Genomic DNA, 144,179 nt, shown 5'->3' with positions numbered 1-144,179 from the left:
TTTAGCAGTAAATTCAGTAATGAATTTCCAAATTTATTTTCTGGCCTGGGTAAACTAAAGACTAATGACCATACCACCGTACGAGCTGATGCTAAACCAATTTGCCTCTTTGCACTGAAGAAAACCCCATATCCACTCTCAGACGAAGCCTCAGGTGAAATTGAGAAGATTCAGCAGCAAGGATCATCGGTCACCATGCCAACAAATTGGTATTCGGAAATGGCCACAGTCCCAAAGCCAAACGGCATCATAAGAATCTGCATGGATTTAACTCTCCTAAACACATCAGTGCAACATGACTTCCAGCTTAGTCTGAGAATTTATTGCAAGCCACATTTGTGCCACTGCTCCTTTTTCAATTGTCGCATTTCTTCATTCTGTTTCTGATAATATCCTTGAGACATAGTAAATTGGTCAATGTTTGCGAACAATCTGCACTTGAAATAATACTGCCCCAGAACCTATTAAAGACACATCTGCTGCTACTATGGTTAGTCGTTCTAGGTTGTAATACTCCCAAGATCTCAGAGGGTTGTTTAATCTTTTCAAAATCATTTTGCTGGTCCACATTCGAGCAGCACTATTGCAACAGCTGTCCTAAAGGCTCAACGACCACATATAAATTTGGTCGGAACTTGCCTACTTTTTGACCACCCCAAGGAATCTTTTTGTTTAAGTTATGGCATGTTGGCAGTGCTGGCTAGGCTAATTTATTGCCCATCCCTAATTACCCTTGAGAAGGTGGTGAGCTGCCTTCTTGAAAGCACTGTAGCCCATGAGGTATAGGTGCAGCCACATTGCTGTTCGGGAGGGAAATCCAGGATTTTGACTCGGTGACAGTCCAGGAATGGTGATATATTTCCAACTCAGGATGGCTGAGTGGCTTAGAGGGGAACTCCCAGCAGTGGTTTTCCCATGTATCTGCTGCCTTGTCCGTGTAGATTGTCATGGTTGTTGGTTTTGAAAGTGCTTTCTAAGGGGCTGCAGTGCACTTTGTAAATGGAACACACTGCTGCCCCTTATGTATCTGTGGTAGAGAATGTACCAGCTCAGGTAATAATAATAATAATCTTTTTATTGTCACAAGTAGACTTACATTAACACTGCAATGAAGTTACTGTGAAAAGCCCCTAGTCGCCACATTCCAGTGTCTGTTCGGGTACACAGAGGGAGAATTCAGAATTCTCAGCTGGTGCGGGAATTGAACCCGCGCTGCTGGCCTTGTTCAGCATTACAAGCCAGCTGTCTTAGCCCACTGAGCTAAACCATCCTCTGATACCAGGCAGGCAGGCTGCTGGATGGTGTCAGGCTTCTTGAGTATTGTTGGAGCTGCATCTAGTGATCTGCATATCTGTATATATACAAGGGGTCAATGTAAATGCACTACAACTAAGCAATCACAAGAGGGAGCACGGGAGATGTATGAATATAGACAGACAGGAAGTCAGAGGCACTCTTCACAGGAACAGCAGCTGGTGAGCAGGACACAGACAGGCAGCTCAGATGTAATCTAGTATAAGCGCTGGAGAAAGAACAAACTCACACAATAAAGCATCTACTTCAACTCTAAGACTACGAGCTGTATTCAGACACAAGGAATAATACATGGTACCAGGAGACTTCAGAACGCTTACTAGAAGATTACACAAGATGCAGACAAAGAAAGATCGAAATGACAAGTAAACTAGTACCGGACATTTGATGTGGGGAGACTTCGCTGATTCAATGAAACTCGTTGGAACTCCACCGCAGCTGAAAACAACTGGTAATTTAAGTAATCGATGGAAAAGTTTTAAACAAACTTTCGAAATATATATCATAGCTAATGATTTAAGAACAGCCTCTGAAGAAACAAAAATAGCACTGCTCCTAGCAGGACATAAAGCGAGAGAAATCTAGAACTGCTTTAAATACGTGAAAGGTGAAAACAACACCAAATTAGAAGTCATACTCAGAAAATTTGAAGATCACTGTAACACCAGTAACAATACTGCTTTAAGACATTCAATGTTTGGAGACCAAATTGCACAGGGAATGAATGATGCTAAACTCAAACAATCATTAACAGAACATAAACGTTTAATACTGAAAATCGCGATTGAAAAGTGCAGATCACAAGAAGAAAATAACATTTAAGTGTTTACCTTGAAAGAACACTGAAAAATTTCTTCTTCAGGGGTCTAAAGAAGTTAAAATGGCGTCTAAGCACATTTTAAACTGCCCGGGGAACAAAAGACGCAAATCTGGGTCTGCGCATGCGCAGGAAACTGCAGCCACGCATGCGCAATCGAAAAAAGAAGTTTTGCGCGCAGATCGTTCTGTGCATGCACAAGCCACGCATGCGCAGTTGAACAAAAAGAGTGCACAGTTCAAAAATGGATCTGCGCAAGCCATGCATGCATGCACAGCTTATGAAAAAGCGCACAGTAAAGGAAAATCGATATGCGCATGCGCAATCGATTCCTACGCTTTATGTCACAAGTGTCATGATGTCAGAAGACACAGAGCACGCCCACTTAAAGGGGAAATGCCCGGAAATCACAAACAAGACTCTTAAAGGCACAAAACCCAAGAATTCAACCTCAAAAGGCACAACATTGCCTGAACTTCTACCAACAGTTGAAAATAACTTCCGCAGCAGCCTGGAACTATCAATTTTCAGCATAAAAAGTGAAGAGCAAATCAACAAATCCGAAGCTAAAGCAGATGATGTGTTAATTAACAATGGCGAGGACAATAACAAATCCGAAACACCAGAAGATGATTTGTTTATCAAAGAATACTACTCAAGCCAAGGCTGAGTGGTTCGGATACAATCGTAAAAGCATCGGCGATGCGGTCGAAAAGCTCAACACGACTCTACTCATGGTAGATGAATCCAATACCATGATGCAATGGCAGATCGTCGATACATTGGATGACAGCAACCTGTCAAATACCCAAGATGAACATGGCGCCACACAGAGTGTACTGACCCACTCCGTTGAAAGAGCACAGATCGACTCCACAGAGAGAACACTGCACGACTCCACACAAAGAGCGACGCAAGCCTCCACAGAGAGCTTGTTGACAGACTCCAAAATGGAGGCAATTAAACACTCCATGGCGAACGGCATGCATGATCAAGACCATGAAGGTCTACCCACAGTGTCTGAGCAACCAGAAGCAGACTATGAACGTCTACCGGGAACACATAATCAACAAGAAGACAATGTAAGTCTACGCACTGTATGTGAGACAAGTGATCACAATCGACATACAAGATGTGCAAGATCACAGCGAGAGTGACAGATCTCAGCTCGTCTGTACAGAAGCACTCAACAATCAGAGTAGGGCTACTCATGAGTCCAGTGAGACCACATCAATTGAAACCTCATCTACTCTAAACTACCCAGAAGAAAATGAAATCTTGAAGATTTTGACTCCAGAAGAGGAGCACCAAGGAAGCAAAGAAGAGGAATCAAACCCACCACAAATGACTGATGTCACCAAGATCAATGCAACATCAGATCATTCTCACAATCCTCAAGAAGAAACGCTCAATGAAACATCAGATACCACAAAGCACACTGACACCAATAACTTTGAGAATGACTCAAATTATCCACACAGAACAGTTATTGAACGCAACAAGAACAACAAAAACCACAAGAAGCACAACCGAAACAAGAACAACAGCAACAACAAAAACCACAAGAAGCACAACAAGAACAACAAAAACTACAAGCACAACAACAAAAACTACAAGAACAACAACAAAAACAACAAGAAGCATAACAAAGACAACAACAAGCATGACAAAAACAACAAGAACAACAACAAAAACAGAAACAACAAGCACACACAAAAACAACAAGAACGACAAAGAAAACAACAAAGACAGAAATGACAGAAATAACAACAATGAAACAATGACCTATACAGCACGGTACAACTATGCCCATGAAGGACAATGCAACAGCACACTCCAAAACAATGTCAACATACTGTGGCATGACAACGAATCTCAAAAATTCACATTTGCTGCAGCTTTCAAGGCAGATGACACACTAAATCGATACCACAAACACAGATAAAAGTCCACGTCAGTCAACATCAGTGGTTCGACCATCGAACACCTCATGATGACTTGTTGGTTACTTAAAAACAATAACACTGATGACATTCACAAAGAAATTACAATATCAATATGATCACATCAATAACAGAAAAAAAACTCAAACGGAAAAATTCATGAAGTTGGAACTCATATATGTTTTTATTAAGATTGGACTCATAAATATTAATTGGTTTTGTATAATGACCAATATCATCACAACTTGTACAGATACACATATCATAATTAATCTAACTGTTTTGTACAATTTTTGTACAATAAAAATATATAAAACAAAAAAGGGGGGATGTAGTGATCTGCATATCTGTATATAGACAAGGGGTCAATGTAAATGCACTACAACTAAGCAATCACAAGAGGGAGCACGGGAGATGTATGAATATAGACAGACAGGAAGTCAGAGGCACTCTTCACAGGAACAGCAGCTGGTGAGCAGGACACAGACAGGCAGTTCAGATGTAACATAGTATAAGCGCTGGAGAGAGAATTAACTCACACAATAAAACATCTACTTCAACGGTAAGACTACGGGCTTTATTCAGACACAAGAAATAATTCACTACACTGATCCCAGGCAAGTGGAGAATATTCCATCACATTCCCTACTTGTGCCATGTAACTTGGCGGAGATACTTTGGAGATTCAGGAGATGAATGACATGCCACAGGATTCCTAGCCTCTGACCCATTCTTGTAAGCACAGTGTTTTTATGGCCAGTCTAGTTAAGTGCCTGATCAATTGTAACCTCGAGGCTGTTGATAGTGTAGGATTCAGCGATGATAATGTCACTGAATGTTCAGGGGCACTTGAAAGATTCTCCCTTGTTGGAGATGGCCATTGTCTTGCACTTGGGTGGCGTGCATGTTACTGTCCATGTGTCGGACCAGTTTGAATACCTGAATCGTGCTGAACATTGTGCAATCATTAGTGAACATCGCCACATCTGACCTTCTGATGGAAGTCAGGTCATTGAGAAAGAAGCTGAAGATGGTTGGGCCGAGGACTCTACCCTAAGGAACTCCTGCAATGATGTCCTGGAGCTGAAATGATTAGTCTAAATAATCCCAATCAACCTCTTTTGTACTCTCTCTTCGGCGATCACTCACTAACGAGTATGATTGTCCACCTAAGAAACTCCATTATACTGGTCATGGGTTTTGTAGGTTGTTGCACGGCTGATGAATCCGATCCTAGAGTCATACCTTCGACAGCGCACTTGGCAGGTGTTTCTGGGAGGAGAGATAGGTCCTTGGACTCTAGATCGATGGTATTCCTTTCTGAGGGCCTTCTCTTGCCATTGGGTGCCCTCGATGAATTGTGTCCCTTCAATCAGGAGGTTCCTCCAAGTAGGTCTCTTCTGAGCAAAGGTCTCCTAGGCATTGACATTGAAGTTGCATTTCTTAAGGTAAGCCTTCAGGGTGTCTTTGAAGTGCTTCTTTTGTCCTCTTCTTGGGAAAGAAGATTTGCTTTGGAGTCAGGACTCTGACATCCTAAGCACATGACTGGCTCAGTTGGTTTCAGATGATCATGGCCTCAATGCTGGTGCCCTTGGCTCCTTCAAAGACACGGATGTTAGTACACCTGTCTTCCCAGCTGATGTGGAGAATCCATCTCAGACAGCTTTGATGGTACCTCTCCATGGCCTTGAGGTCGCATCTGTACATAGTACAAGTTTTTGAGGCATAGAGAAGATTTGGGAGGATGACTGCCTTGGACATGAGGATCTTGGTGTCAGTACGGTTGTCAGTACGGGTGTCGCGGTCATCAAAGATTTTTGTCCTTGGGCGTTCAAAGGAGGCACTTGCGGATTGGATATAATATTGGATCTCTGCATCGGTGTCAGCCTCAAGAGGAGAGGTGGCTCCCCTGGTGTGGGAAATGTTCCACATTTGGGAGGATTTCTCCGTTGATCTTGATGGAGTGAGAGACCGGATCTTGGCCTAGGATGGATTGGTAAAGGACTTCAGTCTCCTTGAGGTTGAGCCTGAGACCGAATCTTTGTTATGCTTCTGCAAATGTCTCAAGTATGACTTGGGGATTCTCTTCTGAGAAAGTGGAGATGGTGATGTCATATGTATAATGCTCCACGAGTGATGTCTGTGTTGTTTTCTTGTTGGATGTCAACTGGGTGAGGTTGAAACATTTTCTGTCCATCCTGTGGACGTTGCCCAATCCACTGGGAAGCTTGCTCTTGACAAGGTGAAGGATGCTGCTGATGAAAATAGAGAAAAGGGTGGAGGTGATGACACATCCCTGTTTGACTCCAGTCTTGACCTCTAAGATTTTTGGTTTTAATTCCGTCGGTGAGGACTGTGGCCGACATCTTGTCATGGAGGAGTTGGAGGATGTTGATTAATTTCTCTGGACAGCTGGCCTTTGAAAAGGTCTTTCATAGCACTTCCTGATTGACTGATTCCAAAGTCTTGGTCAGATTGATGAAGGCCATGTAGAGTGGTTGATGTTGCTCCTGTCATTTCTCTTGAAGTTGCCAAGGAGCGAAAATCATGTTGAATGTTCCATGGTTTGGTCGAAAGCCACACTGGTTTTCTGGAAGGATTTCAGAGACTGGAAGAAGGCGGCTCATGAGGATCTGGGTGATGATCTTCCCAGCGATGGAGAGGAGTGAGATTCCTTGGTCCTTGAAGATGATGGCGATGACGGTGTTCCTGAGGTCAGCAGGAACGTCTTCTCTGTCCCAGATTTTCAGCAACAGCTGATGGAGATGCCGGGTTATCTCTTCTCCTCCAAGGTTGAAAATCTCTGCTGGGATCATCCTGCGGTTTTTCCATTCTTCATGTGTTTACTGGCAGCTTCGACTTTGTAGACACTTGAGGGGAGTCCAAGATCATCATTGATGGGGATTTAGGGATTTCCTCAAATTTCAATCTATAGTTGTGTCACGTTTTTGGAGTTCTTTGAAGTGTTCTCTCCATCGAAGGCCGATATTTTCTCTGTCACTCAAGAGGGTTCCGTCCTTACACCCAACCGGTTTGAGGCCTAGGGCATTGGGTCCATATATTGCCCTGGTGGCACTGAAGAAGCCCTGGGTCTCATGCTTGTCAGCGAGGAGTTGCAGTTCCTTAGATTTCTACATTCTCTACACCGAGTCTCACACCCTTCAGACAAGAGGATTGAGGCAGGTCGGAATGTTGGTGAAAAGGTGTTTAATAATTGCTGAATGCATGTTGTGCCCTGACCCCTACATCTAAACCATGTTCTGCACCCTGCCAACTTAACTGGTGTTGAACATCCTTATTTTAGGTGAGGAGGGGTTATTGGGTTACGGGGATAGGGTGGAAGTGAGGATTTAAGTGGGTCGGTGCAGACTCGATGGGCCGAATAGCCTCCTTCTGCACTGTATGTTCTATGTTCTATGTTTTGTTCCATGTACCCGGGCTCCCTCGTGGGATGGAGGTGAGACCAGAGTGAGCTCCGAAGCTTTCACCTTCACCTGCGCAGCCAGTCCTGCAGGCCCACTCTCGTCACAACCAGGGTCTCGATACCGTCAACCATGGAGCAGAGACTGGGCCACATGCCTTAACGAGTGAGTCATGTTCCTTTGCGCCTCAGTCATTTCCCTCTGTGACTTGCCCAGGTCAGTCAGCGCCCGGCCAATGCTCTCCATGTCCTCAGCCATGACTCTTTATGACTGGGCGAAGCTCTGAAGCCCTGCAGCAATGTCTATGTGGGCCCGGTACATGGCTGCCTGTGACTGGGTTCCTATGTTCTGAGTCTCAGCCATCGTTGGACAGTGTGCCCCAAACCTCGGATGTCTTGCTCCATTGCTGTGACATTTTGACCCAAGGTTTCCACCGTGGTTGCCACCCGTTCAGTGTTGGCAGGGTGCCATGCATTGTTGGCATGATCTCCTTCATCTGAAGGTAGTTGGACTCCTCCAACTGCACCTTCTGGTGCTGGAAAGTTGCTGAAACCCTCTCCTGGAGATCCTGGCTCTGCATCTGCATCTCCACCAGTGATGGGATCATACTTTCCGGAAGTGTGATCCCTGTCTGGACTACTGCTGGTTCCTGGGATCAGGCAGCCCTCTGACCGCCCTTTCTCTCTGGAATTCCTACCTCCACCTGATGTGCTGTACTATGTGTGATGTGCGTATCAGAAGGTGACCCAGGTGCTTCCTCACTAAAATGCCCCACCAAGGTGATAGTCTTGCAATGGAGGAGGGTGCAGGTGACAGCAGTGCCAAGAAGTCAGCGTCATCCCCAGATTGGTCCTCCGGAGTGTGCTGGGGTTGGGGTGAGATACCCCAAATGGGCTGACATGGTTTGTTGGTGAACCTGCAAGACAAAAGACAGAACACATGATGGGATCTTGGGAAGGAGTTGTCTGTGGGAGAGAGGTGACTCACTTGCTACCGGGACATCACTTTGACTTAGGTGCTCACTTGATTGTTGCATGCCGACCTCCGCCTTGGAGTTAGCCCTCTCCTCCACCTCCCTTGATAATACCATTGCCTTCTGATCGGTTGAGGTGTGAGCCCAGACATCCGGAATGCCCCCTCCGGTCTTCTTCCATTCCTTTCTGTTTGGGCCATCTTTTCCTAGGGGACCCATAAATGACGTTGTGAGATTCATAGTAGCGAATTATATAGGGAGTCTGTAGCTTGTGACGTGTGTGCAAGGCAGTTGGCCAAAGAGGACAATACCGGTGTTGGTGTTTGGTAGAGGGTTGGATTTAAGTGAGGTGCAGGCAGGTGGATTTTGGTTGACCTCTCGGGGAGTGGGAGAGGTGATGTGAGGAGTGAAGGAGAGGAATGATGCCAGGAAAACAGGGTGGCTCACTTGAGCGGCCCTAAGTAAGCCAATCGTTTTTCTTGTGGCAGTGTGTGCCAGTCCGCCTGGTCCGGCTCACCCCGCTGAGAGCCTCGGCCACCTCTGTCCAGGTCAGGTTAATGTCTGCGGGAGATAGCCTCCTGCCCACCTGGGGAAGAGGGTGTCCCACTTCTCCTCCACTGCATCCAATAATCTCTTGAACCCCGCGTCCGTGAAACATGGTGTTGCACTTCATGGAGCCATCCTCTTGGCTGAAATCTGAGTGTGTGGGGAGTGGAGTACTTATAAGCAGCTCCAGCTTGTCAAGCTGTCCAGCACCAATTCTGGCCCCAGTGAATCCGACGCTGGCAGGAATGAAAATTGCTCTCGACTCACATGGGCAGAATGCTAGCCCATTAGCTTGTCCTGAATTGCTCCAGAAATAGTTCCCCCAAAGGGAACGCGAACCACACGCAATTCAGTCCTGGTGTCCATTCTTAGACTCTCAAACGGGGAATGTCGCCAATATTATTATCAAAATTGATCTTTCTAAACTATTTGACGTACATTTCTGCCGAGGAGTAGACATCTAAAAATACTTATTAAAAACTAAGTTCTTATTCCATGTTTTATTTCCACAGGTTGCACTTGGTGATCAACATCAAAATAAAACGTGTGGCTTGTGTGGTGATTTCAACGGTTCTCCAGATTATAATGAATTTATCGTGGCTGGTAAGAAACTCCGGTTCAAATAAATTTTGTTCAAATAAATTCATTGGTAACATTAGCTGAATACGTAGGGTTCAAAGAGAAATGCTAAAGCAACTAAAAGACGGGCAGAATAAGATTTGTCTTGTTCTCTCGCTCATAGGTAAGTCAGTCCAGTTGAATGAACGCAAGCAAAGTTTATTTCTTAAAAACACATTTTGGTACATTCACACGAAATTAACTGGAAAATGCTTTTTCAATGTCTCTCGAAATGTCCTTAAAGCACCAACGAGTAGAAACAAAAACTTCAATGTAAAAGTGACTTCATATTTAATAATGATGATAATAATCGCTTATTGTCACAAGTAGGCTTCAGTGAAGTTACTGTGAAAAGCCCCTAGTTGCCACATTCCGGCGCCTGTTCGGGGAGGCCAGGACAGGAATTTAACCCGCGCTGCTGCCTTGTTCTGCATTATGAGCCAGCTATTTAGCCTAGTTAAACCAGCCCCAGATTTACAAAATTAAACGTCATTTGAACAAAGGCTTGAGTTGAAATGTTTATTTTCCGACGGCTACAATTTTCTCTGCTGATCAGTTGGACGACTCACATTCTTAAGGAAATCCTTATTTGGTTTTGCCACTTACTTCGTTTCATTGGTTTTAATTCTCAGCTGAGACCCCTTAATTCGTTCAGGAAAGTGTCAGTCACTTAACAGGCAATTGGTTAATTAGACATTAATCAATGACTCCAAATTAATTAACTGTCCCATGACTTTTGTCCCACGTTCAAACTCCTCACGTCACATCTGGTCTCAGCTACGATATTATTTCAATCTTGTCGAATATACCTTCATATCAGAACTTGTAGTACATTATTTGTAACATTTGAGGCCGCCATGGACAGTATTCAAACAATTATAACTTACTCATATTTCTACAAATTCAGTAATTTTCAAGAATCATTTTAGCTAATATTTTAAAGGAGTCCAACAGGCAGCTAATATAGAACTGAATCCAAATGTCTCCTATAGGAATATAAAAAATAAAAGGGTGTTAAAAGGAAGAGATGAACTGATTAGGAACCAAAAAGGAGATTTGGGGCATTTATTAAGGTATTAAATGAATACCTTACATCTGTTTTTGCGAAGGAAAAAGATGCTGCACAGGTCATGGTGAAAGGATTTAATTAAAGGGGTTAAAATGGATACGTTGAACAGAGGAAAGTTACAGAGGAAAGTGACAGTAGAGATTGTGGAGTCATTGGCCGTGATTTTTCAATCTTGCTTAAACTCGGGGAGCAAGATGACTGTAAAATTGCAACTGCAGGGTAGTCAGTTTAATTTTATTGTTAGGGAAGCTTCTTGAAACAATATTTGGAAAAAATAATAGTAACTTAGGTTTAATTAAGGAAATCCAGAATGGATGTGTTAAGGGCCCACCTGTATATAATAAAGTACAACTAATATACAATTGACAGTCCCTGAAGTGTAGGTACACTTAGGGAGGGAATTCTACAGATTTTGACAGTGACAATAAAGAAACTGCGGGATATTTCCACGTCAGGATAATGGATGTCTTAGAGGTTACCTCCATGTTGTGGTGTTCCCAGGTATTTGCTGCATTTTTCCTTCCAGATGAGTGCTCTTGGGCTTGGAATATGCTGCCTCAGGAACCTTTGTGCATTTCTGCAGTGCATCTTTTCAATGGTACACACGGCTGCCACTGTTCATCAGTGGTGGAGGGATTGAATGTTTGTGGAAGGGATAGCAATCAAGTGGACTGCTTTGTCCTCAATGGTGTTAGGTTTCTTGATTGCTGTTAGAGCTGCATTCATCCAGGCAAATGGAGAGTATTCCATTACATTATTGACTTGTGCTTTGTAGATAGTGGAGAGGCTTTGGGGAGTCAGGAAGTGAATTGCTCACCGCAGGATCCCTAGCCTTTGACCTACACGTAACCACAGTATTTTATGGTTAGTCCAGTTCAATTTCTGGTCAACGGTAACCTCCAGGATGTTGATAGTGGGGGATACAGAGATGGTCATCCCATTGAATGTCAAGGGGCGTGATGGTTCGATCCTCTCTTGTTGGAGATGATCATTGCCTGCCACTTGAATGTTACTTGCCACTCATCAGCCTAAGCCTGGATATTGTCCAGGTTTTGCTGTATTAGATATGGACTGCTTCAGCATCTGATGAGTGTAAATGGGACTGAACATTGTGCAGTCAACAGCGAACATCCCGACTTCTAACCTTATGATGGAAGGAAGAGCATTAATGAAGCAGTTGAAGATGGTTGGGCTAGGACACTACTCTGAAGAACTCCTGCAGTAATGTGCTGGAGCTGAGAAGATTGACCTCCAATCATCACAACCATCTTCCTTTGTTTCAGTTATGACTCCAACCAGCAGAGAGTTTTTCCGCTGATTCCCATTGACTTGAATTTTGTAAGGGCTCCTTGATGCCATACTTGGTCAAATGCTGTCAAAGGCAATCACTCTCACCTCTGGCGTTCAGCTCTTTTGTCTATGTTTAAACCAAGACTGTAATGAGGTCAGGAGCTGAGTGGCGCTAGCGGAAACCTACTGAGTGTCACTGAGCAGGGTATTGATGAGTAAGTGCTGTGTGATAGCATTGTTGATAACTCCTTCCATCACTTTACTGATGCTCGAGAGTAGGCCGATGGAGTGGTAATTGAGAGGGCAGCCCCTGCTCTTTCTAGGAAGCACTTGAGAACAAAGAGGCAGCCTCATAAAAAACTGTGGTTAGGTAAGCAGCTGCACCCCTGAGTTAATGGGGCCTTGTCGAACTATATAAATTAACAATCCAAATATCCCCTTTGAAACTGCCTTGACCTGTCAATCAAAAATCGTATCAGGTAATTGTGTGAGAAATTGATTGTGAACAATACCGTTCAAAGTTTTTTGCCTTTTAGGCATACAACACAGGCTTTAAAAGGCAATGTAATTAAGGCAATCACTCTCACCTCTGGCGTTCAGCTCTTTTGTCTATGTTTAAACCAAGACTGTAATGAGGTCAGGAGCTGAGTGGCGCTAGCGGAAACCTACTGAGTGTCACTGAGCAGGGTATTGATGAGTAAGTGCTGTGTGATAGCATTGTTGATAACTCCTTCCATCACTTTACTGATGCTCGAGAGTAGGCCGATGGAGTGGTAATTGAGAGGGCAGCCCCTGCTCTTTCTAGGAAGCACTTGAGAACAAAGAGGCAGCCTCATAAAAAACTGTGGTTAGGTAAGCAGCTGCACCCCTGAGTTAATGGGGCCTTGTCGAACTATATAAATTAACAATCCAAATATCCCCTTTGAAACTGCCTTGACCTGTCAATCAAAAATCGTATCAGGTAATTGTGTGAGAAATTGATTGTGAACAATACCGTTCAAAGTTTTTTGCCTTTTAGGCATACAACACAGGCTTTAAAAGGCAATGTAATTGACTGTGAGAAACCTACTTCAAAGGTTTCCACCATTTTAAAGGGATTACTTTTACCTTCATTCCACAGACCTATCAACATGGCATACTGACAGACATTTTAAAGGGTCTGGGGTACAGATGAGAACACGTTTACTTTATTATTAGATGCCGAGTGACTGTTTAATGGGCTTACAAGATTGCAGATGGGGACAGTAGCCAAATGAGCCTCATCCAGGGAAGATTTCTGACCTGAGCCCCTCCAGCCCAACAGAAGCCCCCGACCCCCACCTCCCATGGAAGACCTCATACAGCACCCTTGAGGCAATTATTGGGAGGGTAACAGACCCACATTTCTCCGGACTTGCACCAATTGCTCAAGTGGGATTTTTGGCTGGCAAATGAATCGGGTGTCCTGCCTGTGAACGAGATGCTGAACAGCTCTAAAAGAGTTATTTGCATGTTCCCGCTGGGTCGGAGCGGGAAGCTCATTGGGGACATCGGGAAACGCTTTACAGTTGTGTTGTTCTCTGCCTTGCTCTAACGACGTGGTTTTGATGTATAGGGTTGATCAGAGAACGAGTCTTGTAAACTAACAAAACTGTTTATTTAACACTGCAATTGGATTTAACACTTATCCCTAAAAAACTAACAGTTGATTAAACACACGTAAACTATATTCATCTAACTCGGTAACTCATTAACTACTCTCATGCTCTCTCACTACCTTCAGTATTCCTAGCTCAGCTCCTGCCTCCTACTCCAACCTTCTGTCCCACAAGGCTTTGCGTCCTCTCTTATATACCTCTGAAACTAGTTCCCTCTAGTAGCTCTCTATGTACATATATTAACCCTCCGTTTACTGACATATGTAATACCACATCCCCTCTTTTTTCGAAAGAAACAATTATTAAAATACTTTTTTCTATCATTCACATGAGATGCAGTATAACTCATGTACTCATTGTCCTGTACTAACACTTAATAACCATGCCTGACACTAACCCTCTATCACTCTAAACCCTGTCTATACAATCAAGATAGATGATAAGAAACATACACATCAACATCAGAGTTATGTCAGTTACATGTGTTTGATGCATGGATTAACAGTGTTCTTTTACTTTTATAAACTTTTCACAGTCCAAACTTTCTGAGTATGGACTCAGTCTTCACGATGTTGTCATTACAGTGCCAAGTTATCAGTCCAAGCAATTAAAAGTTCTATTGGTCTGAACCATTATTTGTGTCGAACCCGTCTCTTTCCGTGCCTCCGATGTCATTTTCGTGCTTTCCTTGCCCTCAAAACCTGCTTGCCATTTGTTCTGTGTGCAAGATTATGTGTTGGGCTGTGTGCAACAAGCATCATGACTCAACTATCGTCATCAGTGTCCTCAGAACCCTCTGAGTTCCTTGTGAACTCTCGACGTTCCACAGTCTTCAACTTCCCGTAGGCTGTGCCTCCCGACTGTGATCCCATGTGACCTGTTCACTGGTGCATTTTGCTTCTCAGCCTTCTGACTGTGCTGCTGAGATGCATCAGTCTCACTTACACTCTGCACAACTGGAATGCTTCTAGTGATTGCTGCTTCACTAGATGCAAGCGATTGACGTAGACTTTCTCAGTCTTTTGTGTGTTGTTCATCACACTTCATTTCCTCACTGTAGCCTTTTGTACTACACCCAGTGGTCAGACTTTCACAGTCTTCTTCTTGTTCAATGAATACACTAGACAGATGTTCCCAGTCAAAGAACAACAAAGAACAAAGAAATGTACAGCACAGGAACAGGCCCTTCGGTCCTCCAAGCCCGTGCCGACCATGCTGCCCGACTAAACTACAATCATCTACACTTCCTGGGTCCGTATCCCTCTATTCCCATCCTATTCATGTATTTGTCAAGATGCCCCTTAAATGTCACTATCGTCCCTGCTTCCACCACCTCCTCCGGTAGCGAGTTCCAGGCACCCACTACCCTCTGCGTAAAAAACTTGCCTCGTACATCTACTCTAAACCTTGCCCCTCTCACCTTAAACCTATGCCCCCTAGTAATTGACCCCTCTACCCTGGGGAAAAGCCTCTGACTATCCACTCTGTCTATGCCCCTCATAATTTTGTATACCTCTATCAGGTCGCCCCTCAACCTCCTTCGTTCCAGTGAGAACAAACCGAGTTTATTCAACCGCTCCTCATAGCTAATGCCCTCCATACCAGGCAACATTTTGGTAAATCTCTTCTGCACCCTCTCTAAAGCCTCCACATCCTTCTGGTAGTGTGGCGACCAGAATTGAACACTATACTCCAAGTGTGGCCTAACTAAGGTTCTATACAGCTGCAACATGACTTGCCAATTCTTATACTCAATGCCCCGGCCAATGAAGGCAAGCATGCCATATGCCTTCTTGACTACCTTCTCCACCAGTGTTGCCCCTTTCAATGACCTGTGGACCTGTACTCCTAGATCTCTTTGACTTTCAATACTCTTGAGGGTTCTACCATTCACTGTATATTCCCTACCTGCATTAGCCCTTCCAAAATGCATTACCTCACATTTGTCCGGATTAAACTCCATCTGCCATCTCTCCGCCCAAGTCTCCAGACAATCTAAATCCTGCTGTATCCTCTGACAGTCCTCATCGCTATCCGCAATTCCACCAACCTTTGTGTCGTCTGCAAACTTACTAATCAGACCAGTTACATTTTCCTCCAAATCATTTATATATACTACAAACAGCAAAGGTCCCAACACTGATCCCTGTGGAACACCACTGGTCACAGCCCTCCAATTAGAAAAGCATCCCTCCATTGCTACCCTCTGCCTTCTATGGCCTAGCCAGTTCTGTATCCACCTTGCCAGTTCACCCCTGACCCCGTGTGACTTCACCTTTTGTACTAGTCTACCATGAGGGACCTTGTCAAAGGCCTTACTGAAGTCCATATAGACAACATCTACTGCCCTACCTGCATCAATCATCTTAGTGACCTCCTCGAAAAACTCTATCAAGTTAGTGAGACACGACCTCCCCTTCACAAAACCGTGCTGCCTCTCACTAATACGTCCATTTGCTTCCAAATGGGAGTAGATCCTGTCTCGAAGAATTCTCTCCAGTAATTTCCCTACCACTGAAGTAAGGCTCACCGGCCTGTAGTTCCCGGGATTATCCTTGCTACCCTTCTTAAACAGAGGAACAACATTGGCTATTCTCCAGTCCTCCGGGACATCCCCTGAAGACAGCGAGGATCCAAAGATTTCTGTCAAGGCCTCAGCAATTTCCTCTCCAGCCTCCTTCAGTATTCTGGGGTAGATCCCATCAGGCCCTGGGGACTTATCTACCTTAATATTTTTTAAGACACCCAACACCTCGTCTTTTTGGATCTCAATGTGACCCAGGCTATCTACACCCCCTTCTCCAGACTCAACATCTACCAATTTCTTCTTCTGCATCCATTGACGTATCTGTTGCATATACTCTTTGGATTAGATCCAATGCTGTACAAACTTGCACACCTATTACCGATATCTACTCATCATTGACCACCTCAAAGTTTAGAGGCATTTTAATGTCTCCATTTTTCACCAACAGATGACATGTACCTTCCATGATGACTGACCAGTCGACACCTAGACTTCCCTATGGTCATGTCTTGTTTGCTTGCAGCAATGACTTCCGCAAAATCATGTTCGCTTCGGCACTTGTATCAATGCAAAATGGTGTTGCTGTGCCATTCAGATTGAGATTTACAGTCCATCTCTGACTGATCATTTGTTGTAGTGGATTCCTCACTTGAATCCTTTGGAACAACCTCAGTGACTGTCGCTATCAGGAAGGTGTCCTCTTCTTTGAAGTGCTTGTGTTCTCTGTCTATGGTTAAGTTTTCAAACTCTTTATCTTCTTTCTGGACACTTCTGATCTTCCTGTAGTCAGTGAGATTCTTCATTTCTTGGACCAACTGCTTCTTCCCTGCTGTATACTATCATGTCACTACTGCTGCACAAGCGTTGTTCTGCTGCTGGTGGAGATTCACTCATGTTTTCTGCACTATAAACTTGTGTTTTCCATTGCCGTACACTGTCTCTTTGAGAGGGCAGAGCTACAACTTCCTAACGTCATCACATCAGTGACGTCACGCGCACACTTCCGGTGCGCATGCGCAAAATGATCCTCAGCCGGCGTATGCCCTTTTTTTCAAGTGCGCTTCCGCAACTTCTCGCGCATACGCAGAATGGTAATTCTCCGAATCGTTTTCTTTCAATGTGCGCATGTGCGATCTGGTCCCGCAGAACGTTCAAAATCCGAATTGCACGTTTCTTAAGGTGCGCTTGCGCAAACTGGCCTTCACTTTCAGCACGTTGACTTTTTTGCTGCGCCACAGCCCCAATGGACTCGAGAAGCTTCGCGCCATTTTTCCGATTCATCGTCTCTTTACATCTATTTTTAGTTGCTGTACTCGTACGGGACATTTTAACAGAATCTTCAGTATTACAGTTTTTTGCTTTTGCAGTCGTTTACTTGGTTTTTCCTCTGTTGGAAGCCCACAATACTCATCAAATTTTTCCATGACAATTTTAAACTGATTTTTCTCATCCACATTCTCGAAATAGAATATGTTATACAGCTTTACAGCCAACAGTTCAGCCAAATGTATGGGGAGTGCTAGTTTCCGTTGTTCTCAGGCATTTTTAAGCGCATCAGCATACAGAAACATGTCATACTGCTGCTCGAAGAATGCCCAGTGTTTACATATTTTACCGTCTCTTGTGAGATGATCCGGTTTCCGCAGAGTCTCAATCTTGCTTCATGTATGTTCTTTTAGATGTAGAGGCTTGATTGCTTTGTTCAATCTTATTCTTTGTTGTTTTTCTGTTTATGATGACCTCGCTAATCTACCTAGTCTAGTTTTTAGGGTCAAACTTCTGGTACCATGTGTTCTCTGCCTTGCTTTAACCAGATGGTTTTGATGTCTGGTGTTGATCAGAGAACAACGAGTCTTGTAAACTAACAAAACTATTTATTTAACACGACAATTGGATTCAACACTTATCCCTAAGAACTAACTGTTGATTAAACACACAAATTATATTCATCTAACTTGGTAACTCATTAATTACTCATGCTCTCTCACTGTCTTCAGTACTCCTAGCTCAGCTCCTGCTCCTGCCTCCTACTCCAATCTTCTGTCCCAAAAGGCTCTGCATCCTCTCTTATATAGCGATGAGACAACTCCCTCTGGTGGCTCTCTGTGTACAGATATTAACCCTTAGTTTACTGGCATAATACCACAATGCCCGGATGGGTGGGCCGAGAGACTCGGGACCCGCTTAACGTTCAGCGCAAAGCCCGATTTTGGACCGATGTAGGACTCTCTGGGCCATCCCGAATCCCGCGGCCAGAGGGCAGCCCTGGAGAATTCCAGCCATCGTGCCTGCATCGGCTCTCCAAATGAGCATCATGGCTTCGTGCCATTCCCCTGTATTTTTCCTGTACCCCTGCACATTGTTTCTATTCAAGTAATCAAGTCATGTCCTCTTGAATGCCTTGATTGAACCTGCCTCGACCACAATTCCAGGCAGTGCATTCCAGACCCGAACCACACATTGTGTGACAAAACCTTTTCTCACATCACATTTACTTCTTTTGCAAATCACTTTAAATCTGTGCCTTCTTGTTTTCGATCCTTTTACGAGCGGGAACAGTTTCTCCCCATCTACTCTGTACAGCCCCTTCATTATTTTGAATATCTCCATCAAATCTCCTCTTAGTCACTGGATAAAAGCTAATTACTGCGGATGCTGGAATCTGAAACCAAAGAGAAAATGATGGAAAATCTCAGCAGGTCTGGCAGCATCTGTAGTGAGAGAAAAGAGTTAACGTTTCCAGTCCAGATGACTACATGTCAAAGCTGGACTCAAAACGTTAGCTCTTTTCTCGCCCTACAGATGCTACCAGACCTGCTGAGATTTTCCAGCATTTTCTCTTTGGTCTCCTCTTAATCACCTTTTCTCCAAGGAGAATAGTCCCAACCTCTCCAATCTATCCTCATACGTGAAGTTTCTCATCTCTGGAACCATTCTTGTAAATTTCTTCTTCAATCTCTCCAATACATTCACATCCTTACTACAGTGTGGTGCCCAGAACTATATGCAATATTACAGCTGAGGCCTAGCTATTTTTTACAAGTTCAGTATAACCTCCTTGTTCTTGTACTCTATGCCCCTATTAATAAAGTCCAGAAAACTATATGCTTATTTAACTGCTCTCTACTTGTCATGCCACCTGTTATGATCCACACATCTATACACACAGATCCCTCTGCTCCTGCACCACCTTATGAACTTTACCCGAGTCTCTTCATGTTCCTCTTACCAAAACACATCACCTCGCATTTCTCCGTGTTGAACTGCATTTGCTACCTATCTTCCCACTCCACCAACTTGTCCTTGTCCTTTGAAGTTCTACACTTTCCTTTTCACAGTTTACAATACTTGCAAGTTTTGTGTCATTCGCAAACTTGAAATTAACCCCTGCACACCAAGATCTAGATCATTAATTTATATCGGGAAAAGCAAGGGTCCCAATACTGACCACTGGGAAACACGACGACAAACCTTCGGCCAGTCCAAAAAATATCCATTGACTGTTATTCTCGGCTTCCAATTATTCAGACAAATTTTGTATCCACATTGTTACTGTCCCTTGTATCCCATGAGGTATAGCTTTTCTCACAAGTCTGTTGTGTGGCATTGTATTTAATGCCTTTTGAAACTCCATGTGCACCACATCAATAACAGTAATCTCAACGACTCTTTCTGTTACCCCCCCGCAAAAAGATACAGCAAGTGAGTTAAGCATGGTCTCCCCTTTAGAAATCCATACTGACTGCTCCTAATCAACCTGCACTTTTCCATATGACCACTAATTCTACCCCAAATAATTGGTTCTAGATGCTTGCCCACTACTAATGTTAAACTAACTGGCCTGTAATTTCTGGGGCTAACCTGACAACGTTTTTTGAACAAGGGCTTAACATCTGCAATTCCTCCGTCCCCTGGCATCTCCCCTGAGAAAACTAAAAGATGATGGCCAGTGCTCCTGCAATTTCCAATCTCATTTTCATCAAAATCCTTGGATGCATCTCATCCAGTGCTGGGGCCTTGTCAACCTTAAGTACTGACAGTCTATTGTGATGACTGGAGTACTTTAAGAATATTGGATTTGAATTATTGGATAATTTAAGGGTTAACAGCCTGGGGTTAGAGTGTATTGGCTGCAGTGGTCATGTTTGTTTAAAAATATTCTGTTCTGCAGGACCTGAATGTTTTTAGCAGCCTGAAGGTGAAATTGACAAAGGAATGTGTTTTCAGTCTCGACTAACGGACTGTGGTTTGACTGGGAAAGCCTCTGGGGAGTTAATGAGATTTGCAGCCTGCAGAGATCATTTGTTTTTCAGTTTGGGGAGATGATGTCTAACTGGGTGGAGCCAAGGAATGTAGAGAGACATTCTAAAAAGCTTTAGAGAGGCAGTTCTTGGAGAAAGCTCTGGAGGGAGGAGTTGAATTCTGCTTTGCCTGACACTGAGTCTATAATTCTCCCACTGGAGGACAAATTGAGAGCTATATGTTTATTTTTTTGATGTTGAATGGGAAATTGAGTCGCAGTGTTTAAGGTGTAATTGTAAGCTGCTCTTTTCTGGTGTGAAGTTAAAAAGCTTAATATTGACCAAGGCAGGCCAGCAGCACGGTTCAATTCCCGTACCAGCCACCCCGAACAGGCGCCGGAATGTGGCGACTAGGGGCTTTTCACAGTAACTTCATTTGAAGCCTACTTGTGACAATACGAGAGTTTCCATTTCATTTCATTTCATTTGTAGTCATAAAGTTTTGATTTAGAAAATACCAAAGCCCTATTTCTTCATGTATTCACTCCTGGAGTGAATCATTCTTTCTGCACAGTCTTACAAATAAACTAAATATTGGGGATTCGGTCCAGCATCCTAGCCCTTGTTGGAGTCTGGTCTGGGATTGTAATAGAATCCGGGATTCTTAAGTGTAATTCCTTGTTTGGCTTGGGGTTGTAATGTTCTTGTCAGATGGCCTGATTTATATTACAAGAACACTTGTAGCTAAAGTGATAAACAATTTGTTAATATTAACTATGGGTAAATGCATACAAAACAACAGATGAATAACAATAAGATCAAGCACAAGCACCCTCTCGCCAGCTTCCTCCAGCCAATCTAAGGGGTCACCTGACTCCAACATTCACTTATATTCCAGTGAGACTCCCAGTCGCCAGTCGGTGAATTACAACACAACCATGATAATCATAACATCCCTTTCCTTTGAAGGAATGAATCCAACAGTATAAATTTAAAAAACAATTTTTTAAACTGATTTAACAAAAAAAAAAATCACACACAAGAACAGCAAGCATTGTATGCAGAAATAATCCAAATCTACAAATTGAGTCGATCAGGTTTTCTTCTGACTCTGGCTGATCTTCTCAAAGTTTGACCTTGCTGCTCAGAACTTGTAGCTTCAATGTTCTCTCTGACATTTTCATGCTCAGGAACTGCTGAACTATCTGACACTGCAGCTGACGTTGATTCTGATGTAGATTTGTCATACATCGCATTGTTGTGAAAGTCGCCTCTGGTTTTCAAGAGCACACAATGCTTTCTTCTGAAAACCACCCACCTTTGTAGGAACGAGGTGCTACTTCTTCAAGTACAATGGCTTTTCTCAACCAATTGCCTGAATCTTCTCTCACAATGTCATCACTGCTCAGAGGTGGTAAAGTTCCAGACACTCTATCATATAACTGTTTTGGTTTTGCTTTAATGTTTTGCATTTCCTGCAGTACCACTGCATTCTCCTCCTTTCCCAAGTATGGAAGTGTGGTCTGCATCCTTCTATTCATGTGTAACTCTGCTGGTGATCTGACATGTGACAATGGTAATGCACAGTAACTCAATAGTGCGAGATATGGATCAGATTGGCTGTCCATTGCTTTCTTCAACAATTGCTTAACAATGTGTACATCTTTTTCAGCTTTTCCATTGACTTTAGGGTATAACGGACTCGACGTGACATGATTGAAATCATATGTGACTGCGAAATGCTGCCACTCTTTACAGCAAAAACAAGGACCATTGTCACTCATGACGTGTAGAATTCTATGTCTAGCAAAAATTGACTTGGTATGCAGTATTGCACTGCTTGCCGTTATGCTTGGCAGTAGAGCCATTTCAAGATAGTTTGAAAAATAGACTATGATCATTAAATAATCTTTCCCTCGTAGGTGAAAGAGGTCCATAGCTACTTTCTGCCATGGTGCCGTAGGTAAATCAGATTTTACATAGGTTCACTTGTTTACTTGCAACAATGCGTCTTGCATGTGTTACAACAACTGACTTTCCTGTCAATATCCTGGTTTATACCTGGCTAGTGAACAGAGTCACGAGCTCTCTGTTTACATTTTTCAATCCCAAGATGTCCTTCATGTATCCTCTTTAGTACATCCTTGCAAAGAGATTGTGGTATGACTATAGTGTTCAGACGAAGCACCACTCCATTAATGATACTGAGTTCAGATCTTATATTGTAGATCGTTCTATGTTCTATGTTCTAACTCCATATATTGGCCTCTGGACAGTGTGAGTTGATATTCCTCATCACTTCTTGAAGAGTTTCATCCTTCCTGGTCTTTTCTTGGATCTCACGTAGTTTTGTATCTGATACTGGTAGTGTGGAAATAAGGGGCAAAATTCTCCCAAAACGACGCGATGTCCGCCGACTGGCGCCCAAAACGGCACCAATCAGACGGGCATCGCGCCGCCCCAAAGGTGCGGAATGCAACATTGAGGGGCTAGGCTGACGCCGGAGGAATTTCCGCCCCGCCAGCTGGCGGAAACGGCCTTTGTTGCCCCGCCAGCTGGCGTGGAAATGACATCCCCGGGCGGCGCAGGAGCGTCAGCGGCCGCTGACAGTTTCCCACGCATGCGCAGTGGAGGGAGTCTCTTCCGCCTCCGCCTTGGTGGAGACCGTGGCGGAAGGGAAAGAGTGCCCCCACGGCACAGGCCCGCCCGCGGATCGGTGGGCCCTGATCGCGGGCCAGGCCACCGTGGGGGCACCCCCCGGGGCTAGATCGCCTCGCCGCCTTGTCCCACCGTTCAAAAGGTGGTTTAATCCACACTGGCGCGACAGGCAATTTATCGGCGGGACTTCGGCCAATCCGGGCCGGAGAATCGAGCGGGGGGGCCCGCCAACCGGCGCGGCCCGATTCCCACCCCCGCCGAATATCTGGTGCCGGAGACTTCGGCAACCGGCGGGGGTGGGATTCACGGCAGCCCCCGGCGATTCTCCAACCCGGCGGGGGGGTCAGAGAATGACACCCAAGATTGCCATGCAGATCTACATCTTCAGCAATTTCACTGCTAATACATTGTATCGGCACTCTCGATAATGCATCTGTTCAGAACAAATACTTGCCTGGCATGTAGGTGAGATTGAAGTCATAACATTGTAACTTCATCATCAATCTATGAATGCGCGGAGACATCTGACTGAGATATGTTTTGATGATGTTAACCAAAGGACGATGACCTGTCTCAGCTGTTAAAGTTGGAAGCCCATAGACATAGTCGTGGAATTTCTCCATGCCTGCAACTAAAACCAGGCATTCATTTTCAATTTGAGCGTACCTCTGCTATATTCCCCTCATGGATTGTGATGCATACGTGACTGGTTTCCAATCATCATGCTCGAGTTGCAGAAGAACTGCTCCCAGACTATCTTTGGACGCAACTGTTGACACTTTAATCTGCTTAGATGGGTAAACAAATGTGAGAACTGGCATGGTGGTAAGTAGAGTCTTGAGCTTTACCCGCTCTTGCTCATGTTGCTCAGTCCAAGTGAAATCCGTTGTCTTGTGCAGGAGATCACGTAGATGTGTTGTTTTTGCTGACAGGTTTGGAATGAATTTCCCTATAAAATTGGTCATACCCATCACTCTTAAGATAGCTTTCTTATCGTGTGGTTTTAGCATGTTGAGAATTTCTTGGATTTTGCCCTTGTCAGGTTCAATGCCATGTGATGAGAGCTTGTCACCTAGGAATGTGACCTCACTTACTCCAAATTGGCACTTTTGCTTGTTGAGCTTCAGCCCACTTCTCCTGATGCTCGTTAGAACTTTCAGCAACCTTGTATTGTGCTCTTCTGTGGTTGAGCCCCAAATGATGACATCCACGTACACACGTACACCTTTGATGCCTTTATTATGTGCTCCATGGCATGGTGAAAAATATCTGATGTCGCAATTATGCTAAACGGCATTCTCGGAAAGCAGTACCATCCAAATGTATTAAAAGTGCAGTATTTTGTACTTTGTTCCTCAAGCTTTAGTTGCCAGAAACTCTGAGATGCATCATGTTTCATAAAGAATTGTGCACCAGCTATCTCAGATGTGATTTCCTCATGCTTTGGTATTTAGCAATGTTTTCTTTTGGTATTCTCATTAAGATCTTTAGGATCTATGCAAATGCGAATATCGGCATTCTTTTTCTTTACACAAACCATGGAGTTTACCCAGTCGGTAGTTTCTTCTATTTTTATGATTACTTTTAATTTTGTCATTCTGTCTTGCTCCTTTTTGAGGCGATCCCAAGGAGGTGCAGGCACTCTTCTTGGTGCCTGTATCACAAGTTTTGCATGCTCCTTGAGTTGTATCTTGTAGGTGAATGGTAGTGCACCAAAACCTGTGAACACATCGCTGAATTTGCTGATAATGTTCTCAGAATCATCGGAGTGTTGATCAAATCCATTATGGATGCTATATACCAACTGCACTGGACCTAATTCTTTGCAGGACTGATTATCTAATAATGAATCCAAGCCCTCGGAAACAATATAGAATGGGACGGAATAAACCACCACACTCGGGTCACAAGCACCATAACATTTAATGCTTGAACGATTATAATCTCTCAGAGATTTTTTGTGATTTCTTCTAATCAGCTGAATTTTTAAAATCATTCATGCTGATTAAATTGGCTTTGGCATCAGTGTCTAACTTCAATTGGACCACTGTACCATTCACTTCAAGTGGTAGCAGCCGGTTGTCCTCATCAACTGTATTTATTTTAAATGGAGTATCAGTTTGCATTTTTTTCAGTGCTGGAGAACTTTTTGATGTCTCCAAAATATTTTTCTTCTCTGTTATTACTCCAACAAACAATGTTTCATCACTGGAGACTGTGTCTTCCACTGTGCTGACTGAACTGAGGTTGAGCTTAGAGTAACAATACTGAGCAAAGTGATTTTTTTCCTTTGCATCTGAAACAAAGCTTGCCAAATGCTGGACATTGCCTTAATTTGTTCCTTTGACTGCATCTTTTACACAAAAATACTTTGTCCTGTTCTTTAACCTGTTTGTTGGAGTGCCAGGAGCTGCAAGAGCTTTCCTGCCTTTTTTTTTTAACATGATTTTAGCCTTTTTGGAAAAAAGGCAGCAACCAGAGTGCTTTCCTCCAAGAAGTCACCACCGTTAATGGGAAACAGTTAAAATGCTGTGCTGCTAGTTGGTGAGCCTGACAAATCTTCACTGTTTGTTCCAAAGACAGCTACGATTCCCTCAGCAACCGTTCCCTCAGCTTGTTTTCATTTACACCAAACACAATCTGGTCCCGAATCATGAAAGAATCTACCGAAGAAAAATGAGAGGTTTTAGCTTGTAACTTTAAATCAGTGATCAAATGATCTATGGGCTCTTCTGTCTTCTATAAACGTGATCTAAACACATAGCATTCATAAATGTAATTCTTTCTGGAGGTACAATGTGCATCAAATCTCGAATGACTTAGTTAACATTTTTACTATTTTCATCGTTTGCAAATTTAAACGTTTAAACACAGCAATTCCTTCGGGCCCTGCCACTGTTAGGAGCATCGGTACCTTACGCAAATCTGATTGATCATCTAAATTTAATGCAGTAAGAAACAGATTAAATTGTTTCAACACACGCCAGTTGCTGTTCACAATACAATGAAACCTGAGACTCATTGGTGGATTCTAGGACTCCATGAAGTTCATTCCTGCAGTCAGCAAAATCTTCAAATCTCTGTGGACCTCATGGCAGGCCAATAGTTTTTTTTTTCTCAGTGTTTAATACCATCTAGCCCTGATACCATGTCATGTTCTTGTTGGATGGTCTAATTTATATTACAAGAACACTTGTACCTAAAGCTATAAATGATTTATTAACTTTAACTCTGGGGAAACTATATGCAAAACAAGGGGCAAATAACAGTAAGATCAAGCACAAACAACCTCTCTCCAGCTTCATCCAGCCAGTCTGAGGGGTCATCTGACTCTAACATTCACTTATATACCAGTGAGAATCCTAGTGACACAACCATGAAAACACCACACTATAGGGATTATTGAACTTAAAGAAGTGTGTGTCAGTGGAACAATTGCATAATTTCAGGGTTTGGAATTGAAATAGGGAATGACTGGAGATGGCTCTTTCAGTTGCAAAAACCTTCCTGGGTGTGGAAGCGATTACTCGGGGTGGTTTACAAAGGGAGACTCGAGCAAATCTTTTAGGTTTGGTGGAGAAATTGCAGTTAACCTTATCTAAAGGAGTGAGGAAAGTACATGGACACATAGATACAGAGAAGATAGGAGCAGGAGGAGGCCTTTTGGCCCTTCGAGCCTGCTCTGCCATTCATCACAATCATGGCTGATGATCCAACTCAATAGCCTAATCCTGCTTTCTCCCCAAAGCCTTTGACCCCATTCTCCCCAAGTGCTATATCTAGCCGCCTCTTGAATATATTCAATGTTTTAGCATCAACTACTTCTTTTGGTATTGAATTCCACAGGCTCACTACTCTCTAGGTGAAGAAATGTCTCCTCATCTCTGTCCGAAATGGTTTACCCTGAATCCTCAGTCTGTGACCCCTGGTTCTGGACATATCCATCATTGGTTACATCTTACCTGCATCTACCCTGTCTAGTCCCGTTAAAATTTTATAAGTCTGTATGAGATCCCCACTCATTCTTCTGAACTCCAGCAAGAACAATCCAAAACTAGTCAATCTCTCCTCATATGACAGTCCTGCCATCCCAGGAATCAGTCTGGTAAATCTTTGCTACACTCCTTTGAGGGCAAGAACATCCTTCCTCAGAGAAGGAGACCAAAACTGCACACAATACTCCAGGTGTGGCCTCACCAAGGCCCTGTACAATTGCAGCAACACATCCCTGCTTCTACGCTCGAAACCTCTCGCAATGAAAGCCATTATACCATTAGCCTTCTTTACTACCTGCTGCACCTGCATGCTTACCTTCAGTGGCTGGTGCCATAGGACACCCAGGTCCCGCTGCACACTCCCTTCTCCCAATTTACAACCATTCAGGTAGTAATCTGCCTTCCTGTTGTTGTTTCCAAAATGAATAAGTTCACACTTCTCCAAATTATGCTGCATTTGCCATTGATTTACCCACTCACCCAACCTGTCCAGATCATGCTGTAGGATTCCTGTATCCTCGTCACAATTAAACCTCCCACCTAACTTGATATCATCTGCAAACTTTGAAATGTTACATCTTGTTCCCTCATCCAAATCATTACTATATATTGTGAATAGCTGGGGTCCCAGCACCGATCCCTGTGGCGCCCCACTAGTTACTGCCTGCCAATTTGAAAAGGACTCATTAATCCGTATTCTTTGGTTCTCTCTACCAACCAATTTTCTATCCAACTCAATACATTTACCCCAATCCCGTGCGCTTTAATTTTGCACAATAATTCTTTTATGCGGGACTTTGGCAAAAGCCTTCTGAAAGTCCAAATATACCACATCAACTGGCTCCCACTTGTCAACTGTACTGGTTACATCTTCAGAGAAGTCCAACAGATTTGTCAAGCATGTTTTTCCCTTCATAAATCCATGCTGACTCTGACCGATCCTGCCACTGCTTTCTAAATGTTCCACAATAAAGTCCTTGATAATGGATTCAAGAATTTCCCCCACTATCGATGTTAGGCTTACTGGTCTATAATTCCCTGCTTTCTCTCTACCTCCCTTTTTGAATATCGGAGTGACGTGAGCTACCCTCCAATCTGCAGGGACAATTCCAGAATCTATAGAATCCCAGAAGATGACCACGAATGCATCCAGTATTTCCAGAGCCATCTCCTTAAGCACTCTGGGATGCAGATTCTCAGGCCCTGGGGATTTATCCGCCTTCAATCCCATCAATTTTCCCAGCACCATTTCTCTACTAATATTGATCTCCCTCAGTTCTTCCGTCTCACTAAACCTTTCATTCTCCAACATTTCTGGTATCTGTTTTCTGTCCATTTTTGTGAAGACAGAACCAAAGTATGTATTCAATTGCTCAGCCATTTCTTTGTACCTTCTTATACATGCCCCTGTTTCTGTCTGTTGGGGGCTTACATTTCTCTTTACCAATCTCTTTCTCTTCACATATCTATAGAAACTCTTTGTGTCAGTTTTTATGTTCCCTGCAAGCTTCCTTTCGTACTGTACTTTCCCCTTCTTAAACAATATCTTTGTGCTTCTCTAAGTTTCTTCCTTGGATCGGATACTATTTCTAATTTCCTTTTTAAGCCATGGATTGGCCCTCTTACCCCCTTTGCTTTTTGTGCCAGGCAGGAATGAACAGTTGCTGTAGTTCCCCCATGCATTCCTTGAATGTTTGCCATTGTCTATCCACTGTCATCCCTTTAAGTAACTCTCCCCAATCTATCAAGGCCAACTCACACCTCATATCTTCATAGTTCCCTTTATTAAGATTCAGCACCCTAGCAGCACTCTAGTCTCCAAATCAACTACTTTGCTCTCCATCTTGATAGAAAGTAGAGATAATGCAAGCCACAGCTCAATATTTAAATTTGTGAGAAACAGCCTGAATCATTAGAATGAGCTAGAATTCAATTACAAATGAAACAATTAGAAATGCAGGAAAAAGATAACAGAAAGAGAAAAACTGAATAAATTGAAGAAAAGGAGTGATTTGCAATAGTAGAAGAAAAGGGAAAGCACAGATTGGCAATGGCAGAAGCAAAAGAAAACGAGAGGGCAGGAAAGGAAAAAGATAGGGCTTTTCAGAAGGAAATGGAAAGCAGGAAGACTGAGGTAGATATGGAAAGATTTGTAAAAGAAGAAAGGGGTAAGGAAAGGGAGAGAGTATTTGAAATTTGGAAACTGGTACTACAAGGAGGTCATCAGCTTAAAAGATTGGAGTTAAAGGCAGAAGTTGAGGAATGTCTAGAGGAAGAAGATATACTGCCCAAACAGTGTATTAAAGGTGCAGAGACATTTGCTGTCCTTGTCCAATCTCAACTGCCAGAATCCCTTGGAAGCATCAAGTTTGCTAAAAGCTGTGGCATTTTTCATCTCACAGGTGACCCCCTCCCTTTTGGGGATCTGGTAGTGTTCCCATTTTATGTTTTCGTTCAGATACTTGGAATCTATGCAAATGCACAATTCTCCGTTCCACTTCTTCACGCACACCATCAAGCTAATCCAGTCGGTTGGCTCTTCCACTTTCTCTCTGACGCCTAACCTCTGCATTTTATCAAGCTAGAGCTTGAGGCATTTTCGAAGTGGCAGGCACTCTTCGAGGTGGGTGAATTACTGGACGTGCATTATCCTTGAGCTGGATTTTGTATTGGATTGGCACCACGCTATAGACACGCTTCACCAGTTGTAACTGCTCGGAGGCATCTGCGCCCAGTCACACAAAAAGATCATGCCCCTGTGAAATCCATGATCTTAGACATCTATTGATCTGAGACATTTTAGTTATTTGTTAGCGTAGTGTTAGTAATAAATAACTTTGTTTATAAAGCAAAGTCTAATGTTCTTTGTTCACACTACAATATCAAGATTCAACGTCAGCCCAATCAAAGAACATTATATGATACCGAGGAGTGAATGCTAAAAGAGAACAGTTATGGAAAGTTAGGAAAGCGAGAAGACACAAGAGAACAATCGGAGACTCTGAGAAAATCGGCTGTAAAACAAAATACTACCAGGACCGTCGAAACGAGATGGAAGAATTGAAGACTCCCAGCCAACTGCTCACGACTGGTAATGTAGATGGGAACTGGCGTGCTTTCAATCAATAGTTCACTTTTTATGTCTCCAGGAAGCTTCAGACAGGAGAAAAATAAAGCTCCCAGTGACAGTAGCCGGTCCCCAAGCAATTGATTTGTACAATGCCTTTCAATTCGCTTCGGAAGAAGAAAAGAGCTACTTAAAGATAATCGAGCAATTCGCTAACTTCTGCTATCCTCAAAAAAATGAAACATTCGAGCCCTACATGTTGAGGATGAGACTGCAAAAATCGGGGAGTGGCACTGTTAATTAGGGAGTGCATCACAGCAGCAGAAAAGGAGGTAGTCGAGGAGGGTTTGTCTACTGAGTCAGTATGGGTGCAAGTCAGAAACAAGAAAGGAGCAGTCACTTTATTGGGAGTTTTCTATAGACCCCCCAATTAGCAGAGAGATGGAGGAACAGATTGGGTGGCAGATCTTGGAAAGGTGCAGAAGTAATAGAGTTGTTGTGATGGGTGACTTCAACTTCTCTAATATTGACTGGAACCTCCTTAGTGCAAATGGTTTGGATGGAGCAGATTTTGTCAGGTGTGTTCAGGAAGGATTCCTGACTCAATATGTAGATAGGCCGACTAGGGGGAGGCCAAATTGGATTTGGTGTTTGGCAACGAACCATGCCAGGTGTCAGATGTCTCAGTGGGAGAGCATTTCGGTGACAGTGACCACAATTCCTTGACCTTTATCATAGTCATGGAGAGGGATAGGAACAGACAGTATGGGAAGGTATTTAATTGGGGGAGGGCAAATTGGATTGGATTTGTTTATTGTCACGTGTACCGAGGTACAGTGAAAAGTATTTTTCTGCGAGCAGCTCAACAGATCATTAAGTACATGGGAAGAAAAAGGGAAGAAAAGAAAATACATAATAGGGTAACACAAGGTATACAATGTAACGACATAAGCACCGGCATTGGATGAAGCATACAGGGTGTAGTGTTAATGAGGTCAGTCCAGAAGAGGGTCATTTAGGAGTCTGGTAACAGCGGGGAAGAAGCTGTTTTTGCGTCGGTTCATGCGTGTTCTCCTGCCCGATGGAAGAAGTTGGAAGAGTGAGTAAGCCGGGTGGGAGGGGTCTTTGATTATGCTGCCCGCTTTCCCCAGGCAGCGGGAGGTGTAGATGGAGTCAATAGATGGGAGGCAGATTTGTGTGATGGATTGGGCGATGTTCACGACTCTCTGAAGTTTCTTGCGGTCCTGGGCCGAGCAGTTGCATACCAGGCTGTGATGCAGCCCGATAGGATGCTTTCTATGGTGCATCTGTAAAAGTTGGTAAGGGTTAATGTGGACATGCCGAATTTCCTTAGTTTCCTGAGGAAGTATAGATGCTGTTGTGCTTTCTTGGTAGTAGCGTCGACGTGGGTGGACCAGGACAGATTTTTGGAGATGTGCGCCCCCAGGAATTTGAAACTGTTAACCATCTCCACCTCGGCCCCGTTGATGCTGACAGGGGTGTGTACAGTACTTTGCTTCCTGAAGTCAATGACCAGCTCTTTAGTTTTTCTGGCATTGAGAGAGAGATTGTTGTCGCTGCACCATTCCACTAGGCTCTCTATCTCCTTCCTGTATTCTGACTCGTCGTTATTTGAGATCCGGCCTACTATGGTTGTATCATCAGCAAACTTGTAGATGGAGTTGGAACCAAATTTTGCCATGCAGTCGTGTGTGTACAGGGAGTAGAGTAGAGGGCTAAGTACGCAGCCTTGCGGGGCCCCGGTATTGAGGACTATTGTGGAGGGGGTGTTGTTCATTCTTACTGATTGTGGTCTATTGGTCAGAAAATCGAGGATCCAGTGCAGAGTCTGATGTAGGAGTCCTTGTTGTCGAGTTGCTCTAGGAATGAGTGTAGGGCCAGGGAAATGGCGTCTGCTGTGGACCGGTTGCGGCGGTATGCGAATTGCAGTGGATCAAGGTGTTCTGGGAGTATGGAGGTGATGCGCTTCATGATCAATCTCTCGAAGCACTTCATTACAACTGAAGTCAGGGCCACCGGACGGTAGTCATTGAGGCACGTTGCCTGGTTCTTCTTTGGTACTGGTATGATGGTGGTCTTCTTGAAGCAGGTGGGGACCTCGGAGTGGAGTAGGGACAGGGTAAAGATGTCCACAAACACCTCCGCCAGCTGGTCCGCGCAGGCTCTGAGTGCACGACCAGGGATCCCGTCCGGGCCCGTCGCTTTCTGAGGGTTCACTTTCAGGAAGGCCGATCTGACTTCGGAAGCTGTGATGGTGGGTATGGGTGAGTAATGGGCTACTGGGGCACTCGACAGCGGATTGTTGGTTACCTGCTCGAACCGAGCATAGAATGCATTGAGTTCATCGGGGAGGGGTGCGCTGCTGCCTGAAACACTGCTCGGCTTCGCTTTGTAGCCCGTTATGTTGTTTAGTCCTTGCCACAATCGGCGAGAGTCTGTGACTCCAGCTTGGTTTGATATTCTCTCTTGGCATCCCGGATGGCTTTGCGGAGGTCGTTCCAGGATTCCTTGTATAGGTGAGGGTCGTCTGACTTGAATGCCTCAGATCTGTCCTTCAGTAGGGAGTCAATCTCGTGATTGAGCCATGGTTTCCAGTTGGGGAACGTACGTACTGCTTTCTTTGGCACGCAGTCGTCCACACATTTGCTGATGAAGTCTGTGACGGTGGTGGCATAGTCATTTAAGTTGGTCGCTGAGTTCTTAAATATTGACCAGTCCACTGTCTTTAAGCAGTCACGTAAGAGTTCTTCTGTTTCTTCGGACCAGCACTGCACGACCTTCTTAGCTCGATTCCCCCGTTTTAGTTTCTGATTGTATGCCGGGAGAAGGAACACTGTCTTATGGTCTGATTTCCCAAAGTGCGGTCGGGGGATGGAATAGTAGGCGCCCTTGATTTTTGAGTAGCACTGGTCAAGAGTGTTGTCGCTCCTGGTGGGACAGGAGATGTGCTGGTGGAATTTTGGCAGTACACTCTTGAGGTTGGCCTTGTTGAAGTCTCCGGTCACGATGAACAAGGCCTCCGGGTGTTCTGTTTCGTAGTTGTTTATAATTGTGTACAGTTCGTCCAGCGCCTTCCTCACTTCTGTCTGGGGTGGGATGTAGACCGCTGTGATAACGGCTGAAGTGAACTCACGTGGCAGATAGTATGGGCCACACTTCACGGTCAGGTATTCCAGGTCCGGGGAGCAGTAGGTCGCCAGGCACGCCACATCCAAGCACCAGGAGGAGTTGATGAGGAGGCAAACCCCTCCACCCTTTGCTTTGCCTGATGATGCGGTGCGATCTGCCGGTGAATTGAAAAGCCTTCAGGTTGTATGGCACAGTCTGGTGAGGCGGGGGTGAGCCATGTCTCTGTGAAACAGAGCACACAGCAGTCTCTTACTTCCCTCTGATAGGTAGGTCTGGTGTTATGTTCATGTTTTCGATCGCTTGGACGTTTGCCGGGAGTATGCTGGGGCGAGGGGTCATGAAACCACGTTGCTTCAGTCTAACCTGCAGGCCACCGCATTTTCGTTGCTTCCCCGGTTGGCGGCTGCGGTTGGATGATCCTGGGATCCGATGGGAGAGGTCTGACCTTGTGGAAGGCAGGTGGTTGCATCTGGCGGGGTCCAGGGCGCTGGCTGGGACCAGGGCACTGGTTATGTTTCCGGGGTCGCGTCTGGCAGGGTCCCGGGCATTGATTGATATAGATGGGTTGCTAGTAGGGCATGTTTACGATCGGGATGAGTCCTGGCATCCTGGGTCTTGGGCAGGGGCTTCCTGAGGCAGGTTGGGCTGAGACCCCTGGTCTGTTCCCTCCGTGGGCGCTCATGAGGTCGGGTCTCGAAGTAGGCCCGGTCGGGACTCCACGTGGATTTTTCTTTCTTCCACCTCCAGGTAGGTCGGGTTGCTAGGCAGGCTTCTCCGGGTCGGGTCGCTGGGTGAGTCACTCGGGGTCGACTTGGGCCGGGTCTTATCACGGGGGTCGGGTCGGTAGCTCCGGGGACTGGGCCGGGCGATCCGGGGGCTGGCATCGGTTGTTAGGCCAGGTTGGGAGCTCCAAGGTCCGGGTCAGCTCCAAATCGAGGTTGGGGCTTCACTTCCGGTTTGGGCCCGATCCACTTCCAGGTCGTGGAGGTCAGGTCGGGTCAGGTCAAAAGGCCTCGGAGGATGTTCAAGCCTGGAAGAAAAGATAAAAGAGAGAGGTTAATAATAATGTTAGTCTTAGAATTACATTTTAAAAGATCAGAACGATTATAAGTTAACTAAAAAGTGGATCTGTTGAGGAGAACTCGCAGAGAGTCGCCTCGCTCTGGCGCCATCTTCTGTTCTTAATTATACTGCTATTAGACAGGAGTTGAGGATCATAAATTGGGAAGAGTTGTTCTTCGGGAAATGCACAACAATAATTTGGGGGTTCTTTAAGGAGCACTTGCTGCGAGTGCTGAATAGTTTTGTTCCACTGAGGCAAGGAAGGAATGGTAAGGTGAAGGAGCCTGAGATGACAAGAGAAGTGGAGCTTCTTGTCAAGAGGAAGAAGGAAGCTTACATAAGATTGAGGATCAAGGATCTGGCATGGCTCTAGAGGGTTACAAGGTAGCCAAGAAGGAACTCAAAAATGGACATAGAAGTACTGTAATGGGGCATGAAAAGCCCTGGCGAGAAGGATTAGAGAAAAAAAGATTAGCGTGAACCAGGTTAATGGGCTCGAACAGGTTGATATTAAGAAGGAGAATGTGCTGGAAATTTTGAAAAGCATCAGGATCGATAATTCCCCTGGGCCAGACGGTATACACCCAAGGTTTCTATGGAAAGCGAGGGAGGGGATTGCTGCGCCGTTGGTGATGATCTTTAAGTTCCCACTCTCCACTGGAGTAGTACCGGATGATGAGAGGGAGGCGAATGTCGTTCCCTTGTTCAAGAAAGGGAATAGGGAAATCCTTGGGAATTACAGACCAGTCAGTCTTACGTCTGTGGTGAGCAAAATACTGGAAAGAATTCTGAGAGATAGGATTGATGATTATTTTGAAAAACATAGTTTGTTTAAAGATAGTCAGCATGGCTTTGTGAGGGGCAGGTCATGCCTCACAAGCCTCATTGAATTCTTTGAGGATGTGACGAGACACATTGATGAAGGTCGAGCAGTGGATGTGGATTTCAGTAAGGCATTTGACAAGGTTCCCTATGGTAGGCTCATTCAGAAAGTTAGGGGGCATGGGATACAGGGAAATTTGTCTGTCTGGATACAGAATTGGCTGGCCGAAAGAAAATAGCGAATGGTAGTGGATAGAAAGTCTTCCGCCTGGAGGTTGGTGACCAATGGTGTCCCACAAGGACCTGTTCTGGTACCTCTGCCCTTTGTGGTTTTTATAAATGACTTGGATGAGGAAGTGGAAGGGTGGGTTGGTAAGTTTGCCGATGATACAAAGTTTGGTGGAGTTGTAGATAGTGTCGAGAGTTGTTGCAGGTTACAGCAGGATATTGACAGGATGCAGAGCTGGGCTGAGAAGTGGCAGATGGAGTTAAACCTAGATAAATGTGAAGTGATTCATTTTGGAATGTCAAATTTGAATGCTGAATACAGGGGTAAAGGCAGGATTCTTGGAAGTGTGGAGGAACAGAGGGATCTTGGGGTCCATGGACATAGATCCCGCAAAGTTGCCACCCAGGTTGATAGGGTTGTTACGAAGGCATATGCTGTGTTGCACTTCATTCACAGGGGAATTGAGTTTAAGAGCCGCTAGGTTTTGCTGCAGCTTTATAAAATCCTGGTTTGACCACACTTGGAATATTGTGTCCAGTTCTGGTCGCCTTATTATAGAAAGGATGTAGATGCTTTGAAAAAGATGGAGAGGAGATTTCCCAGGATGCTGCCTGGACGGAGGGCATGTCTTATGAAGAAAGGTTGAGGGAGCTAGGGCTTTTCTCACTTGAGGGAAGAAGGAAGAGAGATGACTTGATAGTGGTGAACAAAATGATGAGAGGCATGGATAGAGTGGATAGCCGGAGACTTTTCCCAGGACGGAATTGGCTGTCACGAGGGTCATAATTTTAAGGAAATTGGAGGAAGGTATCGGGGAGATGTCAGAGGCAGGTTCTTTACACAGAACATAACATAGAACATAGAAAATACAGCACAGAACAGGCCCTTCGGCCCACGATGTTGTGCCGAACCTTTGTCCTAGATTAATCATAGATTATCATTGAATTTACAGTGCAGAAGGAGGCCATTCGGCCCTTTGAGTCTGCACCAGCTCTTGGAAAGAGCACCCTACCCAAACTCAACACCTCCACCCAACACCAAGGGCAATTTGGACATTAAGGGCAATTTATCATTAGCCAATTCACCTAACCCGCACATCTTTGGACTGTGGGAGGAAACCGGAGCACCCGGAGGAAACCCACGCAGACACGGGGAGGACGTGCAGACTCCGCACAGACAATGAACCAAGCCGGAATCGAACCTGGGACCATGGATCTGTGAAGCAATTGTGCTATCCACATTGCTACCGTGCTGCCCTTAAGAACAAATAAATCTACACTATATCATTTTCCCGTAATCCATGTACCTATCCAACAGCTGCTTGAAGGTCCCTAATGTTTCCGACTCAACTACTTCCACAGGCAGTGCATTCCATGCCCCCACTACTCTCTGGGTAAAGAACCTACCTCTGATATCCCTCCTATATCTTCCACCTTTCACCTTAAATTTATGTCCCCTTGTAATGGTGTGTTCCACCTGGGGAAAAAGTCTCTGACTGTCTACTCTATCTATTCCCCTGATCATCTTATAAACCTCTATCAAGTCGCCCCTCATCCTTCTCCGCTCTAATGAGAAAAGGCCTAGCACCCTCAACCTTTCCTCGTAAGACCTACTCTCCATTCCAGGCAACATCCTGGTAAATCTTCTTTGCACCTTTTCCAGAGCTTCCACATCCTTCCTAAAATGAGGCGACCAGAACTGTACACAGTACTCCAAATGTGGCCTTACCAAAGTTTTGTACAGCTGCATCATCACCTCACGGCTCTTAAATTCAATCCCTCTGTTAATGAACGCGAGCACACCATAGGCCTTCTTCACAGCTCTATCCACTTGAGTGGCAACTTTCAAAGATGTATGAACATAGACCCCAAGGTCTCTCTGCTCCTCCACAATGCCAAGAACTCTACCGTTAACCCTGTATTCCGCATTCATATTTGTCCTTCCAAAATGGACAACCTCACACTTTTCAGGGTTAAACTCCATCTGCCACTTCTCAGCCCAGCTCTGCATCCTATCTATGTCTCTTTGCAGCCGACAACAGCCCTCCTTACTATCCACAACTCCACCAATCTTCGTATCGTCTGCAAATTTACTGACCCACCCTTCAACTCCCTCATCCAAGTCATTAATGAAAATCACAAACAGCAGAGGACCCAGAACTGATCCCTGCGGTACACCACTGGTAACTGGGATCCAGGCTGAATATTTGCCATCCACCACCACTCTCTGACTTCTATCGGTTAGCCAGTTCGTTATCCAACTGGCCAAATTTCCCACTATCCCATGCCTCCTTACTTTGTGCAGAAGCCTACCATAGGGAACTTTATCAAATGCCTTACTAAAATCCATGTACACTACATCCACTGCTTTACCTTCATCCACATGCTTGGTCACCTCCTCAAAGAATTCAATAAGATTTGTAAGGCAAGACCTACCCCTCACAAATCTGTGCTGACTATCCCTAATCAAGCAGTATCTTTCCAGATGCTCAGAAATCCTATCCTTCAGTCCCCTTTCCATTACTTTGCCTACCACCGAAGTAAGACTAACTGGCCTGTAATTCCCAGGGTTATCCCTCATTCCTTTTTTGAACAGGGGCACGACATTCGCCACTCTCCAATCCCCTGGTACCACCCCTGTTGACAGTGAGGACGAAAAGATAATTGCCAACGGCTCTGCAATTTCATCTCTTGCTTCCCATAGAATCCTTGGATATATCCCGTCAGGCCCGGGGGACTTGTCTATCCTCAAGTTTTTCAAAATGCCCAACACATCTTCCTTCCGAACAAGTATTTCCTCGAGCTTACCAATCTGTTTCACACTGTCCTCTCCAACAATATCGCCCCTCTCATTTGTAAATACAGAAGAAAAGTACTCATTCAAGACCTCTCCTATCTCTTCAGACTCAATACCCAATCTCCAGCTACTGTCCTTGATCGGACCTACCCTCGCTCTAGCCATTCTCATATTTCTCACATATATGTAAAAGGCCTTGGGGTTTTCCTTGATCCTACCTGCCAAAGATTGTTCATGCCCTCTCTTAGCTCTCCTAATCCCTTTCTTCAGTTCCCTCCTGGCTATCTTGTATCCCTCCAATGCCCTGTCTGAACCTTGTTTCCTCAGCCTTACATAAGTCACCTTTTTCCTCTTAACAAGACATTCAACCTCTCTTGTCAACCATGGTTCCCTCACTCGACCATCTCTTCCCTGCCTGACAGGGACAGACATATCAAGGACACGTAGCACCTGTTCCTTGAACAAGTTCCACATTTCACTTGTGTCCTTCCCTGCCAGCCTATGTTCCCAACTTATGCACTTCGATTCTTGTCTGACAACATCGTATTTACCCTTCCCCCAATTGTAAACCTTGCCCTGTTGCACGTACCTATCCCTCTCCATTACTAAAGTGAAAGTCACAGAATTGTGGTCACTATCTCCAAAATGCTCCCCCACTAACAAATCTACCACTTGCCCTGGTTCATTACCCAGTACTAAATCCAATATTGCCCCTCCTCTGGTCGGACAATCTACATACTGTGTTAGAAAAGCTTCCTGGACACACTGCACAAACACCACCCCATCCAAACTATTTGATCTAAAGAGTTTCCACTCAATATTTGGGAAGTTAAAGTCGCCCATGACTACTACCCTATGACTTCTGCACCTTTCCAAAATCTGTTTCTCAATCTGTTCCTCCACATCTCTGCTACTATTGGGGGGCCTATAGAAAACTCCTAACAAGGTGACTGCTCCTTTCCTATTTCTGACTTCAACCCATACTACCTCAATAGGGTGATACTCCTCGAACTGCCTTTCTGCAGCTGTTATACTATCTCTAATTAATAATGCCACCCCCCCACCTCTTTTACCACCCTCCCTAATCTTATTGAAACATCTATAACCAGGGACCTCCAACAACCATTTCTGCCCCTCTTCTATCCACGTTTCCATGATGGCCACCACATCGTAGTCCCAAGTACCGATCCATGCCTTAAGTTCACCCACCTTATTCCTGATGCTTCTTGCGTTGAAGTATACACACTTCAACCCATCTCCGTGCCTGCAAATACTCTCCTTTGTCAGTGTTCCCTTCCCCACTGCCTCATTACATGCTTTGGCGTCCTGAATATCGGCTACCTTAGTTGCTGGACTACAAATCCGGTTCCCATTCCCCTGCCAAATTAGTTTAAACCCTCCCGAAGAGTACTAGCAAACCTCCCTCCCAGGATATTGGTGCCCCTCTGGTTCAGTTGCAACCCGTCCTGCTTGTACAGGTCCCACCTTCCCCAGAATGCGCTCCAATTATCCAAATACCTGAAGCCCTCCCTCCTACACCATTCCTGCAGCCACGTGTTCAACTGCACTCTCTCCCTATTCCTAGCCTCGCTATCACGTGGCACCGGCAACAGACCAGAGATGACAACTCTGTCTGTCCTGGCTTTCAACTTCCAGCCTAACTCCCTAAACTTGTTTATTACCTCCACACCCCTTTTCCTACCTATGTCGTTGGTACCAATGTGCACCACGACTTCTGGCTGCTCCCCCTCCCCCTTAAGGATCCTGAAGACACGATCCGAGACATCCCTGGCCCTGGCACCCGGGAGGCAACATACCTTCCGGGAGTCTCGCTCGCGACCACAGAATCTCCTATCTATTCCCCTAACCATTGAATCTCCTACAACTATTGCTTTTCTATTCTCCCCCCTTCCCTTCTGAGCCCCAGAGCCAGACTCAGTGCCAGAGACCTGGCCGCTAGGGCCTTCCCCCGGTATGTCATCCCCCCCAACAGCATCCAAAACGGTATACTTGTTTTGAAGGGGAACGGCCACGAGGGATTCCTGCACTGTCTGCATGTTTGTTTTTTTCCCCCTGACTGTAACCCAGCTATTCTTGTCCTGTACCTTGGGTGTGGTTACCTCCCTGTAACTCTTCTCAATCACCCCCTCTGCCTCCCGGATGATCCGAAGTTCATCCAGCTTCAGCTCCAGTTCCCTAACACGGTCTTTGAGGAGCTGAAGTTGGGTGCATTTCCCGCAGGTATAGTCAGTGGGGACACCGGTGGTATCCCTCACCACCCACATCCTACAGGAGGAGCATGTAACTGGCCTAGCCTCCATCCCCTCTTACCTTACAGAATATAGCTGCTGTGTGGACTAACTAGATCTCCGCCCTCCGACTCTGCTCCCAGTCAGCTACACTTCCTGTAAACTCCTGGCTCTCTTCGCACTCTTTGCGGAAATGTCGGAAACAAAATGAAAGGAGCACCTTACTCCCTCCTCACCTAACTCCCTCGGTCACCAAACTCTCACTATCGCACTCAAAAAGCACCAGATTCAGCACTCCCTCGGTCTCCAAACTCTCACTATCGCACTCAAAAAACACCAAATTCAGCACTAATTCGGTCACCAAACTCTCACTATCGCACTCAAAAAGCACCAAATTCAGCACTCCCTCGGTCACCAAACTCTCACTATCGCACTCAAAAAGCACCAAATTCAGCACTCCCTCGGTCACCAAACTCTCACTATCGCACTCAAAAAGCACCAAATTCAGCACTCAGTGCAAACAAAGTCTGCACTGTAGGGGATCACTTTTATACTGTGAATCTAGCCTCTGAAAAACTGGCCTCATCCAATTAACTAATTAACAAGCTCCAGCTGCAAGTGCCTGGAAGTAGAAGCCTGTTTAAAGCTGATTGAAAATTCACCTTCTTCTAAACCAAACAGCAGCTTTTAAGTTAATTAACTAAATAAAAGAAAGACTAAACTTGAGATAAAAATGAAGCCTTATACTCCCTCGGTCACCAAACTCTCACTATCGCACTCAAAAAGCACCAAATTCCAAAATTTGCAAAAAGCACCACAGGTGGTGGGTGCGTGGAATGCACTGCCGGCAGAGGTGGTGGAGTCAGAATCATTAGGGACATTTAAGCGACTCTTGGATAGGCACATGGACAGCAGTAAATTGAAGGGGTGTCGGTTCGGTTGATCTTAGATTAGGATAAATGGTCGGCTCAACATAATGTGCCGAAGGGCCTGTACTGTGCTGGACTGTTCTATGTCCTCATACAATTGGAAATAATGGTCTAACATTAATTTATACTAAGATACTACAGAGATACTTTAATATGCGACCGCTACAAATTCTTTACTGACACCGTCCCCTGGAACACGTGACGGCTCCAGGTCATGTGCCTGCATACACACATCAGCTGCTCGTTGGGTGCTGGAAATACAACAGTTATACATATATTATTATTTACATACAGATGATAATGCAGATGACAATCTACTTATCATCACTGGCAGCACAGTAGCACAGTGGTTAGCACAGTTGCTTCACAGCTCCAGGGTTCCAGGTTCGATTCTGGCTTGGGTCACTGTCTGTGCGGAGTCTGCACGTTCTCCCCGTGCCTGCGTGGGTTTCCTGCGGGCGCTCCGATTTCCTCCCACAGTCCAAAGATGTGCAGGTTAGGTGGATTGGCCATGATAAATTGCCCTTAGTGTCCAAAACGGTTGGGTGGGGTTACTGGGTTACGGCGATAGGATAGTGGGTGGGCTTGGGTAGGGTGCTCTTTCAAAGGGCCGGTGCAGACTCGATGGGCCGAATGGTCTCCTTCTGCACTGTAAATTCTACGATCACAGATCCCACGAGGCATCGTGGCTTTCGGGAAGCCCGCAGGAGGCTTCACCCGGCATCTACCAGCCACGTCGTGCTCGCATTGGGATCGGACATGGACGGTAGTTCGCAGCGTAATGCTAGAATTTTATGATCTCCAGAGGGCAGAATGGCAGGCTGAGCTGAGTGGAGTTAGCGGTTTAAAATTCCATACAAGACCAGTCGGGCCATCTCCACTACTTAGCTGTTGGCCCCATCCCTCCTGCAATGTTTTCCTTTTGAGATGTTGGGTGGCTCACTCATCCATGGACTAATTGAGGCCCTTAAGTAACCAATTAATGGTGGTTTAAAGGTCTCCTGCTGCCGTTAAAACATTACCATGATGGTGTGGCTGATGCTAAATGTCCACCAAGATAAAACCTGGTAGGTTGGACCATTGAGGAATTTCTACAGCCCTCTACCCATTGGAGGCTCCTTGTCTTCCTCCCACAAGGTTTCCTCTCTCCTCACATTTTCCACTCCCACTCCCTTGTCCAGCCATCCTTTTCAGCAAGGTCTAAGAGCCTGACCCTAGATTTAACTTCAAAACTGGCTCCATCACAGCCTGCTTGCCTCTGCGCCTGCTTGCAGTTACAGCAGTGGCCATTCTCTTTATGCTGCTGCTGGATCAAGAGAAATACCATCTATTTGAATATCTGGCAGCTCTCTAAAGTGAGATTACCATCCTGCTGCAACTGAAACTCTTGCCTCAAGCCAATTAATGGTCCAATTGATGTTAAATGGCTGAGATTAGCCAGCCAAGTGAAGACCGCTCCTTCCCCCACTGAATTCTAAGCAGGGGTGTGAGTCAGAGAATAAAATTCAGTCCTTACTTTCCGGCCACAATGGAAAATCAAAACAAATATTTCTTAATAACAAATTGATTTGTGTATGTGTTTTAATCTCAGTTTACAGTTAGGGCGCTAGTCTGTGGGAAGAATGTGAACATATTGGAGAGAGTGCAGAAGAGGTTTACAAGAATGGTTCCAGGGATGAGAAACCTCAGTTATGAAGATAGATTGGACAGTTTGGAACTGTTCTCCTTGAGGAGAAGAATGCCGAGGAGAGATTTGATCGAGATGTTCAAAATCATGATGGGGTTGGACAGAGGAGAGAGAGGGAAACTGTTCCCCCTTATAAAATGATCACGAATGTGAGGGCACAGATTTAACAAAAGATGCAAATATGAGATGAAAAAAACCTTTTCAGGCAACAAGAGGTTTGTGCTGGGATGCACTGCCTTCAAGTGTGGTGGAGGAAGGTTCAATTGAGGCATTCCAAAGGGCATTTGATGATTACTTGTATAGAAACAACATGGGTAAAGGCAGGGGAATGGCACCAAGCCATAATGCTAATTTGGAGAGCCAGTGCAGACATGAAGGGCCAATCTCCTGTACCACAACAATTCTGTGATTCAGGGCTTCCTCGAGGAGTAATAAGATCAGTGTATCATACCACACTTTCCAGTTTTTACTCTAGTGGAAGAAGAATGTCTGGTTTCTGGATGTCAATAAGTGACTGTCAGATTTTTCTTCAGCAGATGGTCCTGGAAGAGTGCAAAGTAGTTCTGTGGAACAATTAAACAAGATTGCATGATTGTGGTTGAAGATCTCCACCACTAGCCATCTGTATCTTGCAGGGTCCTTTAATCATTTTGAAGTGACTCCATGAATTAACTATGCTCAGGTTGGAAGAGAGTGTCGCTGGGTGCCCCTATGTTGAAATTTTCAATATCTTTCCTGTTGAACAAAACTCTGAATTGGTGAGATACAATAAAATTACTGCTGAAGGACATACGTAGTGATTATGTCCATAATAATAAGAGAACCAGTTTGAATAATAATATAGATTTTGAAGCATCTTCTACAATATTATTTGAATTAACGTCCTACTCAATTCAAATGTTCTTTGTTTAGGTAACAATATGGATTTAAGCCAGTATGCCAGAAATTGGCAAATAGATGACCCTTCAGAAGATTGCCAAGTTGAACATCAATCATATTTGGCAGCAAGTCACCTAGTCTATGTAAGTTTAGCACATTTTCAAATTATATTTCAATTACTTCTCAGGTACTATTTATCTCAAGGTTGTTGATCAAACATTGAAACAGTTCTGACGTGTTTATATGCAGTTGGAAAGGCAAATGAAATGTTTGGTAACAGCAAACTATTTGCAAATAAATAGATTTTTTTTTAATTGATGGAAAGGATTCAGTAAAAATGTAAAAACTATCATAAAAAGCGATTCAGAATTTAGATTTGCAAGATTTAGAACCACATCATTCATGTATCCTTCAAGTAAGAAAGGGAACAGGGCACATTGATTCAATTAGAGAGGTGATGGAAGCTCATTTTTATGCTCATAATTCATCAAAGAAATTTCAGGTCTTCACTGGAGGCTTAGACTACGATTGCCATGGCTCTGGGCTCCAGCATCCTCTCCGGCTATCAATCCATGAAACAATTGATAACAGGGACTTTATGTTCCTTTACAGTTCTAATATACAACAATGAGAACATAGAGGTGCAGTCTATGACAGTAGCTTTCACTTCATCACAGAGACTATGGTGTCTTTTTCAGATTGACTTTCCATGTCTTTGACTCTGTATCTTCCAATATTTTTTTGAACACCTCCCACTGATCATGAACAAATTGGGACAGATGCAAGAATACCAAGTTTCTGAGGGAGCAACAGTTTATTCAGCATGAGAAATGGTGCTGATAAGTTGGAAAGTCGACTCCAGTCCATGGGCGGGATTCTCCGCTTGCTGACTCCGATTTTGTAATTGACAATCAGGTGGAGAATCCCATTTTACAGCGGAATCGGGGGTGGCGCCTGTTTTCGGATGCTCCGTCCCTCCAAATGGCATCATCGGCGAGTACGCCGCACGCCATTGGGACAGACTCAGGACGTTACCTAAAGGCCCTCCCCTGATGCTCTTCTCCCAATGGGCCGAGTTTCCAATGGCAGGGGACACGTGTACTCTCAGTTTTCGGGAACCTCGCATGGCGGCTGCGGACTGTCCAGCAATCGAGGGGGGGGGGGTGCGTGCCGCTGACTGGAGGGGCTGTGACGAGGGCTGGGGGGACTGGTGGGGGGTGGTCCAGGGGTGACAAGGGGGGTTCCAGGGCGGCACTATCTGGCAGGTCGTGTCCCCGGTGGCCGCCGCCATGTTGTACGGCGCGACCGCTGCAGGTCGTCGCCATGCGCATGTACGGCCATGGACACGGCCATTCTCTGGCCGTTTATCGCACAGAAGCCGGGAGTTCTACCTATCGCCACTGCTAGCCCCTCACTGGTCCCAGAATCGGTGAGGGTTCGGCGCCGATTTTCCCACGCCGGCTTCGGCACTTAACCGCAGAATCGGAGAATCCAGCCCCATGTGTTACCACGGTGAATGCGCCAGAAGACTATTGTTCCCCCATGCTTTTGTCTAATTCAAAAAAGCAATAATGCTTTGCCTTTTTTGAATTAGACAAATGTGTGTGGGACAATAGTTTCCTGGTGCATTCCCCATGCTGAGATCTCAACCAATCGGGGTCGACTTGCCAACCAAGAAGCAACTTTTTCTCATGCAGTATAAATTGTTGCTCCCTTTGAAATTTAGCATTCTTGTGTCTGTCTTGATAAGAGCAAGATGAAAAGCTTCAATATCATATTTTTTGGATTTGTTTATTGTCATGTGTACCGATGTACAGTGAAAAGTATTTTTCTGCGAGCAGCTGAAGCAGATCGTTAGTACATGAAAATAAAATAAAAGGAAAAAACATAATAGGGCAATACAAGATACAGAATGTAAATACATAGACACTGGCATCGGGTGAAGCATACAGGAATGTAGTATTACAGGAGGTCAGTCCATAAGAGGGTCGTTTAGGAGCCTGGTAACAGCGTGATCGAAGCTGTTTTTGAATCTGTTCGTGCGGGTTCTCAGCATATCTCCTTTTTTCAGTAATACTCAAGTACTGTACTCCTAAGCGACTATTATTAGAAGATAAATGTTCACAGACAAGGCCTGTTAACACTAAATGGACCAGCCTTGAGGCCTCGCAGTTGGGATATATGTTGCCTGCACAGTGATGATTCTAGGCTACGAAAAACAGGCCGCAAGTACATGTGATACTTAGTTCCGAGAACACTTTTCAAAACTAGCTTTGACTTTCTTTTCTTCATGATTCTACAATATGTAAAAGCAATTATAATTATTCATAACTCTCCTGTGATTTTTTTAGGAAGCTCTTTGCACTGGATTGCTGAACATGGTGGCTCCACTCTGTCAAATAAGTAGAGCAGATTACATCAAGCAGTGCCAGTGGGATCTGTTTCAATGTGTAACGCAAGGAGACAGAAGCTGTGCTTGTGGTACTTTATCCCAATATTCACGACAATGTTCTCGGGCACAGCACCCGGTAAACAACTGGAGAAATAGCACTTTTTGTCGTAAGTATAATTAATCTGTCGACTGTTTCCTCAATATAATACATAATTCATTCTTTACTTATTATCACTTCATCACTTGGTGTGGTAAGATATAGGATAATGTGTTTAATCTTCTTTGCAACTGAATTTGAATAAGCTATATGATTTGGTTAATTATATCATATGTAATAAAATTGCACCTTTATTTTTATAACTGATGTTTTTATTGTAAGTGAAATTTGAATTTGTAAACATTCATTTCTTTCATGTAGAACATGAACAACATATTTTCAAATTCTATCAGATACGTCACCTCATTATAGGAAGGATGTGGATGCTTTGGAGAGGGTACAGAGGAGATTTACCAGGATGCTGCCTGGACTGGAGGGCATGTCTTATGAAGAAAGGTTGAGGGAGCTAGGGCTTTTCTCACTGGAGCGAAGAAGGCAGAGAGGTGACTTGATAGAGGTGTACAAGGTGATGAGAGGCATGGATAGAGTGGATAGCCAGAGACTTTTCCCCAGGGTTCTATGTTCTATGTTCTATTACTAGCTGGTACCTATTGCGAAACAAATTACATTTTGTAGTTTCCTTTTAGGATCTTCTGCTTCATAATCGTCTCTTTTCGGAATTTTGGTCCACCACTCAATTCTGCACATCGGGTTTTTCTCCCTTCTCTGGTAGCTTCATCACTTTCATGTTCTTACTTTCCATTTTATACATGCTGGAAGATCATCATCCTGCCTTATTTGATGGATGAAGGTTCTCTGTGAAATCCCTGTACTTGGGGATTCTCTATGGTGGGGTTGCTGCACAGCACAGTGACCGGAACCATAAGACCATAAGACACAGGAGCAGAATTAGGCCACTCAGCCCATCGAGCCTGCTCCGCCATTCAATCATGGCTGATATTTTTTTCATCCCCATTCTCCTGCCTTCTCCCCATAACCCCTGATCCCCTTATTAATCAAGAACCTATCTATCTCTGTCTTAAAGACACTCCGTGATTTAGCTCCACAGCCTTCTGCAGCAAAAGTTGCACAGATTCACCACCCTCTGGCTGAAGAAATTCCTCCTCATCTCTGTTTTAAAGGATCGTCCCTTTAGCCTGCGATTGGGTCCTCTGTTTCTCATTTTTCTTACAAGTGGAAACATCTTCTCCCCATCCACTCTATCCAGGCCTCACAGTATCCTGTAAGTTTTAACAAGAGTCCCCCTCATCCTTCTAAACTCCAACAAGTCCAGACATAGAGTCCTCAACCGTTCCTCATACGACAAGCTCTTCATTCCAGGGGTCTTTCTTTTAACCTACTCCGGACCCTTTCCAAGGCCAGCACATTCTTCCTTAGATACAGGGCCCAAAACTGCTCGCAATACTCCAAAAGGGGTATGACCAGAGCCTTATACAGCCTCAGAAGCACATCCCTGGTCTTGTATTCTAGCCCTCTTGACATGAATGCTAACATTGCATTTGCCTTCTTAACTGCCGACTGAACCTGCACGTTAACCTGAAGTGTATCATGAACAAAGACTCCCAAGTCCCTTTGTCCTTCTGATTTCCTAAGCATTTCCCCATTTAGAAAATAGTCTATGCCTAAATTCCTCCTTCCAAAGTGCATAACCTCACATTTTTCCACATTATATTTCATCTGTCACTTCATTGCCCACTCTCCTTGCCTGCCCAAATCCTTCTGCAGGCCCCCTGCTTCCTCAATATTACCTATTCCTCGACAGATTTTTGTATCATCTGCAAACTTAGCAACAGTGCCTTCAGTTCCTTCTTTCAGATCATTAATGTATATTGTGAGAAGTTGTGGGCCCAGCACAGACCCCTGAGGCACACCACTAGTCACCAGCTGCCATCCTGAAAAATACCCTTTTATCCCCACTCTTTGTCTCCTGCTAGTCAGCCATTCCTCTTTCTATGCCAGGATCTTACCCTTAACACCATGGGCTCTTACCTTATTTAACAGTCTCCTATGCGGCACCTTGTCAAAGGCCTTCTGGAAATCTAAATAAATCCTGTCCACTGGTTCTCCTTTGTCTAACTTCCTTGTTAATTCCTCAAAGAACTCTAACAGAATTGTCAGACATGACTCCCTTTGACAATGCCGTGCTGACTCAGTCCTATTTTATCATGCACTTCCAAGTACCTTTTTTCTTGAGCTGCCTTGCTGACATACTGGCCAAGTGCCTATTTTGTGGCCAAAATAAAACTTCATCACATCAACACACGGTGCAGATATTCCAATTTTTCATAATTATCTGGAAGAACTGCTCATTAATTTCTAGTTGTACCTCACACCGATTCTCGTTATGTTTTGGTCACTGGATGTGTAGAGAGGAATCTCCTGGATGCTTGCACCTGGACCTGACAATTCACAAGTTCAAGGTGTGGAGAACCAACAAGGGAGTTTGGCCGTAATTCTCTGGTCATTGGGATTCACTTTTTCCATTGGCAGCGCTGGCATGGGGTGATTTCAATGGGAAATCCCATTGACAAGCACCAGGAAGATAGAGCCCTGCTGCCAGCGAACGGCATGAGGCTGTGAAACATTGCCGGGGAATGGGGATTCCAGCCCCTTGTTTCTAAACTATCTCCTGCTGAAACTTTGTGTGTAATTTAGAGTGATCTCTAAATTAAACCACTTTGTTATCACCAGTTTGTTTTATGCCTAATGTGACTGGAAGGCATTCTTCGTCTTTATCGGAAAAATAACTTAGGAGAGGTTACTGATAGAGGTGTTAAGATTCAAACGGAGGTATAAAAGCCAACATAAGGGTACTTTACCTGAATGCTCGTAGTATTTGGAATAAGGTAAATGAGTTGATGGCGCAAATCATCACAAATGACTGATTTAGTGGCCATTACTGAAACATGGTTAAAGGATGGTCACAACGGGGAGTTAAATATCCGAGGGTATTAAACTATTCGGAAGGACAGAGTGGATGGTAAGGGAGGTGGTGAAGCTCTGTTATTTAAGGATGACATCTGGGCAGTAGTGAGGGATGACTTTGGTTCTATGGAGGATAACGTTGAATCCATTTGGATGGAAATTAGGAATAGTAAGACGAAAACGTCACTGATAGGAGTCGTCAATAGGCCACCAAATAGTAACATTACGGTGAGGTGGGCAATAAACAAAGAAATAACGGATACATGTAGAAATGGTACAGCAGTTATCATGGGGGATTTTAATCTACATGTCGATTAGTTTAACCAGGTCCGTCAAAGCATCCTTGAGGAAGAGTTCCTAGAATGTATCCACGATAATTTCCTAGAACAGTATGTAATGGAACCTATGAGGGAACAAGCGATCCTAGCTCTGGTCCTGTGTAATGAGACAGGAATGATTAATGATCTCACAGTTAGGGATCCTCTCGGAAAGAGTGATCACAATATGGTGGAATTTAAAATACAGATGGAGGGTGAGAAGGTAAAATCAAACACTAATGTTTTGTGTGTAAACAAAGGAGAGTACAATGGGATGAGAGAAGAGGAAGCTAAGGTTGGGAGCAAAGACTTTAAGGTGAAACAGTTGAGGAGAATCTTCCAAGCGATTTTTCACAGTGCTCATCAAAAGTTTATACCAACAAAAAGGAAGGACGGTAGAAAGAGGGAACATCGACCGTGGATATCTAAGGAAATAAGGGAGAATATCAAATTGAAGGAAAAAGCATACAAAGTGGCAAGGATTAGTGGGATACTCGAGGATTGGGAAATCTTTAGGGGGCAACAGAAGGCTACTGAAAAACCTATAAAGAAGAGTAAGATAGATTATGAGAGTAAACTTGCTCAGAATATAAAAACAGATAGTAAAAGTTTCTACAAATATATAAAACAAAAAAGAGTGGCTAAGGTAAATATTGGTCCTTCAGAGGATGAGAAGGGAGGTTCAATAATGGGAGATGAGGAAATGGCTGAGGAACTGAACAGATTTTTTGGGTCGGTCTTCACAGTGTAAGACACAAATAACATGCCAGTGACTGATGGAAATGAGCCTATGACAGGTGAGGACCTTGAGACGATTGTTATCACTAAGGAAGTAGTGATGGGCAAGCTAATGGGGCTAAAGGTAGACAAGTCTCCTGGCCTTGATGGAATGAATCCCAGGGTACTAAAAGAGATGGCTAGGGAAATTGCAAATGCACTAGTGATAATTTACCAAAATTTACTAGACTCTGGGGTGGTCCCGGTGGATTGGAAATTAGCAAACGTGAGACCACTGTTTAAAAAAAGAGGTGGGCAGAAAGCGGGTAATTATAGGCCAGTTAGCTTAACTTCGGTAGTAGGGAAGATGCTGGAATCTATCATCAAGGAAGAAATAGCGAGGCATCTGGATGGAAATTGTCCCATTGGACAAACACAGCATGGGTACATAAAGGGGAGGTCGTGTCTAACTAATTTAGTGGAATGTTTTGAGGACATTACCAGTGCGGTAGACAATGGGGTGCCGATGGATATGGTATATCTGGATTTCCGGCAAGCTTTGACAAGGTGTCACACAAAATGTTGCTGCACAATATAAAGATACATGGCATTAAGGGGAAAGTAGTAGCATGGATAGAGGATTGGTTAATTAATAGAAAGCAAAGAGTGGGGATTAATGGGTGTTTCTCTGGTTAGCAATCAGTAGCTGGTGGTGTCCCTCAGGGATCAGAGTTGGGCCCACAATTGTTCACAATTTACATCGATGATTTGGAATTGGGGACCAAGTGCAATGTGTCTAAGTTTGCAGATGACACGAAGATGAGTGTAAAGCAAAAAGTGCAGAGGATACTGGAAGTCTGCAGTGGGATTTGGATAGTTTAAATGAGTGGGCTAGGGTCTGACAGATGGAATACAATGTTGACAAATGTGATGTTATCCATTTTGGTAGGAATAACAGCAAAAGCGATTATTATTTAAATGATAAAATATTAAAACATGCTGCTGTGCAGAGGGACCTGAGTGTCCTAGTGCATTAGTCACAAAAAGTTGGTTTACAGGTGCAACAGGTGATTAAGAAGACAAATGGAGTTTTGTCCTTCATTGCTGGAGGGAAGGAGTTTAAGACTCGGGAGGTTGTGCTGCAACTGTATAAGGTGTTAGTGAGGCCACACCTGGAGTATGGTGTTCAGTTTTGGTCTCCTTCCTTGAGGAAGGACGTACTGGCGGTGGAGGGTGTGCAGAGGAGATTCACTAGGTTACTCCCAGAGTTGAGGGGGTTGGATTACGAGGACAGGTTGAGTAGACTGGAACTGTACTCAATGGAATTTAGAAGGATGCGGGGGGGATCTTACAGAAACATATAAAACTATGAAGGGAATAGATAGGATAGATGCGGGCAGGTTGTTTCTACGGGCGGGTGAAAGCAGAACTCGGGGGCATAGCTTCAAAATAAGGGGAAGTAGATTTAGGACTGAGTTTAGGAGGAACTTCTTCACCCAAAGGGTTGTGAATCTATGGAATTCCTTGCACAGTGAAGCAGTAGAGGCTCCTTCATTAAATGTTTTTAAGATAAAGATAGATAGTTTTTTGAAGAATAAAGGGATTAAGGGTTATGGTGTTCGGGCCGGAAAGTGGAGCTGAGTCCACAAAAGATCAGCCATGATCTCATTGATGTGGAGATGCCGGCGTTGGACTGGGGTGAGCACAGTACGAAGTCTTACAACACCAGGTTAAAGTCCAACAGGTTTGTTTCGATGTCACTAGCTTTCGGAGCGCTGCTCCTTCCTCAGGTGAATGCAGAGGTCTGTTCCAGAAACACATATATAGACAAATTTGTCTATATATGTGTTTCTGGAACAGACCTCTGCATTCACCTGAGGAAGGAGCAGCGCTCCGAAAGCTAGTGACATCGAAACAAACCTGTTGGACTTTAACCTGGTGTTGTAAGACTTCGTACTATGATCTCATTGAATGGTGGAGCAGGCTCGAAGGGTCAGATGGCCTACTCCTACTTCTAGTTCTTATGTTCTTATTATCGAAAAGCTGCCACATCTGCAGATGTGGACTCAGCCTGCACATGCATACTGATGACATCTGTGTTATCTATTTTGATTAACCTTATCTCCAGTATCTCTGTGATATGTTGTCTGGTATCCAATCTTGGCTGAGTCTTAAATTCCATCAGCTACACATAGGAAAATAATAATCATGATTGGTTCTCGCCACCAGTTAATACTCTTCCCGCCACTGCCTCAAGTTGAGTCAAACCTTTGCAACCATGGCATCCTGTTCACTCAAACATAATTGTCAAGTAAAAGCTGTATGCTAAACCCCTTGCGGGACACTGGTAATTTCTTGACACATTGATTAATTTGAGGATCTTACATGATCGACAGAGTCAATTCTCCATTAAAATTATACCAGGCAACAAATAACCTTCAAATGTCAAAGTTTTACATCGGATTTTATGCTTTTGTGACCCAACAGGAACACCTACAGTGCGTTCTGATGGGAAAAACATTAAGCCGACCCGGTTAGACCGTGATCGGTATCTAACGGCAATTAGGGCCGGTAATGATCCCTCATGGGCTTCATTTTGAAATGGCTGTCCCGCCAGCTGATTTCACCTGGACCGCGTCCGGCTAATGAGGGGGAGCAGCTCTAAACCGCTCTCTCCAAACAAACCCTATACAGCATGCAGCCATGCCACCGCACAGATCAGCCCCACAATTCGAAGATATCGACCTGGCCCAGCTTTTGGACATGGTGGAGTCATGTCAGGACACCCTATTCCCTGAGGGCTCGGAGGGTCAGCCACAGGTCAGCCAATGCCATCTGGAAGGCAGTGGTAGGACTGTCACCAGGAGGATCGCCAGCCAGTGCCGTAAGAAGTTCACGGACATCCACCAGGCCGCACGGGTGAGTTGGCATCGGCCTCTGGCACCAGTCCCACCTGCACCTCGATGACCAAGTGGTTGTCACCGCACTCTTCCCCCCCACCCTGCAGCATGAGATCGTGCCCCTGCGATGCATGAATCTTGCGGCTCACAGGACAGGTTGACCCATTACAGGCGGGAAAGGGTGACGGACATCAGAATTCTCACCCCCTACGAGGAATGGGCCCTGGAGGTCGCAGGGGTGACTGATGACAGAGCGGTCACCGATGTCAAGATTCTGGACCTCGATTCAATGGTGCCGGCCCATTCAGGGTGCCGCACCCCCCACCCCATGCCTTCCAAGAGAACATCTCTGAGGGGAGCTCTGAGGAATCCACAAATGAGGCATCACAGCTGACATCCCCATCCCCCACTAGCGCAGAGACACCTATCTTGGTGGGCGAAAGTAGTGGACAGGCTTCTGGGGCACAATCTGGTGATCACCATACAATTGCTGATACACATCAGGCGGAGGCAGGCACATCCAGAAGTCTACGGGGTCTCAGGACCCAGCTGGGTCCCAGAAAGATGCAGAGCCTCTGGACAAGGTTGGCCCGGAGCTGATGCAGACACTCGGGTGCGGCCGTGAGATTCAGAAGGGGATGGGAGCGACACTTCGGCGGGTTCATAGCCGATTAGAGGAGTCCCAAAGATTATGGGCACAGGAGATAGCACCGTCAATGCGTTGTACTGAGGCCAACACTGCTGGGGAAAGCCTGGAGCACGAAGTCAGCACCGTGAGTAGTGGTGTCCAAGATGTTGTTCAGTAGTGACGGCCATGGTTGAGCGCCTCGACTGCATGTCCCAGTCACTGGGGGACGTATCCCTGATGCATGTTGACATTGTCAAAGTGCTGCAGAGCATGTCCCAGTCTCAGGTGGGCATTGTCGAAGCTCTCTGGTACATGTCCCAGTCGCTGAGGTCCGCATCCCAGACGCAGGTGAACCTTGCTGAGGCACTGCAGGACATGTCCCAGTCTCAGTTGGGCATTGTGAAGGTGCTCCAGAGCATGTCCCAGTCGCTGTGGACCGTGTTCCAGATGTAGGTGGACATTGGCGAGGCACTGCAGAGCCTAGCCCGGTACAGAGGGGCATCGCTGAGGTTGTCGACAGCATGGTGCAGACAATAAAGAACCGCCATGGCTGGCAGAGCCAGAAGATGTAAGGGTCTCTGGCTCTCACCCCAGCTGCTCCTCCATCACAAGATGACCCAGAGCCTTACCGGCACTGCCCAGGTGGAGGGAGCGCTGGAGGGCAACACGGAGCATCCGTACAGGGAGATGACGGCGATCACCAGCTCTCCTGAGTCCCACCTCGCACCTCCTGACAACGGCGCGTCTCGGCTTTGATTCTTATTGAATCCCACTCAGGGACGCCAAATGTTGTCTGTAGATTATCAGATAATTCGAACTATTTATTATTCAACCGTTTACCCATGTGGCCTTATTTACAAGGTGAACAAAGGACGAAAACAGGTCTGCGGTTCTACCCAAATTTATTCACAAGTTCAATCAATGTTCACAAACAGTTACAATCCCCAAATTATCTTAATTGCCTAAGATTCTAATAATATCCATGCCAATGAACTTGGTCGAACTGCAGGTCCAATTGTTTAAGCCTCTGCCATCTCCGGGTCCTTGTCTGCAAAGGTGACTCTTGCACATCTTCTTCCGTCTGTCTTGGGGTGGCTGACGGGTCTTGACTGTAGTCTCCATTGTTGTGGGTTGTGTCAAGTCTTTGCTTGGGATGGTCTTCAGGTATCCTTTCTTATCTTCCTCTACATGCCATTCCAGAAGTTTCTCTGACCTTCAACCAATGAGGCCACTGAGCAGGGTTTGCAACCCCCGATTGAGTTACCGATTCCAAATCTGTAGACGCCAAGAATCATCTTCTCTCCTGCCCAGGGAACCACCTTGCATTGTCTGCACATAACTCTATTCCATATAATGTAATGGCAGTAATTTGAGGTACCAGAGAGTCACACAACAATTTCCCATATTTGGATAGGCGGTTTATCTCTAATTTCTGTTTGGAGGTCAAGTCCAGACTTGCCCTGGCTTGCTTGTCTCTGACTAATGTATTCAAAATTGTCACGCCAACTTCCCACCAGGCCTGGTTGTAGTCTGTGATCTGTGGTTTAATAATTCTGTGTCAGACCTACAATTCAGACTGTTTGACACCTAGCCACAACCTAGAAAATATCCCTGCTTGGGCTGACAAGTGGCAAGTAACATTTGCATCACGCAAATGCCAGGCAATGACCATCTCCAACAAGAGAGAATCTAATCACCATGACATTCAGGAGCATTACCAAAGGATCGATGTACAGTTTTTAGATTACAGAGAGAGAGACGAATACCCCTTCTGGCTGTGACTACAGCTATCCAGCTCTGAATACGAACCTAAAACACACCCTGCAGCAAACAGCCTAAAACAAAAGTAAAAATCTGACAGACAGCCCAGCTCCATCCACACTCTAATTTCACTGATAAACACCCATTTCTCAAAGGTACATTTCTTAAACACCCATTTCTTAAAGGTACTCTCACATGACACCCCCCCCCCAAGAAAACAAAATAAACCATCAACTTCAAGATGGTTTCATTTTTCACCTTTTCACTATCCTTTAAGAAATGCACACAGTAAATATGCTTTTTTGTTTCTAATAAACACACACAAACAGGTATAATAATATAGTCCATTTTTGTTCTTCTTCCTCCAACTGAAATCCTTCTCGATTGACAGTCTCTTTGAACAAGAAGGTCTCTGCACGATCCATCCATTTCTCTATGCCTCGGCATTTCTCTTTAAAGTCAGATACTTTAGTTCAATCCGATCACAGAGTCCCTTGCAATTCTCCAACACAGGCGCATTGGTTATCACAGCTTTCAGGCATCAAATGCCTGTTGAAAGTCTGCTGTCCACTTAAATTTTGGACATTTCTTCAGCAAGTCTATCAGTGGAGCAACCACGCTACAAAAATTTGGTACAAATGTCCGGTAAAATCCACTCATAACTAGAAATCGCATTATTTCCCGTTGTGTCGAGGGTATCGGAAACTCCCCAATAACTGTTGGTTTCACATGCCGTGTGACCATTCGACCCTGTCCGATTGCATGGCCAAGGAAAGTGACTTGGGCTTTTCCAAATTCACTTTTGGCTAGGTTTATCACCAAACCCGCCTCCTGAAGTCGATCGAATAACTCTATCAGATGTTTTAAATGTTCTTTCCATGTCTGGCTGAAAATTACCAGATCGTCGATGTATACCGCACGATTGGGTAATCCTGAAACAACTTTTTAGTTAACCGTTGAAATGTGGCTGGGACGTTTTTCATGCCAAATGGCATAACTTTGAATTGGTATATGCCATCTGGAGTCACAAAAGCTGAAATCTCCTTTGCCCTTTCGGATAAAGGTACCTGCCAGTAACCTTTAAGTAAATCCAGTTTGGAAATAAAAGCTGATTGTCCCACTTTCTCAATGCAATCCTCCAAACATGGGATAGGATAAGAGTCCGTTCTTGCTTTAACCTTTCTATAGTCCACACACAACCGTTGGGTACCATCTGGTTTTGGTATAATCACTATGGGTGAGCTCCATTGACTGCAACCCACTTCAATTATGCCATTTTTAAGCATATTCTCAATCTCTTTGTGAACCTGTGCCAATTTTAAGGGTTAAGTCTATATGGATGTTGTTTGATTGGAACAGCATTTCCCACATCTACATCATGTGTAGCCATTTCAGTACTTCCCAATTTATTTCTACAAACTTGCCCATGTGATGTCAATAACTCTTTCAGGTCAGTTTGTTTTTCCTCTGGAAGGTAACTTAACAATTCATCCCAATTTTTAATTTGAGGTATGTCAAATTCACAATCATCTGGATTTGGTTTGTCACTTTGAGTTAGAATCATTAAAACCGTCTCCTTTTTCTCTCCTTCCCTTTCAAAGTACCTTTTAAGCATATTCACATGACACACTCAGTGAGTTTTCCTTCTATCTGGTGTTTTTACCACATAATTCACCTCACCTTAATTTCCTTTCAATCTGATAAGGTCCACAAAACCTTGCTTTTAAAGGTTCACCTCCCACTGGTGACAATACTAAAACTTTATTTCCACAGGCAAAAGTACGAACTTTGTATTTCTTGTCCGCTACCCGTTTCATCACATGGTGTGCTACTTTTAAATGTTGTCTAGCCAATTCACCTGCTCTATTTAATCGTTCTCTAAAGTTTGACACGTAATCCAATAATGTAATTTCCGATTTCTCACTCACCAATTTTTTCTCAATCAATTTAAGTGGTCTTCTTACCTCGTGACCACAAATTAGTTCAAAAGGACTAAATTTGGTTGACTCATTAGATGCATCCCTAATTGCAAACAGTACGAATGGAATTCCTTTCACCCAATCCTCTGGATAATCTTGAAAAGAAGCCCTCAACATTGTTTTCAATGTCTGATGCCATCTTTCTAACGCTCCCTGCGATTCTGGATGGTACGCAGTTGATTTAAATTGTTTTATTCCTAAGCTACCCACAACTTCTTTGAATAACCTTGAGGTAAAATTTGATCCTTGATCTGCTTGTAGTTCTGTGGGTAGTCCATATCTAGTAAAGAATTTAAATAACTCCTCCACAATCTTTTTAGCTGTAATATCACGTACTGGAATGGCCTCCGGAAACCTAGTAGACATATCCCTTATAGTCAAAAGATATTGATTCCCACCTTTTGTTTTAGGAAGCGGTCCTACGCAATCAATTAGGACCTTTGTAAAAGGTTCCTAAAATGCTGGAATGGGAATTAAGGGCGCTGGTTTTATCACTGCTTGAGGCTTCCCTATCACTTGACATGTGTGACATGATTGACAAAATTTAACTACATCTTTATGTAGTCCAGGCTAATAAAAATGTTTCTGGATTTTAGCTGGAGTTTTCCTTATTCCCAAATGACCTCCCACTGGTACCTCATGTGCAACTCGCAACACCTCCTTTCTATACCCTACCGGCAATACTACTTGATGAACTTCTGCCCACTTTTGTTCCACCTGCATATGTACAGGTCTCCATTTTCTCATCAAGACATCACTTTTACGGTAATAACACTCTGGTATACCCTCAGATTCCTCTTCTGTATATGCTTTCTGATATATCCGTTTTATTTCTACATCATTCTGTTGTAACTCCGCCAATTTTCCTGAACTAAAAATATCCGCCTCATCCTCCACCTGTTCTTGTTCTTTTTCATACATCTGATCATAAATCGTTTCTGATAATTGCACTTCAACTTCATCTTCACTCTTTGATTTCTCCTATTGTCTTAACCTGTGACCTTGCGACCTTGTTACTACACAATCCGGAAAAATCCAAGGATATTCATCCATCAACATTTCAGTTGTCTGATTTTCCACTAGTTTATCAACCACAGTAGGCATCACTCCCACCTGCAATCTAGCTATACCATTACCCAAGATAAACTGTATTCCTGGGCAAGATAGTTTATCTATTACTCCTACTACCACTTCACCACTCTTCACTGGACTTTCCAACCTTACCTTATATAATGGAGCACTACTTCTGTCACCCTGAATTCCACGTATTACCACCTTTTCTGGCAATATTCTTCCCAAACTACATAACTCCTCATCTCTTACCATTAAAGATCGACTAGCTCCTGTATTTGTTAAAATTGTGATTTCTTTACCTGCTCCTCCTGATACACATGAGTAAACTTCACCCACGCAAGTAAATTCTTTAAAGAGATCTGGCACCTTCTTATCAATCACCTCTTGATCAGGCTGTACAATCTTTTACAGCTCCTTCGCTTCACTTGGGCTTTCCTTTACTACTTTAACAAACCCCACTGTCTTATCCTGTTTTACCACATCAGCCTTTCCCGTGCTTTTCTTCAACCACCAACACTGTTACTTTACATGGCCCTGTTTATTACAGTGAAAACATTTGAAATGTTTCATTTCTTTTCCACCCTCCTGGATTTCTTTTTTAATCTGAGGTACACTCTCGTTATTATCTCCCATCAGATCACCTTTACCTTTACCACTTGAGTATTTCTCATGTCCCCAGTTTCTAGCCCTCACAGGCTGAAGCTGAAGTCGGAAACCAATCTTTGATTTATGAACTAATTCATAATCATCTGCCATTTCTGCTGCCAGTCTCACAGTTTTAACCCTCTGCTCTTCCACATGAGTTCTCACTACATCAGGAATTGAATTTTTAAACTCCTGCAAAAGTATAATTTCTCTGAGAGTTTCATACGTTTGGTCTATTTTCAAAGCCCTTATCCATCTTTCAAAATTACTCTGTTTGAGCCTTTTAAACTCCATGTATGTTTGACCAAATTCTTTCCTTAAATTTCTAAAACTTTGTCTGTAGGCTTCAGGCACTAGTTCATATGCACCTGAGATGGATTTTTTCACCTTCTTATACATCCCAGATACCTCCTCCGGTAGTGATGCAAACACTTCACTAGTCCTACCTATCAGCTTTGTTTGAATCAGTAATACCCATATGTCCTGTGGCCATTTCATTTGTTGAGCTACCTTTTCAAATGAAATGAAAAAGGCTTCTACCTCCTTCTCTTCAAGCCCTGGCACTGCTTGGACATATTTAAATAGATCTCCACCAAGCCTTCGACTTTGACGCTCTTTCTTACTATCCTCATCACTGTCATCCAGCTGCACGTTTCCTTTACGTCTGCCAATTTGAACGACTGTCATGTTTCATGGCCATTTTCTGAAGTTCAAACTCGCTCTCTTTATCTTTCTCCCAGATCTGTATCTCCCTTTCTATTTCTTTTTGTTCTGCTAGGGCTATTCTTTCATTTCTCCTTTCTTCTCCCCCCTTTTCTTTTTCCTCTCTCCCTCTTTCTCTTTCTTTTTCCTCTCTTTTGTATTCAAGCTGCTTTAATTCTTTCTCATGTTCCATTTGTTTAATTTGTAACTGAATTTTTTGCCATGTACAATGAGTCAAACTGTATCTCAGGCAACTTTAAATGCTCAGCCACCACCATAATTACCTCATCTTTTTGCATTTTATCAAGTAATTTTAACGGCAATGTTTTTGCCAAATGTAGCAGTCTGCTTTTAGTCTCTGTCAGTAAGGTACTGCGTGTGACCGTCTCCACCCCCAAAATCTTTAGAGCCTCTGAAAGAGCCATTGTCCACAACACACTCCCTACTTAAACTGAAATGCCACACCTGCAAAGCAACCTCAATATGCCCACCCCTCACTGTCTTTATGTTTTCTAAGCCAATCCAATAGATAGACTTTTATCACGGACGAGCCACCAATTTGTTATGAAAAAAAATGAAATGAAAATCGCTTATTGTCACAAGTAGGCTTCAATGAAGTTACTGTGAAAAGCCCCTAGTCGCCACATTCCGGCACCTGTTCGGGGAGGCTGTTACAGGAATTGAACCGTGCTGCTGGCCTGCCTTGGTAGCTTTCAAAGCCAGCGATTTAGCATAGTGTGCTAAACAGCCCCTGGGCCAATGTTTAGCGAACCCCAAAGTATATCATGGAGTTCACCTGACCCACAACTTTTAATAGATTGTGGTATGGGGAGCACACGGCCCACTCTACAGATGTGGTACAGCAGAAATGGAAAAGCATTTTTTAAAGCAAAACAATGTTTATTCTCTGAACTTAAGCTAACCTTTTTAAAACAGACAGTGAACATTTTAGCAACCATTAATTCAAATACAATCCCCAAAGAATACAACACTAAGTAATACTTAAGCTGTCCTTTTGATATCCATAAGACTTTTAAAAAACCTTTAACCAGAAGCACAGCAGGTTAAAGTCACTACTGACAGCAGTTATTAGTTTTAAATCACCAATGATTTACAGTTGTTAGATTACAGAGAGAGAGACTAATACCCCTTCTGGTTGTGACTGCAGCTATCCAGCTCTGAAAACGAAACTAAAACACACCCTGCAGCAAACATCTTAGAACGAAAATAAAAAGCTGACAGACAGCCCAGCTCCACCCACACTCTGACATCACTGATAAACACCAATTTCTTAAAGGTACTCTCACATGACAAATCAACCACTTTGCTGGTCAGGGGTCAATATTTAGGCCAGACCAGGTAAGACGGCAGATTTTCTTCTCTAAGATCATTCATGAACCAGATGGGTTTATGACAATTGTAATTCCAGATTGTAACTGAATTCAAATTTCATCATCTGCCATGGTAGGATTTGAACCTAGGCCCCTATATCATTATCCTAGGTCTCTGGATTACTCATCCAATGGCACTACCATTACTCCCCTGCCTCTTCTGAATACTGTCCACTTGCCTGGATGAGTGCAGCTCCAACAACATTCAAGAAGCTCAACATTATCCAGGACAAAGCAGGCTGCTTGATTGGCACCCACACCACACACATAAATTCCCTCCACCTCCAACAAACCGTGTCAGCCATGTGTACCATCTACAAGATGCACTGCAGGAATTTACAGAGGCTCCTTCGACAGCACCTTCCAAACCCATGACTGCTACCATCTAGAACAAGGGCAGCAGATACATGGGAACCCCACCATGTGGAAGTTCCCCTTCAAGTCAATCACTACCCTGACTTGGAAATATATCACCATTCCTTCATTGTTGCTGAGTCAAAATCCTGGAACCCCCTCCCTAACAGTGATGTGGGTGTACCTACCTGCAGGAGCCCAACCTCTGCCTGAAACGTCACCACCCAATTACTGTGATCGGGCATCACATTCTCCATTTCCCAGATCTACAACCCCTGAGCCTCCAGGCACTTCTCGACTCTCTCCATCGATCCTTTCAGAGGTGCTACCACTGCAGCGATGGCCTTCGACTTATCTTCATGCATCTCCTGGCGGAACGCTTCTCTGAGAAACCCCATCAACCGCTCCATCTGGGGTTTTGCAACTTGTGAAAACCCTTCCCCCTCCGCCATCTTCCCAATTGCTACTGCGCCACATGTCTCTTCCAGTTCCTTAGCCAGGTCTTGGACCTTCTTCTGCCAGGTCTGATAACCAGCAGACAGGCCACTCACGGGGGGTGGGGGGGGGGGGGGAACTTCTCCTCCACACCTTCAGCTACACTTTCCTGTTGAAATATCCTCGCTTTTGGGTAGAAATGGCGCAAATCAACACCTTCGAGCCAGAGCTGCCCTGTGTGGCACCACTGACTCCATGGCCGCCACTGGAAGTCGATTCCTCTCGAAAACTCCATGATCCAAAATTCTTTGGTGAACAACCATGGCAGTTCCCACCTGAAAATGTCCAGCAGTATTAACCCTGTTGGTGTTCGCAGAGCTAATAGGAGGGCACATTATTTCCTTTGGGCTGTCTCAAGGCCCTTAACTCATTAGTATTAGTATTCAGTCCCTTGCAAGGCGGCTGATCCCTGAAAGTTAAAATAATGGGCAGGTTTCGTAATTCCAGAAACTAAGTGTTGACACCAGGACTGAATCGGTGGACTTCTACGACAACTAAATTGGCACCAGTCCCGGAGTAATTCATGATCCATTAATGGGCTAGCACCGGCGTCATGTGGAACAGGATTGATTCCAATGAAAAATGGTGTCCAATTCGCTGGGGTCGTGATTGCCACTCGAGAGACTGACAAGCTGCAGTCGCATATTAGCACTTCACTCTCGAAACACACACTCATCGCAGCCAACAAGATGGCAGCCTGATGAGCGGAACCCGGTTTGCGGACGCCGAACTGGAGACCCTGCTGGACGACGTGGAGGAGAGGTGGGCAAACTTGTTCCTCGGGGTAGGAAAGAGGCTGCCACCTGCCGTTGTACGTCAGGCTTGAGTGCAGGTGGCAGAGGCCATGTGTGCCGTGGGACCCACCACCAGAACTGCCCAGCAGTGTCGAAGGAAGCTGCACGATCTCCTCAGTGGGGAAGTGGTGGCGTAGTGGCATTGTCACTGGACTAGTAATCCAGAGATCCTGCTCCGGGGTCCCAGGTTCAAATCCCACCACTGCAGATGGTGAAATTTGAATTCAATAAAAATATGGAATTAAAAGTCTAATGATGACCTTGAAACCATTGTCGATTGTGAGTAAAAACCCATCTGGTTCATTAATGTCCTTTAGGGAAGGAAATCTGCTGTCCTTACCCGGTCTGGCCTACATGTTACTCCAGACCCACAGCAATAACTCTTAACTGCCCCCCTCAAGGGCAATTAGGGATGGGCAATCAATGCTGGCACAGCCTGCAATGCCCATGTCCCATGAACGAATAAAATAAAAAGGTGGCCAGGTTGAGCGGGCAGCACTGCGCCCCTGGTACCAAACCCTATTCAACACATCCGTAAACCCCTCCCCCCTCCCACTCAAGTACAGTACAAACCAGCACCCATACCGGCGCCATTACTGGTGCCCTGGCCACGAAAGACTGGAAGGCGACCACCAGACCTACAGCCATTCATCGCTGCAGAGTGGCGGGCACTGGACCTGGTCAATGGGCATGGAGAGAGGGCATTCGTGATGTGGAGGTGGGCATCGAGCAACCAAGTGAGACCCCGCTGCGTGGAGGTTCCCCATGGCATGTGTGGCACAACCACCACACCACCACTCTAACCCGTGATCTAATCATGGGTCACGCCTTGTGTCTTGCAGGATCAGCTGGTGGCCAGGCAGGCCCTTCGGGTGTCGCCTGACCCCAACCCCAAGCAGATTCCAGTCATGACAGTGATGCGAGCCCCAAACGCCAACCAGAAAAAAAGACTCAAAACGGCCACTGATGCCCCGTTTTGCAGGATAGCAGCATAGAGCACCTGGCTCTAGCTGCCGATATGCCCCGCAGAATTGCTGGGTCCGTGTCCGCACATGCGCATGCGCATGGCGGCGGCTCATGGACCGGCCGAAGAAATAGTCCCCCCCTTCGGCCGGCTCGCGCGTCCTGGACCACCCCCACAATGTGCTCTCAGGCCCAAATAATAACCCCCCTGCCCGCGGATTGGCCCTCCCCGACTGTCGCGGCGCTGGTCTGAGTCCGCAGCTGCTAGGCCAAGTTCCCAATGGGTGAGACCACACGTGTCCCACACGGTTGGGAACTTGGCCGGTCGAGGGCGGAGCATCGGGGGGGGCGGGCCTAGGGCAACATCCTGAGGCTGTCGTTATGTGCCTTTGGAGGGGGCGGGGCATCGCGATTTGGTAGGGAACTCTGATTCTCCGGCCGGTCACCGAACGCGATTTTGACATCAGCGACCGGAGAATCCAGCCTCTGGTTCTAATTTTTTGATTATGTCCCCTAACTCTAGGCTTCCAAACCTGAAGAAATGGAGCGTGAGTCTCCGTCTCCCCACACCAGTTTTCAAGTTCGGCGCAACCCTGCTGGTAGTGGGCGTGGGGTTTCCCATTGTGAGCAGCCCCACGGCATCGGGAAATCCCTGCGTGGGTGCGCTGCCGGCGCAATGGAGAATCCATCCCATGGTTTTCTCTCTTTCCTATCAGTTCTCCTTAATTGTTTAAAGAATTTAATGAAATCAGTCTTAACCTTTTAAATTCCAGGGAATACAACGAGTTGAAATAATTTCCCTTGTAATTTTGCTCTTGGAACCTAGGTTTTGATAAACCTACACTGCACGCCCTCACACCCACACCGGGCAACCCTGTCCCAATTGCATGCATGTACAAAATGCCAGCTTGGCACCTTGGCAGTGTCAACCTGGTATGCTCGGAATGCCCCTGCCAGCTCGCAGTGCCACATGAGCAACTTGGCATTGTCAGGCTGGCACCAAGCTGGCACTGCCAGGGTGTCAGGCTGGCACAGTCATCGTATCCGGTGGCACTCCCACCCTTTTTAAAGGGCATGCAGCGGGAGGCCTCTGATCCGCTCGGAAACCTCATTGAGTGCCGTTTCATCTGTTCCTCGTTTATGGGGATCAGTACGAAATGGCGTTCACCCGAGGTCTCTGAAGTGAAGGGATTGTCATGTGAGAGTACCTTTAAGAACTCCCCATGTGCTCCCCATAACCATAATCTATTAAACGTTGTGGGTCAGATGAACTCCATGATACACTTTGGGGTTCTCTAACCCTGGCTCATAACAGGATTGAATCTCAAAGCCTCAGGTACCTCGGGAATCTGCACATTCGAGTAACGGCCACTGCCTCACTTTATATGCAGATTTGCTAAAAAGTTATCATGCCCTTTGTGGGCGGGATTCACCTCACAGTGTCTCGAGAGATTGCGCTGAATCTCGCGAGGTGTTGAAAGCCAGGTAGATCCCGGAAGCGGGATCTCCAGACTTTCACCGGCCATGCAGCGCCGCGGTGAGCAGCTTTTCCGGCGCAGTATGGCCGGAGGATCGTGCCCTTCTCCAGAAAAGAAACCATTGTTTGGAAGCTCGAGAGCAGTCCAAACAGAATCAGTGAATAAAAATATTGCTTTAACATTCACCTGCTGGCTGAGACACAGGAAGCACCATGTGTTAATTCCAGGAAAGACAAAACCAGTCAACTGTTTTTAAAACACTTTCAGATCTTTGAGCTGCAAGCCATTCATTCATATTTCTTTGATATTGATTTTACAAGGCTGTGATTGACAGCGTCCACACACACAGTTGTCAGCATTGCTCCAGTCATCTTCCTTCATGGTTGAGTAACTCTGAAGTGCTCCAACCAATGTTTATAAACATCAAGCTTTGCTTGACAGGTTCTGGACACTTCAAACGGAGTTAAGTGCTGCCAATTTCCAGCTGACCACTTTAAAATCACTCGGACATGAAGGGGGATGATTGGAAAGCACTTCGGTGGGGTGGGGGGTGCTGACGTACGGTGCCGTGGCGGGGTGGGGTGACCAGCTCCAAATGGCAGTCAGATAGCAGCCTGGGAATCCCTCGTAATCCTTGCCTGCATAAATTTGCATGGCTAAGGATTGGGAGTGCAAATCAGGTGCAATTCAGCTCTGGCAGGAGAACATAGGGCGTGATTCTCCAGTCCACGACGGCGATGTTGTAATTGGCAATTGGGCGGAGAATCCCTTTTGATGCCGAAATCGGGGACGGCGCTTGTTTGACGCAAGTTTCATATGCTTCACCCCTCCGAAACGGCGTCCCAATGACGTGCGGCGCCTGACGGAGGGGTGAAGCATATGAAACTTGCGTCAAACAAGCGCCGTCTCCGATTTCGGCATCAAAAGGGATTCTCCGCCCAATTGCCAATTACAACATCGCCCTCGTGGAATGGAGGTGATCGCGTCAGGCGCCGCACGCCATTGGGACGGCCTCAGCAGGTCACCTGAAGACCCTCCCCCAATGCTCCGTCCCCAACGGACCAAGTTCCTGTCACGCGGTTGATGTGTGGTCTCAGCGGTCGGGAACCCGGCGTGGCGGCTGCGGACTGTGTTCAGCGTCGCCACAGTCAGGCGGGAACGGTGCTGCTGGCCGGGCCGGGGGGTGGGGGTGGGGGGGGTGGTGGGTGGTGCTTCTGTGAGGGCTGGGGAAACTAGAGGGGGTGGCCAGAGGCCACTATCTGCCAGGTCCGGTCCACGCACGGCCGGCGCCATGTTTTACGGCGCAACCGCTGCAGGTCGTCACCGTGCGTACGTGCTGCCACGGACCCGGCAATTGTCTGACCGTTTATATCGTGGGAGCTGGGTGTTTTACGTGGCGCAGCTGCTAGCCCCTCACCGGTCGCAGGATCAATGAGGGGCGCCGCCGATTTTTGTTCTCATAAAACGCCACAGATTCTCAGCACGTAGCCTCAGAAACGGAACATCCAGCCCCTCGTCTTCCAAATGGAGAATTTCGCCCAATAACTCTGTTTCTCTCCACAGATCCTACCTGGCCTGCTGAGTATGTTTTTAATTAATCCACTCCCTCCTTAAAAAATTTGCTTTTGCTTACTAATAAAATTAATTATGCTGCTACAGGAAATTATTTCTTTGCAACGTTTAATGATATTTTTGAACAAATATATTTTCAATTTCTCTCTGTTTATTCTAGCAATGGCTGACTGCCCAGGAAACCAGATATACCAGGAATGTGGATCTCCCTGCTTATCTACTTGTTTAAATCCACAGTTCACCTGTGATAGTTACTGCAAACCTGGTTGCTTCTGCCCACCTGGTAAGAACACTTTTGGAAAATAATAATTTTGAAAGAAATGATTCATTAGAGAGTCTGGTTTACTCAGCTTTATAATTTTGATGTCTGTGCCTATAATTAAATTTAGAACAACCATTGCAACATTGTTAAAGAATTAAATATTTTCATATTTTGCATTGACTGATTTTCTTGCTCAATCTAACAGCCCAGTGGTGTAGTCACACCTGATCCAAAGGAAGGTGAATCATTCTGGTTCTTGAAAGCATTGCAACCCTAGAAAATAGTTGCAGCAGTTCCTCATAGCAGATTCCTCAGAACTGTAGAAAAGTTACGATGTAGAAAGATCTCATTCACATCATAATGTCTGAGCTGGCCATAGAAAAGAGAAACAAAATAGCTACTCATTTGAATCCCACTTTCCAGCCCTGGTGCACAGCCTTGCAGGTTATAACACTCTAGATGCAGATCCAGGTTCCTTTTTGAAAAAATAAATAGAGTACCCAATTAATTTTTTCCAATTAAAGAGCAATTTAGCGCGGCCAATCCACCTACCCTGCACATCTTTGGGTTGTGGGGGTGAAACCCAATCAAACACGGGGAGAATGTGCAAACTCTACACGGACAGTGACCCAGAGCCGCGATCGAACCTGGGACCTCAGCGCTGTGAGGCAGCAATGCTAAGATCCAGGTACCTTTTAAATGAGTTGAGTATTTCAGCTCAACCACCAACTTAGGCAATGAGTTCCAGATATCTCCTATGCTCTGGGTGAAAACTTTTTTGTCACATCTCCTCTAATCCTCCTACTAATCCCCTTAAATCCATTCTTCCTAGCAATTGACCCCTCAGCGAGAGGAAACACATTCCACCTGTCTCCCCCCTCTCGCCCCTCATAGTTTTGTACAGCTCAATTAGGTTAGTCCTTAGCCTCCTGCGTAATAAGGAAAACAATCCTACCTGTCCAATCTCTCCTCATGTAATTTTCAAGCACTGGCAACATTCTTGTAAATCTTCTCTGTATTTTTTCCAGAGTAATTCTGTCCTTCCTGTAATGTGGTGACCGGAACTGTATTCAAAATTCTAGCTGTGGCCTAACCAATGTTTTATACAGTTCCATCATTACATCCCTTATTTTGTATTCAGTATCTCCCCCAGTAAAGTAAAGCATTCCATATACTTTCTTGATGACCTTGTCCACCTGTCCTGCCACCTTCAAGGACCTGTGGATATGCACTCCAAGGTCTCCCACTTCTTCAATCCCTTGGAGTGCATGTCCACTGGTCCTTGAAGGTGGCAGGACAGGTGGACAAGATCGTCAATAAAGCATGTAGAATATTCTTCTTCACTGATGGAGGTATTGAATACAAAAGCAGGGATTTAATGTTGGAACTGTATAAAACATTGGAGCTGTATAAAAGCTGGAGATGGCTGAGCTAAGTCTATTCAATAAACCAGAAGATATTGAGAGGGATTGAAGAAGTGGGAACCTTTCAATATCTTCCAGTTAAAAAAAAAATAGTTCAGCCATCGCCAGCTGCTTCAATCACCTTCCTTCCATCGTCAAGTCAGCACACAGCTGTTTGCATACCATGCTACATTGTAACGCTCAACTCACAATTCCTTTGTGATGATTTGCCCCATATCAGCCGACAGCAGTACCTGTATTTTAATTCTTTCACAGGATGTGAGCACCGCCGCTTAGGCCAGCATTTATTGCCCATCCCTTAAAAGACCATTAAAGCTGTTCCTTGAACCCCTACTGCCCAGGTGCGTAGGTACATAATCAATGTACTGGGAAGGGGCCTCCGGGATTTTTATCCAATGGCATTGAAGGAATTGTGATATAATTCCAAGTCAGGATCGTGCGTGGGTTGAAGGCGAAATTTCAAGTCGTCGTGTTCCCATGCATTTGCTGCCCTGGTCCTTTTAGGTTGTAAATGTTGCGGGTTTGGAAGGTCCTGTCTAAGGACCTTGTTGAGTTTCTGCAGTGTATCTTGTAGATTGTACACGCTGCTGTCACTGCATTTATCAATCCAAAGGGCATAATCATTTAATCTATTCTTTGGAAAAAGGCCTTGGGGATGATGAGTGGTACGGATCTAAACAGGAAGAGGAACCTTGGCAGTCCATTCATCTTGATTGTCTGCACTCTCCCTGCCAGGGAAAGCGGATGTGCACCCCATCTCTGTCGGTCCTTTTTAACTCCCTCCGCCAGACTGGTCAGATTCCACTTGTGGATCCATGTCCAGTCATGGGCTATCTGGATCCCCAGGTAGCGGAATTTGTCCTGGGCTAGTTGAAATGATAGACCCTCCAGCTCTGTCCCTCCCCCATCGGGGTTCACCGGAATACCTCACTTTTGCCCAGGTTGAGTTTGTAGTCCAAGAAGGCCCCAAACTATTCCAGGACCTTCATGATTTCCTTCAAGCCATTCTGTGGGTCCGAGATGTAGCAGGGCATCCGCATAGAGAAAAACTCTTTGGATATCCTTACAACCTCTCCCGTCTCGCAGGATGATCGCTAGGGATTCAAATTGCCAGGGCAAACAGGAGCAGGGTCAGCGGGCATCCCTGCCTTGTGCTTCTGTGCAGCTGGAAGTATTCAGAGCTGGCGGTGTTGGCCTGAACGCTCGTCTTGTAGGCATTGTAAAGGAGTTTAACCAATAGGTGAACCCCGTCCCTAGCCCAAACCACACCAGTACCTCAATGAGGTACTTCCATTCGGCTCTGTCGAAGGCCATTTCTGAGTCCAGGGAGACGATCACCTCTGGTGTTCTCTCCCCGGATCGGGTCAGTTTCACATTCAGAAGCTGTCTGATGTTTGCAATTGGCTGTCTATCCTTGACAAAGGCCGTCTGGTCCATTCCAACCACTTCTGGTACGCAGTTCCACAGTCCCTTGGCCAGGACTTGCGCGAGAATTTTTGCATTTATGTTATGCAGCGAAATGGGTCGATATGATCCGCATTCCGACGGTTCTTTGTCTTTTTTTGTTGTCAGTGTACTGGTGGCCTGTGTGAGCGTAGGAGGCAAAGTGTCCCTTGCTAGCGAGTCTGTAAACACCTCCTGTAGGTGTAGGGCAAGAGCTGGTGTGAATTCCTTTAGAGAAGCCCGTCAGCAACCCATTGTGTGACTTCCAGGACTTTGACTCAGCAACAGTGAAGGAACGAGGATACATTTCCAGGTCGTATGATAAGTGGCTTGGCGGGGCTCCCTCTGTCACTGGCAGGTCTGGTACAGACGGTTAAAATGAACGTTTTGACACGATTTCTGTTTATTTTCCAATGAATGCCGATTTTCCTGCCAAATGCATTTTTTAGAGAGATTGAAGGAATGTTCATATGGGGAGGAAGGGTGGCCAGAGTTAGAAAGGTGCTGCTACAGAGGGGAAGGCAGGCAAGGGGTTTGGGTCTTCCGAACCTGATGTATTATTGCTGGGCGGCGAATGTGGAGAAGGTGCGGAGCTGGGTCAGAGGGGTTGATTCCCAGTGGGTCAGAATGGAGGAGAGTTTGTGCAGGGGGGTGGGATTGAAGGCGCTAGCAACAGCGCCGATCCCAATGGCCCCGGGGAAATGCTCAGCGAGTCCGGTAATAATAGCTTCATTGAGAATTTGCAGGCAGTTTCGCCAACACTTTGGTTGGGGGCAGGGTCAGGGGAAATGCCGATTTTGGGGAACCACAAATTTGAGCCAGGGAAGTGGGATGTAAATTTTCGGAAATGGAAGGAGAAGGGGATGAAGACACTAAAAGATTTGTTTCTTGGGGTCGGTTTGGAAGATTGAAGGTGCTAGGAGCGAAGTATGGGATGGAGCGGGGGAAGTGTTTCGATACATGGAGGTTTGAGATTTTGCCTGGAAGGCGATACAGAGCTTCCCGGTGGAGCTGGCCTCCACATTTCTGGAGGAGGTGCTGTCGACAGGGGGACTGTCAGCGGTTTATGGGGCTATTTTGGAAGAGAGGAAGGCACCACTGGAAGGGAACAAAGCAAAGTGGGAGGAAGAGTTGGGAGAGGGTATGGAAGAGGGGTTCTGATGTGAGGTGCTCCAGAGAGTGTACACCTCCACCTCATGAGTGCGGTTGGGGCTGATACTGCTGAAGGTGGTATACAAAGTACACCACACAAGGGCAAGGATGAGCCAGCTCTTTGAGTGAATAGAAGATGTGTGCGAGCGTTGCGGGGGGCCCCTGAAAATCACGTTCATATGTTTTGGTCCTGTCCAAAGCTGGAGGATTATTGGAAGGAGGGTTTTTAGTGTAATCACGAAAGTGGTCCATGTGAAGCTGTACCCGGGCCCTCGGGAGGCCATATTCGGGGCGTCAGACCAGCCGGGGTTGGAAACGGGTGCGGAGGCAGATGTTGTACCCTTCGCCTCGTTGATCGTCTGAAGGCGGATCCTGTTGGGATGGAGAGCAACCTCTCCACCCTGTGCCCTGGCATGGCGGGGGGACCTGTTGGAATTCTTGCCTCTTGAGAAGATTAAAAGTTTGAACTAAGGGGAAGGATGGAGGGGTTCCACAATTCATGGGCGTTATTCATTATGCACTTTCAAGAATTGGATGACATCGAACATTAGTTGGGGGGGGGGGGGGGTTGGGAGGGTTGGGGGAGGGGGACTGTATATGTTAAAGGTGACTACGGGTGACTCCCTGATTCCTTTTTGTTGTCCGTTTATGTTAACATGCGGGCAGTTGTTTGAGGGTTGGTGGGGGGATGGGATTGTTGTTGTTGATACGGGGATTGGCATTATATTCGTTACTGCTTATTGATTATTGTTGGTGGGTGTAAATTTGGGAGAAAATGTGAAAAATGAGGAGAATAAAAATATATATTTTAAAGTGGCTTGGAGGGGAACCTCCAGGTGGTAGGGATACCAGGTATCTGCTGCTCTTGTCCTTCTAAATGGTAGTGTTTGTGGGTTTGGAAGGTCCTGCCTAAGGAACCTTGGAGAGCTCCTGCACTGCATCTTGTAAACGGTCCTGACAGCTACCATTGTTTATCGGTGGCAGAGGGATTGAATGTTTGTGGAAGGGGTAGCAATCAAGTGGGCTGCTTTGTCCTGGGTGGTGTTGAGCTTCTTGAGTATTATTGGAGCTGCACTCGTCCAGGCAAGTGGAGAGTATCCCATTACATCCATGACTTGTGCCTTGCAGATGGTGGACAAGCTTTGGGGAGACAAGATTTGAGTTATTCGCCATAGGATTCCTACCTGGCATTTGACCTGCTCTGGTTGCCACAGTATTAATATGGCTGGTCCAGTTCAGTTTCTGTCTGAATGTTGTGGGGAATTCAGCGATGGTAATGCCATTGAATGTCAAGGGGTGATGGTTAGGTTGTAGGAAGTGGTCATTGCCTGGCACTTGTGTGGCACAAATGTAACTTGCCACTTGTCAGCCATGCCTGGATCTTGTCCAGATCTTGTTGCATTTGGACATGGACTACTTCATTATCTGAGGAGTCGCAATTAGTGCTGAACATTGTGCAGTCATCTGCGAACATCCCCTATTCTGACCTTATGATGGAAGGATGTCATTGATGAAGCAGCTGAAGATGGTTCAGCCAAGGACATTACACTGAGGAATTCCTGCACTGATGTCCTGGAGCTGAAATGATTGACCTCCAACAACCCCAACCATCTTCCTTTATGCCAGGTATGACTCCAACCAGCGGAGAGTTTTTCCCTGATTCCCATTGACTTCAGTTTTGCTAGGGCTCCCTGATGCCATACTCAGTCATAGAATCATAGAATTTGCAGTGCAAATGCTGCTTGGTGTCAAGAACAGTCACTTTCACCTTACCTCTGGCATTCAGCTCTCTTGTCCATGGATGAACTAAGGCTGTAATGAGGTCAGGAGCTGAGTGACCCAGACGGAACCCAAAATGAGTCACCGTAAGCAGCTTATTGCTCAGTAAGTCTACCAAGTCAGCCAACGTTGTCTACCTCATACGCTGCAGGAAAGGATGTCCCGAAGCATGGTACATTGGTGAGACCATGCAGACACCGCGACAACGGATGAACGGACATCACGCGACAATCGGCAGGCAGAAATGTTACCTTCCAGTCAGGGAACCCTTCAGCAGTCAAGGGCATTCAGCCTCTGATCTTCGGGAAGCATTCGCCAAGGCGGCCTTCAGGACACGCAACAACGCAGAATTGCCGCCTCAACCGGGACCTTAGATTCATGTCGCACTACATTCCCCCCAGGAATACCAGGAAGCCAACGCTTCACCTGTGTACAGAACAAACCTGGACACTTCCCACATTAGCATCTTGCTGTCCTGTCAAAGGTTGACTAAGGAAGTGGCTAATTGTGGAACACAAGTCTTCAATACTACTGCCAAATAATGTCAGCGCTCATAGCTTTGTCTGTACACATTGCCTTCAGCCATTTCTTGATATCACGTGGAGTGAATTAATTGGTTGAACACTGGCAGCTGATATTGGGACCTCAGGAGTGTGTCGAGATGGCTCATCCACTTGGCACTTCTAGCCAAAGATGGTTGCAATGTTTTCTTTTCCACTGATGTTCTGGACTCCCCCATCTTTTTTTATAAAATTTAGAGTACCCAATTCATTTTTTCCAATTAAGGGGCAATTTAGCATGGCCAATCCACTTAGGCTGCACATGTTGGGATTGTGAGGGCGAAACCCACGCAAACATGGGGAGAATGTTCAAACTCCACACAGACAGTGACCCAGAATCGGGATCAAACCTGGGACCTCGGCACCGTGAGGCAGCAGGGCTAACCCACGGCACCACCTGCTGCCCGATTCCCCCATCTTTAATGCTGGGGATATTTGTGGAACCTCCTCATCCAGATATTCACTACAGTGTAGTAGGAGGCCATTCGGCCCATTGAGTCTGCACTGACTCACTGAAAGAGCACTCTACCTGGGCCCACTCCCCTGTCCTATCCCCGTAACCCTGCTCTTTGATCATGGCCAGTCCACCTAAACTGCACATCTTTGGACACTTAAGGAGAAATTTAGCATGACCAATCCACCTAACCTGCACATCTTGACTGTGGAAGGAAACTGGAGCACTTGGAGGAAACCCACCCAGACATTGGGAGAATGTGAAACTCCACACATGCACTCACCCAAGGCCGAAATTGAACCCGGGTCTCTGCCGCTGTGAGACAGCAGTGCTAACTATTGTGCCACCGTGCCATTCCAGTTAGCTGTTGGCTGGCGATTACCAACAGGAGGTTACCATGTCCTTGTTTAATCTGAGTCATGTTAGGTCCGGAGTCAATGTTGAGGACTCCTGTGGTGCACCTCCTGGCTGTGTACCACTGTGCCATCCTAATTTATTATTTTCTTAGTTTTATTAAAATGACTGCTAAAGTAGTGATAAATAGCTAACTACGCAACAAGAGTAACAATATTCAATATGCGACAGAAAAAATAAGCAACTAATACATGTTTAATTTTTTGCAGGAACGGTTCTTGACTATATTACCTCAAAAGATAAATGTATACCTCGACATCAGTGCCCCTGTGTTCAAAATGGGAAAATTTATGCTCCAGGAGACAAAAAGGATTCATTATGCACCACCTGGTAAATCAGAATTTAGTTGCAAATACCTTGTAAAGTACTTTCTCCAAAATCAGTTTGATATAATCTCTACATCTGTAATACATAATGGATAATTATATCTTATCTGTCCATATTCTCTCAACTTTTTTTACATTTGATATGTTAGAAATATTCTTTCTCTGAGAAACATAACTTCCTGTTGTTTCATTTTGGCACACTTTGATCAACTTTTTCCCAAAATAATTCCAAGTCCATATTTCTAATGCAGTTCCGTATATAATGTGCTACTCTGCACAATATAGCCATATATTCAAATATGCTTTTGGAAAATCTACAATTATTTCCCCTCAATTTCAAATTTCTAGCTTCCAAAATAATTGTTCAAACAAATTTAACAATTTTATGCAAGTATATTAGATGGATTGGACTCGCTAAATTGACCCTTAGTGTCCACAAGGTCAGGTGGGGTTGTGGGGTTAGGATGGGGACAAGGAATGGGTCTGGTGCTCTTTTGAAGGATCGCTACAGACCCGGTGGGCTGAATAGCCTCCTTCTGCACTGTCGGGATTCTATATTCTATATACTTCATTTAAATTGTTAAACATCTATAAGATCACAAGAAATTGTAGTAGGAATAGACCAATTGACCCTCCATGCCTGCTCCACCATTCAATATGTTCATGACAGATTTGATTGCGGCCTTAACTTTATCTCCCTACCTTCCCTCATAACCCTTGACTCTCTTGTCAATCATAAATCTGTCTCACTCAGCCTTGAATATGTTCAATGACCCACCCTCCACTGCTTTCTGGAGAAGAAAACGTCAAACACTATAACCTGTATCAGAGAAGAAATATCTCTTCATCTCCATCTCCATCTTAAATGGGGTTCCAGACTCTCTCATGGGGGAAACATCATCTGAACATCTCCTCTGGCAAACCCCTATAAAATCTTTCATGTTTCAATAAAATCACTTTTCAATCTTCTAAACTCCAGTAACTATAGGCCCAAACTACTCGACCTTTCCCCTTAAGATAACCACTTCATCCCAGGAATCGACCTAGTGAATGTTTTCTGAACCACCCGGTGGTGTTCTTTGTGATTCTTGTTCTCAGGATGGATGTTGTAGTGTTCACAAAGACTACATAAGCTAAGTTCATTAATAAAGCTAACATTTATTTACACTACTTAATTAAGCTCGACCACTTACTCCTATAGTAAACAATAGTCTATTAACCCACAATCTACACTCAACTAACACTAGTCTCTCCACTCTATCTATAAATGTACTGTATTCTCTATCGCTGATCTCTTGAGCTCTCCTCCAGCTTTCTCCCAGAAGTCTATGAGGCAATGCTTTGTCTTCTGAACATTTCTATAATGTCACACACCCCAATACAATTAATGTTCTTCGTTAAGCAAAACTTTGTCAGACGGAGTGCAATGTGGGAATTTGTTCACTTTGGAAGTAGGAGTAGAAAAGCAGCATGTTGGTTAAATGAAGAGAGATCGCAACAATCCAGCCAGAAGTGCCGAGTGGATGACCCATCTCGGTCTCCAGAAGTCCCCAACATCACAGATGTCAGTCTTCAGCCAATACGATTCACTCCACGAGATATCAAGAAACGTCTGAAGGCACTGGATACTGCAAAGGCTATGGGTCCTGATAATATTCCGGCAATAGTACTGAAGGCTTGTGCTCCAGAACTTGTTGCCCCCCTAGCCAAGCTGTTCCAGTACAGCTACAACACAGGCATCTACCTCGCAATGTGGAAAATTGCCCAGGTGTGTCCTGTACACAAGAAACAGGACAAATCCAACCCAGCCAATTACCGCCCTATCAGTCTACTCTCCATCATCAACAAAGTGACGGAAGGAGTCATCAACAGTGCGATCAAGTGGCAGTTAGACGGCAATAACCTATTCAAACATGGACAACAGCGCTGAATGCCAGAGGTGAGGTGAGAGTGACTGTACTTGACATCAAGTCAGCATTTGACTGAGTGTGGCATCAAGGAACCCAGCTAAACTGCGAGTCAATGGGAATCAGGGAGAAAACTCTCCGCTGGTTGGAGTCAAACCTGGCACAAAGGAAGGTGGTTGTGATGGTTGGAGGTCAATCATCTCAGCTCCAGGACTTCACTGCAGGAGTTCCTCAGGGTAGTGTCCTAGGCCCAACCGTCTTCAGCTGCTTCATCTTAAGGTCAGAAGTGGGGATGTCTGCGGATGACTGCACAATGTTCAGCACCATTCGTGACTCCTCAGATAATGAAGCAGTCTGTGTCCAAATGCAGCAAGACCTGGACAATATCCAGGCTTGGGCTGACAAGTGGCAAGTTACATTTGCACCACACAAATGCCAGGCAATGACCATCTCTGACAAGAGAGGATCTAACCATCGCCCCTTAATATTCAATGGCATTACCATTGCTGAATACGCCACAATCAACATCCTGGGGATTACCATTGATCACAAACTGAACTGGACTAGCCACATTAATACCATCCAGGACAAAGCCACAAGCCACAATCAGTAAAGATAGGCAACAACACCTCCTCCACGATCATCCTCAACACCGGTGCCCCACAAGGCTGTGTCCTCAGCCACCTACTATACTCCTTATACACCTCTGACTGTGTGACCAAATTCCCCTCCAACTCGATTTTCAAATTTGCTGATGACACCACCGTAGTGGGTCGGATCTCAAACAATGACGAGACAGAGTACAGGAATGAGACAGAGAATCTGGTGAACTGGCGCGACGACAATTTCTCCCTCAATGTCAAAAAAACAAAAGAGATTGTTATCGACTTCAGGAAGCTTAGTGGAGAACATGTCCCTGTCTACATCAATGGGAATGAAGTAGAAAGAGTCAAGAGCTTCAAGTTTTTAGAAGTCCAGATCACCAACAACATATCCTGGTCCCCCCATGCTGATACTATAGTTAAGAAAGCCCACCAACGACTCTAGTTTCTCAGAAGACTCAGGAAATGTGGCATGTCAGCTACGACTCTCACCAACTTTTACAGATGCACAATAGAAAGCATTCTTTCTGGTTGTATCACAGCTTGGTATGGATCCTGCTCTGCCCAAGACTGCAGGAAGCTACAAAAGGTTGTGAATGTAGCCCAATCCATTAGGCAATCCAGCCTCCCATCCATTGACTCTGACTACAATTCCCGCTGCCTCGGAAAGGCAACCAGCAAATTAAGGACCCCACGCACCCTGGACATACTCTCTCCCACCTTCTCCCGTCAGGAAAAAGATACAAAAGTTTGAGGTCCGTACCAACCGACTCAAGAGCAGCTTCTTCCCTACTGCCATCAGATTTTTGAATGGACCTACCTCGTATTAAAGTTGATATTTTATCTACACCCTAGCTATGACTGTGACATTATATGCTGCAGTCTCTCCTTCCTTCCCTATGTACGGTATGCGTTATCTGTATAGCATGCAAGAAACAATACTTTTCACTGTATACTAATACATGTGACAAGAATAAATCAAATCAAATCAAAATCAAATCCTCCTTTCACGAACATTCAAACCCTCCATCAGTGACGAACAGTGGCAGCCTTGTGTATCATCTACAAGGTGCACTGCAGTAACTCACCAAGGTTCCTTAGTCAGCACCTTCCAAACCCACGGCTACTACCATCCAGAAGGACAGGAGCAGCAGATACCTGGGAACCCCACCACCTGTAGGTTCTCCTCCAAGTCACCCACCACCCTGACTTGGAAATATATCGCTGTTCTATCGCTGTCGCTGGGGCAAAATCCTGAACTCCCTCCCTAACAGCATAGTGGGTGTACCTACACCTGAAGGACTGCAGCGGTTCAAGAAGGCAAATCACCACCACCTTCTGAAGGGCAACTAGGGATGGGCAATAAATGCTGGCCTAACCAGCTGTCGTGGAAATAATATTCGATGGAGACTTCGAGCTTCGTTTCAGGCGTTTATTAACACAATATCGTGGAGAACCTGCTGCAATGGTCAACGACCATTCACCAGCGCCCTCATTTACAGCAGTACAGAGAAATGAACAACATTTCGTGCAAAACAACATCGGGTCTGGCCATGATTATATTAGACAATCTTGGGAGTGCGACTATAGCCTCTTGGTTTATTATCTCTTAACTGACAACATTTTGCAACATATCCTGGCGTCCTTGGCTAGAACAACTTGTCAGCACAATAGGATTAATCTAAAAGTTGTTTATCAGTACTTTTTACTTCCCCATCATTCTAAGATATGGCTAAAAACAGCATTAAAATATAGTCAATAAATCCCAGCATGTTTTAGCAAGTGCTTTCTTTATAATAGCAACTAATATTAATATATTTTCGAAGTTGTGCAATGCAACTAATAATTCCTCACGTTAGTTTCATTCTACAATTCTCTCCTTGTTGATCTTCTGATCAATACCTTTAGTACATTATCGTGCCTTCCGTATCAAAGGGTGGTTTATAACGTCTGGGAAATGGACGTATTACAGTAATTCCATTCCTACATGTTCCCTGCGTGTTAGGAGGCTGGCACCAAGGTGGTAATGCTGCCAGGGTTCCTCCTATGTTCGTACAATATCCATGGAACATTTAAACAGTAACCATACAACAATTAATATTATAAGAGCGATTATAATCCAGAATACAATTTTCTGTCCTAACGTTCCTAACCACCCATACCCAAAGTGCCATCCTTCATCATCATGTAATTTTGCTACTTCTTTACGAATGGGATCTACCAGATTATCAATTTTTTCTGAGTTATCTCGGATGTACGTGCAACATTCACTTCCAATAAGGGCACAAGTACCTCCCTTTTCAGCCAACAAGAAATCAAGGGCCATTCTATTCTGCAGGGCAGCCGTCCTGATAGCAACCATCCCAGCTTCTATCTGTTTAATAGCCTCTGCAGTATCATTTGCTGCCTGCTCTAGGATATCCCATTGTTCATGTAGTTCATATATATTGGTTACAATTCCTAATGGTGGTATATTCCCATCATCTGTGCCCATGTCATAACACTTGGTTTTGTCCTGTGATGGGGATGATCCTGCAATTACTGAACATGATGCACATAAGGGACTACGTATCCCAAATAACAGGAGACTTTCCAATTTTCTGAGAACAAAGAGAGGCCAACTTTCACACCTTTTGTTCTCTCTGGGGACTGCCATTAGCACTCTTTCCCTTGGCTTCTGTGGCTATTAGCACCCTGTTCCCTTGGTTTCTCTGGCTATGACTCATCTGTCATTCTTTCACTCCACAGTATAATTATTTCCCACTTTTTCTGTCTTTTAGCTTTGACAAAGGGTCACCTGGACTCGAAACGTTAGCTCTTTTCTCTCCCTGCAGGTGCTACCAGACCTGCTGAGATTTTCCAGCATTTTCTCTTTGGTTTCAGATTCCAGCATCCGCAGCAATTTGCTTTTATCAAAGGTTGAAGGACATCCAGTCCACTAATCATTCTCTCAGACACAGCACCTGTTCCTTCGAGGAAGCACTTGAGAGTTTATGAGTATGAAGTGCTCTCACAACTACGAGGCTAATTCCTCATTTCAAATAGCCTTCAGCTGTGAAGCTAGAGGATGCTCACAGTCATTTTTGTAAAGGAGTACTAAATAACATTTGCATGACTTCTCACTAGGGTGTCGGTTGACTCTCGGGAGGCCGCTGCATTCTAATTCAATCTCATTAATGAGATTTAAATGAATGCAAATTAGGCTTAATGAACTTCTCACTCTGGAACTCGCCATCAGGAGTGAGCCGGGTGAATCTCAAAATGGTTCATGCCCAGCGTGAATCTATTTTGGTCTTTCCTACGTGTGTGGCGGGTAGGGTGCTTGGTGCCAGGAGCACAGTGCTAGGTACTGACCCTGGCTGCCCTGAGGAGGTCATGCAGTTTTTTCATGCACTGGTCTGCAGTCCGGGCCATCACCTCAATGGCGCTGATGGCGGCTCCCACTTCTGCCCAGGCACGGTGAACGATGACGCCTAATGACCTCTGTCCCGGCCCGAGGTACAGCACCAGCTTCCTCTCCTCCACGGCGTCCAGGAGGGCCTCGGGTTCGGCATCCCGGAACCGTGGTGCTGCTCTCCTAGCAGCCATGTTGGCTGCGACGCTTGTGTGTGGGAGGGGGAGAATAGATTATGTGCAGCCGCGGCATCGCGTCAATCACTGAACCAGCGAATCAGCCGTCGCTCCGTTAACAGTATGTTGAGTGTCACGATACATCCATGCTAGCCCCTTGGGAGTGGTTGAATCACTGCAGCTGTGGACCCAATCACGCCGTCGTGAAGCTCCATTGTTTTCAAAGCAGGCTTTCTTCACAGACTTTGCTTGTTGGGAGTTGGAATGCTGTCCTGCTGTGGCTTTAATCATTTCCTCATATAGAGTTTTCCCTTTTAATCTTCCCTTAACTGAACTAACCTGTTCAGAAGTTTAACTTAATTACCTTTGTTTTTTGAGTTGAGCTTTTATATTGCAAATGCAAGATCCACACCTTGTCTCTTTTTTGAACCTCCTTCACCTGATTGAATCCCTTTATAGTCTGTTTCTCATTGTTACCAGCTTGCTTTCAGTAAACATCTGTTCGCAGTGTTACTAGGTTCATCAACATCTGAAAAACACTAGTTCCATTACCATAACCAAACCGTCCCTGCCGTAAGCAGCTTAGATTTTCCCATAGTTTTTAAAACATAACACCAGCAGAAAATATTCTGAATTATTGGATTTCCCTGATATTTTCATGTCATCAATATTTCTCCTGACACCTGATCTGTCAGTTTGACTGAGCCCTTTATACCGACCCGCTTTCATGCAGCCAGTGCAGTAAAAAAAGGGGGCATGACATCTGAGTTCGCCAGTGTTGCACTGCACTGGGGTTTGCATAAACTCTTTCACCCAAGGTCCCAAACAGCTTCAGCTGGTGAGGTTTTAGTGAAGTTTTCCAGAGCAGTTAAGTGCACTTTAAAATTTTGTAATTTCAGTCGGTCATTTATAAGTTACTTATAAATAAAGTTAGCAAACAAAGAGATACTTGCTGTATGAAGATAACTTGGAAGGACTGCTTGAAGAGAGAGACCATTCTGCCTTCTATTGCTTAACCTCACAGCATTTTGTAAAAGACAGCTCACAGTCTCTGGCAGACCTGTCCCCAAATCCCACTGTCACAAACATGGCCCCTCCCATTAGTACATCATCTTTATCCCACTCAAATTCCATGACTTGTGTGATGAACGGTTACTGCCTCATCATCATGTAAGGTGATGTCCCCTTTAAGACCGGGCTTGGAACCCTGGGGACTCTGCCTCTGGCTCCGCCCATCTGGGAGCCATACATAAAGGCCTGCCTCATGGTCTGTGTAACAGTCAGCTCTCGTCTCTAGCTGTAGTATAGTTATTAGTCTAATAAAGCCTTCTTTACAGTTTAATCTCTAAGCGTCATTATTGAGGGTACCTTAATTTATTAGACTAAACTAGATTCAGGATGGACGCAGGCCTAAAACCAGAGAAGCTCAATCTGGAAGCACGAACGCCGGAGGCAAAGGACATTTTAAAATACTGGCTGCGGTGCTTCGAGGCCTACCTGAACTCCGCAGAGACTCCCATCCTCGGGCCACGCAAGCTGCGTCTACTCCACGCCCGGGTGAGTCACAGAATCTCCGCCACGCTCGAAAAGGCGACGACTTATGAGGAAGCGATTGAGTTGCTCCGCAAGCGGTTTGTCAAACCCGTCAATGAGGTGCACGCCCGGCATCTGCTCTCTACCTGCCGGCAGCGCTCGGAGGAATCGCTCGACGAGTTTGTTGAAAAACTCACCGCGCTTGCCAGGGACTGTGACCATCAGGATGTGACAGGGGAAGTCCATATGAACCTGCACGTCAGGGATGCTTTCGTGTCCGGCATCCGCTCGACCTACATCTGGCAGCGGCTGCTCGAAAACGGGGCAAAAGACCTCCAGGAGACGCTAATGCTCGCCTCCTCGCTGGAGGTGGCCCGACATAACTTGGGTACGCACCCTGCGGACTCTGTCAGCCCCCCCCCGGACTTCCTCAGACTCAACCGTATTACAGACATGCACCACGCGGCGACCCGCTCACCATGGGGGCACACCGTGCTACTTCTGCGGGCAGGGCCAGCACCCACGCCCACGCTGCCCAGCCCGCTCCGCGATCTGCAGCGACTGCGGGAAGAAAGGGCACTTTGCGAGGGTCTGCCTGGCCAGACCCAGGGGCCAGAAAAACAAAGAACAGCCGGCTCGAAAATCAGGCTCTCAGGCCCGCAGGCCTCGCAATGCTGCTGCGCACCGACCCGACACGCCCTCTTCTGACGCGTCATCAGCCTCGTGCGAATCATGGGAGCGGCCATCTGGTCGGCAGCCATCTTCTCGACCCGACACGTGCGACCGACGGCAGCGGCCATTTTACGAGTCCGACTCGGCTGACGACTCCGACTACCCGCGACTGGGTGCGATCACCCTCGATCAAGCTCGGCCAAAACACCTGCAGAACTCCATGATGCAGGTCCATGTCAACGGGCACGACACTGCATGCCTCTTCGACTCCAGGAGCACGGAGAGCTTTATCCACCCTGAAACGGTAAGGCGCTGCTCCTTACGCACCCATCCCGCACTCCAAACCATAGCCCTCGCATCTGGGTCCCACTTGGTACAAATCACGGGGTACTGTATTGCGGATCTCTCGATCCAGGGTGCCAAATACACCCTTTTTAAATTTTATATCCTCCCTCACCTCTGTGCCCCCCTGCTGCTCAGACTGGATTTCTAGTGCAGCCACCAAAGCCTGACTCTGAAGTTCGGCGGACCCTTGCCCCCCCTCACGGTGTGCTGCCTTGCGACACTGAAAGTCGCACCCCCCTCGCTATTCGCTAACCTCACTCCTGACTGTAAGCCCGTCGCCTCCAGGAGCCGGCGCTACAGTGCCCAAGATATGGCTTTTATCAAGTCAGCGGTCCAGCGTTTACTGGGAGAGGGGGTCATCGAGGCTAGCAACAGCCCTTGGAGAGCGCAAGTGGTGGTAGTCCGGTCCAGGGAGAAGAAACGGATGGTCGTGGATTATAGCCAGACCATAAACCAATTCACGCAGCTTGATGGTTACCCCCTTCCTCGCATCGCGGAAATGGTAAATCGGATCGCCCAATACCGAATCTTTTCCACGGTCGACCTCAAATCTGCCTACCACCAGCTCCCCATCCGACCAAAAGACCGCCCCTATACGGCCTTTGAAGCAGCCGGACGGCTCTTCCACTTCCTCAGGGTCCCCTTTGGTGTCACAAATGGGGTCTCCGTCTTTCAAAGGGCGATGGACCAAATAGTGGACCAGTATAGTTTGTGGGCTACATACCCGTACTTGGACAATGTCATCATCTGCGGCCATGATCAGCAGGACCATGACGCTAACCTCAAAAAGTTCCTCCAGACCGCCCGAGCCCTTAACCTGACCTATAACGAGGGCAAATGCGTTTTCCACACCACCCGGCTGGCCATCCTCGGCTATGTCGTGGAAGACGGGGTCCTAGGTCCCGACCCCGACCGCATTAAGGAACTCCCTCTCCCCCGCAGCCTCAAGACCCTCAAACGGTGCTTGGGGCTTTTCTCCTATTACGCCCAGTGGGTCCCCAAGTATGTGGACAAAGCCCGCCCACTCCGAAAGACCACCACTTTTCCCCTCTCGGCTGAGGCTCAATTGGCCTTCAACCGCATCAAGGCTGACATCATCAAGGCCGCCATGCACGCGGTGGACGAAACCACCCCTTTCCAGGTAGAGAGCGATGCATCAGACATCGCCCTGGCTGCTACCCTCAATCAAGGAGGCAGACCAATAGCGTTCTTCTCCCAAATCCTCACCGCCTCCGAGGTTCGACACTCTGCAGTCGAAAAGGAGGCACAAGCCATTGTGGAGGCTGTGCGGTGCTGGAGACACTACCTCGCCGGTAGGAGGTTTACCCTCGTCACCGACCAACGGTCGGTCGCCTATATGTTCGATAACACGCAACGGGGCAAAATTAAAAACGATAAAATTTTGAGGTGGAGGATCGAACTCTCCACCTACTCGTACTATATCAAGTATCATCCAGGGGAGCTCAACGAGCCCCCAGATGCCCTGTTCCGCGGCACATGCGCCAACGCGCAGGAGGACCGCCTGAAAGCCATCCACAATTACCTCTGCCACTCGGGGGTTACCCGGCTCGTCCATTTCATCAAGTCCCGCAACCTACCTTACTAAACCAAGGACGTCAAGGCCATGGTCAGGTCTTGCCAAGTCTGTGCGGAGTGCAAACCGCACTTCTATCGGCCAGACAAGGTTCGGCTCCTGAAGGCCTCGGGCCCCTTTGAGCGACCGAGCGTGGATTTCAAGGGGCCCCTCCCATCCACCAACTGTTATGCCTATTTCCTCACCGTGATCGATGAGTTCTCCCGTTTCCCATTCGCCATTCCCTGCACCGACATGACCTCAGCCACGGTGATTAAGGCACTGCACAGCATCTTCACCCTGTTCGGTTTCCCTGCTTATATCCACAGCGACCGGGGTACATCGTTCATGAGCGATGAACTGCGTCAGTATCTGCTCAGCAAAGGCATCGCCTCGAGCAGAACGACCAGTTATAACCCACGGGGAAACGGGCAGGTGGAGAGGGAGAACGCGACCGTGTGGAAGGCTGTCCTTCTGGCCCTGCGGTCGAGAAATCTCCCAACCACCCGCTGGCAGGAGGTCCTACCCGATGCCCTACTCTCCATTAGGTCACTCCTCTGCACGGCCACGAATGAGACCCCTCACGACCGATTGTTTCTCTTCCCCAGGAAGTCTACCTCCAGGGTCTCGCTTCCACCTTGGCTGATGGCTCCGGGACCTGTTCTTCTCCGGAGGCACGCGAGGAGCCATAAAACGGACCCCCTAGTTCAAAAGGTCCGACTGCTCCACGCCAACCCCAGTTACGCCTACGTGGAGTACTCCGACGGCAGGCAAGATACGGTTTCCCTCCGGGATCTGGCACCCGCTGGATCCTCCACCACAGACGCCCCTTCCCACGCCGCGCCCCTGCAGGACCCGTCGCCCCCTACAACACCCCCCCTTCCGGCCCTACCACCCATTGGTGAACTCCTACCGTGCACCCCCCCCTTTGCACACCCCGCCGGTGCCGGCTCCACTACTCCCGTCCCTGCCTCGTTCCTCTGCCCCGACCCGGACCGAAGCTCCGACCGCTGTGCTCCCGGATGTGCCCTCAACCGGGCCGTCCGTGCCCGCCGCACCACCGCCCGAATTGAGGAGGTCGAGGAGGACGATCCGGCCACCGAGACGGATGGACCTATGATGGCACTTCACCCCCGCCGGACTCCTTTTTAAACAGGGGGTGAATGTGATGAACGGTTACTACCTTATCATCATGTAAGGTAATGTCCCCTTTAAGACCGGGCTTGGAACCCTGGGGACTCCGCCTCTGGCTCCGCCCATCTGGGAGCCATACATAAAGGCCTGCCTCATGGTCTGTGTAACAGTCAGCTCTCGTCTCTAGCTGTAGTATAGTTATTAGTCTAATAAAGCCTTCTTTACAGTTTAATCTCTAAGTGTCATTATTGAGGGTACCTCAACTTGGGGCTGGATTGTTCATTTGGGAGACTATGTTCTCCCTTTGGGGCTAAATCACTTGTGGTTCGTGCTGGCACTAGGAGCGGCCCCCACAAGCCATCACTCTCCCCAGCCATGTAAAAGTATACATGGTGGGGATCGAAGGGAATTCCATTTTGAATCCCCACTATTGAGCTGCCAGTCTCAGCGGATAGCCTGATAGCGAGGTCAGCGGCTGCTGCCCCACAACAAAAATCCTTGTCCTCCCACCCACACCTCTGCTGACAAGTCAAAGCATCTTCTCTGCCCCCCCCCATCATAGCATGAGGGTGACCCGACACTCCGCACCACTGACACCCTCCCCTGTGATAGACCCTGGCCAGACACCCCTGCCAGAAACCCCACCTTATCAGAGAAGCCCTCCCCCACCCACCCACCATCAGCCACCCCTGCCTGGAAGCTGATGAGTGGTCCAAGTAGAAATAGTGAAACAGCTCTTCCCACTATTCTCCCTCTGCCCCCAACTCTCCTCCCTCTCCCCAGCTCTCCTACTCACCCCGCTCACTCCCTCCCTGCTTCTCCCCCACTACCTCCCCATTCCCACCTCTCTCCCTCGCCACTTCCCCTTACTTGTTCCCTACTCCCCTTCACTATGCTCCCCTCCCCCCCCCTCCCTCCCGCTGCTCCCCCCACCTTTTTGCCTGATGACCAAAGGCTTTGGTAACTTATCTCTCCTTTCAGCAATAGTCAAGTTCTGTATTACCAAGTGACAATTTAATTGAACTCATTCCTGATCACTAACTTCAATTAAAAAGCTGTTTTCCCTCATTAATATTCTGTTAACAAACTGGTACTGTTCAATACAACTTCTTGGTGTAAAGCTTTGTTTCAAGAGGCAACTTGTTTTCTTTTTAAAAGTTCCATTCCTCTGGGTGTCGAGGAGGAGGAGTTGTCTAAGCAGAATGACTGGCCTCAAGCAAAAATCGTTTATCATGAAATCTGAGATATTATTTTATTATCCAAGATTCTAAGTCTCTGATACATGTCCTCTGTCCTCCAAAAAACAATGTAGTGCATAATTGTGAGATTATTTTGATACCAGAGACTCTAACTGGCTATGTGGGAAATGGCATTTATCAAAGAAGCTTCAGTGCTTCCTTCTGTGAAAAGGTGATGTTCATAATGCTGCCTTGTTATGGACACTGAAGATTGTGTAATTAACCTAATAGTTTCCTCAGTTTGGATAAGTACATTTATTAAATAAAGATTTGTTCCATTGATTGTAAGAGTCAGAAAAGTCAACCGAAACCTACACTTTGTGAAAGGGGCATCACCAAAGTTTAGTAACCCTTCTTTTCATAAAAACCTTGCCACAGTGGATGTCTTCAATTTCTTTAACCAGGAAGTTTCTGATGTTCAATTTAATGATAGCACTGAAAAAAATGGGTTAAACATTTTGGACACTGACACAGACCCACTAAGTCTGAAAAATGATTGAATGAATTTCAATGGTCGATGTTGATGCTGAGAATTATAGCACCCACACTACAAGCTCCCAATGTTGCCATTAGATTTTCTAGCATTTGGATCTAATCTGTTGATTTGTCAATTTGAAATTCATGCCTCAGTTAAAATTAGTGTAGTTATTTGTGTGTTCAGCTGGAAATTTGTGTCACTTGCATGCTAACAACAGCTATGGAGAGAAAATGGCTTGTAAACCTGGTCTCCACTGAGCAATATTTTTTGAAAAGTAAGAAATATATTTTTAAGTACATTGGGGGAATATTGTACAAGACTCTAGTTTTTCCAATGGTGTTTGTCTGAATCCAATATGATAAAAGAACCTAATGTTTTCTGTAGCACGTGTGTTGGAGCCCAATGGGACTGCTCTGACATTCAATGTCCTGGGACCTGTTCAATTGAAGGAGGTTCATTTATAACCACATTTGACGAAAGAACATACCGATTCCATGGTGATTGCGGGTATTTACTTGTTGGGGTAAGTTTTCACCTGTTATGAAGCACCTGTTGATAATAGTTGAATGTTTAAGTGTTTTATTGTTTCAGGGAAAAATAAATATTTCAGTGAAATTAAATAAAACAAAAAATGCTGGAAATACTCGGTATATCTGGCAGCTTCTGTGGAGAGAGAATCAGGGTTAATGGATTGAGTTTTCCCCTCAATGGCAGGAACTGCGAGTTGGGAAATTTACCGAGGTCACATATTCAACTTCAGTAAGTCAGCCTATTCACATGGAATATTGATGTGGGGGGAGGGGGAGGGGGGGTGGTGGTGGTGTTGGCAGTGACCGTTGGCTGAGGTCAGGCTCAAGGCCACCACGGATCAGTGGATGTTGAGGCTGACAGGATAGAATGCCACTTCCAGACTCTGGGATATCAACCTAGTTCTTTTCACAGGTATTAGGCCCTCCATGGGCCTCTATACCCATCCATATACACCATGCGAACTCCACCACTCCTACCTATACCCCTTGCATACTGCCATTCCCCTTTCATAGCTCCTCCTGCCCCCATAATCACCACTCTCTTGCAATACCACAATACCTGTCCCATTCCTCTCATATTTTCCATGCCTACTGTTCTGGTATCCAAACAAACAAGCATTGAAAAACCACTTTGAATAAACTATCAATTGAACAAAGTGAGTTGAAAAACATTGCAGCTATTACCACGATGTATACATTCCCCATGGGCTACATTCATTAATGAGTCTTGGCACCTAGCCAGGCATTCATTATGAGGCTATTTGGCAAAATGAAGCCTGGCCAGCTGTTCAGCCTGCTTTGTTACAGTTGAGGGCTGGGATCGTACTCTGAATGCTTTGTTGATCTCCTAGACTCATTAATATTCCTTGGAGGGAATGTTTACACAGCTGCAGAGGGGTCTGTAGCTTTTGTCATGTGAGTGTCCCTTTAAGAAAGGTTTTGTCTTATCACATGGCTTCAGTGATGTCATTGTGTTGGACGAGCTGGGCTGTGGCTCTGTGAGTTTTTACTTTCGCTTTGAGTTTTGGACTGGTGTGAACGGCACAGGTTGAAATAAATGTATCTCTATCTTCATTTTCAAAGCTGTTTCCAGACTACTTGGTAACTTGATAAAAGAGATAATTGCTTTCTGGAAGGAATTCAAATCTGCTGTTTGAAAAGGGGAACAGAGTATCAATAACAAGTCTTAAAGACCGTGAGAATGCCGTGTGCTGGGCCACACCTTTGAAAAGGGGTTTCTGGTTTTACTTGGATTTTATTAACGAATTGGAACAGTTAAGGGGGAATTCATTAAGGGTTATACATAGATTACTGAAGCTGTGTGAAGTCTTTATGTTTGTAGTTGATAAAAATTCTTGCTGTGTGTGTTTATACAAATGTTACTAAATTCTCAGAATAAAATTTGTGTTTTGTATTAAAAGCGCCTAAATGAATAACACCTGAAAGGTAGGCCCTTGAGTTCACCTTAGCTAAATTCAACAAACAGTTATAGGTCAAGAGAACTCCATAATGTCCTTTGGAGTTTTCCAAACCCTGGCCCCAAACACTTTGTATGGTTGACAGTCTGTTGGCTTGTGATACGTAAAGCGTTTTTCAAAAGTGGTTTATTTCAAGGAGGTTAATCCCAGAGCTGAAGGGGTTGGATTACGAGGAGAGGTTGAGTAGACTGGGACTGTACTTGTTGGAATTTAGAAGGATGAGGGGGGATCTTATAGAAACATATAAGATTATGAAGGGAATAGATAGGATAGATGCGGGCAGGTTGTTTCCACTGGTGGGTGAAAGCAGAACTAGGGGGCATAGCCTCAAAATAAGGGGAAGTAGATTTAGGACTGAGTTTAGGAGGAACTTCTTCATCCAAAGGGTTGTGAATCTATGGAATTCCTTGCCCAGTGAAGCAGTAGAGGCTCCTTCATTAAATGTTTTTAAGATAAAGATAGATAGTTTTTTGAAGAATAAAGGGATTAAGGGTTAAGGTGTTCGGGCCAGAAAGTGGAGCTGAGTCCACAAAAGATCAGCCATGATCTCATTGAATGGTGGAGCAGGCTCGAGGGGCCAGATGGCCTACTCCTGCTCCTAGTTCTTATGTTCTTATGTTCTTATTAGGAGACGCTAATTGAAATCAACTTTTTTTCCAATTGGAATCTCTGTTTGGTTGACATTTTTGCGAGCTTGTAAGAGGTACAATTCTTTTCAAGACGATTTTCATTCATAGAATTTACAGTGCAGAAGGAGGCCATTCGGCCCATCGAGTCTGCACTGGCTCTTGGAAAGAGCACCCTACCCAAGCCCACACCACCCTATCCCCATAACCCAGTAACCCCACCCAACACTAAGGGCAATTTTTGGACACTAAGGGCAATTTTGGACACTAAGGGCAATTTAGCATGGCCAATCCACCTAACCCGCACATCTTTGGACTGTGGGAGGAAACCGGAGCCCCCGGAGGAAACCCACGCACACACGGGGAGAACGTGCAGACTCCACACAGACAGTGACCCAGCCGGGAATCAAACTTGGGATCCTGGAGCTGTGAAGCAATTGCGCTAACCACTATGCTACCGTGCTGCCCGTATTTTGAATGGTTAAGTGATTTATTTCCTGAACATTCAAAATCTTTCCAGTGTTATTATGTCGCTGATTTGTTCCACATCTACTGGCTACTGGAAGTGTGCTTCAAAGACTCAGCATAGTCAGGACATTTTTGTCATTCGCATCTGAGAGCGGGACATGTCCCGCAGAACTTCATCAAGGTCGGCCTGGTACTGGGTGACATCCCCCTGTGAGGGAGACATACTGCCGAGACCCTCAACCATGGCCGTCACTGTCTGCACGACACTTTGGACACCTTCATTCATGGTGCCAACATCGTGCACCAGGCTCTCCACTGCGGTGGCCACTCTAGCAGTATTGGCTTTGGTGCCACTCATTACCGGTGCCATCTCCTGCACCCATAGCCTTTGGGATTCCTCCAATCAGCTATGGATCTTCTGGAATGACGCTGACATCTCGCTTTGAATGTCCTGGCCACTCCCTATCATCTCCATCAGCTCCGGGTAACCCTGTTCCAGAGGCTCAATATCAAGCTGGGACTCAGCTGGGTCCAGGAATCCAGCAGACCTCTAACTGCTGTCTCACCTGGGGGTTCCTGCCTCCACCAGATGCGCATCATCAGCAGTGTTGTGCTCACCAGATTGTGCCCCAGAAGCCTGACCAAGAACATTTCCGACTGAGGTGTGTGTATCTGCGCTGGTGGAGGGTGGGGATGATAACTATGCCGCGACTGTAACATAGAACATACAGTGCAGAAGCAGGCCATTCGACCCAACGAGTCTGCACCAACGCACTTGAAGCCCTCACTTCCACCCTATCCCGTAACCCAATAACCCCTCCTAACCTTTTTGGACACTAAGGGCAATTTAACATGACCAATCCACCTGCATGACTTTGGACTGTGGGAGGAAACCGGAGCACCCGGAGGAAACCCTCGCAGACACGGGAAGAATGTGTGGACTCCATACAGACAATGACCCAGCGGGGAGTCGAACCTGGGGCCCTGGCACTGTGAAGCCACAGTTCTAACCACTGTGCTACCGTGCTGCCCCTAACAGTTGCATCCTCGGAGTTCTTCTCGGGGTCAGGAGAGTTTGCAACCTGGGATGGGCCGGCGCCATTGGCTGCTGGACCTGCGGGAGAATGGACAAGTGGCCAGTGGGAGGGATGGGTCGGTAAGTAAGGCAATCACTATTCACGTTTGACAGGTCCTCTGGATGGGGCCCGGTGATTCCTCACCCCTGAGGCGTCCGCCAGCCTCCGTGATGGTGGCCGCCCTGTCCTCGGCCACACGAGTCAGCTCCTCGAAGGAGATGAGGATTTTCAAGTCCGGCATCCAACCGCCAGTCTAGGCCCTCTCCCACCGATTATGGGAGAGCTTTCCTGAAGAGACACAGAGAGACCATCGTTAGCCACACATGTGGTTCACAGTTGTTGGGGGTGTGTGAAAGGAAATTTGTGGTGGAGGGAGGGTTTATGGGGTGGGTGGAGGGATGATTGAAGGGGGAGGGGTTTGGAGGGAGGGTTGGGCTGGATGGAGGTTTGAAGGGTGGGAGGATGGAGGGAGGGTTGAGGGTCACCTGGGGGGATGCTCCCTTGGAGGGTGGGACGTTGGTGTAAACTCATTCGTGCAGCCCCGTGTAGGTTGTTGACCTTCTTCCGACACTGGAGGCTAGTCCACACTGCCCTAGCTGATTGCTGCCGCCACCTCATCCAAGGTAGCACTGGCTGCCTTGTGGCTCACCCTCTAGGACCCTTGGGGGAATAGGACATGCCACCCAGGCCTCCACGGCATCCAGAAGCCTTCCCAGGTCAGCATTCCTGAATTTTGGGGCTGGTCTCCTCGGCGCCACTGTTGCGAGCTGGCTGGGCTGGCTGAGCAAGTGCAGCTCAAGTGCTGCTCGACCTTGTTAGCAGGGGGTTGGGGAGCACGGTCCCGGCGAATCAGCTGGCGAGCTGGCATTCGGGGAGAGAAGCCCGTGTAGCCTCGTTAAGTGGATCAATTAACGTTGAATAGGGTTGCCGGCCTCGCTGGGCTGAGCACCGGGAAACCCGCGACAATGCTCACTGGCTCGCACACTGAGAAATACTCCCGGAGAATCGTGCCCTGTGTCTACATACACAGTTCTTCCATTTAGTGTTCATTACAGACTACGTTTCGATTTTAAGAACAACATTTTAGAACAACAATGACACTTTGAACTTGTCCGCTCACCAAACTCTGGTTTGCACTTAGTTTCCTCAGTTGCACTCGTTTTTCAAGGTTGCAAACCTCGTTTGACCTCAGTAGTAGGGGAAATGTTAGAATCAAGTATAAAGGATGTGATAAGAAGACACTTGGAAAACAATAATACAATTGGACTAAGTCAACATGGATTGATGAAAGGGAAAACACGTTTGACAAATCCATTGGTGTATTGAGGATGTTACCTATAGCACAGACAAAGGAGAATCAGTGGATTATCATAGAATTTACAGTGCAGAAGGAGGCAATTTGGCCCATCGAGTCTGCACCGGCTCTTGGAAAGAGCACCCTACCCAAGGTCAACACCTCCACCCCATAACCCAGTAACCCCACCCAACACTAAGGGCAATTTTGGACACTAAGGGCAATTTATCATGGCCAATCCACCTAACCTGCACATCTTTGGACTGTGGGAGGAAACCGGAGCACCCGGAGGAAACCCACGCACACACGGGGAGGATGTGCAGACTCCGCACAGACAGTGACCCAAGCCAGAATCGAACCTGGGACCCTGGAGCTGTGAAGCAATTGTGCTACCCACAATGCTACCATGCTGCCTATTTGTATAGTCTATTTGTATTTTCAGAAGGCTTTTGATAAGGTCCCACACAGGAGATTAGTAAACAATATTAGAGCACATGGGATTGGGATTAGTCTATTAGTATGGATTGAGAATTGGTTTGTAGGAGCAGGAGTAGGCCACTCAGCCCCTCAAGCCAGCTCCACCATTCAATAAGATAATGGCTGATCTGATTGTAACCCCAGCTTCACATTTCTGCCTACCCCTGATAACATTATACCCCTGTGTTAATCATGAATCTACCTAACTCTGCCTTAAAAACATTTAAAGACACTGCTTCCACTGCCTTTTGAGGAAGAGAGTTCCAAAGATTTACCACACTGAGAGAAATACAGTCTCCTCACCTCTGTCTTAAATAAGGAACCCCTTATTTTTAAAAGGTGTCCCCAGGTTCTGGCTTCTCCAACAAGAGGCAATACCCTCTCCACTTACACCTTGCCAATACCCCTCAGGATCTTCAAAGGTTTCAATCAACTCACCTCTTACTCTTCTAACCTCCATAAATCTAACCTCTCCAACCTTTCCCATAAGACAACACACTCATTCCTGGTATTAATCTGGTAAACCTTCTCTGATCTGCTTCAAATGCATTTTCATCTTTCCTTGAATAAGGAGATTAATACTATACACAATACTTCAGATGTAGTCTCAATAATGCTCTGTACATCTATGAGACCATTCATATGCTCTGCCATTCAATAGGATCATGGCTGATCTGACATTCCTCACGTCCACTTTCCTGTCCTTTCCTTATAACCCTTGATTCCCTTACTGCTCAAGAATCTGTCTATCTCAGCCTTAAATATACACAAGGACTCTGCCACCACAGCTCTCTGTGGAAAGGAGTTTCAAAGATTCACAACCCTCTGAAGAAATTCCAATCTAACCTCAGTGTTAAATGTTTATTCTGAGACTATTCCCATTGGCCAAGTCTCTCCCATGAGGGGAAACATCCTCTCAGTATTTACCCTGTGTAGTCCCTTAAGAATTGTATATGTAAGTTCCAATGAGTAGAGTCCTAACCTGTTCAACTTTACTCATAAGACAATCCCTCCAAACCGGGGATAATCCTAGAGAAACTTCTATGAACTGCCTCCAATGAAATAATATTTCTCCTTAAATAAGAGGACAAAAACTGCTCACAGTACTCCAGATGTGGCCTCCCCAGTACCTTGTACAGTTGCAGTAAGGCGTCCCTACTCTTATACGCCAACCCCCTTGAAATAAGGGCCAACATTCCATTAGCCAGCCTGATTATCTGCTGCTCTTATGTGCTAGCTTTCTGTGTTTCGTGCACATGTGCCTCCAAGTCCCTTGGTGTTGCAGCTTTCTACAATTTTTTTCCATTTAAATAATACTCTGTTCTTTTGTACTCCCTTCCAAAATGAACAACTTCACATTTTCCCACATTATACTCCATTTGCCAACTTTTTACCCACTTACTTAACCTCAAAGCTTTCCTCAAACCCTCTAATAAAATTAGCCAGACGCGATTTCCCTTTCATGAAGCCATGCTGATTCTGCTTGATTCAGTAGTAATTTAAAGCGAGTTGCGAGCTACCCTTGGTGTTCACAGGTGGATCGAGATTCAAAATGAAATCTTAGTATTCGTGCTTCCTGAGTCTCCTTTGCACAAATATTGTTGTGTTTCCCTGTAGTCCTTGGGCCCTTCATCATTATTGCAAGGTTAAAAGCCTCTTCCACATTCTTTTTGTCAGAGGAGGTATCATGGTTCACAGATCCTCATTGTTCAATGCCTCTCACTTCTGCAGTGCCGGGTTGTGCAGTGGATCAATCAAGGCACCTGAATTGCATCTTCTCAAGCTGATGGTCGCTCCATTTGCCCCGCGACAGGTGTTGTACCTCTTCTCTGCATTAGTGTGAGGATACAGAAGAGGTGTGAGAAACCATGTCACCAGTGGATAGCCATTGTTTCCATTCCTGAAGGCTCGTTGCGGGGGGGGGAGCTTTACTCCCCTTCCTACCCTGGCTTCATTTGCTATGACCTGCGCTTCTCCACCATCCCTAACACATCATGCTGGTTGTCATAATGGCTGCTGGAAAAAAGCCAGCATTGCATAATTCCTAGGTAGTCACTCCCTTTTCACCATTACCACTACCATCAAGAACACCATCTCGCATGCAAGTCTCAAAAGAAAAAGAGGTTTGGAGTAATCCCCTAAATAGAATGAATGAGGTATCTTGTTGTCTTCTTTTTCTGGGCAAGGCTCTGAAGTCCTGTGGTTCAAATGTGGTGTTTGCAAAGTTAAAAAAGACCGGCAAAAGTCCTCTCAATTGGTCAACCAATCCCTAAATTACATTCTGACTACATCCATATGCGATTTCCTCTTACCATGTTGGCTGCCATCAGAAAAATGTGGAAATGATGTGAAGAGTCAGGCTGAAAGCATGCTGTCTTTCATCTTAAAATTCTGCATCACATTCCAAGCCCATTCCTAAATGAAACTGCTCAAGATCTTTTACTTTTTGGTCTGCTAGCTTATCAAGATCTTGGGAGAAAAAGACTGATTTCTTCTCCTGAAGTATCTACTTGAGAGTCACTGAGGATTCAGTCTGGCATTATGTGCTATCGGACACTCTTTGTCATCAGACACTTGGGAGCGGAAATTCAAGTAGGGAGGAGAATTGCAGATCAATGAGGAGGAAAATGGTGGAAAACATCAGCAGAGGCCAGGAACTATGAACCTCCCCTACCAGGTGGGGCGAGGGTTCCCGCGGGAAGGAGTGGCGTGAACCACTCCGGCATCGGGCCGCCCCAAAGGTGCGGAATCCTCCACACCTTCAGGGGCTCGGCCCGCCCTGGAGAGGTTTGCGCCCCGCCGGCCGGTGGGAAAGTGGCTTGGCTCCACGCCAACCAACGGCGAAGAGCCACAGCCGGCCGGCGCGAGTTGGCACATGCGCGGGAGCGCCAGCGCTTGCTGGCATCATCTCCGCGCATGCGCAGAGGTCGTCACTTCCACACCGGCAATGGTGGACCGTTACAGCCTCCGGTGAGGAAGGATAGAGTGCCCCCACAGGCCAGGCCACCGTGTGGGCACCTCCCGGGGCCAGATCCCCCCCCCCCCCCCCCAAGAACCCCGGAGGCCGCCCGCGCCGCCAGGTCCCGCCGGTAAGGGACCTACTCCAATTTACGCCGGCGGGACCGACAAAAGACGATCTGGACTTCGGCCCATCGCGGGCCGCAGAATTCGGGCAGCCCCGCCGCCCATTGAGTTGCGCCGGTCCCCGCCATTCTCCGAGGCGGGCGGCACGACTCACGCCGTGCCGATTTTTGGGGGCCCGGAGAATTTGGAGGACGGTGGGGGCGGGATTCATGCCGACCCCCGGCGATTCTCTGACCCAGCGAGGGGTCGAGATTCCCGCCCTATGTTATTATGTGGTATACGTTTGTCTGCTGCCAGAAAGTATATGAAAGTATATGTAAATTCTATGATGATTCTACGATGTTTCTATGAAACAATGCCAATTAAATGGTTGCAACAACACAAACATATATCTCCATGCACTTTCATTGAGGCCAGTTCTTTATTGCAAAAGGAAGAAAACTGAGCCATATTTGTGACCCAAGATTAGAATTATTATGGCTAAAATCAGGTTATGTGTGTATGCATAGGTGCCCCAAATATCAATTAGGCATTTGAAAGTGGGTAAAGCATACCCAGAAATTGGGTAAAATATAAAATGGTGGGTACCTAATGCCATTCAATCGTAGAAGATCTGCAATTAGATGTGGTAGAGATTATTCTGGTGATACAATGTGGATATTGTGTTTCCCCAACGTTCATATGGGAAGTATGAGAAAAACAATTATGGAACATAGAACAGTACAGTACAGGCCCTTCAGCCCACGGTGTTGTGCCGACCATTTATCCTAATCTAAGATCAACCTAACCTACACCCCTTCAATTTACTGCTATCCATGTGCCTGACTCCACCACCTCTGCTGGCAGTGCATTCCACGCACCCACCACTCTCTGTGTAAAGAATCTACCTCTGACATCTCCCCTATACCTCCCCTCGTGACAACAGCCGTTTTCCCTGGGGAAAAGCCTCTTGTTATCCACTCTATCCATGCCTCTCATCACCTTGTAGACCTCTATCAAGTCACCTCTCTTCTTTCTTCGCTCCACTGAGAAAAGCCCGAGCTCCCTCAACCTTTCTTCATAAGACATGCCCTCCAGTCCAGGAAGCATCCTGGTAAATCTCCTCTGCACCCTCTCCAAAGCATCCATTTCCTTTCTATAATGAGGCAACCAGAACTGGACACAATATCCCAAGTGTGGTCTAACCAGGGTTTTATAAAGCTGCAGCAAAACCTCGGGGCTCTTAAACTCAGTCCCCCTGTTAATGAAAGCCAACACACCATACACCTTCTTAACAACCCCATCAACCTGGGTGGCAACTTTGAGGGATCTATGTACATGGACCCCAAGAGCCTTCTGTTCCTCCACACTTCCAAGAATCCTGCTTTTAGCCTCATATTCAGTATTCAAATTCGACCTTCCAAAATGAATTACTTCATATTTATCTAGGTTGAACTCCATCTGCCACGTCTCAGCCAAGCTCTGCATCCTGTCAATATCCTGTTGTAACCTGCAACAGCCCTCAACACTATCTATAACTCCACAAACCTTTGTTTCATCGGCAAACTTACTAACCCACCCTTCCACTTCCTCATCCAAGTCATTTTTAAAAACCACAAACAAACAGCAGAGGTCCCAGAACAGATCCCTGCGGGACACCACTGGTCACCGACCTGCAGGCGGAATACTTTCTATCCACTACCACTTGCTGTCTTCTTTCGGCCAGCCAATTCTGTATCCAGACAGTCATATATCCCTGTATCCCATGCTCCCTAACTCTCTGAAAGAGCCTACCATGGGGAAACTTATCAAATGCCTTACTGAAATCCATACACACCACATCCACTGCCTGATCTTAATCAATGTGTCTCGTCACATCCTCAAAGAATTCAATGAGACTTGTGAGGCATGACCTGCCCCTCACAAAGCCATGCTGACTATCTTTAATCAAACTATGTTTTTCTAAATAATCATCAATCCTATCTCTCAGAATGCTTTCCAGTATTTTGCTCATCACAGACGTAAGACTGAGTGGTCTGTAATTTTTAGGAATTTCCCTATTCCCTTTCTTGAACAGGGGGCAACATTCGCCTCTCTCCAATCATCCGGTACTACTACAGTGGAGAGTGAGGACGCAAAGATCATTGGCATCGGCGCAGCAATCTCCTCCCTCACTTCCCGTAGTAACCTTGGGTATATCCCGTCTGGCCTAGGAAACTTATCTATCCTGATGCTTTTTCAAAATTTCCAGCACATCCTCCTTTTTAATATCAACCTGTTTGAGCGTATTAACCTGGTTCACGCTGTTCTCACGAGCAACAAGATCCCTCTCTCTCATGAATACTGAAGCAAAATATTCATTTAGGGCCTCCCCTACCTCCTCAGACTCTAGGCACAAGTTCCCTCCACTGTTCCTTATCGGCCCTACTCTCACTCTGATCATCCTTTTATTTCTCACATGAGTGTAGAACGCCATTGGCTTTTCCCTAATTCTTCCCGCCAGGGCTTTTTCATGCCACCTTCTTGCTCTCCTAAGTCCATTTTTGAGCTCCTTCCTGATACTTTGTAACCCTCTAGAGCCGTGCCAGATCCTTGCTTTCTCAACCTCACATAAACGTCCTCTTCCTCTTAACTAGACGCTTCACTTCTCTTGTCATCCAAGGCTCCTTCACTTTAACATTATAGTTAACATGAACAGAAAATAATTATCTTTTTCATTAATTTTAACATATCTTTTGATTTCCAGTGATATTAAAAACCATTTTGTTTACTGCTGCAGTACTCCAATGCTTCTGATGCTGGGTTTACAACCCAAAGGTTGTAAGCTCAAATTTTACTATGGCAAGTTGCAAATATAAATTTAAGAAATCTGATCATTTGTAGAGTCATAGTCATAGAGGTTTACAGCATGCAAACAGGCCCTTCAGCTCAACTTGTCCATGCTGCCCAGTTTGTACCCACGAAGCTCGTCCCAATTGCCCGCATTTGGCCCACATCTCTCTATACCCATGTCACCCATATAACTGTCCAAATGCTTTTTAAAAAACAAAATTGTACCCGCCTCTGGCAGCTCGCTCCAGAAACTCACCATCCGCTGTGTGGAAAAAGTTTGCCGCTCTGGTCCCTTTTGTATCTCTCCCCTCTCACCTTAAACCTATGCCCTCTAGTTTTAGATCCTGTACCTTTGGGAAAAGATGTTGACTACCTACCTTATCTATGCACCAAATTGGGTGACCATGAATGCTTCAAGCTTTTTGTTACAACCTGAACTGATTTGCTAATACCCTTCAGGAAAGGTTCCTTCCTCCACTGGCTGGTCTACCTTTACTATTTATCTTCTGCGGGCAACTAGGAATAGGTAATGGAAGGTGCCTTGCTAATATCGCTTTCTTCTGAAGAACAAAAATAGTTGGAGAGGATGGCCATTCATTCCTATGTTTAGTGTGTTTATGGTGCTATTTAAAACTCTTCTCTTCTCTGAATTTCTTCTTCTGTTAACAGTATTGTTTGTTTATTTCTCTGTTGTTCCTCTTGCTTGCCTTAGTTTCTTTTGGGCGGGAGAGGTGGGTGGTACAGTATGGTAGGGAAATAAACTAGCAACGATTGTTGGCTGCATTGGAATTAGGGAGTGGGGATAATGTACATCTTCCACAGACTTCCTTTCATGCCTGCACTATATTCTCCCCTTTCTTCCATCTCCTTACTCTGATCACTACTCATACTTCCACCATTTTTAACAGAACTGTAGTGTTGTGTCCTCCCCATGCTGCTCAGCCACTCACTCCACCTGCTGGAAAACTCTGCAGGTTGGCAGGATCTGTGTAGCGAGAAACAAGGTTAACATTTTAAGTCTATTTTCTCTGACTAACTCTGTTTCTCCCTTTACAGATGCTGCCAAACATGCTACGTTTTCCAGCATTTTCTGTTTTTATTTCAGATTTCCAGCATCTACAGTATTTTGCTTTCACTTCACCTTTATTCCTCCATGCACTATCCAACTATGTTTGGTAGGTTGCAACCAAAACAAACAATAGACAGCAACTTTGCATTGTTGTGGTCCTGAAGATTGCCAGCCCAGTACTGAAGCTGATGTGGTGTATTGGCATTTAGATCCTTTGATTACTTTTACTATTGGGATAGTGCCTGAACCTGAGATTTAGATAACTGTAGAAGGAAATCTGATTTTTGATGGAAATAGAGAGTCGACTGTGTGATTTGGCTCCCTGGAGTCTGTCAGCAGGAGCTCCACAGCAATGCCTCAACCAGCCAGAGTCAACTTGATGCCAACCAATCAGCACCCTTTTCTAATGCAGTATAAATCATTTCTCTCATTGATATTTGGCATTCTTGTGTCTGTCCAGATGAGTGCAAGCGGAACGCTTTCAAAGTGTGTCCCTTTTTTTCAGTAACATCTGGTCAGCCCCTGAAAGTTTCTCTTTAACTGTGTCCGTTCCTACCTTAATCTATCTTTTCTCACTCTGAATATTTCCTCCTCACTTTTTCCCGATGCCACATTGGTATCGACCATTGCAGTGTTTACATTTTTTAACAATTGGTAAAATACAAACATACAAGATGTTTTATTTATATGAAAACTTTTTTTTGATGGACGGAGTGGAGTGAACTCTTTTTTTCTGTTCTGCAGAGTGATAAGATACCCAGGCATGGTACTATAGAAGCAGTTTTTGAACGGTGCGGTACCACGTACACAAAAACCCGTTTAGCAAGTATAATCTACGCTGCATATGAGGTAAGCACTAATAAGAAGCATTGTTTTGTACTTTAGAACAGTGACTTTACTTCAAAAGGTACTTAATTGACTGCTTTGGAAAATATTGAGTTTGTGAGAGGCAGTACAGTTCCCACTACTTTTAGCTGATGCATTCATGCAAAGCAATTTTCCCACTTTACATAATGGCCACTTTGAAGCCTCAATAAAATGTACTTCCTTTCTTTCTGCCTGTAATGTGCTGCCTGGAGCTCACAGATTCTCAACAGAAGCAGATCAAAATTTGACAAAAAATATTTCCACCTGTGACAGTGATCGGCTATAACTGGAAAGTGTTGGGCGTGAGTTAACCACTGCCTTGCACCCAGTGCAGATCTGGGAACACCTGCTAAATAGCAGGAAAGGGCAAAATCGAGATGCACCAGCAAATCAGTATGCTATCTAACCAGCCCGCTGTCGCCATCTGGGATGACCACTTCCAACTAGGTACAGAGAAACTCGCAACGCCTGGCGGGTAAAATGGACAAGCCAAGACTCAGGCACGCTCAGAGCCTGACATGCATATTTGTAAGCAAGAAGTCCAGACGATATCGAAACTCCATGCAATTAGCATTTTAATGGGGCCGATTAGCATTTGAAGGCCCATCTTCACCAAAACAAAGGACTGGTACTCCAGCAACCGGGACAGTCCCAGACATTTCGCCGCCACACCCTGTTCAAGGGAAACGCAAACAACGAGGTCAGTGACCACTTGGGACACGCTCAGCCATCCAGATCCCTGCCCACGTATTGGTTAAGGAATCGAACGGAGTGATCAGAGATCACCCAATTAGTAAGGCCCAAATCGAAGTACCGCCCAAAAGTGCGCGAAAACCCCCTGAGTATAAGAAGAAGAGTTTGCCATATGTTCGCTCTCTCTTCACCCTGGTACCCCGGTCACGGCCAATGCCAATTGCAGCAACACCAGAAGCGAGTCCAAGTTCAACGCCCGCTACCAGACGGATGAGCCCAGCTGAGCAGCAGTTACCCTTCGAACCTGAGAGATCCAGAATTGAACAGCGGCCACTGTTTTTTGACCTAAGCCGGGCGCCCAAAGTTAAGTACAGGTTGTCTTAGTCGATAGGTGTAGTTAACTAGTCGTGTTTATGTTGCATGACTAATTGTGTGTAAATAAAGTACCCTTGACCTTGAACTAACTAACTGGTGTTTGGCTCTTTGATCGATAGCCGGTTGAAACTTGTGGTGGTATCATTTGATACCTGGCGACTCTAAGCTTTCGGACATAGATAACATAGAAAGAAAGGCAAATTCACTGATTGCCATAATTGGAACAGAGCCACAGAAAAGACAAAGTAGAAAGAAAAAGCAACAGTTATTGGCGACTCTGGTGGGATTCGACCCAGAAGTGACCGTGTCACTCTGAGAGAACCCACCAAAGCATTTGAATTAGAAACCTAATTAGCAAAGTAAAAGAAACCACAAGCGAGACCAGTATCGATCAAATCTCCAGAATTCGGAAGTGTGTGATTTGCATGCGTACTAACAAAAGGATATAAGGTAAACTCGATAGATTTTGTTGCGTGAAACTTTCGGGAGTTGCGTAAACCGGAAAATAGCTTCAGCCGTACCCGTGTTTGCACCACCGCTTTATTCCCCCTTGTTCCAAATTTCCGGGAGTCAGAAGTATTTGTAGGGATGGCCATGAAGGCAATGGAACGCCTTATGCATCCACAAGAGCCCGAGGTCGCAGCGACCAATAGATCAGAACAGTGTCCCATATGGGAAGAAAAGATTAGGAGGTACCTAAAGGGGAAAGGGTGGCCCCTCTGACCTGAGTTTTGCGCGAATGAAGAGACAGGTCCTGGCAGCATAGGACAGACTTGGTGGGACAGCCTAACCAAGATCCATAAAAAGAGTTTGACTAAGGTTCGTAAGCCGATGGCTATCGTGTCCTGTCTGGCACAATTGCGAGGCGCAGAGGAGGTCATGAGGATGCTCCGTAAGCAGCTTGAGGAGAAGGAGAAAAGTAGAGAGGGAGATTTAAGTGAAAGCGAGAAATTAAATGTACAGCTCCGGGAGCAGTTAGCGGCGAAGGACAAGGAAATGGATGATGTCAAGAGGGCACATTAATCCTGTCTCGCCCACCTTAGCAGCTTTCAAATCCAATACGATAAAGCCTAGCAGGACACACAATGTGCTGTAATGGTACGAGAGGAGACAAAGAATCAGGTACTGCAGTTAAAGAAACAGTGCGATGATCTAAAGGCAGCCCTCCGAGCACTCCACAGTTCCAACACGGAACAGAGGCAGAGGTCGGTGGATCATGCCAAATGAAGGCAGCAAATTGCAAGGTTGCAATCCCTGCTATCAGTCCAAAATGGGTTTGGAGACGCCTTTGGCCCACAGCTAGACCAGGAAGACGGCCCGATTGGCAGGAACTCAGTGAAACGGCCAAACGGTACTTAAGCGAGACCGAGAATCAAAATAGAGTCCCCAAGGCCCCGAAAAGAAATGCTACCGCACCACTGACTGCACAGGCAGCATCCAACACAATGAACCCCATTACCACACAGCGCAGGGTTACCACGGAAGGCCAACCCGATTTTGTGTACACCACACCATTAACGATCACCCAGTTACGAGATGCCTGCGAGAAGATAGATACTTTCCACCCCACATCAGACCCACATCACTTTTTCGAGTTAGTGAAACAACAAACCCTAATGTATGGTTTAGACGAGCCGGAACAGGTTAAGCTCATAGTTATGTGCTTAGACCCCTCAATTAGTTTATCCCTTCCCGACCCACAAAATGTAGGAGGAGGTAGCCTCCAAGAAATGAAAACGGCCATTGTAGACGCCATAGGATATAACAGAGGAGACCCGGTAGACGGACTCAACCGGTGCAGGCAGAAAAAGGGAGAGCATCCAACAGCGTTTGCTGGATGCTTTTGGAACATTTTACTGCTGTATTTGGTGAGTTAGCAGACAATACGGCCAAATGGACCCATACACTAGTATCCCATGCCACAGATGCAGAACAGAAGGCATGCGCCAGTTACGATCCCTCAGACCCGGCACACAATGAAGTGTGGGTTCTGAAACGATTGTCCAGAGCTTGGGAACAGTCTGAACAGAAAAGGACAGACCATGAGAGAGTAGACGCCACATTGAATCCAGTAAGGGCACACCAAGACCCCGCATGGGTAAATGAAGGCAGAAGTAGCGCGCAGCACCCCAAGACACAAGAATGTTACAATTGCGGACACGAAGGACATTATGCCCGAGAATGCAATGCCCCCCCCCCCCCCCCGCAGCAGCAAAGGAATCAGCACCCAAACACCCCCCCCAGAAACAATACCCGATCCATTCACAGCGTTAGCGCCTGACCAGATAATTCGGCCATGAGTGGCACTGACTGACGGTGTTCGGGCTCCCCAACTTGGGTCTGCAATACCCTTTGGGATAAGTCCGGAAGACCGTTCATTGCAGGCACAGTCCGGGGACACCCCGTAGAGTTCCTTTGGGACACAGGAGGGTCCCGAACCACGTTAAACTCCTCCATCATGTACCAGAAAGAGATATGGCCCACTACGGCAACCATTACCCTTAGTGGCTTTACAGGTCACCTCCAGCAGGAACACATCACAGCCCCTGTGGACGTACAGCTCGGTAATATTAGGACAAAACCTTTGGTTGTTTTAGCAGATTTGCCCCAGCCAGCAGAACACATCCTAGGCATCGATTTCATGAGTACACACAACCCTTCGTTCGACCCAGTCAATCGATGCATATGGAAAATGGCTAGAGCAGCGTGAGCCCCCGCCATGCTCACAGTAGGAGATTATGCCCATAGAATCAGCTCAGTAGGAGAGTACTGGTTTGATCCACAAACCATTACCACAGCCAAAGCGGTTAGAGAGGTTGTGCAAAGTCATAAGGCAGCATTTGCCCAGCACAAGCACAACTGCGGCAAAATCCCAGATGTAGTAACCATTACAGGTCCCGATCCCAAGCCCCAGAAACATTACGGCTTCCCCCAGCTAGCCGAGGGAGAGATAGCCAAGGCAATTCAAAGTTTATTGAATCAAGGCGTGATTCGACCCGTTGCATCAACAAATAATGCCCTGATTTGGCCAGTAAGAAAACCCGACGGATCATGGCGACTGACCATCGACTACAGAGAATTGAACAAAGTGACTCCCCTAGCAGCCCCCACCATTGCCATGAGTCCCGAGACCATGTTGAGACAGGGACTCCAGTCTAAATATTTTACGGTACTGGACATCAGCAATGGCTTTTGGTCCATACCACTGGGCAAAGCATGCCTGTATAAATTTGCGTTCACCTTCCAGGGACAGCTGTACACGTGGACATGCTTTCCACAAGGCTTCCACAACTCCCCCTCCATTTTTCACATACAATTGGCAAATGGATTATCTTACATTTTCCCGCCCTGAATGCCTTGTTCAGTATGTGGACGGCTTGCTCCTGCAGACGGACACCAAGGAAGAGCACATTTCGCTTCTTTCTGAATTATTGGAACTGCTCACATTGATTGGATGCAAAATTAACCCCAAGAAAGCCCAAATCTTTCAGGACAAAGTCACATATTTAGGTACGGTCATCATAAATGGGAAGCGTGAAATAGAACTCAAACGCATTGATTCCATTGTAAATTTGCCATTACCCCAAAACGTTACAGCCCTCCGGTCATTTTTAGGACTGGTTGGGTTTTGTCGGAACCACATAGACGGATTCGCCACAAAAGCAGCCCCACTATCTGAGCTACTAAAGAAACAGGCCCCATGGAAATGGCTTCCACAGCATACGGATGCCGTGGATGCATTGAAACGCGCCCTGAGCACAGTCCCCGCTTTGCAAGCCCCAGATCCACACTCCCCATACGTGATAGAGGTAGCGGCCACAGATCGAACCCTTTCGGCCGTACTCCTGCAGGAAAGGCACGATCGTCAAGGACCCATAGCCTATGCCTCACGAATCTTAAACCCGGTGGAACAAGGATTTTCAGCCTGCGAGAGGCACCTGTTAGCAGTTTTCTGGGCGGTACAGTACTTCTCGTACATAACCGGATTCAACCCAGTAACCATTTTGACCGAGCACACCCCGACCCAGCTTTTATTGGACGGCAGACTAAAAGATGGCACAGTAAGCTAAATTCGAGCAGCGCGATGGACCCTAGTCCTACAGGGACACGACATCACTGTAAAACGGACAAAAACGCACACGTTTCTGGCCGATAATTTGCATTATGCAGGGACCCCACATGAGTGCGAGATCCTAGCCCCCAAGCACAGCACAGGCCTCTTTGTTCCCAAGTCGGTACCAAGAAAGACAGGTATCGGACCCCAGCCCACAGACAAAGCACTGAGAATTTACGTAGATGGCTCCTCCACAGTCTTTGAGGGAAAAAGGATAACAGGCTATGGTATTTATGTGGAGGACGCACAGGAACGCACCTTAGAAGAGATAGCTTTAAAGTTGCCTGGACACTTAGGTTCACAGGTAGCCAAATTAGCAGCCATTGCTTACATTGTCCAGCACCCTGATTCATTCCCGACCCCTGCAGACATACATTCGGACAGTTTGTACGTCTGCAACAGCCTAACAGAATTACTACCCCTGTGGGAATCGAGAGGATTTATTTCCGCCGATGAAAAACCTCTACCCTCCGCCCCACTGCTCAAACATATCCATCAGACAGCTAAAGGCAGGAAGTATGGCATCGTCAAAGTAAGAAGTCACCATCCCCACCCGGTAATGTGAAAGCTGACGACCTAGCGAAGGCAGGCTCACGACATGGCCACTTTTGGCAACCCCCCGAGAGTGCCCCAGTATACGCAGTTCAGGTCTCACAGACCAACATCCAAGACCTAGCCCAGGCACAAAAGGAAGGCGAAGCATTAAAATAAATTTTAAAAGGAAACTTCCCAGCTCCCTATGAAAAGGTTAGGAATTCTTTGACGGTTCATGAGGGAATCGTTTTAAAAGATGGAATGTTTGTAGTCCCCATCCAGGACAGGAATGAGATAATTTGCAAGTTCCATGACGGACATGGACACCAAGGGATTGAATCCACCCTTGCCCACCTCAGACCCCTCTGCTGGTGGCCTGATTTGAAAACCGACGTATCCCATTACATCAAAAACTGTTTAATTTGTGCTCAAAATAACCCCGACAGGTATGCGAGAAAAGCCCAGCTACGACACACCCGCCCTGTAAATGGCCCGTGGACAAACCTTCAATTGGATTATATTGGTCCCCTCCCCCCCCAACCCCCGCAGAAATGGATACAAGTATGTGTTAGTGGTGATAGACACATTTGCAAAATGGGTCGAGGCACTCCCCTCGAGAACAAACACAGCCAAGTACACGGCGAAGATCTTAATAGAGCAAATTTTAACGAGATGGGGACTCCCCGTAGTATTGAGTCGGACCAAGGTTCCCACTTTACGGGCAGGGTCATGAAAAATGTGATGACGATATTTGGGATTAAACAAAAGTTCCACATTGCCTATCACCCGCAGTCCAGCAGCATTGTGGAGCGCATGAATCGGACATGAAAGGCCACACTTAGGAAAATGGTGCAGCAGCACAATACAACATGCGACACAGTGCTCCCATTTGGACTGATGTTTATTAGGAACACAGTGTCGAACTCAACAGGATATACCCCCCATACCCTCATGACCGGACGACCCATGAAGGGTACCGAATACTTATTCGGACTTGATTTGGCCAGCCCTGCAGTCACCGCCCTGGCCCATGAGAAAGCAGTCCAGCATATGGTAGAGAATATTAAAGCAGCACAGCTCGCTGCAGCTGTTCGACTAGGCGCTAAACGAAAGCAGAGTAAGGCCTGCTTTAATAAGACAGTACACCCGACAGAGTATACAGTCGGACAGCAAATAATGATTCCCTATACAAGCCCAGCTCATTCCTCTCCCCTAAATTTGCAGGACCCTATTCAATCTCAGACAAAGTAAGCCGCTCAGTTTATAAAATCACGTATCCAAACGGAAAATCAAGATGGTTCCATGTAAATCAGCTTAAGGTTTATGGAACGCAGTGCAGCCACTCGCACCACCTCTCATTGGCGATGGCAGACAATGATGACCCGCCCACTGACAACCAAATTTCCCCCTCCCCCAGCAGCAGCAGCACGTCCACAGACACGATCTTGACCACGCCCCCAGAATCAAATTTCACCCTGACGCTTGATTCGGCTGCTAGTGACAGCGACAGCACTGCTGAAGCCCCTGAGAGACCCAAACAAAGATCCCACGAACCAGGTCCCAGTCATTACAGGTCCAGAGACCCTGAACATGATACGCTCAGCCTCTTTGAAACAATTTATTTGCCCACACCGGAACCTGACCCGCCACCCGATGATAGCGACACCCCCCTTACAACCTCCCTACGGGCCATGAAGCACTAGCACCGTGACAATTCCTGTCGCCTGACGAGGAATGATGAAATGGACCCCACTTCGGCACACGCCGCGTTAGCACGCAAACTCCATGAAAGAGTTTGGCACCCGGGAGACGGTGATGACTCCGAGTCTGACTCTCACCATGGTAACCCCTTTGAAAACATTTTTGAAATGGAACCTTGAGGTGTCCAGATGATGAGAGTCAGGAACCGATTGAGATTTACGGTGTCCTGTACTCAGATGGAACCTGCCCGCCTTTATGTTTAGTTTGTGTTTAAACGTTGTTCGTTCTCTCTTGTACGATTTTGTGTGTCATCCTCATGGATGCTTTTTGATGCAGTCATAATTACTCTTCTGACGCCACATGGCAGTTAGTGAAACAAGTTTGTCTGGAGCACATATATTTACAAATTCTTACCGCTCTTGGACGGTCACTCAGGCAGTGGAGTAACAGCACTTATCCCCGCCCTGCCTGGGGACCCCCTATACATTTGGTCAGTCAAGCTTGGGAAGTGGAGCAACGGCACTGATCACCGCCCTACCCGGGGATCCCACCCATTCTTGCCCTGCCGCGGATCATACGCACCACCCCATTCGAATACTTGTTTTTGAAACTCTTTTGCTGTTCTTTTCTAGTCCTGTGGTTTAAAGACTGCTTTTTGCCACAACTTTTGCCCTTTCCGGCAACCCTTCGGTTGATATCCCCCACATACTATTTACATGTCAGAAACACTTGGTTGGAAAAACAAGTTTGCAGCGGACGGAGAAATTGTCCGCCCACTCAGCCCATCGACCACAGGCTGCGAGAGTGCTCGCACTGTGACACAGAATTTTTCTTTTCCGCATGTCTTGTCTCCGCAAATGGTTGTTTAAAAAAAAAATGAGGGAGTTACATATGGTGACGATTATAATGGAAAATTGACGTTAAGGAGAAACAGACAGATATATGAGATGTTAAACACCACGATTATAACAGATACTATGCTTTTTCCCCCAGGAAGATACGAAGATTCTCGACGGCGAAGGAAAGCCCGAATAAGATGAAGACGATCCTGATGATCGGCATCATGATCGCAGCTGGAACAGTCCAGTTGCGCACGTTACCCACCTCTACTCCCCTCACCACACAGGCCCCGAACACGACTACCCAACGCAACACCCCCAGCCCGGACACTACACCACACATAGACCCAGCCACCGATACCCCCACATGGTGTGAGAACCTCGTCAAGTGGTATTCACTGTCATACACAATGGAAGCCTTACTAGTGATAGCCATATTGTACAGTATTGTCCAGACAATTAGATTGAGAAAATGGAGGAGGAGAGCCTCCCACCCTCCAGTATACACATTTAGAGCCCCCTTCCTCGGACTCCAGCAAACCCCACACTCTTTCTGAGCCTTTCTCTTTAATTAATTCCGCAGTTATTGTTTTGTTAATGAAGTTTATTTTTCTGTGGATGAATGTTAGTAATAGGAAGAAATGTGATGCTGCTATCAGATTTGTTTTGGATTGTAAGGTAAGTTCTTTGATTGTTAAATAGCATCATGAGTGTAGTCTAGTTAGGGACAGTTAGAGGTTCCCATTTTCCTAAATGTTAAATGGCCCCCTAGAAATTTTTAGACATGTGTTGTTTACGGAAAATTAGGTAAATGGTTTTGACCCATAGGACGGAGTAGAGTAGAACCTGTCCTTGGTTCAGGGTACCCGGCATTTCAGAGAACAAAGAAGACCCAGTATTGTGATCCTTCACGCTTCGCATTGAGGATCAAGAGGACAGAGTGTAGCCATCTGGGATGGCCACTTCCAACTAGGAGAGAAACTCGCAAAGCCTGGCGGGTAAAATGGACAAGCCAAGACTCAGGCAGGCTCAGAGCCTGAAATGCATATTCGTAAGCAAGAAGTCCAGACGGTATTGAAACTCCGTCCAATTAACATCGTAATGGGGCCAATTAGCAAATGATGGCCCATCTTCACTAAAACAAAGGACTGGTACTCGAGCAACCGGGACAGTCCCAGACATTTTGGCGCCACTTCCTGTTCAGGGGAAATGCAAACAACGGGGTCAGTGATCGCTTGGGACACGCCCAGCCATCCAGATCCCCGCCCACTTATTGGTTAGGAATCGAACAGAGTGATCAGGAATCACCCAATTAGTAAGGCCCAAGTCGAAGGACCGCCCAAAAGAGCGCGAAATCCCCCGAGTATAAGAAGAAGAGTTCACCATATGTTCGCTCTCTCTTGGTCTTGGTACCCCGGTCATGGCCATCGCCAATTGCAGCAACACCAGAAGCGAGTCCAAGTTCAACGCCCGCTACCAGACGGATGAGCCCAGCTGAGCAGCAGTTACTCCTTCGAACCCGAGAGATCCAGAATTGAACAGCGGCCACTGTTTTCTGACCTAAGCCAGGTGCCCGAAGTTAAGTACAGGTTGTCTTAGCCGATAGGTGTAGTTAACTAGTAGTGTTTATGTTGCATGACTAATTGTGTGTAAATAAAGTACTCTTGACCTTGAACTAACTAACTGGTGTTTGGCTCTTTGATCGATAGCCGGTTGAAACTTGTGGTGGTATCATTTGATACCTGGCGACTCTAAGCATTCGGACATAGATAACACAGAAAGAAGGGCAAATTCACTGATTGCCATAATTGGAACAGAGCCACAGAAAAGTCAAAGTAGAAAGAAAAGGCAACACCGCTCTCGATGGTAAGTTCCGGGTCTTGCCCAAGTATGGCGAGCATATCATTAACCCCAGTTTGCATTAATTTCCATCACATTAGCGAGATTGAAGTTGAATGTAACTACCTCCCAAGAATGAACCGGCTCCCCAGCGAGAAATCATTTAGCGCTCCTTTTTTTAAAATGTGAAGCTGGCACAATGGCTGCTGAAGAGAACTGAGTAGGTGAGTAACCATTTCCATTTTCGGCATGCAGCTCAAGGGCACAGGGGCTGCTGCCCCTGTGCTTGGGTGGTGGGGGTGGGGGGCCTTCAGGGGGATTAGGCTTGGTCACGTGGCTGAACCGTTCCAAATTGGGGGTCACCCCTGGGCTGAGGTGAGGGACTTTTCATCCATGAGGTCTTTAAGTCATCTTTGATATTGTGGATACCCATAACGGAGGCAATTACAGCTGCTGCCTGTCTGTCCTACCAAAAACTTCCAAGACAGAGACGTGTTCTTGGTTAAATGCTGAACGTCACTTTAACTTCCTTTGATTGTGAGCAGCCTCAAGCTTCACAGCTGAAGGCGATTGTTAACAAGCAATTGGTCTTAGTTGTGAGAGCACTTACAGCTGCAGGTAGTATTTGCTACTTGCTCCTGCTGGTGACTGCTCATGCCTGGAGGCTGCTGTTACTGTTTCCTCCTTTCTCTGTAACCTTAAATAAGGAAATTTTTTCAAAGATATCTGGAACCTGGAACATGGGGCTCAGCGGGACGTATGAGTCCAGCAGACAATCCGGTTTGAAGCATGAAGACGCTGCAGGACCTGGTGCGTGACATTGATCCAAATGGGCTACCTGATGACGCAGTTGAAGAAATACTTTTGCAGATTGCTGATCCTTTTATTGCTGGTGTGGTGAGTGCTGCATGCAACTGACACGTCACCGCGGAGTAAACACGCTGGAAGTCAAGGATATTCAACTGCACCTTGAGCACCAGTGGAATATGTGGATGCCAGGGTTTGGTTCTGATGAGATTAAGCCATGTGCAAGGGCCTGCACAGCTGCGGCTCATGGACGGAGAATGGCACTGATACGTAGAACAACCAATAAATAATGCATCGATGGACAGATAATTTCTACAACAAAGTTCTGGACATGATAAAACATTCTCAGGCTTATCCTCAGTTTCTGTTGAGGAACCTACGAGGGGTGATACCATGGGTGGAATTCACCATCCCGCCAGCCCCGTTTTCTGGCGAGTCGCAACCCGCCAGCAGCGGGATCCTCCATTCCGGCAGCCAGCCAATGGAGTTTCCCATTGTGGCCACCACACGCCATTGTGCCCACCCCACGCCATCGGGAAACTGTGGGTGACCTGGCGGCGAAGCGGGCATCCTGCGTCGGAGAATCCCACAGCATATGTTTTTTGTGTGAAAATGAGTGATATAGCTTTGTATTGGTACCAATAGGGAACGTTAAACCTCCTTGTCGCTTAATGGTTAGTGTGATATGTGTGGAATGACCATTTTTGCCAATAAAATGTTACTCAAGCGGTGCTGGAAACAGGAGGCTTTGCAACATCTAGCTGGAGGGGAAGAACAATGGAAGGTTGGTGCCTTGGTTACTTACGTCCATCGGTTGTGCTGAGACAGTGGTGGGAGTGGGACACGTTGTATTTCGCTGGGCCCCTCCCAGGCTGAAGACCATGTTGTGTTTTGTCCTCCCACCCACCAACCGTGTAAGAGGGAGGATGTCTTAGTACAACAGCTTGATAAGGTGGGAGAGGGACGTAGGAAACGCTGTGGACTATGTTGTGCTGCGTCAGTGATGGGGCCTTGTAAAGCCACTTATGTGGGAGTTCGTGGCTTCCAAGTCCCCCGCTGCTCCCACGGCCCCGTCACCTTTTCGATTACTAGCACACGTGTTTGGGGTGAAGTGCTACACCCACCCTCCATGACCACTGAGGCATGTGTGACGGCCATTGTCGCAACTTCAAAGATGTATGGCAAAGCCATATTTTTCCTGAGAGCCCAGCGGACAGTCCACCTCACAGTGGAAAAGGGGCTCACAGTGGGTGGGACCGACCAGACGGTGGACCCACTGGAGACAGGGCCGAGAGAAAGTAATGCTATCAAAAGTCCTGTCCTTCATCCCTGTGGAGCTCCGCCTCCCCCACCTCCCATCTACTGGGGGAGGCACAGTCCAGTACTGCCACAGTGATCATGGCTGCCTTCACAGAGCTCATAGTTTGTCTCCTTTTCCCATGTCATGTAATTTGCAAATATTACAATTTTGCATTGACAATGTGATTCTGTATAATTTAGATATGCAAGGAACAAGAGATTCCCACCATAGGCGACTTGAGATAACTCATTCCATTGCGCCCTTATTTCTTTAGGGCCACCCTCTGCTTCTTTGACTTCAGCCACTCCCACGTGGCCTCAAGGATGCCCCCCCTCAGGCACATTTTCTCTTTCCGTCGCCAGGTCTTTATAGAATCCCTACAGTCTAGAAGGAGGCCATTTGGCCCATCGAGTCTGCACGACCCTTTGGACGACCACATCACCTAGGCCCAATTCCCTGTCCTAGCCCTGCAACTTCACCCTCAGGGGCAATTTAGCATGACCAATCCACCTAACCTGTACATCTTTGGACTGTGGGAGGAAACTAGAGCACCCGGAGGAAACCCACATTGCCACGGAGAGAATGTGCAAACTCCACACAGACAGTTATCCGAAGTCGCAATCGAAGTCGAGTCCCTGGTGCTGTGAGGCAGCAGTGCTAACCACTGTGCCATCGTGCAATCACCAATCCACCTGGTCCAGGAGGAAGTATTGGAGGGGGGGGCTTTGAAATCCCTTTCGAGGGAGAAACCTATCGCGTCTTCTGGTCCGCTGATGGCGTGCAGTGCCTCGCCGCAAGGGGGTGCGGCACATTAGGAACAATTGCCTGACTCCAATGCCACTCCAGCCTCTACAGCAATTGCGGTTGGCACTGCCACCCCCTTACCCTTCACTGACAGTACAACTGCCCCCCACACAAGGGGAGGTTACGGCAGTGGTTAATGACATCTTGGCTGCTGGTGGGGAGAACTGAGTGGATTTGCAGGGCTGGAAGGTGGGGAAAAGTGCCAAACAGGGATCCATCCCCAAGGCACCCAACCCCAAGATCCGATGCCTTTGACCACCGGCTGGGGGGGGAAGTCAACCCATCTCGCCCCACCATCACCCTGCAATATCCCGAGCCTGTTGATGATGCAGCGTCGGGTGCTGGGCCCAGCTTTGTCTCAACGCAGATTCCTAATGGTGATGGAGGTAGAATGCGCGAGCTCAAGCGGGTGGTTGTCTTACACAAGCCACGAGCCCGGTGGCGGAATGTCGAGGGAAAGGTGGGGGTGGGTGGGGTAATGCTGCGGAGCCCCCAGAAATGGAGGTCTCCCTCACTCAACAACCTTCCCCGAATGAGGAGCCACTCCTTGGATGGAAGAGGGGAACCACCCACCCAAGTGGAGGGAGAGTGACGCCCCTATTCATATCCCTCAACATTACACCACACCCCAGAAGAAAACAACAAAAAAGATCACTCAGCTGCCGCAGCCCACTGAGCAGGACGCCTCGGGGGCGGATAGGACCTCCAAGGCACTGTTCCACCCAGTGCAATTTTGCATCCTAGAGGCATTCGTTTTTGGAATGTCAGGCACTGCGTCAGCACCCTGACCTCTGGGTCACCAGGCGGTGGTGCGAGGACGACCCTCCTTCTCCGTCCCATCCTTTTGCACTGGGCACCTCCATTTTGCTTCCAGAACACCTTTTCCAGAGACTTTCGGTGACCCAGAATCTGGGGCGGAGCAGGGGTCCGAGCTACCACTTCCCTCTGGCCCTCCCTCTGGCCCAGTACCCCAAGAGGACCCTGAGGGGAACCCATCTATCATCGATCCTGGGGGTGGGATCAAGGCAGACTTAGGGCTAGTTGGTGGGTCTGTGTCGTCCTCCACACTCAATAATGGGAAGGACTTGGACCGAGACGACGACTGATCGGCGGATGACAGCTGCTCGTAGGTGGGCACGGGATACGACTTGGAGTCCATCTGCAGCAAGGCAATGGACGCCGTTGTGCCCCTCATCCCCCTGGTGAACTCTGGAATTTTCTTCTAACAAACCGAGACCGAGTGCAGCTAGCTCACGACTGCTGGTTGGACTCTATGTCTCTCGTCCATTCTGCATGTGTCTATGCCAAAAGGACACTAAAAATAAACTGGATCTAGTGATGCCAGCTTAATGGCTTCTTCGCCAGGCTCCTGCAGGAGCGAAAGGGCACACGCTCCTCTCATCCTTCCGAATACTAAAGGTGAAAGGTAGCACTATATTTCTGACATGGAAGCGACCATAGCCAGCCTCAACATCAACAGCAGCAGAGTAGCACCCCGCAGGTTCCAGAACTTCTCGGTCCTCTGGGACGGGAAGTATGTGGTGTGCTTCCTGCAAGAAATCCACACCGTTCCCGGAGACGAAGCCACGTGGCTGGAGTGGCAAGGGATTCTACATGAGTCACCTGGCCTCACGTTTAGGCAGGTTGGCTATTGTGTTGGCCCCATATTTTCAGCCTGATGTTGGGGTGGGGGTCAACGAGCCTGTGCCAGGCTGATTGCTGCACCTGAAGGTCTGCACCGGGGGCGTTTTGCTTCACTTCGTAAACTCTATGCTCTCCTTCAGGAAATGACTTTCTTTGAGCAAGGGTCCACTCTTCTTGGCACCATCGACATGGCCGAGTGCATCATCCTCAAGGGGAATTTTTACTTCAACACATGGGACCGCTTTGGTACTCAGCGCTGCATGCTGGTGGTGGCGAAGTTGCGGAACCTGGTCGGGTCCCTCAACTTGGTGGACGCCTGACAAACTCTCTATCTTGTCTTCAGCATGTTCACAATTTGAGGCCTGGAGTCGGAGTGTCCAGAATCAACCGCCTTTACATTTCTAGAGCTTACCTGCTTCAGTGCAGCAGATGCCGTGCTCGGACAATCATCTGGTGTGGGCGATGCTTGAGCCGTCTCACGTTCAGACACAGTCCACAAAATGACATTTTAACAACCTGCTGCTGAAGGACGAGCAGTTCTTGGGCTCATTTTGCCTCTTCTGGGCCGGCTGGAAAAGGAAGCGGGAGGCCGCCCCTTCTTGAGGCTCTGGTGGAACGTGAGCAAGACTCTGGGCTGGTCTACAGAGAGAAGAAGGGCGTGCCGTGGGACCTGCAATTTGTCGGGTCCCATGGCGCGTAAGTGAGGTCACGGATCCACCTTGTCACGAACCTGGACTGTGGCACTCACTTCTTCTACTCACTGGAAAAAGGTGCGCGGTTCGTCAATAGTTCCTAACGCTGCTGGCTGATGATGGATCCCTCGTCTCAGATCTGGAGGGCATCAGGGCCCATGTTCGTAGCTTCTATACTGTCTTCTCTCAGGATCCGTCCAGTGAGGATGCTTGCCGGGTTTTGTGGGAGGACCTGCTGCAGGTCGACTGGAGGGTCCGGAAAGCTCAATCCCTCGATAAGACTGAGGGAGCTGACCGGTGCCCTCGACATCCTCTCTGGGGGCAAGACCATGGGGCTGGATGGGCTGACTGTGGAGTTCTACAGGGTGTTCTTGGACATCCTGGGGAGCGACTACGCAAAGGTTCTGAGGAAAGTCTCGCAACTGGGGAGATGCCCCTTCCGTGGCACAGAGCCACTAGTACCATAGAACATAGAAAAATACAGCACAGAACAGGCCCTTCAGCCCACAATGTTGTGCCGAACCTTTTTCCGAGATTAAGAACAAATTAATCTACACCCTATCATTCAACCTAATCCATGTACCTATCCAATAGCCACTTGAAGGTCCCTAATGTATCTGACTCAACTACCTCCACAGGCAGTGCATTCCATGCCCCCACTACTCTCTGGGTAAAGAACCTACCTCTGACAGCCCCCTATATCTTCCACCATTCACCTTATATTTATGTCCCCTTGTAATGGTTTGTTCTCCCCGGGGAAAAAGTCTCTGACTGTCTACTCTATCTATTCCCCTGATCACCTTATCCACCTCTATCAAGTCTCCCCTCATCCTTCTCCGTTCTAATGAGAAAAGGCCGAGCACCCTCAACCTTTCCTCGTAAGACCTATTCTCCATTCCAGGCAGCATCCTGGTAAATCTCCTTTGCACCTTTTCCAAAGCTTCCACATCCTTCCTAAAATGAGGCAACCAGAACTGCACAGTACTCCAAATGTGGCCTTACCAAGGTTTTGTACAACTGCACCATCACCTCACGGCTCTTAAATGCAATCCCTCTGCTAATGAATGCTGGCACACCATAGGCCTTCTTCACAGCTCTATCCACTTGAGTGGCAACTTTCAAAGATCTATGAACATAGACCCCAAGATCTCTCTGCTCCTCCACATTGCCAAGAACTCTACCGTTAACCCTGTATTCCGCATTCATATTTTTCCTTCCAAAATGGACAACCTCACACTTTACAGGGTTAAATTCCATCTGCCACTTCTCAGCACAGCTCTGCATCCTATCTATGTCTCTTTGCAACCGACAACAGCCCTCCTCACTATCCAGAACTCCACCAATCTTCGTATCGTCTGCAAATTTACTGACCCACCCTTCAACTCCCTCATCCAAGTCATTAATGAAAATCACAAACAGCAGAGGACCCAGAACTGATCCCTGCAGTACGCCCCTGGTAACTGGGCTCCAGGCTGAATATTTGCCATCCACCACCACTCTCTGACTTCTATCGGTTAGCCAGTTTGTTATCCAACTGGTCAAATTTCCCACTATCTCATGTCTCCTTACTTTCTGCATAAGCCTACCATGGGGAACCTTATCAAATGCCTTACTAAAATCCATGTACACTACATCCACTGCTTTACCTTCATCCACGTGCTTGGTCACCTCCTCAAAGAATTCAATAAGACTTGTGAGGCATGACCTACCCCTCACAAATCCGGGCTGACTATCCCTAATCAAGCAGTGTCTTTCCAGATGCTCAGAAATCCTATCCCTCAGTACCCTTTCCATTACTTTGCCTACCACCGAAGTAAGACCAACTGGCCTGTGATTCCCAGGGTTATCCCTATTCCCTTTTTTGAACATGGGCATGACATTCGCCACTCTCCATTCCCCTGGTACCATCCCTGTTGACAGTGAGGACGAAAAGATCATTGCCAACGGCTCTGCAATTTCATCTCTTGCTTCCCATAGAATCCTTAGATATATCTGGTCAGGCCCGGGGGACTTGTCTATCCTCATGTTTTTCAAAATGCCCAACACATCTTCCTTCCTAACAAGTATCTCCTCGAGCTTACCAATCTGTTTCACACTGTCCTGCCCAACAATATGGCCACTCTCATTTGTAAATACTGAAGAAAAGTACTCGTTCAAGACCTCTCCTATCTCTTTAGACTCAATACCCAATCTCCAGCTACTGTCCTTGACCGGACCTACACTCGCTCTAGTTTCATATTTCTCACATATGTGTAAAAAGCCTTGGGGCTTTCCTTGATCCTACCTGCCAAAGATTTTTCATGCCTTCTCTTAGCTCTCCCAATCCTTTTCTTTAGTTCCCTCCTGGCTATCTTATATCCCTCCAGTGCCCTGTCTGAATCTTGTTTCCTCAGCCTTACATAAGTCTCCTTCTTCCCCTCGACAAGTCATTCAACTGCTCTTGTCAACCATGGTTCCCTCACTTGACCATCTCTTCCATGCCTGACAGGGACATAGATATCAAGGACACGTAGTATCTGTTCCTTGAACAAGTTCCACATTTCAATTGTGTCCTTCCCTGACAGCCTATGTTCCCAACTTATGCACTTCAGTTCTTGTCTGACAGCATCGTATTTACCCTTCCCCCAATTGTAAACCTTGCCCTGTTGCACGCACCTATCCCTCTCCATTACTAAAGTGAAAGTCACAGAATTGTGGTCATTATCTCCAAAATGCTCCCCCACTAACAAATCTATCACTTGCCCTGATTCATTACCAAATACCAAATCCAATATGGCCTCCCCTCATGTCGGACAATCTACATACTGTGTTAGAAAAGCTTCCTGGACACACTGCACAAACACGACCCCATCCAAACTATTTGATCTAAAGAGTTTCCACTCAATATTTGGGAAGTTGAAGTCACCCATGACTACTACCCTGTGACTTCTGCACCTTTCCAAAATCTGTTTCCCAATCTGTTCCTCCACATCTCTGTTGCTATTGGGGGGCTTATAGAAAACTCCCAACAAGGTGACTGCTTCTTTCCTATTTCTGACTTCAACCTCAATCGGCTGATCCTCCTCGAACTGCCTTTCTGCAGCTGTTATACTATCTCTAATTAACAATGCCACCCCCCACCTCTTTTACAACCCACCCTAATCTTATTGAAACATCTATAACCAGGAACCTCCAACAACCATTTCTGCCCCTCTTCTATCCAAGTTTCTGTGATGGCCACCACATCATAGTCCCAAGTAGGGATCCATGCCTTAAGTTCACCCACCTTATTCCTGATGCTTCTTGCGTTGAAGTATACACACTTCAACCCATCTCCGTGCCTGCAAGTACTCTCCTTTGTCAGTGTTACCTTCCCCACTGCCTCACTACGTGCTTTGACGTCCTGAACATCGGCTACCTTAGTTGCTGGACTACAAATCCGGTTCCCATTCCCCAGCCAAATTAGTTTAAACCCTCCCGAAGAGTACTAGAAAACCTCCCTCCCAGGATATTGGTGCCCTCTGGTTCAGATGCAACCCATCCTGCTTGTACAGGTCCCACCTTCCCCAGAATGCGCTCCAATTATCCAAATACCTGAAGCCCTCCCTCCTACACCATTCCTGCAGCCACATGTTCAACTGCACTTTCTCCCTATTCTTAGCCTCGCTATTACATGGCACCGGCAACAAACCAGAGATGACAACTCTGTCTGTCCTGGCTTTTAACTTCCAGCCTAACTCCCTCAACTTGTTTATTACATACACATCCCTTTTCCTACCTATGTCATTGGTACCAATGTGCACCATGACTTCTGGCTGCTCCCCCTCCCCCTTAAGGATCCTGAAGCCACGGTCCGAGACGTCATGGGCCCTGGCACCCGGGAGGCAACAAATCATCCGAGATTCTCGCCTGTGCCCACAGAACCACCTGTCTGTACCTCTAACTATTAAGTCCCCGATAACTAGTGCTCTCCTAATCTCCCCCCTTCCCTTCTGAGCCCCAGAGCCGGGCCTCGTGCCAGAGACCCGGTCACAGCAGCCTACCCCTGCTAGGTAATCCCCCCCAACAGTATCCAAAGTGTTAAACTTATTGTTGAGAGGAACAACCACAGGAGATCCCTGCACTGACTGCTTTCTCCTCTTCCCACCTCTAACTGTTACCCAGCTACCTTTGTTCTCAGGTGTAACTTTTTCCCTGTAGCTTCTATCTATCACCCCCTCTTCCTCCCGAATGATCCTCAGTTCATCTAGCTCCAGCTCCAGTTCCCTAACACGGTCTGTGAGGAGCTGGAGATGGCTGCTCTTCACTCAGGTGAATTCAGCAAGGACACCTTTGGTCTCCCTTACCTTGAACATTGTGCAGGAGGAACATTCCACTGCCTTAGCTGCCATCACCTCTATCATCTGCCAAAGAAGGGGGATCTCCACTTACTTAAAAACTGGCAATCAGTTTCCCTCCTCAGCAAGGATTCTAAAATCTTTGCCATGGTCATGGGCTGCATTCTCCAAGCTTCCGCGCCAAAATCGCGATCGGCGAGAGGGCGGAGAATGGGCGTCAACACCAAAATCCGGTCAGACGCCGCTCCCGCGATTCTCCGATCCCCGGAGAATTGTCGTGAATCTCATGCGCACGGTCTATGTGGCGCGGGTAGGGGGCCATTGACAGAGGCCCCGGCGTTGATTCTCCCAGGAAAACTGGCTGAGTTCCTGACGCCGTGGTTCTAACCACGTTTTGCCTGTCCGGTGGCGGCTGCGGACTCAGTCTGTGGCCGCCCTGATGAGAGGCAGGGGGATCCCTGTGAGCAGGGGGTGCTCACAGATGGTCAGGGCAAGCGATCGGGCAGCACCGATCCGCGGGCGCATGCAATCTTGGGGGACCTACTTCGTTCATCATGGTCCGCGATGTGAGTCCGCCATGTCGCACGGGGCGGCCGCCACAGGTTGCCGCTGTGCGCATGTGCAGACTCCCGACCGAAAGCGCAGGGCCCCGTATCCGCAGCTAGGGCTGTGAGGAGCACTCCGGGGCCCTGCCAGCCCCCTGCAGGTCGAAGAATCACTCTGCCTTCAGAACAGTGACCACGACACCACACAACCCTGCCATGGCAATCTCTGCAAGACGTGCCAGACCATCGACATGGGTACCACCATTACACGTGAGAACACCGCCCACCAGGTACGCGGTACATACTCGTGCGACTCGGCCAACGTTGTCTACCTCATACGCTGCAGGAAAGGATGTCCCGAAGCGTGGTACATTGGCGAGACCATGCAGACGCTGCGACAACGAATGAACGGACATCGCGCGACAATCACCAGGCAGGAATGTTCCCTTCCAGTCGGGGAACACTTCAGCAGTCAAGGGCATTCAGCCTCTGATCTCCGGGTAAGCGTTCTCCAAGGCGGCCTTCAGGACGCGCGACAACGCAGAATCGCCGAGCAGAAACTTATAGCCAAGTTCCGCACACATGAGTGCGGCCTCAACCGGGACCTGGGATTCATGTCGCATTACATTCATCCCCCACCATCTGGCCTGGGCTCGCGAAATCCTACCAACTGCCCTGGCTTGAGACAATTCAGACCTCTTTAACCTGGTGTTACCCCCATCTCTGGATCTGTAAACACTTAATTACCTGCAAATGCTCGCATTCTAAGCATTGTCTTGCATCTTTGAATTTGTCTATATATGTTTCTGGAACATACCTCTACATTCACCTGAGGAAGGAGCAGTGCTCCGAAAGCTAGTGTTTGAAACAAACATGTTGGACTTTAACCTGGTGTTGTAAGACTTCTTACTGTGCTCACCCCAGTCCAACGCCGGCATCTCCACATCAATGCAGAACAAGGCAGCAGTGCGGGTTCAATTTCCGTACCAGCCTCCCCGAACAAGCGCCGGAATGTGGCGACTAGGGACCTTTCACAGTAACATCATTGAAGCCTACTTGTGACAATAAGTGATTATTATTATTATTATTAGATTATTAGATATAATGAACAAAGAAATTTGTTAAACCTATTTCAGAAAAGACAGCGAAATCAGTCAAGACACATTTTATTTATGCATGGCATAGCAAGGTTTGAGAGGGATTCCCAAGGGAATCCCGCTGTCGGGCTGCAATTTTGAGCAGGTTGCACAATAACAGCTGCTCACCCCCACCCTGCGCAATTCAGCCCCCCACCCTTTATTTATTTAGGGGGTCTCTGGTGGGGTCCCTTTATTTAGGGGGTCTCTGCGGGTGTGGCCTGGTGAGGGTGGGGTGGGCCGGTCTTACGTTGTGGTTGGGGGGGGAAGAGTGGCATTTGGATGGATTATGGGGAAACTCCCTGACAGAGTTACCTCCTTTGCCGACTACAGTCGATTTCGGTGGCGTGAGAGCAGCTGGTTAGTCAGTTTCAGCGGGAGCATTGCGGAAGGAGGGTGCTGGGAGGTAAGTCAACCTTTAAAAGCACTTCTCTTTGCAGGGGCAGGCCAGTCGATTTCGGCGGGAGAACAGCTGGTGAGTCAGTTTCAGCGGGAGCATTGCGGAAGGAGGGTGCTGGGAGGTAAGTCAACCTTTAAAAGCACTTCTCTTTGCAGGGGCAGGCCAGTCGATTTCAGTGGCGTGAGAGCAGCTGGTTAGTCAGTTTCAGCGGGAGCATTGCGGAAGGAGGGTGCTGGGAGGTAAGTCAACCTTTAAAAGCACTTCTCTTTGCAGGGGCAGGCCAGTCGATTTCGGTGGCGTGAGAGCAGCTGGTTAGTCAGTTTCAGCGGGAGCATTGCGGAAGGAGGGTGCTGGGAGGTAAGTCAACCTTTAAAAGCACTTCTCTTTGCAGGGGCAGGCCAGTCGATTTCGGTGGCGTGAGAGCAGCTGGTTAGTCAGTTTCAGCGGGAGCATTGCGGAAGGAGGGTGCTGGGAGGTAAGTCAACCTTTAAAAGCACTTCTCTTTGCAGGGGCAGGCCAGTCGATTTCGGCGGGAGTGGAGCTGGCTGGTGAGTCAGTTTCAGCAGGAGCTGAGACTTTTTCTCTTTTCTTTAAATTAGTTTTTTAGGCGGGATCAGGAAGTCGACCCGCGGACGTCTGGGAAAACCCTCACCAATAAATTCTGGTGGAGAGGAAACCCGAGACACTACACGTGTAGTGTCTCCCACCCGCCCTCCTCCTCTAACCTAATAATAAAACCCATTGGTCTGAGGTAAGTACCATATTTTTATTATATTATTATTATTTTTTATAAAAATTTAATTTAGTTGTTAGCCAGATCTTGGTAGAAAGTTAGAGGAATGGCAGGGAAGGGAGTACAATGTTCCTCCTGCAGGATGTTTGAGGTGAGGGATGCAGTTAGTGTCCCTGCTGATTTTACCTGCAGGAAGTGCTGCCATCTCCAGCTCCTCCAAGACCGAGTTAGGGAACTGGAGCTGGAGTTGGAAGAACTTCGGATCATTCGGGAGGCAGAAGGGGTCATAGATAGCAGCTTCAGGGAATTAGTTACACCAAAGATTGGAGATAGGTGGGTAACTGTAAGAGGGACTGGGAAAAAACAGTCAGTGCAGGGATCCCCTGCGGTCGTTCCCCTGAGAAACAAGTATACCGCTTTGGATACTTGTGGGGGGGACGACTTACCAGGGGTAAGCCATGGGGTACGGGCCTCTGGCACGGAGTCTGTCCCTGTTGCTCAGAAGGGAAGGGGGGAGAGGAGCAGAGCATTAGTAATTGGGGACTCTATAGTCAGGGGCACAGATAGGAGATTTTGTGGGAGCGTGAGAGACTCACGTTTGGTATGTTGCCTCCCAGGTGCAAGGGTACGTGATGTCTCGGATCGTGTTTTCCGGGTCCTTAGGGGGGAGGGGGAGCAGCCCCAAGTCGTGGTCCACATTGGCACCAATGACATAGGTAGGAAAGGGGACAAGGATGTCAGGCAGGCTTTCAGGGAGCTAGGATGGAAGCTCAGAACTAGAACAAACAGAGTTGTTATCTCTGGGTTGTTGCCCGTGCCACGTGATAGTGAGATGAGGAATAGGGAGAGAGAGCATTTAAACACGTGGCTACAGGGATGGTGCAGGCGGGAGGGTTTCAGATTTTTGGATAACTGGGGCTCTTTCTGGGGAAGGTGGGACCTCTACAGACAGGATGGTCTACATCTGAACCTGAGGGGCACAAATATCCTGGGGGGGAAATTTGTTAGTGCTCTTTGGGGGGGTTTAAACTAATGCAGCAGGGGCATGGGAACCTGGATTGTAGTTTTAGGGTAAGGGAGAATGAGAGTATAGAGGTCAGGAGCACAGATTTGACGTCGCAGGAGGGGGCCAGCGTTCAGGTAGGTGGTTTGAAGTGTGTCTACTTCAATGCCAGGAGTATACGAAACAAGGTAGGGGAACTGGCAGCGTGGGTTGGTACCTGGGACTTCGATGTTGTGGCCATTTCGGAGACATGGATAGAGCAGGGACAGGAATGGATGTTGCAGGTTCCGGGGTTTAGGTGTTTTAGTAAGCTCAGAGAAGGAGGCAAAAGAGGGGGAGGTGTGGCGCTGCTAGTCAAGAGCAGTATTACGGTGGCGGAGAGGATGCTAGATGGGGACTCTTCTTCCGAGGTAGTATTGGCTGAAGTTAGAACCAGGAAAGGAGAGGTCACCCTGTTGGGAGTTTTTTATAGGCCTCCTAATAGTTCTAGGGATGTAGAGGAAAGGATGGCGAAGATGATTCTGGATATGAGCGAAAGTAACAGGGTAGTTATTATGGGAGACTTTAACTTTCCAAATATTGACTGGAAAAGATATAGTTCGAGTACAATAGATGGGTCGTTTTTTGTACAGTGTGTGCAGGAGGGTTTCCTGAAACAATATGTTGACAGGCCAACAAGAGGTGAGGCCACGTTGGATTTGGTTTTGGGTAATGAACCAGGCCAGGTGTTGGATTTGGAGGTAGGAGAGCACTTTGGGGACAGTGACCACAATTCGGTGCCGTTTACGTTAATGATGGAAAGGGATAAGTATACACCGCAGGGCAAGAGTTATAGCTGGGGGAAGGGCAATTATGATGCCATTAGACGTGACTTGGGGGGGATAAGGTGGAGAAGTAGGCTGCAAGTGTTGGGCACACTGGATAAGTGGGGCTTGTTCAAGGATCAGCTACTGCGTGTTCTTGATAAGTATGTACCGGTCAGACAGGGAGGAAGGCGTCGAGCGAGGGAACCGTGGTTTACCAGGGAAGTGGAATCTCTTGTTAAGAGGAAGAAGGAGGCCTATGTGAAGATGAAGTGTGAAGTTTCGGTTGGGGCGATGGATAGTTACAAGGTAGCGAGGAAGGATCTAAAGAGAGAGCTAAGACGAGCAAGGAGGGGACATGAGAAGTATTTGGCAGGAAGGATCAAGGAAAACCCAAAAGCTTTCTATAGGTATGTCAGGAATAAGCGAATGACTAGGGAAAGAGTAGGACCAGTCAAGGACAGGGATGGGAAATTGTGTGTGGAGTCTGAAGAGATAGGCGAGATACTAAATGAATATTTTTCGTCAGTATTCACTCAGGAAAAAGATAATGTTGTGGAGGAGAATGCTGAGTCCCAGGCTAATAGAATAGATGGCATTGAGGTACGTAGGGAAGAGGTGTTGGCAATTCTGGACAGGCTGAAAATAGATAAGTCCCCGGGACCTGATGGGATTTATCCTAGGATTCTATGGGAGGCCAGGGAAGAGATTGCTGGACCTTTGGCTTTGATTTTTATGTCATCATTGGCTACAGGAATAGTGCCAGAGGACTGGAGGACAGCAAATGTGGTCCCTTTGTTCAAAAAGGGGAGCAGAGACAACCCCGGCAACTATAGACCGGTGAGCCTCACGTCTGTAGTGGGTAAAGTCTTGGAGGGGATTATAAGGGACAAGATTTATAATCATCTAGATAGGAATGATATGATCAGGGATAGTCAGCATGGCTTTGTGAAGGGTAGGTCATGCCTCACAAACCTTATTGAGTTCTTTGAGAAGGTGACTGAACAGGTAGACGAGGGTAGAGCAGTTGATGTGGTGTATATGGATTTCAGCAAAGCGTTTGATAAGGTTCCCCACGGTAGGCTATTGCAAAAAATACGGAGGCTGGGGATTGAGGGTGATTTAGAGATGTGGATCAGAAATTGGCTAGCTGAAAGAAGACAGAGGGTGGTGGTTGATGGGAAATGTTCAGAATGGAGTACAGTCACAAGTGGAGTACCACAAGGATCTGTTCTGGGGCCGTTGCTGTTTGTCATTTTTATCAATGACCTAGAGGAAGGCACAGAAGGGTGGGTGAGTAAATTTGCAGATGATACTAAAGTCGGTGGTGTTGTCGATAGTGTGGAAGGATGTAGCAGGTTACAGAGGGATATAGATAAGCTGCAGAGCTGGGCTGAGAGGTGGCAAATGGAGTTTAATGTAGAGAAGTGTGAGGTGATTCACTTTGGAAGGAATAACAGGAATGCGGAATATTTGGCTAATGGTAAAGTTCTTGAAAGTGTGGCTGAGCAGAGGGATCTAGGTGTCCATGTACATAGATCCCTGAAAGTTGCCACCCAGGTTGATAGGGTTGTGAAGAAGGCCTATGGAGTGTTGGCCTTTATTGGTAGAGGGATTGAGTTCCGGAGTCGAGAGGTCATGTTGCAGCTGTACAGAACTCTGGTCCGGCCGCATTTGGAGTATTGCGTACAGTTCTGGTCACCGCATTATAGGAAGGACGTGGAGGCTTTGGAGCGGGTGCAGAGGAGATTTACCAGGATGTTGCCTGGTATGGAGGGAAAATCTTATGAGGAAAGGCTGACGGACTTGAGGTTGTTTTCGTTGGAGAGAAGAAGGCTAAGAGGAGACTTAATAGAGGCATACAAAATGATCAGGGGGTTGGATAGGGTGGACAGTGAGAGCCTTCTCCCGCGGATGGATATGGCTGGCACGAGGGGACATAACTTTAAACTGAGGGGTAATAGATATAGGACAGAGGTCAGAGGTAGGTTCTTTACGCAAAGAGTAGTGAGGCCGTGGAATGCCCTACCTGCTACAGTAGTGAACTCGCCAACATTGAGGGCATTTAAAAGTTTATCGGATAAACATATGGATGATAATGGCATAGTGTAGGTTAGATGGCTTTTGTTTCGGTGCAACATCGTGGGCCGAAGGGCCTGTACTGCGCTGTATTGTTCTATGTTCTATGTTCTATGTACAAGGTCCATCGTATCAGGACCACGCTTGCCCATGTGATTCTGAGCCCAGCGGACCGGAGAATCATGTGGGCCTCCAGGCCCACATTTGGATGCAAATGGGTCTTCATGACACATTCTCATCCTCCAGCTGGCGCGGGGCGTGAATCTCGATCCCGCCGTGAGCGGAGGGGGCCTGAGCATCGGAAACAGTTTGGTGTTCGACGCCGATCCCGTTTTCTTCACTACCACCGAATTCTCCACCTCACCAGGAACCCGCTACCGGCGGCGCGAGGTGAAGATTTTCCCCAGTATGCAGGGAAGGTTTCAAGGAAGAAGAGGAAGGAAGAAAATATCAATGTCGGATGGGTTGAAAATTGAAGAAAGTTATTGGCAAATGAAAAGAATTGCACAGGATCGAGAGATATAGAAAGAGCCAACTATGAGCCAACGGCCTGCCTTCAGGCAGAGCACCCATGATGAAGAGAATCAAGACTTATGGAGGACAGGCAGGAACGTAAGGCAACAATCAGACCAGCATGATCTTAGTGAATGGTGGAGCAGGTTTGAGAGGCTTCTATTTTATATGTTTTTTTTAAATAAATTTAGAGTACCCAATTCATTTTTTTTCAATTAAGGGGAAATTTAGCGTGGCCAATCCACCTACCCTGCGCATCTTTGGGTTGTGGGGATGAAACCTACGCAAACACAGGGATAATGTGCAAACTCCACATGGACAGTGACCCAGAGCCGGGATGGAACCTGGGACCTTGGCGCCATGAGGCAGCAATGCTAACCACTGCACCACCGTGCTGCCCACTATTTTATATGTTTTTATGGGCGGGATTATCTGTTGCCCGACTCCAAATCGTAATCGGCGATCGGGCGGAGAATCCCTTTTGACACTAAAATCGGGGGCGGCACCTATTTTCAGATGCTCCGCCCCTTCCAAAACGGCCTTATTGCTGAGTACGCCGCACACCATTGGGACGGCCTCAGGTGACCAGAAGGCCCTCCCCCGATGCTCCGCCCCCGATGGGCCGAGTTCCCGACGGCGTGGGACACGCGTGCTCTGAGTTTTCGTCAACCTCGTGTGGCGGCTGCAGACTGTGCCCAGCCCTGCTACAGTCGGGGGCGGGGGGGGGGGTGAGCCATTCCGCTGGCCGGGGAGACTTCGGCAGGTGCTGTGGGGACTGGTGAGGGGTGGTTTGGGAGTGGCGAGGGGGGTTACAGTGGGGCACTATCTGGCAGGCCGAGGTCGCCCACGGCCAGCGCCACGTTTTACGGCCCAACCGCAGCAGGTCATCGCCACTGACCTGCTAATTCTCCGGCCATTTATGTCGGGAACGCTGGGAGTTTTACGTGGCGTGGCTGCTATCCCCCACCGGGCGGAGCATTGTTGCCGGGCACCGCCGACTTTTTCATCGTAAAACTAGACACTTCCTCCGGACATAACCTCAAAATCGGAGAATCCAGCCCTTTGTTCTTTGAGCGTACACTTATTTTTTAACTTGCTCTTCCATACCGTGCCATGTTGCTGCCTTAAACTAATTTATTCAACTAATTTTTTTTTAATTTCACAGATGAAAATAACATTTTCAATGGGTGGAAAAATAGAAGTTAATAATCAACTCAAGAACTTACCATTTACGACAGGTAAGAAAATGTTTGGTTCACAAGGACTTTCTGTTAAAATACTTACTGAATGAAGAGTATACAGAGCACTCCAGCTTGGGATGCTCAGTCATTCTTCTTGTTTACTTCCGAGAAGCTTGCCCCAAGATGGATGATTTGTTTCTCATAGGCATGTAAAAGTTAACTTATTTTTCTGACTTCCCTGTGAACAGGCATTTGCCTTCACTTGACAGTTCTGATACAGTTAATTCTGAGTACCGATAAGGTACTCTATATTCCCTATATTCATATATTCATATACATTCTGGTGCTAGGTATTAAGGTGTGTTAAGATCAAAACATAAGAAATAAGAGCGAAAACAAAAAATGCTGGATAAACTCAGCAGGTCTGGCAGCATCTCTGTCGAGAAACAGTGTTAATGTTTTGAATCTAAATAATTATTCTACAGAACTGGGAAATAAGATATAGGAGCAGGAGTCGAATGTAAGGCCCTTGAGCTTGCTCCACTATTTTTTTCTACACTCAAGGGATGTTGGCTTTGCCTATTTGGCTAGCATTAATTGCCCATCCCTAATTGCTCTTGAGAAGGTGGTGGTGAGCTGCCTTCTTGAACTGCTGCAGTCCATGTAGTGGAGGTATACCCATAATGCTATTAGGGAGGGAGTTCAAGGATTTTGACCCAGTGACAATGAAGGAATGGTGATGTGTGGATGGTGAGTAGTTTGGAGGGGAACTTCCATGTGTTCGTGTTCCAGATAGTGGTGTTTCCAGCTATCTGAAGTCCTTGTCCTTCTATATGGTTGTGGTTGTGGGTTTGGAAAGTGAATTCCCACAGTGCATCTTGTAGATGCTACTCGCTGCTGCTACCGTGCTGGTGATGGAGGGAGTGAATATTTGTGAATGGGGTGACTATCAAGTGGGCTGCTTTGCCTTGGATGGTATTGTGTTTCTTTAATGTTGTTGGAGCTGTAATCATTTAGGCAATGGGAGAGTATTCAATCACACCCTGACTTATGCGTTGTAGACTGTGGACAGGCTTTGGGGAGTACTCACTGCAGAATTCCTCGATTCTGTCCTGCTCTTGCAGCCACAGTATTTATATGGTTACACCAATTCAGTTTCTGGTCAATGGTAACCCCCAGGATCTTGATAGTGGGAGATTCATTAATACCATTTATCTTAAGAGGTGATGGTTAGATTCTCTCTTGTTGGAGATAGTCATTGCCTGGCACATTTGTGGCTTATGAATGTTACTTCCCAGTTGTCAGCCCAACCCTGGATATTGTCCAGATCTTGCTACATTTGGACATGGACTGCTCAATATCTGAGGAGTTGTGAATAGTTCTGAGAATTGTGCAATCATCAGTGCACACCCACATTTATGACCATCTGTTTAAAGGAAGGTCAGCAATGAAGCAGCTGAAGATGGCTGGACCGAGGACACTACCGTGAGGGACTCCTGCACTGATGTCTTGGAGTTGAGATGACAGATTTCCAATAACCACAACCATCTTTGTTTATGCTAGGTGTAACTCGATCCAGCAGAGAGTCTTCCGCTGGATTCCCATTGACTATAATGATAGCAAAATACTGTAGATGCTGAAAAACTGAAATAAAAACAGAAAATGCTGGATAAACTTAGCAGGTCTAGCAGCATCTGTGGAGAAAGAAACAGAGTTAACATTTTGAGTTCAGGTGGACTCTATGTTAACTTTGTTTCTCTCTTCACAGATGTTGCCAGACCTGCTGAGTTTATCCAGCATTTTCTGTTTTTTATCCCACTGTCTCTAGTTTTTGCAAGGGCCCCTTGATAGTTTTCCAATCCCTGTGATCGATCTCAAGTCTAGGGATGATTGCAAGCAATGCATCCACTATGTCTGCAGCCATTTTCTTTAAGACTGGGATGCAGATCAGGTGGCCTTTCAGCCTTTAGTCCCATTACTTTTCACAGCACTTTTTCTTAGTGCCTGTGATATTTTAATTTCCACCGTCTTTTTTTGCCTCTTGTCTTTCCACTATTCTTGAGTTGCTTTTTGTACCTTCTACGTGAAGACAGAAGCAAAAAGTCCAAGCTCTGGCAAATCCTTGGGCGAGATTCTCTGGTCCCTCAGCTGCGTATTTCTTGACCATGCGCTTTTCACTGGCGACAGGATTCTATCTTTCCACCGCTTATCAATAGAATTTCCCATTGAAACCACCCCATGCCGCCAGAAAACCCATGGGCGCTGCGGCAGGAAAAGTGAATACCACTGACCGGAGAATTCCTGCCCTTGTTTCCCATTATTCATTTCCCAGTATCACTCTCCAAGACACCACCTTTACTTTAGCTATTCTCATCTTACCTATATACATGTAGAAGCTTTTACTGTTTGTATTTATGTTTCTAGTATTCTCTCATGCTCTAATTGCTCCCTCATTTTATTGTCACCCTTTGCTGGTTTCTAAAATTTACCCATCTTCTGGGTTACCCCTAATCTTTGCAGGTTCACTCATGTCCTTTAGGGAAGGAAATCTGCCATCCTTACCTGGTCTGGCCTACATGTTACTCCAGACCCACAGCAATGTGGTTGACTCTTAACTGACCCTCAAGGGCAATTAGGGATGGGCAATAAATGTTCCATATCCCATGAACAAATAAAAAAATTCTACATCTTTTCTTTCTTTTTTCTTTTCCTTCACAGGATGTGGATATCGCTGGCTAGGCGAGCATGTTTTTTTCACTGCCCATTCCTAATTGCCCTTGAAAAAGTGGTAGTGAGCCAGCTTTTTGAACTATCACAGTATATGTGGTGTAGACACACCCACAGTGAGGAAGGAAGTTCCAGGAGTTTGATCCAGCAACAGTGAAGGAATGGCAATATAGTGCAAAGTCTTAACAGTGGGTGGCTTGTAGAGGAACTTACAGATGGCGCTGTTCCCATGCATCTGCTGTCCTTCTAGATAGTAGAGGGCATACGTTCGGAAGGCGCTATCAAAGGAACCTTGGTGAGTTGCTTCAGTGCATCCTGTAGATTGCACACACTGCTGCCACTGTGTATCAGTGGTGGAGGGAGTGGATGTTTAAGGTGGTGGATATGGTGCCAATCAAGCAGGCAGGTTTGTCCTGGATGGTGTCCAGCTTATTGAGTGTTGTTGGAGCTGCACTCATTCAGGCCAGTGGAGATTATTCCATCACACTCCTGATTTGTGCCTTGGACATGGTGGACAAGCTTTGGGAAATTAGGAAGTGAGTTACTTGCTTCAAAATTTGCAGCCTCTGACCTACTCTTGTAGTCACAGAATTTACATGGCTGATCCAGCTCAGTTTCAGGTCAATTTTCTTTGAATTTGACACCATCCTCAACTTCCACAGTTAGTAACAGATGGTATACCCTTCTCTTTTTTTTTTCTCAATTTGTTTTCTCAATGGCTTTGTTGAGAGTTATGAAGTAGTCTTTTAAATGTCTGCCACTACTTTTCTACCTTCTTACCTTTTAACTTATTTTCCCACTTTCTTCATAATCTTGTAATTGCCTTTATTTATGTTTGAGACACGAGTTTCAGATTCAAATTTCTCACCCTTAAATTGAAATTACATATAAACATGTAAATTAGGAGCAGGAGTAGGCCACTCAGTTCCTGGTGCCTGCTCTGCCATTCAGTAAGATCACAGAAGATTAGAACCGCTTGTCCATCCATGATAATCATTCACAACCCATCTAGCTCTGTCTTAAAAATGTTCATAGACTGCTTCCGTTGACTTTTGAGGAAGGGAATACAAAAGACTCACAACTCTCTGAGATTAAAAAAAATTTTCCTTATCTGTATGAAATGGACCCCTTATGTTTCAACAGTTCCAAATACTGCTACAAGAGGGAATAGCCTCTTTAAATTCATCCTGTTAAATTCCCCAATGATCTTAAAGATTTCAATCAAGTAGCCTCTTCCTGTTCTACATCAGGTCCAGGTACATGGATCAGGTAGATACATTTTGATCCTCTGAACTAAAATCACTTCTCACGACTGCAATGACCTCATCCTTTACTGACAGAGCGATCCAACCTCCTTTCCTTTTGTTCCTGTCCCTCCAAAATGTCAAATACCCTTGAATGTTCAGGTCCCAGCCATGGTCACTTTTACCATTTCTCTTGTGACTGCCATGTAATTATAATTTATTTCTATTTGTGCTGTGAATTATTCACCTTATTTTGAATTCCGCGTGCAATCAGCTAAAGAGCCTTTAATTCTGTACTTTACCATTTTCCCTACTCTGGGCTGAAACTTTCCAGCTGTTTGTGGCGGCGGGATTCTCTGGACCCAACGGCAGCACCCCCCCGCGTCTGCGAGTTTCCCAGTAGTGTGGGGTGACTTAAATGGAAATTCGCATTGACAGCGGCAGGAACAGAGAATCCTGCCGCAGGGAACGCACGCTGCCTCCCGCTGGCAACAAACACACGGCTGGGAGGCCAGAGAATCCCACCCCGATCTTATTTGCTGGTGCTGTCTAAATTTGATATGCTCTGCCCCTTCCTTGTTATCAATGCCTGTACACTTAATTTCCCTATATCTATTTCCAGCCCCTTTGTGTCTTTCCCACAGCTTGAATTCCCACACAGATTTGTATCATCAGTGAACTTAGATATGTTACTCTTTCTCTAACTCCTTAATATAACTTGGAAATAGATGGGGCCGTGAGTCTGATAATTACAGCCTGCCAACTTGAAAATATGCAGTTTATCCCAAATCTCTGTTTCTTGTCTATGAACTAATTTTGCATCCATACTAATATATGACTCCCAATTTGCCTTTTTGTGGCATCCTTTTGAATTATTTTTCAAGATCCAAGTATACTACATGGACAGCTTCCCCTTTTTCTACGAGTTGCATTGCCAAAAATGTGATAAATTTGTCAATCATAATTTTCTTTTTGCAAAGCCATGTTGACTTGGTCTGATCATAGCCTGATTTTGCAACTGTCTTTTAGGACTTCTTTAATAACAGATGATTAATAATGGTCTGGATTCTCCGCCGGCGGGATGTCCATTTTGCCGGTAGCCCGGGGGTTTCCAGCCGGTGTGGGGCTGCCCCACAATGGGAAACCTCATTGACCGGCCGGCGTAACGGAGCATCCCGCCAGCAAGTTGAGACAGAAATGTGGCACGGCGAATCCTGAGTCTCTGAATTACCAGTCAACTACAATACCACTATGCCACCGCCTCCCCTTAAAAAGATAATCCTCCATTTCTTTTCTCTACTACAAGTAGAGGATAAACAAGTTTAGTTCAGTAAGGATAAACAATAACACCTCCTCCACGATTATCCTCAATACCGGGGCCCCGCAAGGCTGCGTAGTTAGACCCCCTACTATAGTCCCTATACACACACAACTGCATGGCATCCTGCCGAATGCATTTTCCCAAAGACTGATTTCAGGGTAACTGGCCTGCAGATCTTTCTTTTCTCTCCTTTTTTGATATATTTGCCAACTTCCAGCCTGCTGGGAACATTAGAATCTAAGGAATTTTAGAAAACATAACCAATGTATCCACCATCTCTGCAGCTAATTGTTTTCGGACCCGATGATATCAAGGATTTTATCTGAGAAGGGGGCAAACCATACCTAAGGAAAGAGAAGTGTTAATATCTGCTAACATAAAGACTGGTAAGCGGAGCTTGGGCAGTCAGCAGTTTAGTGGAATATGGTCGACAGAGCAGAAGATGGGTCTCAGGAAGGACGTTAGGAAGGTAGAAGAGAAACTAGGGGTGTTAGAAGTTCAGGGCAGAGGGGGGCTTATGAGGACACTTTGCCTGGTGGACTAGTGGAAAGCAAGGACACGTCAGAGGCAGCTGATCGAACAGCCTCAGCAATAAAACAAAGATGTCAATGAGCTTCCCACACTTACTGTTGCCAGTGAAGGTGGAGGAGACATGGAAGAAGGGATTAAGAAGACTGCTTGGTCGGATTGGTTTATTGTCACGTGTATCGAGGTACAGTGAAAAGTATTGTTCTGCATGCAGCTCAAACAGACCATTCCATACACGAAAAGAAAATCCAAAATGGGGCAAACATAAAATACACAATGTAAATACCTAGACACAGGCATCGTGTGAAGCATACAGGAGTGTAGTACTACTCAGTAGAGAAAATGTGTGAAGAGATCAGGTCAGTCTAGAAGTCCATCAGTCCACAAGAGGGTCATTTAGGAGTCTGGTAATAGCGGGGAAGAAGCTGTTTTTCAATCTGTCAGTGCGTGTTCTCAGACTTTGTATCTCCTGCCCGATGGAAGAAGTTGGAAGAGTGAGTAAGCCGGGTGGGAGGGGTTTTGATTATGCTGCCCGCTTTCCCAAGGCATTGGGAGGTGTAGACAGTCAATGGATGGGAGGCAGGTTTGTGTGATAGATTGGGCGGTGTTCAAGACTCTGTGTAGATTCTTCCGGTCTTGGGCCGAGCAGTTGCCATTCCAGGCAGTGATGTAGCCAGATAGGGTGCCTTTTATGGTACACCTGTAAAAGTTGGTCAATGTGGTCATACCGAATATCCTTCGTTTTCTGAGGATGTATCTTGTGCTTTCTTGGTCATGGCGTCGATGTGGGCGGACCAGGACAGATTTTTCGTGATGTGCACACCTAGGAATTTGAAGCTGTCAACCATCTTCACCTCAGTCCCGTTGATGCAGACAGGGATGTGTACAGTGCTTTGCTTCCTGAAGTCAATGACCAGTACTTTAGTTTTGATGACATTGAGGGAGAGATTGTTGTCATTACACCACTCCACGAGGGTCTCTATCGCCCTGCTGTATTCTGACTCATCGTTGTTCGAGATCCGACCCACTACGGTTGTGTTGTCAGCAAACTTGTCAATGGAGTTGGAGCCAAATTTTGGTTGAGAGGGTTGCTAAGAAGGCATAAGGTGTGTTAGCTTTTATTGGTAGAGGGATTGAGTTTCGGAGCCATGAGGTCATGTTGCAGCTGTACAAAACTCTGGTGCGGCCGCATTTGGAGTATTGCGTGCAGTTCTGGTCGCCGCATTATAGGAAGGATGTGGAAGCATTGGAAAGGGTGCAGAGGAGATTTACCAGGATGTTGCCTGGTCTGGAGGGAAGATCTTATGAGGGAAGGCTGAGAGACTTGAGGTTATTTTCTTGAGAAAGAAGAAGGTTAAGAGGTGACTTAATTGAGGCATACAAGATGATCAGAGGATTAGATAGGGTGGACAGTGAGAGCCTTTTCCTCGGATGGTGATGTCCAGCACGAGGGGACATAGCTTTAAATTGAGGGGTGATAGATATAGGACAGATGTCAGAGGTAGATTCTTTACTCAGAGAGTAGTAAGGGCGTGGAATGCCCTGCCTGCAACAATAGTGGACTCGCCAACATTTAGGGCATTTAAATGGTCATTGGATATACATATGGATGATAAGGGAATAGTGTAGATGGGCTTTAGAGTGGTTTCAAAGGTCGGCGCAACATCGAGGGCCGAAGGGCCTGTACTGCGCTGTAATGTTCTATGTTCTATGTTCATACCTGGCACAAAGGAGGTGGTTCAAGGTCAATCATCTCAGCTCCAGGACATCACTGCAGTCATCACTCAGGGTAGTGTCCTAGGCCCAACCATCTTCAGATGCTCCATCAATGACCTCCCTTCCATATATTCAGAAGTGGTCAGAAGTGGGGATGTTTGCACAATGTTCAACACCATTTGCGACTCCTTGGATAATGAAACAATCCATGTCCAAATGTAGCAAGACCTGGACAATATCCAGGCTTGGGCTGACAAGTTGCAAGTTACATTTATACCACACAAGTGCCAGGCAATTACCATTTTCTACAAGAGAGGATCTAACCACTGCCCCTTGACATTCAATGGCATTACCATCGATGAATCCCAGCCCGCTTGATTGTTTCCCCTTCCAAAAACAGTCAAACCCACCACCACTGATGAACAGTGGCAGCCGTGTGTACCATCTACAAGATGTACTGCAGTAACTCACTAAAGTTCCTTAGAGAGCACCTTCCAAACCCACAACCAATACCATCTACAAGGACAAGAGCAGCAGATATCTGGGAATCCCACCACCTGGAGGTTCCCCTCCAAGTCAGTCACCGCCCTGACTTGGAAATATATTGCCATTCCGACACTGTCACTGGGGAACATTCTGGAACTACCTCCCTTACAGCACAGTGGGCGCACCTACTCCTTAAGGACTGCAGCGGTTCAAGACGGCAACTCACCACCACCTTCTGAAGGGCAACTGGGGATGGGCAATAAATACTGGCCTAACCAGCGACACCCACATCCTGTAAATGAATTAAAAAATATATATTTGCATACAAGGAATAGTGAGCAATTTTAGCAGATGTGAACACCATCTGGTTCAGTCGGATTTGACAATGAATTGCTAAATCAGTTGCTTGCCTTATCCATTCAAGTATTCATTCCTTGCACAAAAATGGGTGGAGATGGGGGTTGCACCAGTGCAAAAAGAGAGAGAGCAGGTGATGGAGTGGTTGAACAAATCAGTAGCTGCAGAAATATTGTGGCAAATAGAGGACCAGAGGTTAGACATTTGGCGTGGGATTTTCCAGGCCTTCCCACCAGTGGTATCTACAGGTCTTGCTTATGGCAACACCCCCCACGGCAAGGTGGGCAAGTCACTCGAGTTGCCATACACATCAGTGGGACCAGAAGATTCTGCTAATGGCCAATGGCAAGCTGCCTCTGCAGCTGGAAAATCCCTTGACGTTTTGGAATTGCAGCTGTAAGTGTTTTTTTCAGGGCAACCTAGGTGGAAGGACAGTTGGGATGTGGAAGGGGCAATGTGGTTGAAGATGAAAAGAGGAAGTGATTAGAGGTTTCTTTATCTTTGATATGATAAAAGTGACCATCAGCCTCCACCCTAGCTCAATTTTGAAATTGTTTTCTGCTGTCCATGTGTTTTTCCTGTTATGCCTCCCTGGTCAAGTGTCAATTCCATGTGCTCCACACTCAAACTAGAAGCGAATTAACCTATCATTCTTATAAAAATTCTTGAAGTCTTTGGCCATTGGCTGCCCAATAATTACAGCAACCAGGCTTGTAAGTTGAAACGCAATTACTGTTTACTTATACCAAGAAGTATCATGAAATATGCAGTAAATACAGTTGGATAACAACAAGCTAATACCTACTGCTCCCGTTAACTGCCCACTCTCTATCTACAAACACAAGACAGACAAACACATCCTAAAGGACATAGCTGTTAGTCTGGGATGACTGGGAACCAACAAGAGGGAAAAACATACTTGACCTCATCCTCACCAACCTGCCAGCTGCAGATGCATCTGTCCATGTCAGTATCGATAAAAGTGACCACTGCACAGTCATGTGGAGACAAAGTCCCATCTTCACATTGGGGATACTCTCCATCGTGTTGAGTGGCACTACCACCGTGCTAAATGGGATAGACTTCAAACAGACCTCGCAACTTAGGATAGGGTATCCGTAAGGCGCTGTGGGCCATCAACAGAATTGTATTCAACCACAACCTGCAATCTCATAGCTTGACATAACCCCCATTACCACCAAGCCAGGGGATCAACCCTGGTTCAATGAAGAGTGCAGGAGAGCATGCCAGGAGCAACACCAGGCAGACCGAAAAATGAAGTATCAACTTTGTGAAGCTACAGCACAGGACTACTTTAGTGCCAAGCAGCATAAGCAGCAAGTAATAGCAGCAAAGCTAAGCAATTCCACCACAAACACATCAGATCTAAGCTCTGCAGTCCTGCCACATCGAGAATGATGGTGGACAATTAACTCACTGGAGGAGGAGACTCCACAAATATTCCCATCCTTAATGATGGAGGAGCCCAGCAAATACGTTCAAAAGCCAAGGCTGAGGCATTCACAACAGCCTTCAGCCAGAAGTGAAGAGTGGATGACCTATTTCGATCTCTTCCGGAGATCTTCAGCATCACAGATGTCAGTCTTCAACCAATACGATTCACGCCACGTGATATCAAGAAATAGTATAAGGCACTGGAAAGTGCAAAGGCTATGGGCCCTGACAATGTTCCGTCAATAATACTGAGGACTTGTGCTCCAGAACTTGCTGCAGCCCTAGCCAAGCTGTTCCAGTACAGCTACAACACTGCATCTACCTGGCAATGTGGAAAATTGCCCAGGCGTGTCCTGTACACAAGAAACAGGCAAATCCAACCCAAATGACTACCACCCTATCAGTCTACTTTCCATCTTCAGCAAAGTGATGGAAGGGGTCATCAACTGTGCTATCAAGCGACATTTACTCAGCAATAACCTGCTCACAGATGCTCAGTTTGGGCCCCGCAAGGGTAACTCAGCTCCTGACCTCATCGCCGCCTTGGTTCAAACATGGACAAAAGAGCTGAATGCCAGAGGTGAGGTGAGAATGAATGACTGCCCTTGACATCAAGGCAGCATTTGACCGTGTATGGCATCGAGGAACTGTAGCTAAGCAGGAGTCAAAGGGAATCGGGGGGGAAACTCTCTGCAGGTTGGAGTCATACCTGACACAAAGGAAGATTGTTTTGGTGGGTGGAGGTCAATCATCTCAACTCCAGGTCATCACTACAGCAGTTCCTCAGGGTAGTGGCTGAGGGCCAACCATCTTCAGCTGCTTCATCAATGACCTCCCTTCCATCATAAGGTCAATAGTGGGGATGTTCGCAGATGACTACACAATGTTCAGCGCCATTCGCGACTCCGCAGATAATGAAGCAGTCCATCTCCAAATGAAGCAAAATCTGGACAATATCCAGGCTTGGGCTGACAAGTGGCAAAGTACATTCGAGCCACACAAGTGCCAGGAAATGACCATCTATGATGAGTAATTCGCCTCCTGACCCCTCAAAGCCTGTCTACCTAATGCAAGGCACAAGTCAGGAGTGTAATGAATACTCTCCGCTTGCCTGGATGAGTTATCTCCAACAAGAAGCTCAACACCATCCAGGACAAAGCAGCCCACTTGATTGCTCCCCCTTCGACAAACATTCGAACCCTCCACCACCAACGAACAGTGGCAACCATGTGCACCATCTACCAGATGCACTGCAGTAACTTGCCAAAGTTCCTCAGACAGCACCTTCCAAACCCACAGCCGCTACCATCCAGAAGGTCTTGAGCAGCAGATACCTGGGAACCCCACCACCTGGAGGTTCCCTCCACATCACTCACCACCCTGACTTCGAAATATATCACCATCCCTTCACTGTCACCGAAGCAGCATCCTGGATCTCCCTCTCTAACAGCACCATGGGTGTACCTACACCTCAGGGATTGCAGCAGTTGAAGAGGGTGTAGAGGGTGCCATCTCCGCTACTCCACTACTGGGCCGATATCTGGGGTTTGACTGTCTGTGTGTGTCTCTCTCCAGCTGGCACTGAAACTTCAGAGGCCAGGGGATGTCGCACTGGGACACTTCCACTGAAGAGAGCACTGATTCAAGCCTGCCGTTTATTCCTAACCGACAGCCTGAGACTTATATCACACAGATCTCCAGACCCCTACCAATACCCAGGTGATTCTCTCTCTTGCCGGTGGTGCAACACCCACCCGGTTCCTACTCCACTAGAGTAGCTTTCCCAAGAGAGAGAATAGGACACTGCTGTTTATTTCCTAACCAGCAGTCTGTCCTGAGTGAATCGCTCAAGATGACCCTCGATTCTTGAACCCGGAATTAAGGTGAGGAGTATTTTAACAATGACTTGGTCAGAGATCGCTGGTGAAAGATTGAAGAATTTAAACGACTCCAATTATCATCAAATCAAGGTTTATTGCAAAACCCAGGTCAAAATCATCAACAGAAGAAACACAATAAAATCTTATGCTCTAATACAAACTAAGTCTATTCAAAAGTAATATAGCGGACACAACGAAAATTCTTATGATTACACAGTTTTTAGCAATATCACAAGGCACAAAACAAGTTCCCTTCCCCAAAGCCTCAACCGCTATTAAAGTCAAGGGAGTTTCGCAAGCTGCTGCAGGGTACTTACGGTCACAGGCTGCAGAGGTCAAGTCAGGGGTGCAGAGGTCGAGCCAAGAACGAAGAGACCCCCAATCGAAAACACAGCCCCTTTTATATTGTTTTACCTGGCTTTGTTCTGTGATCGGCCAGCCCCTTTTGCATTGAAAAAGGTAAGTTTTAAAGTTCCCGCTGGTCCCGCCCCCTTTGAGCCGGCCAGAGCTGTATGTTTCCGGGTATTCCTCGCAGGTCCGCCCCTTCCAGCTAGGCAGACCTGCGCGATTTGAATTTGGCGCTGACTCCGCCCCCTCCTTCCAGTGAGTTTCTGCCGGTAGCTTCTGTCAAGATTGGAGTACCTCCCCCAGGTCCGCCTCCAACTTGGTTTTTTCAGACCTGCGCGATTTGAATTTGGCGCTGGCTCCGCCCCCTTCTCCCAGTGAGTTTCTGCCGGTAGCTTCTGTCAAGATTGGAGTACCTCCCCCAGGTCCGCCTCCAACTTAGTTTTTTCAGACCTGCGCGATTTGAATTTGGCGCTGGCTCCGCCCCCTTCTCCCAGTGAGTTTCTGCCGGTAGCTTCTGTCAAGATTGGAGTACCTCCCCCAGGTCCGCCTCCAACTTGTTTTTTTCTACCGCTTATCTTCTAGGGGCTTTTCCAGCGCAATATGCTGAACCCAGACAGTCTGTTTTCTAGGATAACGAGGTTAGGCTCTCTTGTGGAGAATTTCAGTGTCTTCCAGCTGCTCCGGAGATGGCTGCTATTCTCACCTCGCTATGTTGATGGGGTGTTAATTGGATTCTGCTCTGGTGGAGGCCAGGTCATTTACATTTGCATGGGGCTATGACGATCCCATTGTCCTGCTTGCAGGCAAGCCTCCTGTGTATTCCCGTGCCCCTTTGTCTGTGTTTTGATGTTATCTCGTTGTCTGTCTCCTTCTTCCTTGTAGCTCCTAGGGGGGGGTTTGTAAATATTTATGTACTTATGTCCCTACTCAGCTCAGCGGACCAAGCCTGCTGGGAAAACTGGTTCCGTTCTCTTGGCTGAAAAGTCAGTTTACAGTCTCTGAGTTTTTATTCTTGGGCAGTTCCAAAAAGGCCGAATTGCCCGAAAACCTTACAGATGCCCCTTCGATACGTCCCTACCTGCTTGGACCGTATCGACACAGGTGAAGGGCAATTATTTCCTTTTGTGCGGACCGTAGGCCCCCCCTCAACAACATGCGAAACTACAAGTCCCAAGACAGTTCCCTTAATCTAGGCTACCCCTGATTTCAATGAAAGGGAAAGACAAGACCATACTTAATTCAAGCAGACAGTAACATATACACATTTCACCGGAACCCCAAACGTAAGGGTCCCTGTACATATATCACAATCAAGTACACATTTCACCGGAACCCCAAACGTAAGGGTCCCTGTACATATATCACAGTCAAGTAACTGGGACCCGCGAATCCATACAACTATTTACAATTGCATCTGTTTATTTCACCAAGGATCCTCCTTTCTTGGCTGCACTTCGCTTCTTCCCGTTGAGGGCTCTTCATTTACTCTCCATCGTCGATACCTGCAGCTGAGAGGTTTAGTCCAACTGAGGCGACAGCACAATGTACCCCCTGTACAACATTTCCTTTGTGGGGCAAACACTAAACCATTCTCAGGCCCCCCCCCTGGTGGTGATCGGACAGTTGTGAGGGTCGATCGGTTGGGCTGTGGGCAGGGGTCGCTTTACCTGAACCAGCAGTTCGGTAGCTTTTACAGTCATCCCTTCCCTGGGCGTTACACATCCCTCCCCAGTGCGGTCACTTTATCCCGTTCCCTGGGTTCTGCCACCACCTTACAAAAGTGATTAGTGCCCCTTGTGGACATGCCTTGGTAGATCCCCATGAACACAAATAAATGCCCTGGTCAGAAGCCCACCCCTTATCCCCGCAAACGGTGATCCTACCCGGTGACCCCGTGATGGTCCATTAGGTGTTGGTGTCCAGGCGTTCCCAGTCCGAGGACCGATCCCTCATGTCCAGCCTCAGCTTCCTGGGCCACCACCATCTCCCCAAAGGAACGTCCCCCTCACAGGTTAAACACACCCGCCTGCCCTCAGTCACCCTAACCCGGTCAGTCGAAGGACTCTTCTGTCTCGCCTCTGCGGAGTTCTCCCGGTCCCACCATCGCCAAGATCATCAAACTCCACATCGTCGGGTGCCCCATCTGTAAAAAACAAAACACATCCTTGCCTCTACAGCCCTACCTACCTTAAAGTGCATGGGTTCTATCCAGCGGCAGCATCAGCTCCCGCTTTGAAGTTGCCGCAGCCTGTCTGTGATTCTGTGTCCACAGCCCAGCTCCCCAGGGTCCTAGTG

This window comes from Scyliorhinus torazame, chromosome 10 (genome assembly GCF_047496885.1).
Source record: "Scyliorhinus torazame isolate Kashiwa2021f chromosome 10, sScyTor2.1, whole genome shotgun sequence".
Taxonomy (NCBI): domain Eukaryota; kingdom Metazoa; phylum Chordata; class Chondrichthyes; order Carcharhiniformes; family Scyliorhinidae; genus Scyliorhinus; species Scyliorhinus torazame.
This window is presented reverse-complemented; position numbering follows the sequence as displayed.